The sequence below is a fragment of the Danio rerio genome, chromosome 25 (genome assembly GCF_049306965.1).
Source record: "Danio rerio strain Tuebingen ecotype United States chromosome 25, GRCz12tu, whole genome shotgun sequence".
Lineage (NCBI taxonomy): Eukaryota > Metazoa > Chordata > Actinopteri > Cypriniformes > Danionidae > Danio > Danio rerio.
Window position 1 is genome coordinate 32754889 of NC_133200.1, and position 144179 is coordinate 32899067.

At 36.9% G+C, this 144179-nt stretch overlaps 3 protein-coding genes and 3 non-coding genes across 14 annotated transcripts in view; 4 read left to right on the top strand and 2 right to left on the bottom strand.

Annotated features, from left to right (window-relative positions):
• Positions 1–1713: 1713 nt before the first annotated feature.
• ces2b (carboxylesterase 2b) lies at positions 1714–68639 on the bottom strand. The gene is made up of 37 exons (XM_021470705.3): positions 68550–68639; positions 62452–62641; positions 62226–62364; positions 53469–53602; positions 50623–50776; positions 44118–44222; positions 41196–41294; positions 39693–39839; positions 39494–39571; positions 38958–39105; positions 38726–38875; positions 36649–36721; positions 33866–34026; positions 33594–33783; positions 33372–33510; positions 33148–33281; positions 30293–30446; positions 30084–30188; positions 29897–29995; positions 28096–28242; positions 27329–27406; positions 24683–24830; positions 24442–24591; positions 24189–24261; positions 23460–23620; positions 22316–22505; positions 22089–22230; positions 21874–22007; positions 19871–20024; positions 19681–19785; positions 19500–19601; positions 14915–15058; positions 11694–11771; positions 11465–11612; positions 10611–10760; positions 4886–4958; positions 1714–2086 (listed from the first exon to the last, which is right to left on the bottom strand). Exons 1-37 carry the CDS (start codon positions 68629–68631, stop codon positions 1909–1911), a joined length of 4836 nt encoding a protein of 1611 aa, XP_021326380.1. The 5' UTR covers positions 68632–68639; the 3' UTR covers positions 1714–1908.
• Positions 68640–73047: 4408 nt separating this feature from the next.
• Positions 73048–73120, top strand: trnar-acg (transfer RNA arginine (anticodon ACG)). Its single transcript has one exon. It is a non-coding gene; the product is annotated as a tRNA-Arg (tRNA).
• Positions 73121–81059: 7939 nt separating this feature from the next.
• trnar-acg (transfer RNA arginine (anticodon ACG)) lies at positions 81060–81132 on the bottom strand. The gene has a single exon. It is a non-coding gene; the product is annotated as a tRNA-Arg (tRNA).
• A 274-nt stretch (positions 81133–81406) lies between these two features.
• On the top strand, positions 81407–93801 carry pdcd2l (programmed cell death 2-like). 6 transcript variants are annotated; one of them, XM_073941851.1, is made up of 6 exons: positions 81407–82370; positions 84976–85139; positions 88199–88600; positions 90582–90695; positions 93169–93326; positions 93635–93801. In XM_073941851.1, the coding sequence occupies exons 3-6, from the start codon at positions 88284–88286 to the stop codon at positions 93763–93765; spliced, it is 720 nt and encodes a 239-aa protein (XP_073797952.1). In that variant the 5' UTR covers positions 81407–82370; positions 84976–85139; positions 88199–88283; the 3' UTR covers positions 93766–93801.
• Positions 81998–82070, top strand: trnar-acg (transfer RNA arginine (anticodon ACG)). The gene has a single exon. It is a non-coding gene; the product is annotated as a tRNA-Arg (tRNA).
• Positions 93802–99406: 5605 nt separating the features above from the next.
• Positions 99407–144179, top strand: part of banp (BTG3 associated nuclear protein) — an 89963-nt gene continuing 45190 nt past the window's right edge. The window contains exons 1-11 of one of the 4 annotated variants that reach the window (XM_073942070.1): positions 99407–99700; positions 105869–105950; positions 106041–106123; positions 109138–109337; positions 111362–111460; positions 111871–112034; positions 117913–118152; positions 124174–124335; positions 134572–134699; positions 138189–138260; positions 141152–141202. In XM_073942070.1, coding sequence (XP_073798171.1) covers positions 105875–105950; positions 106041–106123; positions 109138–109337; positions 111362–111460; positions 111871–112034; positions 117913–118152; positions 124174–124335; positions 134572–134699; positions 138189–138260; positions 141152–141202 — 1275 coding nt within the window. In that variant the 5' untranslated portion in view covers positions 99407–99700; positions 105869–105874. 4 annotated transcript variants of the gene reach the window in all.

Sequence of the window (144179 nt, forward strand, 5' to 3'; positions counted from 1 at the left end):
GAGTTTGACACCCCTGCCCTAAACAATTGGAAAGGGGCTTCATCGGAGAATATAACTGTGCCCCAGTCCTTAGCAGTCCATTCGCAAATCTTTTAGCAGAAGATTAATCTGTCCCTGATGGTTTTTTTTGTTTTTTTGTTTGGAAAGAAGTGGCTTCTTTGCTGCCCTTCTTGACACCAGGTCATCTTCCAAAAGTCTTCGTCTCACAATGCGTGCAGATGCGCTCACACCTACCTGCTGCCATTCCTGAGCAAGCTTTGCACTGGTGGCATTCCCGCATCTGAATCCTCTTTAGGAGACAATCCTGGCACTTGCTGGACTTTCTTGGATGCCCTGAAGCCTTCTTAACAAGAATTGAACCTCTTTCCTTGAAGTTTTTGATGATCCTATAAATTGTTGATTTAGGTGCAATCTTAGTAGCCACAACATCCTTGCCTGTGATGGCTGCACACTTTTCTTTGCAGGTCACCATGGTTAACAATGGAAGAACAATGATTTCAAGCATCACCCTCCTTTTAACAAGTCAAGTCTGCCATTCTAACCCAATCAGCCTGACATAATGATCTCCAGCCTTGTGCTCGTCAACATTCTCACCTGAGTTAACAAGACGATTACTGAAATGATCTCAGCAGGTCCTTTAATGACAGCAATGAAATGCAGTGGAAAGTTTTTTTTTTTTTTTTTCAGGATTAAGTTCATTTTAATGGCAACGAAGGAGTATGCAATTCATCTGATCACTTATCATAACATTCTGGAGTATATGTAAATTGCTATTATAAAAACTTAAGCAGCAACTTTTCAAATTTTAAATATTGGCCATCACTGTAGGGGATCATCTGTTAGTATCTAGCCTGGAGCGCCATCTGGTGTACCTTTGAAGCTAAGAAGGAAACAAATGATGAATTATTGGATGAATCTACAAGGGCAGGAAATAAATAGTAATCCAGCATAAAGAGTTCTTATTCCGAGTTGGGAATATGGAAAAAACAAAACCGTTTTTGGAAGAGAAAGCATGGAAGTAGCTTAGGAGATGGAATTAATTGATAAAGGTTTAAACAAAGCAGTACCAATAGCCACACCACCACCATGGTTATATCCTTTAGGATTAGTTAATTTGGATTTACTGGACAATAGTCAGGACTATAGAAACATCGCTAATATTTCAGGAATAATTGAAGATAAAATTATGACAAAATATAAAGAATGTACTGAAGTATACACAGATGGGTCAGTAAATTTGGAGTCGGGCAGAACTGGGTTTGGTGTATTTGTACCAAAATTAGACATATCAATTAAGAAAAGAACAGATTACCTAACAATATATACAGTAGAGCTGATGGCTATAATTGCTGTGCTGTATTGGACAGAGGAAAGTGGCTTAAAGAAAGTGGTTATATGTGTATATGAAGTTTTTTTTTTATTTTATTTTATTTTATTGAAAGCGAAAACGTCTTTACAGGTAGCGAAACGGCTCAATTAGCAAGTCACATGTTTACATTTGATGTTAATCGACTATTTGAAAAATGTAAATCACTTGTCGATTCCATAATCAGAATATTGTCAATAGTTGTATTGCTGTCGTCCATGTAGATGCGAAAATCAAAATCTCAAAGCGCAAATTCGTGACTAGTTTGCACACGTTGCATTCGAATTCAGGGAGGTTTGCAGCTTTAGCCTTCGTTTGTTCTCAATAAAATGGAGGGGAAAAAAACATAAGGTGTCCGACTTTTATTTTTCAGTGCATAACATTAGTTATTTCTTTTAAAATACAATCTGACAGCTAAAGTTCTGTCAAAGATCTTTAAAATTGCCATCAATATATGTGATAATAAAGGTCGTTATTTGATCTTTACATGGTAATATTGTTATTCTGAATCACAGTTAATTGTCTTGTCATTTTTTTTTCTTTTACAGTTCTGAGTGCTTGGTTTTTCCTTGACGTATGAGTTCTGGAAGAGTCTTGGTCATGAACTCATAGTGTTTGTGCTTAAGGTTTTTCCCAGGTTTCTGTTGCAGTCCGATGGCAAGATACTCATTCTCATTTTCATATTCTGGCCAATGTGTCAGACCCGGACCATTGGGAGACCTGATGATGAAAAAAATGCCAATATTAGACTTTCAAACAACCTACTGGTCATCACATTCACTAACGATGGCAACACAAAATGGTTTTGGTATTATTGTTAATTCGTAAAGACATACAGTGAAAAATTAGCTACGTTTACAGTTGACATTATTGCATATGGATTTATTGGGCATTCTTTTTCAGACATTATGGGGATTATGGGGAGTATTTAAAACAACTTTGATTAGTTCTTAAAGCACTATTTAACACATGAAAAGCAAGTTTTAATGGGATAGTTCACCCAAAAATTAATTTGTCATTTAGTCAGCCTTCACTTGTTTCAAACCTGTTTGAGTTTCTTCTGTTGAACGCAAAACAAGATATTCTGAAGAATGTTGGAGAAAACTGCGATTGACTTTGATGGTATTTTTTGTTGTTCCTGCTATGGATGTCATTGGCTGTTTTTTTTCTAACATTAGCCCCTTTCACACATACAGACCTTTCCGGAAAATTACCGGCAATTTTCCAGAAAGGTGTGTATATGTGAAGAGGCCCTTTGTGAAAATACCGGTAAATTCGTTCCAGCAATTTTCTGAAAAGAGAAGTTGTAACATTACCGGTGTTTTCAAGGAAAATTGCCGGAAAGAGCGCGTTGACTTCTAGCCAATCAGAACATTCAGACGCATTCACGTCCCAGCGGTTTATGAAGATAAAAGCCTTTGAATATTTTTCCAGAAACGTTTAGCTGCTAGATGTTAGTCAGATAATGTTTCTATGTTCTTTATTAATGCCAACTGTGTAAAAAATTATCGATAAGATGCTTATGAAAAGCTGTTGTTTGTTTACCTTCAAGCTTTTCTTCCTTCAGTTGGATATAATACAATTCTATGAGTTTTTTTCCCCCCCCATCAAGTCCAAGTGTTTTTCCATTCTATTTAAATTTTAGCAAAGCACTGTGTTTAAACCTGCAATTGTTTATTCCTGCTGTTGTAATTATGGATTTCATTCCAAATACTACGTGATTTTTACTGTTTAGCTCAATTTAACGAATTTTAATTAAGCATTTTTTTGAGTTTCTCTTAACTATTTATCTATATGACAATTTCGCAAAGCACTGTGCTGAAAACTGTAATATACACATTTATGCTGTTCTTTCATTTTACGGCGAATGAAGCTCTGCACAAGACTTTTGGCCAGCGGAGAAATTAAAATGGTCGTGCCGAACTGAGTCTGGTTCTCTCAAGGTTTTTTTTCTTCACTCCCATTAGGTGAAGTTTTTTTTCCCTCTCCGCTGTCGCCACTGCCTCGCATGGTTCAGGATTGGTAGAGCTACGCATCGATGAATTTGCTCTTCAGTGTTTGAACTCTCAGTAATGATTAAATCACACTGAACTGAGCTAAACTGAACTGAACTTAAACACTAAAACCTGAACCACACTGTTCCAGTTACTATGACCATTTATGTGAAGCTGCTTTGACACAATCTACATTGTAAAAGCGCTATACAAATAAAGCTGAATTGAATTGAATTGAATTTAAAGTGTCCTTTTTTTGAAAGCAAAAACGTTATCCTTTACGTGTAGCAAAACGGCTCAATTAGCGAGTCACATGTTTACATTTGATGTTATTCGACTATTTGAAAAATGTAAATCACTTGTCGATTCCATAATCAGAATATTGTCAATAGTAGTATTGCTGTCGTCCATGTAGATGCGGAAATCAAAATCTTAAAGAGCAAACTCCTTTCTATGTTCCTTCTTAATGCCACCTGTTTAAAACATTATCGATAAGATGCTTATGATCAGCCATTGTTTGTTTACCTTCAAGCTCTGCTTCCTTCAGTTGCTTGGCGCGTCGCACGTGCACATAAAGCAGCCGATGAGCACCAGCACTAACATATTATGTAAATCTCGACATGCGAAAGTGTTTCTCTACATGTTTTCAATGAAGTTGTTCACAATACTCATCCATCCATTGAGTTTGTAATGTAGTCAAATGTTTACAAATACAAGCACAGCCGTTTAGAGCTTATTTCTGGTTAATGATGTCAGAATTTACTGGTATTTTGGAATAGATGTGTAAATGGTCTTTTCTGGGAAAATTACGTAACATCTGTGCCTGTGTGAACAGCGCTTTTTTTTAAATCACCGGTAAAGTCATTCTGGTCATTTTCCGGATATTTACCGGTATCACTGTGTGAAAGGGGCTATTGTTCAGAATGTCTTGTTTTGTGTTCAATAGAAACTCTTGAATGCGAATAAATAGTGAGAAAATGTTCAACTATCCATTTAAAACTTTGTGAGTCTAATCTCAGAATTGTGATTTTTACACAACTGCAAGTTATGAACTCAAAATTGCAAGTTGACATCTCTCAGTTCTGAATTTCTTCTCTAAAATTGCAACTTTATATTGCATGGTTTAATTCTAAAGAGTGTATAAAATTGAGATTTTATAAAATCTTTGGTCACACTTTATTTTGATGGTCAAGTTACATAGCATCTACCTGCCAACTAATTCTCATTAGATTATAAGTAGACTGTTTGGTTGGGGTTAGGGTTAGTGTAAGTTGACATTTACTTACAAAGTTTCTTATAAATAGTTAAATGTCTGTTGAATATCAGTATCAAGAGATATTAAGCAGATAGTCTACTAATACTCAAATGGAACATCAAAATAAAGTGTTACTGAATCTTTTGTTTTTAATTTGTCATTAGATTCACTCAAAACTTTTCTATCAGAACGTTATGGAATTATGCTAATTTTCTCAGTTTACCATATCTGGCCAATAATCCACTCATAGTGACAAAAGAAATATTTTACCCAGTGTGTGCAAAGTTCCCCCAGTAGGCCATCACAGTCCTGCAGAGCTCGTTTTCTTCTTCTGTGAAAGGAGCTGAAGAGATACAAACATTCAATGATCAGTCGCTGTTCATTTCTGTTCGATTTTGGATTTTTTTTTTAGTCTAATGTAAAGAAAACATCCAAAACAGACTTGTATATCTGCAAGCTTAAATTATAGACAGTATTTTCAGAATTATATAATGATGAAGAAATTCCCCAAATTCCCTCAATAAAAAAAATTCTCAACTTCAAAAAAAAATTTTAATTCTGAAAACTTTTAAATTCCAAAGTCGCCGCAATTCAGAGTAACTTTTTACATGTTAGTATCAGTAAATAAATATTACTTACATTTAGAAGATGTAAATACCCCCATTTAGCCACTTTTCAAATCTTCTGACCAATCAAATTCTCTCAAGAATCTGACATGCCCCGCCCCCTTCAATACCCTATTGCGAAATGCACTTAAGTTCAACCACTCTCATTGGCAGAGCTGTGACAAAAACAAAATACTATTGGCTGTTTACATATTTTTAAAGAGGGAGGGGCTACTATATGTCCCACCCTTTCTTCATATTCCAGGTCAAATTATTATTATTTTTTTTATTCTTTATAAGTGTTTGTGTCTGCAAACTTAAATTATAAGCAGTAATTTATTAGATATGGAGTGATAAAAAGAGATTTTCCAAACTCAGTAAAAACCAACTCTTCGACTCCATGTAAAAAAACTCAAAAAATCTGGAAGATTGGTCATGTCTGTGTTAATTCAAAATAACGTGTTTTAGATTAAAGTATCTTTATGCAGGTCTTAAGGATATCAAAATGTAACCAAATTTGCATTTAAAAGATTTATGCAGTCAGTCGCTTTTCAGATACTCTGACCAATTGATGCTCTCCAGTATCTGACATGCTCCGCCCCCTCCAATACACTATTCAATTCAATTCAATTCAGCTTTATTTGTATAGCGCTTTTACAATGTAGATTGTGTCAAAGCAGCTTCACATAAATGGTCATAGTAACTGGAACAGTGTAGTTCAGTTTTACTATTACAAAATGCATTTAAGTTCAACCACTCTCACTGGCAGAGCGGTGACAAAAACAAAATGCTATTGGTTGTTTATTTTTATTTTTTTAAAGAGGGAGGGGCTACTACATGTCCCACCCTGTCTTCATATTTCAGTTCTAATTACAAACCAGAGTTTAATTTTCATTGTTTATTTTAAAAATTGTGTCTGCAAACAAATAAGCCGTATTTTATTAATTATGGAGTGATAAAAATAGACTACCCAAATTCCCTCACTAAAAAACATTTTTAAAAACTTCATCGTGAATTCAAAATAATATAATTTTTTAGATGTAAGTATCTTTAAGTAAATCTTTAAGGGTATAAAATTGAAACTTTAAATGATATAAATATCCCCCGCTTGTAGTTTGCCACTTTTCAAATCTTCCGACCAATTAAAGGGCACTTAGGTTACCCCTTTTTTTCAGAGTTAATATGAGTCTTTTGTGTCTCCAGAATGTGTCTGTAAAGTTTCAGCCCAAAACACCTATCAGATTTTTTTATACATTTTATTGAATTCTATATAATACATTTTTGCACCAGGAAACAGTTTTTGTGTACTGCGCCTTTAAGGCTAGTCTTCCCCGCCCACTGTTTCTACATGCCTTAATCTCCTCCCTTGGCTGCGTCAGACAACAGACAGGCTTAAAGGAAGAAGATCTCACGTAACGTTTGTGAGAAATGCTACTGTAAGAACTTTACCAATGAGTATTTGATGCATTTATTGAGTTGCATTGATGAGTCACACAAAATGTCGTTACAAAGTTCACGCACACACACAAAGATAAACAAGTGGGAGGGGCAACTACATGTCCCACCCTGTCTTCATATTTCAGTTCTAACTAATTATTTATTTTTATTCTTTATCATTTTTTTGTGTATGCAAACTAAAAATAAGCAGTATTTTATTAATTATGGAATATTAAAAAAGAGATTTCCCAAATTCCCTCACTAAAAACCGACTCTTTGACTCCACCATGTCAAAACTATGGAGACCCGGTAGAGACTTGATGGCGTTCCCTCGCAAAGATGTTTTGCGTTCCCCCACAAAACTGTTGTTCGACAAACACGTCAGTTCACACATGACAACCCTTCTATTTTTGCCAGGATTCTCCCATATTTTACCATTATATCCTACTATTAGGTATTTTCCCATATTTCTCTCATATTTTTATTCTTGAAAGCATGTCAAAATTACTATAAAATGTCTGAATTCATTTTCTTTCCGTTAAAGCTGTGCGTCAATCAGCCCCCCTTCATATGCAACCTCTGAATCAGTGAATGCATGTATAAGCGCTGACTGACTCCCAGATCAACTGTACATGCCATTTAAAGAGGAGCTAAAGTGCAGGACAATTTGGGATTGGGGTGTGTGTTTAAACAGACAAATACACTTAGTAATATGTAAACATGCCAGGACGTCCTGCGAGTTTTATTTTAAACACAACTAATTTCCTCTTAAATGAGCACAACCAGTTAAAGTATGCTTTTGTTATATATCAGTGTGTTCGTAAAGTGACACCTCTGTTATCAAACAAACATTTTTATATTAATTTTAACATGCTTTCGAGATTAAAAATATGAGAGAAATATTTAAAAAAATAACTAAAAATAGGATATGATGGTAAAATACGGCAGAATCACGGCAAAAAAAGGAGGGTTGTCATGTATAAAGAGAAGTGTTTGTCGAACAACAGTTTTGCGAGGAAACGCAAAACTTCTTTATGTGGGAACGCAAAAAAATTCGAAAAAATATGTTTACCCATCACTCTATTTTTTCTCCCACCCATTTTTTTCTCCACCATCACGTCCCTTCCGGGTCTCCGTACAAAATGAAACAGTTTTGTAAACTCAGAAAACTCAAATTCGAAAGTCATCGTGAAATCAAAATGACGATTTTTAAACACAAGTATCTTTAAGTCTTATGTCGAATCATCAAGCAGATCGCTCGGCTCGTCTGTGTTTGTGCTCAGTAAACAGCGGTGGGTGAACTGATGAGCTTCTCTGCCAATCACAAGCATTTCTGTTGAGCACGTGAACACAATGGCAGGTCAGCGCTGTTTTAAGAAAGCCATCAACACTGCCTTAAACGTAAGTGGGATATTTAAGGTTTTTCTTTTAATTCAGTACCGTTGTCACATTCACCAGCGAACAACCACCAGATGTCGCTGGTAAACACACACACACACACACACACACACACACACTTAGGACTACAAATCTGCTGATAAACTACATATTCAGTCATGCCACACACACACACACATCTCCTCCAAGTCTCCACAGATTAGACTCCCACAGCTGATCCTGCTTCAAGACTGATTACACACAGTATTTAAGCAGCACACACACTCATTCACATTGCAGAGTCTTGTTATCTGTCACAGTGACATTACAACGCGTTTCCTTTGTGTGTCTTTGCCGTGTTTTTGATCCTTTGCCTTGTTTATTTATTTAATTCTGTTTGCTGACCACTGCTTGCCTGACAATTCTATAAAACTGCACGTGGATCCAAACTTCTGTTGTTGGTGTCACTTCCCCGAGGTTACAATCGTGACAAGTCTAAGAATCAGTTTATTTACTCGAGTTTGATAAATGGCATCTAAAACGTGTGTTTGGGAAAGAAAACGTTAGTGACTACTGCCATTTCTCTTAACTTAGCTGAAAATGAGCTCTGATATCCCTTTTATTTTCCCCATTCATTCAGAACGGACCTTTGGGTGACGGCTGTGGAATAATACATTTGTGTCACTTTATCTTCGCTGATAAGATATACAGCCAAGTACACAAAGTTCCTACGCAACTCTAAACGATACTTCCAGGTTTCTTCCCACCGCAGCCTCGACTTGGTGGCTGCGTGAAATCAGGCTATAGCAAGAAAAAACTATGGCTAAAGTCCAGTGCCACTAAAGCCTCCTTTGTGTTAAAGTTAGAAAAGATAAAAAAGAAACTTAAATAGGTTTGAAATAGGTGGAAAATGACGCCAGATTTTTTAATTTTTGTGTGAACAATCCCTTTAACCCCAGCCAAAGACCGGAGGACCAAACCAAGAGCATATTACACAACAATGTACTAAATATTGAATAGTTTTTCTGTTGCATTTGGAAAAGAAAACATGTATTAATAGCTATGTTTCCATCCACCTATTTGTATGCGCATTTTGTATATGCGCATAAAAAAAACGGTTGAGGTAAACGACATGATGCGCATACATTTTGAAAATGTGCATAAAAATCTTATGCGCATAACTGAGAAGGATAAACTTTTTATTCCATTAGATGCACATAAACTGCGAAGGAAACTGCACAAACTCCAGTATGCGCATAAAAAAAAGTCATGTGATTTTGCTAAAAAAGATCATGCGATGATAAAATGTGTGAATGGAAAAACCGTCAGGCTGAGCACACAGTAAAACATCTGAAATGTTGTTTTGGTCATTAGGAAACGCCTTAAAGAATATCCAAATGTAACCAAATTTGCCTTTAAAAGATATAAATATTCCCAGCTTTCAGTTTGCCACTTTTCAAAACTTTCGACTAATCGATAGTGATGTGACGTTGTGCGCCGAGGCTTCGAAGCATGTATCAAAAAAACGATACATCTCGCAGTGAAGCAGTGTACCGGAGCTTGATTCGTTTTGCCATCATCACGTGATCAGTGACGTCCGAAGCTTCATTTTCGCATATACCCACGTGACTGCTTCGAATTTTGATTCAAAGGTTTAAACACCATTATAGTAAAGTGTTTAGCAAGAGATTAGGCGTCGATTACATACATTTGTACTGTTTCAAAGCACTGCACCAGTCCCACACACCAGTAATTAAACTAAAATACAATAGTAATTTTTAGTAAAAAGGTTCTGAACCAAACTAAAGTGTATTAGCGTATTTTTTACAACTCTCTTTAAAGAAAACCACCGCATATCGTAGTATTGTCTTTAACACAGACCATTTGGCGAGCGCATCCGTATAGTATCAATCTCATGGCGTCCTTCTAGAACACTCGCCTCCCATACAGGAATTGCTGGTACGATCCCCGCTTGGAGCAAGACTAATTGTATTATGATAGACTTTTGATTACCTTGGATTTCACAGTCATCAGTTGTGTAATGTAATATATCTTGTGTAAAAACTACAGTAATTGAGTAATTTGTTTATATTGCTGTTGTTGTATTACTATAGTACATGAATAAGTTGGTCAGTAGTGAACATTTGACATTATGGCAACACAGTGCTTTCCCACACTTTAACCAGAAGAGGTCCTCATCGAGCTCTGATTTAGAAAGCTTCGAGTAACGAACCTTTTTCCGATACAATTGAGTCGAGCGCTTCACTGGTTCAGAAAGCTTCATTTCACCATCACTACTAATCAAATGCTCTCTAGTATCTGATATGCCGCGCCCGTTCAATGCATCATACCGTTTAATGCGCTTAAGTTCCGCTCTCACTGGCAGAGCGGTGACAAAACAAAACACTAATGGCTGTTTTGGCTATTGGCTGTTTTTTTTAAAGGGGGAGGGGCTACTTTATGTCCCACCCAGTCTTCATGTTTCAGTACAATTTATGTCATCCAACAATAATGGTGATAAATATTTCCCCCTGTTCCCCAGCAGTGTCCTGTGTGCTTGTGATGATGGAGTTTACCGCTTATTCTGAGATGGGCTTTAGCGAAGCAGGTGCCCTGGATGAAGTAGAGGTCATCAGCGTGGTCCACACCCACGAAGCTAGGCCTCTTCTTCTGGAGGAAGCTGGGCGGATGCTGGAGCTCATACAGGTACACTGGAGCTCCTGTGCCTACAGGAAAACACAGCTCTTACTCTTCCACCTGCATTCAGCTACTCTAGTTAAAATGATTGAGGAGCTAAGAGATATGATGTGAACATAAGAAGAACGAGTTAACATGAAGGCTTAGAATTACACTGTAAATGTATTGTGCGAGGTGATACGGTGGCTCAGTGGTTAGCACTGTCATCTCACAGCAAGAAGGTCGCTGGTTCGAGTCCCGGTTGGGACAGATGGGGTCTTTTTGTGGAGTTTGCATGTTCTCCCCGTGTTAGCCTGGGTTTTGTTCCGGGTGCTCCGGTTTCCCCCACAGTCCAAAGACATGCGCTATAGCTGAATTAAATAAACTAAATTGGCCGTAGATTGTGTGAATGAGTGTGTATGGATGTTACAGAGTAAAGATTTCTATTATATTCATTTATAATGTATTTAATGCGACCGACAAATAATGTAACTATGCGATGACTAACATCAGGGTTCATCAAACTGCATAAAATGTCAATTTTAATGCATTTATGAATGTAGAAAGAGTCATTTAAATATGACCATGTTAAAAAATAAGTTAATTTAAATAAAAAATCTATTTCGTTATCTCAAAATTGAAGGTCAGCAAGCTACGGATTAATATTTTTTCCTATAATCTGAAATAAATGTGTTATTTGTGTGTTATAATCCCAGTTGCAGTGATCTGGTGTACATTAATGATCTCCTCTCACCGCTGTGGTGTTTTGCCAGTTGCAGGGCAGGGATGTTAAACAGCACGTCTCCCATCATCTCCCGATAAACTTCACGGATTTCAATGGGGTCGTGTGTGTCGCCCAGATATTCCTTCGCCACCAGATCAATGATCCATCGATCCTTGGGCTGATTATAAAAGTGAGAGCAGATTCAGAATAGAGATGTTCAAATAAACTCTGGAAAGGTGTACTGTAAAGGATGTCTTACATCAGGATATGTGAGCGTCAAGGCTTCAGCGATTTGCTCTCTTTTCAACCCATTCATCCATTCAGGACCCAAGAAATACTGTGGCAAAAAACAATAATAATAAATCAATCACATGAATTTACCGTCAATGCATATAGACTTCAGTTAAAGTGACATAAAAGTGGACAGAACAATAATAATATTAAATATTAAATATACAGATGAAGTCAGAATTATTAGCCCCCCCCTTTGATTTAATTGTCTTTTTAAATTATTTCCTAAATGATGTTTAACAGAGCGAAGACATTTCCACAGTTTGTCTAATAATATTTGTTCTTCTGGAAAAAGTCTTCTTTGTTTTATTTCGGCTACAATAAATGCAATTTTAAATTTTTTTAAAAACATTTTTGGACAGTATTATTAGCAACTTTAAGGTATTTTTTTTCTCTTGTACAGCAGGGATTCCCAAACTTTTTTATTGTGGGACCCACCTAGGCAAGTAATTAAATCTCCAGACCCACCATAATATTTTAATATGGAAAAATGGGTAAAAAAAAGTATCCATTCAAAGCATTCAAAAATATATGATGTATGGCTTTTTGGATTTTGCGAATTTGATATGCACAAAATGAGGCTCGAAGTGCTTTTTGTGGGATGCTGGCTGTAACTGTGATCATTTTTTGGTTGAAAAAGATACTCTTCTTTTTTTTAGAAGAGAATATGATCGACTTTTGATTAAGCCCTTTGATTATGATCAAGCCCCGTCACATCACAGTCTATTCCACTGCTAGTGTATATTGTCATAAGAAACTACATAGCTTTTTAATCGACTATCACAAGATAAGAAAACGTCAGATAAATATGCCAATGCAATTAACGTTATAGCTGAATAGATCTAATATTTACACATTTGCTTGAGGAAGGACTGATGGGGGTAGTTACATTACTATTACTATTTTCCATAACATCTATGCCCTTCCATAACATTAGCTGACGTTAAAACTAACAGATAGCACTATAGCTATTTATTGATTATCAATCTTTCAATGTTGGGATGTAAAAAATATTGGACAACAAATAGCTTCAAATGATAGAATACATAGCAAACATTAGAAAATATTGACAATAAAATAAAAGGTTTAGCCCATTAAAATCAATGGCCTATACAGAAATTAACAATAAAGCTAGAAAATCTATTAAACTTTTAATTGTATTTGCATATTGATTAAAGTTACTATATTTACTAAGTGAAGAGCAGCAAATGAATCTCTCATTGTGTTTTGTTTGATAACAGAGGTGTCAATGTAAGAATGCACAGATCTATAATGAAACATTCAATTACTTTAGTAACTGTTTGTGCTCATTTAAGAGAAAATTAGTTGTGTTTAAAATAAAACACGCAGGACGGAGCCAAAAAAAAAAAAAAAAAACTGAAAAAAAAAAAACGAAAAAGAAATAAGCACTTTTCCGACGGTCCCTTACTGAGAGCTCCACTTGCCGCGAGCTCTCCCAGCTAAACACAGATTGCGAGGGCTCAAACGGAGCAGTGCTCGAAATGTCGAGCGAAAAAAAAAAAGAAAAAGACAGCTGTGAAACATAACCAGCTTTGTCTTTTTGTAGGAAACACACTTTAGATATTTTAAGGGCAAGAGGTTTTTGAGTTATTGCCGTCAATCGTACTGGTTTTGATTCACCGCAATGTAAATATAGCTGCAGCTATGTGACGTTGCGCGACCCACCTTTGTTCACTGTGCGACCCACTAGTGGGTCGCGACCCACAGTTTGAAAACCCCTGGTCTACAGAACAAACCATTGTTATACAATAACTTGCCTACTTACCCTATTCTGCCTAGTTAACCTAATTAACCTAGTTAAGCCTTTAAATGTCACTTTAAGCTGTATAGAAGTGTCTTGAAAAATATCTAGTCAAATATTATTTACTGTCATCATGGCAAAGATAAAACGAATCAGTTATTAAAGATGAGTTATTAAAACTATTATGTTTAGAAATGTGTTGAAAGAATCTTCTCTCCTTTAAACAGAATTTGGGGGGAAAAAATTACGGGTGCTAATAATTGAGGGGGGCTAATAATTCTGACTTCAACTGTGTGTGAAAAGCTAGTGAAAGAATACTAACAATTTTATGTTTTTTAAATTATATTTTAAGGCACTCATATACAGTTGAAGTCAGAATTATAAGCCCCCCAATTTCTGTTTAATGGAGGGAAGATTGTTTCAACACATTTTTAAGCATAGTAGTTTTAAAATCCTATTTCTAATAACTTATTTATTTTATCTTTGCCACGATGACAGTAAATATTATTTTACTTGATATTTTTCAAGACACTTCCATACAGCCTAAAGTGACATTTAAAGGCTTAACTAGGTTAATAAGGTGAACTAGGCAGGTTAGGGTAATTAGGCAAGTTACTCTATAACGATGGTTTGTTCTGTAGACTATCGAAAAAAAAAATAAGCTTAAAGGGGGTTGTAAATTTGTTTACAAAAATAGTTTTAAAAAAATTCAAAACTGCTTTTATTCTAGCCAAAATAAAACAAATAAGACCTTTTTTAAAAGAAAAAATATTATCAGACAAACTGTGAAAATTTCCTTGCTCTTTTAAATACAATTTGGGAAATATTTAAAAAAGAATAAAAAAATCAAAAGGGGGCTTCAACTGTATAAATAACATTTATAAATAAATATAATATACACTATAACGATGGCTACGCAGTGGTGCAGTGGGTAGTACTGTCGCCTCACAGCAAGAGGTCGCTGGGTCGGCTCAGTTGGTGTTTCTGTGTGGAGTTTTCTGTGTGGAGTTTGCATGTTCTCCCTGCGTTCGTGTGGGTTTCCGGGTGCTCCAGTTTCCCCCACAGTCCAAAGACATGTGGTACAGGTGAATTGGGTAGGCTAAATTGTCCGTAGTGTATGAGCGTGAATGAGAGTATATGGATGTTTCCAAGAGATGGGTTGCAGCTGGAAGGGCATCCACCACATAGAATGTATGCTGGATAAGTTGGCGGTTACTTTCGCTGTGGTGACCCCAGACTAATAAAGGGACTAAGCCGAAAAAAAAAATGAATGAATGAATGAAAATATACTATAAATAAATAAACAATATTTGGCTCTTCAATTTAGTAAAAAAATGTATTAAAATAAATACAAAAATGTAAAAATATATATCAATTAAGAGTATTAAAAAATAACACTTGTATCCATTTGAATATAATATACTTACTTCAGCCAACAAGAAGCCAAACTCATCATTGTTAATGCCGTTGATGAGAGGAACTTTACTAAACTCTTGTTTCTCAACAATCTCCTCGATGGGTTTGGGAAGGAAATAAGAATCTACAGCAACGGAGAAGTGCATCATCTGGAACTGCAAACACAATGCAAACATTCACACAATTAATTGCTAACATCAATCACAGGAAATACACAAATAGTACATGTATTCGTGCTAAACATTATAAGTACACTCCACTAGACTTATAGTGCACATCCGGTCCAAAAATGACAATTAGGCATGGGCCTGATAAGATTCTGACGGTATGATAACCTTGGAAAAAACTATCACGGTATTGTGATTACTGCTCAAAAATAAGTTCTTTTTAAAGAACTGGTTATCTGGTTAAAACGCAACTTCTTTTCACCCATTAAACACAATATATTTTACCTTAAGAAACATTTCAAATATTTTGGACAAGTAGTTTTTGATGTGGAGGCAACGGTGTAGGATTGCACTTGACATTGGTGGCGATATTTAATGCTGCTATTATTTATGTAACTGTTATATATATATATATATATATATATATATATATATATATATATATATATATATATATATATATATATATATATATATATATATATATATATATATATATACACAATAAAATTTATTCAATTTTTGGCCTGTAGCCAAGGGGGGTTCTGGTGGTTCGAAAGACCAAAAGTTGGATTATTATTATCATTAAGTTTAAATTTTTTTATTATTTAAATGGTTAAATTCTGACTAAGGAAAGTTGAAAGTGCTGGCCAGTTGGTATTTGTCTGTAGGCTTCAGTGTTTAATTTAAACCAAGTTTTAACAGATTTCTAAAAAAAAAAAAAGTAATGATAGATTCATTGTATTTTAAAAATAAGCATAATTTCACATTTTTTATTTAAATTATTTATTTTTATTTTCATTATTTATATAACTGCAATATAAAACTTAGATTAAATACACATTTGTAAATAACCCTTAAAATAGTATGGTAAGCAATGTGACAGAATGGTTGGAAATATTATTTGGTACATCAAAAAGTGTGGTTATGATAATCATCCGACAAAAATTTGTTCTTAAAATGCAATATTTACACCTCATAATTAAATAGAAAATGAGGAAATTAACTGCAAGAAGATTCAGTTTTTCAGAAAAAAAAAAAAAAAAAAGGCACAGCCAATCAAAATGTGCATATGCGTTTTGGGGGTGGGGGTACTGGATATTATAGCTTTCTGCATGTCTAGGTTAGGGCAAAGCAGTGGCGCAGTAGGTAGTGCTGTCGCCTCACAGCAAGAAGGTCGCTGGTTTGAGCCTCGGCTCAGTTGCCGTTTCTGTGTAGTGTTTGCATGTTCTCCCTGTGTTCACGTGGGTTTCCTCCGGGTGCTCCGGTTTCCCCCACAGTTTCCCCAATTCACATGCGGTACATGCGGCTAAATTGTCCATGATGACTGTGTGTGTGTGGATGTTTCCCAGAGATGGGTTGCGGCTGGAAGGGCATCCGCGGCGTAAAAACTTGCTGGATAAGTTGGCGGTTCATTCTGCTGTGGCGACCCCGGATTAATGAAGGGACTAAGCCGACACGAAAATAAATGAATGTCTGTCTAGGTTAATGTTGACCATGCTTTTTTTTTTTAAGTGGATTGAATTATTGGTGGGGAAACTCCAATAGCTGGGACGCGTCCCCTCCATCCACCCTAAATCTACAATGCTGATGCCCTAAAAAACGAAATTAAATTATTGAAAAACATGTAAAAACAAAAAAAAAAAAAAAAGGTGTACACCTACCGGTATAACAGAAAACTTTAGCCATTTTCCAAACCGCAGTAAACCTTGAAACCAATTATCGCCCCATGCATAATGGCAATAACCTTTTGTTATATGGGTTGTTTTTAATCAAGTGTTTCTGGTGATGTGCGAATTTTAGATGGAGGGCAGGAAGTAAAAAACTAAATGGAGACATAGAGGAAAGTCCGTGTTTTTATGATTTATACCACATTTTAAAGGAGCTATAAATAGAAAATAAGCACATATGTTGGGCGTGATCCTTATATCATGAAGAGGGCAGAGTTTTCCACTGAATCTAAATATATTTGCCTGTCACTGATGCGGTACATACTGTATAAATACATTACATGAAAAATAATATAGTGTTTGGAAGCATAAGTACTTGAATTAAACTGTCATAGTGATTATATTGTTGTTGTGGTACAACACAACTGTAGTAATAAACAAATGATTCAATAGGCTTCAGTTTTCTACGCTATAATCACAATGCACCACAGTTTACACTAACAACACAGTGTTTACTACAGTTTATCAGTTTACTATTCTGTAGCATTCATTAACTATGAGTTGTACACATTACTATGGGGCTCAAAAACAAGTTTATTATAAATTACTATTGTTTTCCCCTCATGCGGGCATCTTCCAGACATCACGAAATAACAGATGAAAGCATACAAAAGTGTGGACGCATAGTCGATATTATTATTTATTTATTTATTTTAAGGGGGAAAAGGTGCTCCACAATAATAACCGTCAGGTTTTGTCGCAAGGGTTGCATTTCTTTTTTTGTTCTGTCCATGAACTTAACATTAACAAACATTCACTGATGCTGCGCATCTCGATGTTCACGTTACAGATGTTTATTCTGCCAATAAACATTTGGATTATTGCAAAACAAGACGGCGATTACATGGCAGGGTACGTTATTGATATTCTCCTGGATTTTGTATAAGTGTGGTGGTGTTTGTATTTTTTTTTTTTACACATTAACATATTAATACGCATAGCTAGGCCTGTATATAATCTTTATTGGTGCTGTCAAACGAATTGTACACATGGAAGTATTGAATAAATGTTTATTACCTGCCGCCTTTTCTTCTGTTTTTCAGCCAGTTTCTTGAACTTTCCCTTATTTATGTGCTAAAATTTCTGGAAGTCTATAAAATCTCGGCAGTTCTTATATTGGCCGATTTAAACGATTATAAACAACATAAAACAGAAGCATTTTGATGTTCTGATCGTGATTACTATGTAGAAGAACCACTTCCTGCCCTCTATCTGAGTTTCGTGCCTCAATGGCGTCATGTGAAAACAACCTATATAGAAAACAATGTCAGATTTCTGACCGAGATCCCTCATTCGTCTTTAATACTAGTTATAAATGACCCAGTTGCTAGTTTTGTGATGAACAATTCATCTGTGCATGGCATACAGAAAAAAAATAGTTTGCTCTTCTAATCTGAAACTAAAATCCAAAAATGCACTTCCTGTTTTCAGTTAAATTCTTAGATTATGTCTGTCTGAGGAATTGGGTGTGGCTAACACATTTAACCATGCCCCTCCAACTTTCAGTTTCACAACAAACAGAAATGGTGAGGGGGTGGAATCTGTTATGCTGTGTTCACGCCAGACGCGGAACGCGTGGATAAATCGAGTTATTCGTGCGTAAATAGCCACGTGAACATTTGAATTTACTCGCTTCATTCGCGTGTCAAACCCCGCTTCATTCGTGCGTCAAATCCGCTTCAATCGCGTGTCAAATTCACTTCAGAACAGACGCGGATTCGCGTGATGGGCAGGGCTTCTGTCTGCCCGGTGACTAGCTTCATAGCTAAATGGCTAACATGGATTTTATGAAGAAAATAACAGTGTTAATGTGCTTTATGAAGACTGAAAAACAGCGTAAATACGTTTAGGGTCCTGTCTGAGTCCACTACATCCTTTCATAGGTGCATCCAGCTCTGTGAGCTCATAAACTCCTTCAGAAACTGAACCTGGATGACGGAGACTTTCAGCGGTGCTTCTGACTGAGCCAAGCCCAGTTTGATGACTTGTTGTCGGTGTCGTCTGGAGGATTTCCCCCGGGACACCATCAACAGGTTCTACGTCACAATCACGCCCCCACAAGAGCAAGCTTCTGATTGGTTAACGCGGCGCGAATGTCCGCTGAAGTTCAGATTTTCGAACTGGAGAGATTTGCGCGAAACGCTCGTTAAGCACGTCAAACGCGCAAAACGCTCAATTCGCCCCACGCCATTCGCGCGTATCGCGCTATTCGCACCGCGCAATTCACGTCATTTGAGCCACGCCATTCGCGCGTATAGCGCTGCAGGATGTCTATTTGCACGTATCGCGCCGCAGGATGTCTATTTGCACGTATCGCGCCGCAGGATGTCTATTTGCGCGTTTGCATTGACTTAACATGTAAATCACTCGCGCTTGATGCGCGTTCAGCGTCTGGTGTGAACCCAGCATCAAGGTTGTAAGAAAGAGCAAAGATTCACCAAGAGGCGACACTGTAGTGCGATTTGGGAAACAGCCACTAGATGTCGCTAGTGTCACGAATAAAAAAAACAACTGTTAGGGCCCTATCATACACCCCACGCAATGTGGCGCAATGCGCGACACAATTGTTGCTTGCTAATTTCAGCTTGGCGCAAGAGTTGTTTTGACTTTTTTGCGCCACGCTGTTTAAATAGCAAATGCATTTGCGCTCGTATGTGCATATGTCTTTCTCATGTGGATTTTAACAAATTATTTCCAACCTTTTTAGCACATTCCAGAGCCTCCTCTTCAGACCAGTGCATAATGCAGTCGACAATCTTTGCTGAACTGCTGCTGTCACAGTTGCATTGTTTGGCTGCAGTCTAAAATAAAAATCAACACGAGACCTTGATTTAAACAATAACATGTTGAAAATACACAAATACGAAAATATATACCTACCTGGGCTCTCTGAAAAGGATCAGCCATGACTAAACCATCCCAGAAGGCAGTTCCACTTTCTGCAATGGCGCGATGAAACAGTCCAGACGCCAGCGGGGAAAGAATCTTAAAGACATAACAATTTTGAACATGAATCAATGATTCTAGATTAATGATTTAGACTAATTAAGATACAAATAAAGACAAATACCAGCGTGGATACACTGATTCCTCCAGCAGACTCTCCAAAGATGGTCACTGATCCAGGATCTCCACCGAAGCTGTGGATGTTCTCCTGAACCCACTGAAGGGCAGCTACTTGATCCAGAAAACCATAGTTTCCTGGCGCATGCTCGTCTCCGGTGCTACAAAAAAAAAAAAAAATGTATTAATAAAAATAAAAATCATAAATAAAATAAAATAAAATAATCTAGATCTCTAATTAAAACGGGTAAAAATAAATAACAAAGTAAAGCTTAAATTGAGTACACGAGTGATGCAGCAAAATGATACATGAAACCCCCATTCCACAATAAACGTTTCATTTTTCACCATTTTGTAAAGAAATCTAATGATTAATTTTAGCTTTACAAATATAAACATTTACATTTGTAACAATTTTAGATTAAAATACAAACAATGATAATCAAAAACATGTATTTATTTGTGATTTGAATAAGTTATAATGAAATAAAGAGTAAAATACTTAACAATATGTAAAGGAGAATTTTTACACGCTGTCTGGAATACTTGCTTCAGATTCAGCTTCAGTTGCGACATTCAAAGTATGTTATTCCACGATAACAGCTGCTAAATAACGCAGGCTCATCTGGGAATTTCTAATCACCTTGATCATCAGTGACAAAGTTTACATCCAAATACATAGATCCACATTTATATGTTTCTGCTTGTCAACACTGTTTTGGACTGTTTTGACTTTTTGGAACCACCGTAAATAAATAATACGTAGGTCAGTATCGTTCAATCAGATTCCTTTGTCAGTCTTACTTTTTGACTGTTTGCTGCAATCTTCATTCCTTTATTTATTTTCTTTTCAGCTTAGTCTCTTTATTAATCCGGGGTCGCCACAGCAAAATAAACCGCCAACTTATCCAGCACATTTTTACCGCAGCGGATGCCCTTCCAGCCGCAACCCGTCTCTGGGATACATCAACACACTCTCATTCACACTCATACACTTTGGACAATTTATCCTACCTAATTCACCTGTACTGCAGGTCTTTGGACTGTGGGGGGAAACCGGAGCACCCGAAGGAAACCTATGCGAACGCAGGGAGAACATGAAAAACTCCACACAGAAGCGCCAACTGACACAGCCAAGGCTCGAACCAGTGAACTAGCGAACCAGCGGGGTGGGGGAGTTGGTGGCGAGGGGTAAGTGAGTAGGGTGGGGGGGGGATTAGGGGTGTGGGGGTTTGCATGTGTGAGGGGGCAATCAGTAAGTGAAGAGCTGGGAGGCGTGAGATGCGGGTTGAAAAGGGGCAGGCCAAATTCACGTTGTAGGCCAAATTGTGAATGCGTACCTTGGCTCTAAGGGTCAAACAACAAAAAAAAAATAAGATCAAGAATCTTGGGGTTCTGTAGTCAGATCTGAGATTCAGTAGTCATGTCAAAGTAGTAACTAAATCAGCATACTATCATCTTAAAAACATTGCATGAATCAAATGCTTTGTTTCCAGTGAGGACTTGTTCATGCTTTTATCAGCAGTAGGGTGGATTACTGTAATGGACTCCTCACTGGCCTTTCCAGTCAGACAGTTGCAGCTCATCCAGAAAGCTGCAGTCAGGATTCTGACCAGAACCAGAAAATTAGAGCACATCACACCTGTCCTCAGGTCTTTACTCTGGCTCCCAGTTACATTCAGAATAGTTTTTAAAGTATTACTACTTGTCTATAAATCACTAAATGGCCTAGGACCTCAATATATTACGGATATGCTCATTGAATACAAACCTAATACACCACTCAGATATTTAGTCTGTGTTTTAATCACTTTTATCATTTGTTTTCATGTTCTTATACTTGTCTCTTTTTTCCTGTTTTTGTAAAGCACTTTAGAATTGCCATTGTGTATGAAATGTGCTATAGAAATAAACTTGCCTTGCCTCCCTCTTTGGGGGCAGTCATAAGGCTAAAATGACCCCTTAGTGAAAATGAGTTTGACATCCCTGTTTCTATAGTCTTTCACCCACCTTAAGAACCCCAGAAGACCCAATCTGTACTGAATGAGCACCACGACCACATCCTGATACGCAGCCAGAACAGAGCCATCATACATTGAAGCCGATCCAAGAGAGAGTCCTCCACCATGAATCCAAACCATGACCTGGTACACACAATGAAAAACATCTCAAGCTAAATTCCATGAGGACACTGAAATCACAACCAAAAAAACTCTTGAACTTACTGGTAACTTCTTGTCTCCTTGTCCAGGTTTAACTGGGGTGTAGATGTTAAGATACAGGCAATCCTCCGAGACCTCAGGAACCTCCACATCCATCGATAGAAACTCCAGTTCAGTTACAGTCATTTGCCTTTCCTGGAGGCACCTAAAGAAAACATGCTAGCTTTAGATAAGGGAATTGATTAAACAAAAACCTCTGAATTGAAATATGGTTGTGTGCATTTTCTTACATCCGTGGCTGTTTGGTGGCATCTCTAACTCCTTGCCATTTCTCTGCAGCCTGTGGTCGAGCAAGTCTCAGGGGTCCTACAGGCGGCTTGGCGAACGGCACACCTAGATAACTATTGACTATTGTGTCCTTGCCCTTCACAGTCAAGAAGGCACCTCTCAGAGATCCTAGTTTTGTTTCTACTACAGGTCCTGGAAAAAAATAGATTAAAAAAATGTAAAAATAAAATTTAACTTGACTTAAAGTGCCACTATTACAATTTTAAAATAATTCCTGATTTTGTTTTGGAGGTTTCCTGCAATAGTAGAACACCCATCTAAGAGCAAATAACACATTTATTTTCATAACAAACATTATAGACTCAGTTCTTTACACACAGTGTCTAAAACAGTTCGTTCAACTGTGTATGTTTTCTCTTTATTCAGCCTTTCCAAGACTCTACCCTGCTCTGATAGGTCAGTCTGTTGTGATTGGGCAACTGCCTAGAGCTCATTACCATATCTGTATAGAAGTTGGCTGTGGCATCATGGGATAGCATAGCATCCATTGGATGCACAATTTAGAACCTCGCCAAAAGTAGTAAGTCATCCAGATACCTCTCGCATTCTATTTTGTAAACACTATGAATTCAGACATACTACTCTGCTCACATAGTTTTAATTTTATATATAATTAAATTTAAATAAAATTATATGTATTTTAAAAATGTTTATAGAAAATAATAGAAGGCACAACACATTTATTATATATATATATATATATATATATATATATATATATATATATATATATATATAAATTTGTACATATATAATACATATATTTATAATAAATAAATAAATAAAGGTCCGGCCCAATTGGGAATAGATTTTCCTCCATGTGGCCCCTGAGCAAAAATGAGTTTGACACCCCTGCTTTAGAGGATATAGCAGGGACACTTTTTGTATCTCTGTGACCTAAAATTACAATTTTGACTGGCTTTTCTCAAAACATAAGCCATTATGTGCTTCATTTCTTGTATTTTGCTGTAAAAATATACAAAACACCTTCTTGATCTCATGAACCATTAGGCTCACAATAGTATTAATGGAAAAGAGCATTAAACAGTTCTTTATTATATACCAATTTCAAAACAGATCACTTGCCTTCCTTCCACTCTTTTATGATCTGCGGGAGTTTTTCGATCATGAAATGAAAGTGATTTCCCTTAAAGTTTTTGCTGGATTTCTGTTCCAGTCCAATACCAAGATACTCGGCTTCAGCTCCATATTTTGGCCACTCTACAAGGCCTGGACCATTCGGATTCCTGCCGTCGATGAAAAACAGGACAGACATTATAATGTGAAACTGTCATGTGGAATAATGTGCGGCCTGATTTGTGCAGTTTACTTGAACAAAAATGCGTATAAAGACATGGATGTGACTTAGTTATTACAACATTGAGGTGGTTTACGAAAACATGTGTGGTGTCCTTGTAATTAGAAATGCTTAAAACAAACGTAATGGTGTCTTTTGCCATTGAAAATTTTCCACAGGTTTCCAGTGAGGGTTGGGTTTAGGTGAAGGTCAATATAATAATCGATTTTTTTACAATACAAAACACATTATGCCTATGGAGCGTCCTTATAAACCACCAATACTAATCTTGGTGAGTTATAATTAACATAAATTATTTTGGTTTCTCTAAAACCACGGAAAATAGACAGTACAAAATATAAAAAGTTATTTATTTTGGCTAACCAAGATGAACTTGAGAATTTTCAAAAGTAAATGAATGTATTACATTATTTATATATAGAACAATATGTATATAGATCTACATTTTTCACCCTTAACCTATAAGAAACTGTAATATCACTAATGCCATCATTTACCCAGTGCGAGCAAAGTTTCCCCAGTAAGCCATGGTAGTTTTACAAAGTTCTTGTTCTTCCTTTGAGAGTTCACCTGCATTTTGAGGTACAAACAAGAAGATGTGGAGTTAGGAAGCTTAAAAGTGTAATCAAATCCCATTAGTCTCAATAATTTGACAGAGTTTCCTGAATATTACCATGAGAAAGCATTACGACTATGGTATTATAAAACATATTAATAACAAACCATTACTTAAGGTAATTTACACTGTACCTTCCACCTTTATGTGTCCATTTCCAAAGCAATAACCAAAAACAAATAAAAGTTCATCTCCATGATCACATCCAACAAAGCTGGGTCTTTTGTTTTGAAATATATAGGCAGGATGCTGGAATTCATACATGTACACTGGTGCACCAGTATCTATTAAGGGGGAAAAAAGTATTTAAATAAAGAAAACTTTGGCATAACCATTTTTTTATTTATAAATGTGCGTAAAAACGGTGAACTTTACCTCTGTGGTAATTCGCTAATTTGCGAGCTGGGAGGTTGAAAAAGAAGTCCCCCACTATTTCTCGAAAACCATCTCGGATTTTGATCTTGTCAGTGGTTGCGCCCAGATATTCTTTTAAAACAATCTCAGCAAGTCCTGGATCCTGAAGCTAAAAAATATATAAATACGAAAAAAATAAGATTTTTTTAAAACTCACTATATCAATAATTTACAATTAAGTAAGTTATTTTTAAAATAAATATTTAAGTCAATATGTTTTTACTTCATATATTAAATATTTCCATTAACTTTGAAAGATTATGTGCATTTTAGTTTCATTTATATTGAATGAAATCTGATGTGGTCAATTCTGTGAATGCTGGGGGTGACCTGTACCTCAGCCCTTACGAACTAATAGGCATGATCTAAATGATCCTTTTACAATAGCTGTAAGCCTTTTGAGTTCTTAATGTGTACAAGCCAAACAACTGATAAGATGGTCCTGTTGAGCTTAGTTAACACAGAGTGATTTGTTTGTAGCTAGTATAAATGTCAGTCTCACAGACAATACTTTGGATTAAGTTACTTGAAGACAGACGGGTTAACATCGATGCTGAGGAACTATACTATTCGCTGCCTTCAACAAAGTCTTATCTCCATAAGAACTTTGGTCAGCTTTCTTATTTTATGTATGAGAATGGTTAAGCCAAATACAGCAAATTCTAACAATTTGGCGAGCCAGCCAGGAGCGTTTAAGCCAAATACAGCTGAATCTAACAACTTCTAGGACTTCCATTGTTTAGTAACAAACATCAGTCTGCTTATATACATTTGATGTTCAGAAGTAAAACAAATATATAGTGAGATATATGTTAGCAAGACTGAAATTACAATACGTGCTGTTATCTTCTTACATTAACATTTTAGTTCAGTTGCATTTACATTGAATGAAATCTGATGTGGTCAATTCTGTGTATGCTGGGGGTGAACTGTGCCTCTACCCCTACAAACTAATAGGTGTAATCTAAATGGGTAATTCTAAATTCTCAATAGGTACAAGCCGAACAACAGCTGAAACATCTGATAAGATGGTCATGTTGAGCTAAGTAAACACAGAATGGATTGTTTGGAGATGGTATAAAGTTCTCACAGACAATACTTTAGGAAAAGTTACTTGAAGACAGACGGGTTAACATCGATGCTGAGGAACTGTACTATTCACTGCCTTTAACAAAGCCTTTTCTCCATAAGAACTTTGGTCAACTTTCTTATTTGATGTATGAGAATGGTTCAGCAAAATACAGCAAACTCGAACAATTTGACGAGCCAATGTAGGAACAAAGGAATTTATTTTTATTACATATGTGTCTTTATTTTTTATTAGAAAAATGGTTAGACTAACAACATATTAATCAATCTTTTTCTGTTGTATAATAGCACATTTGACCTGACACACTTCCTCTTTTTTTACTGTGCTGCATACTTTTTAGAAGAACTGCTGACTAGTGGAAAAAGCAGAATGAGAACAAATTAAGGTTTGTTCAAGACTGCTGTCTGGACATGTCACAAGTTGTCATGATCTTTGTAGAAGTTGTGAAATATATTAAAAATGTACATAATTGTTCAGTTCTGTATGCAGAGAAGGGTTGCAGAAAGAGGAAGTATGTCTAGGGGTTACAAAGAGCCAAAGGACTGCAGAATGACTGATAAGTGACGTTAAACCAAAACTCCACCTGTTAAGATCAGTTGTGTATATATGCTGGAGTCAGGAAATGGATGTTAGTTGTGAACCTCTTGAATGTAATTCTTGTATTGCATTGGGGTAACGTAACCCAGAGCTCTGTCATCGAATTATTCATTTGTATCTAATAAATTACTAATATTTTTGACATTGAAGAAAACACTCTCCACACCTTTTCTTATTGAACAAGCATGGAACTGGCTTGATATTCCAACACCAAACAGTAACGTTTAGGCCAAATACAGCTAAATCTAACAACTTCTTAGACTTCCATTGTTTTTTAATAAACTATCAGTCTGCTTATGAAGATTTGAAGTTCAGAAGTAAAACAAATAAAAGGATATATGTTAGCAGAACATAAATTACAATATGCAATGTTTTCTTACATTACCTGCAATGAACATATAAAGAGAACTAGACAACAAAACACTGCTGGACCATGACCAGGAATTGCCAAACATTTTAAATTAATTCTTGGGTTGTTCTAATCCTCTAAGACTTTAGTTAACCCTCTTTAGATTCAATTTAAATGAGGTATAGTTTCATGAAGGAACGAGGATTGCTTATTTTTCTGGCAAAAATACCAAATTAACAATACTTTTTTGAAATTAACATTTCATGCTTTACGGCGTAGGTGTCAATTTGTAGAGCGAAACAAATGCTCTGAAATTAAAAACAGATGATTAATTTATTGCTAATAGTTCCCAATAACCTTTCTTGGCCTTTGAAGTACAAATCATTTACTTTATTTAGGTATTTATTTAAAATATCTTCGACTGTATTCCAAAGGTTGAACGAATGTCTTCAGGGAACTGGAACATTCCCTTTGAATACATCTAATAATAATTGATAGGAGAAAAATAAACTTATTAAAAGTCATTGATTAGCACAATCTGATAATTAAAAAGATTAAAAACTTGTCTTACATCATAATTATATGTAGGCAAAAATGGCATGATCTGATCTTTGGTCATTCCATCTCTCCATCCTGGGGGTGCAATGAACTACAGAAAAAAATAGATCAATGACTTTGAATTTGTATTTGCATATATATTTGCACACACACACACACACACACACACACACACGCAAATATATATATAAATATATATATATATATATATATATATATATATATATAAATATATATATATATATATATATATATATATATATATATATATATATATATATATATATATATATATATATATATATATATATATATATATATATTAGGGCTGCACGATATTGGAAAATTCTGACATTGCAATATATATATACTGTGATATGAATACAATTTCACCACATGACCTGAATAGCTCTGTTTAATAAGAATTCAGGTACAGAAATAAAAAATAAATTACAATTAAAACAATTAAATGAAATAATTTGTATTAAAGTTACAAATGGTACAATTTCTTGTGCCTGAATGCTTAAACTCTCTTAATACGCTCGTACAGTCCCAGGCCTTAAATAAACAGATGTAAATGCTAAAACATTTGCTCCATAAAAATCTTCAATGACTAAGGCTCTTGGTCAAATCTAATCTCAATTCAACATTGCAGATCATGCAATGTGAATACTGCGGGTGTACAATGCGATAACGATGCTAAAATGATATATTGTGCAGCCCTATATATCATTTACATTTTTATTTAATAATTTATTTATAATAAGTTTTTCTCATTACTTCAGGTAGAGTGAATCCACCATCATCATCAGTAACTCCAGTCATCAAAGGCACTTTGCTAAACTCTTGAGACTGAAGAAGCTCATCCACAGATTTCGGAAGGAACTGCCCATCAACGGTCACTCCAAAACGAAGCAATACCTGCTCCTGTAAAATGAGCATGACATATGCAAAAACATAATTTAAAGTTAATAATTCAAACTGTATTTTTACCTACAATGAAAGTCAATGGTAATTATCAGAATCTCAGACACCAATATTTCTCAAAAGATCTTCCTTTGAGTTCAACAAAAAAAATAAACTAATATGTTTAGGCATTTTTAAAAGAGTTTGATTTCGATAGTACTTTTAAATTTGCAGTACATTTCAGTTTTATTTTAGTTCATTTAATTAATGTTTTGGTTAGTTTTAGTTTAGTTTTATTAAGTGAACACATTTCTGTTTAGTTCTTATATATTTTGTTTCAGTTTTAGGCTTTAGTTATTCAGGTTTAGCAGAGTTTTTAACTCGTTAACACTTCAACACCTGCCACTGTTTCTAGTAGCCTCAGTCAAGCACATGATTATATAAAAAACAGTTTCTTCATTTACAAAAAAAGTAAACGAGGCATGATTAACTACATAACTTTAATATGAAGACATTTGTTTAAATTCTTCACAAGTTTCACTTTTATTTGTTTGGTTTTGGATTCAGTGTTTGTTCAAAGAATTATTTTATTTTTATTATTATGTTAAAAGTTAACTTAAAGGAGGCCTATTATGGCCCATTTACATGATGTAAAATAATTCTCTGATGTACTTTTTGGATTGTGAATGTGAAGTTTCAACTCAAAATACTACACAAATAATTTTTTAGAACTCTTTGAAACTGCCTCTTTTAGACTTTGGTCCAAATTGCGCCATTTTGGTGACTGTTACTTTAAATTCAAATGAGATTTTGAGTGATCTTTTCAAAAGAGGGCGGGGCTACAAATGTGTTAGCACAGTGGCAGATTCAAAACAGGACTAATGTCAGGAGGATGTCAATAAAAATTAATGTCAATCAAAATTTTGGAAGTGTGATTATTTTATATATATATATATATATATATATATATATATATATATATATATATATATATATATATATATATATATATATATATATATATACACATACATACACACTCACTTTATTAGGTACACCTGTCCAACTGCTTGCTAATGCAAATTTCTAATCAGCCAATCACATGGCAGCAACTCAAAGTATTTAGGCATGTAGACATGGTCAAGACGATCTGCTGAAGCTCAAACTGAGCACCAGAATGGGGAAGAAAAGTGATTTAAGGGACTTTGAACGTGGCATGATTGTTGGTGCCAGAAGGACTGGTCCGAGTATTTCAGAAACTGCTGATCTACTGGGATTTTCACGCACAATCATCTCTAGTGTTTACAGAAAATGGTCCAAAAAAGAGAAAATATCCAGTGAGCAGCAGTTCTGTGGACGCAAATGCCTTGTTGATGCCCGAGGAGAATGGCCAGACTGGTTCCAGCTGATAGAAAGGCAACAGTAACTCTTATAATTTTTGAAAATGATGATTTATTTGCTAATTATTATTTTATTTGTGTTTTTCAGTGACTCGTGTTATTTTCGATTAGTGTTTTTACAATTTTATTTCAGTTAACGGAAATATTTTTCGATCAACAGTTTTAGATTTATTCTATTGGTAAATGATGAACGCATAAATAATCTTTACGCATAATAATCAGCGTCATTATCCTCAAGTCTAATAATAGATTGATTAAAAAAATGAAATGCAAACCCTGGCAATCTTCAATATGTCCTCTTCGGTCATCTGCATAACACAGTCAACAATCTTCTTTGTGCTGGAAATATCACAGCCAGACACGTTTCCTAAAGACTTCAGAAAGACGTGCATTTGCAGTAAACATCTGTACTTTACATAATGAATTAAAATTAAACTTGTAAACATTTCCTAATGAATTTACTCGGGCTGTTGACAGTGGGTCGGGACTCATTATAGCGTTCATTGCTGCCGTACCGCTCTCTGCGATTGCACGATGAAACAGGTTAGCAGATAACGGGGAAAGAACCTACCGAAAGAAAATGAAATGTAGGCAAAACACAAACATTTATTCAAAACCATCAAGATGATTAACAGAATTGACTTGTTTAGACGTTGTGTGTAAATCCTTACAAGTAAAGACGCACTGACTCCTCCAGCAGACTCTCCAAAGACGGTCACTGATCCAGGATCTCCACCGAAGCTGTGGATGTTCTCCTGAACCCACTGAAGCGCAGCTACCTGATCCAGAAGACCATAGTTTCCTGGAGCATGCTCATCTCCGGTGCTAAATGGTCATTTGGTATGAGAGAAATAATCTTACAAACGTTGAAAAAATAGTCTACATGTTTTATATTTTACATATTCTTCTATTTTTTTATATTAAGGCGTTGTTATATTTTGCTATTTCTGTCTAATTTCTGTAAGTTGCATCGGGTCACAGAAGCAAGTTATCTTATGCTATGTTCACACCAGACGCGGAACGCGTGAATAAACCGTGCTATTTTGCGCGTGAATAGACGCATAAATAGACGCGTGAACATTTGAGTTTGCTCGCTTTATTTACGCATGAAAATCCGCTTCAAAATCCGTGTTTATGTGCTTTATGAAAAACAGCCTTGATATGTTTAGGGCTGTGTCTGAGTCCACTAGATCCTTTCAGAGGTGAACCCAGCTCTGCAAGCTCATAAACTCCTCCAGAAATTTAACCTGGATGATGGAGTCTTTCAGCGGTGCTTCTGACTGAGCCGAGCCCACTTTGATGAACTGTATTCGGTGTGTGCAGGAGGATTTTCCCCCGGGACACCAACAACAGGCGCTATTACATAATCAAACCCCCACAAGAGCAAGCTCCTGATTAGTAAACGTATCGCGAATGTCCGCTGAAGTTCAGATTTTTGAACTTGGGCGATTTGCGTGAAACACGCGTCAAACCGCTCAATTTATGCCACGCCATTTGCACGTATTGGGCCGCAGGTTGTCTATTTGCGCATTTGTATTGACTTAACATGTAAATCACTTATGTAAATTCCCCTGTTTCCCGAATGTAGTTTAATTACTAAATTAGAAAATCACTTATTTCAAAAATGAATTTCATGCAAAGAACAAAGTAAGAACTTTGATCACAAGTATTAGTAAATAATTTGTGTGAAAGGGAAAACCAAACATCAAGTCATGATCGCTGGCTGTTTTTGTTTACCATCAAGCTCCTAAAAGTCCGCCATTCCCAATATAAGATAAATACAGCTGTGCAATTCTATTAAAATGTTTACTTTTGTGTGCGTTTACATTACTTAAAGGTGCCATAGAATGAAAAAACGAATATACCTGGTGTTGGAAGTTTGTGGCTTCAGTCTCTATCCGGGTCACGGAACCAAATTGTAAGAAATTTCACATTCCAAACCTGTAGACTCATTTCAAGCAAGATTTTTTTTTGAGAATGTGTTGGTAGTTCTCCAGTCAAACAGGCATCTTCAAAAAAGTCTCCAAGAGTCTGAAACAAGTCTCCTGGTTTGGGTTCTGAAAATTCCTACAATTTGGTGCCATGACCCCGATAGAGAAACCACAAATTTCCAACACTAGGTATAGATCTAAAGTTTAGTACCTGAAGTGTAAAAACAGGCCAGTCGGAACAAAACACAGGCTGTTATGCTGCATTTGACTAAACATTTGATTGGCCATAGCATTTCCTAGTTAGATTACAACAATTTTATATATTGTATCGAAAATGTATCCGCTTAATTTTTGAGTTTAACATAGCGTGTTTTAATTGTAATGTTTTTGGGACTCTTATTTTAAAAACAGGACAGGCATTAGCTCTGGGGTATGTCACTGCAACAGAATCTTATCTTAATTGGTAAGTGAGTGATCAGTGGTCTTTATTTGTTTATTCAGATGGCAAAGTTAGTTTGTATCGTCAGCAGTACTCTTTCAGTGTTTAAAGATATACCCAAGTCAAAATGATTTAGTTACTAAGTTTACAGTGGGTTAATATCACTACAGTATTATAGACTGAAAAATTTGCGACTCTCCGAGTGTAAACATGTAAACACCACAGTCAAACTATTACTGTTGTGTAGGATTTTCACAGCATTTTGTGATGAGACAGTCTATACACGCACAGCTTTCTGACGCGACCTACCAGGTGCATCTAAATAACCGAGAAACGCAGAAGGTTTTTTTCTCCTATTCGCCATGCGGTATCAAACATTCCATTAAAACTTCAGTAGTTCCTCGCATGAAATATCTCATTTGTCACGGGGGGCATGCATGAAATGTTCCTGAATGAAAATGAAAGCACCAAACTGCAGTTAACAAATTAATAATTAGGCAAATAATTTAATTACTGATGTTCATGTAAACATAGTCCTTGTCTTTCTCCCGTGTCTGTTTATTTTGCTTCTGTGAAAATCAGCGCGTGCCCTAACGGAAACTCCCATTTTTATGCAAGCCCTTCTCTCTTTTCCTCCCCCGACACTCCTATGTAAACAAAGCTGGACATGCCCACTTTTCTGACAAACTAGAGGTGTGAAAACATCCTGCTGAGACAGGGGGGTTTCGTGGCACTTTTAAAACCTCAGCAAATGAGTTAAGTCAGGGGTGCTTAACCCTGTTCCTGGAGATCTACCTTCCTGCAGATTTCAGTTGCAACCCTTATCAAACACACCTGTTTGTTATTATCAAGTGCTGTTCAGGTCCTAATTAATTGGTTCAGGTGTGTTTGATCGGGGTTGGAGCTAAACAATGTAGGAAGGTAGATCTCCAGGAACAGGGTTGAGCACCCCTGAGTTAAGTAAACAACAACAAACCATTATTTCAGATGTGGAATGTTGGTTTCATACACACACAAAAAAAAAACACTGTAATAAAAGTATATACACTGTTAGAAAATGTCAGTGTAAAATAACTGAAGCAGGACTCTGAATGAAGTGAAAGCCCACAGGATCAAAAGTGTTTGACCAAATTTGACCAAACTCCCAATGTTTTACCTGAAAAATCCAAGCAGGCCAAGTCTGTACTGGACCATGACCACCACTATGTCTTGATAAGCAGCCAAAGCATGTGCGTCAAAAATGGAAGCAGATCCAAAAGCTAAACCTCCGCCATGAATCCAGACCATGACCTATTTCACAGCACGTATTAAAGAGAAACCATTAACCAACCGATATACACTACATATGCCTAAAAACAGAATTTCAGACCAAATACGTACAGGTAACTTTTTGTTGTCTCCAGGTTTGGAAGGAGTGTAAATGTTGAGGTAAAGACAGTCCTCTGACACTTCTGGGAACTCCGTTTTCAATGGCATTGTAGCTAGCAAGTCAACCATAACCTCCTTTGGCTGGAGACACCTGAATAAAGGAACACAACGTGTCATTTGTTCAATAGGAAAATGACTGATCATTTTAGTACATTAGTTGGGTTGTATTCTCACATGGGCGGCTGCTTGGTGGCATCTCTTACTCCTTGCCATGCGTCTGCAGGCTGTGGTGGAGTCAACCTCAAAGGACCCACCGGAGACTTAGCAAAGGGTATAGCAAAATAGCTACTGATGACAGAGTCCTTCCCCTTCGCCATCATGTAGGAACCTCTTAGAGATCCTAATTTAGTGTTTACTACAGGTCCTGGTAAAATCAGATGTGTAACAAATCTTGATTATTTTTGTCGATAGTCAATTGTGAAATGAAGCTAAATCCGAACACTTGCCTTCCTTTCGCTCACTTAATATCCTTGGAAAAGTTTGGGTCACGAAAGTGAAGTGTTTTCCCTTCAGGTCAGTGCTGGCTTTCGGATCCAGACCAATACTGAGATATTCGGCTTCATCTCCAAACTCAGGCCACGATGTGAGACCTGGACCATTTGGATTCCTGCCATCAGGGAAAAAGTGTGTGGAATATAGTTTAATATATATGCATGTGCCAAAATCTACACTGTAAAAAAATGCTTGGTTCCACACAATCCATATGTGTTGGGACATCATGAAGGAATTCAAATTTAAGTGTATTGAACATAAAACGATTAAAGTTCATCAACATCGTTTCAGCTCATTTTAAATAAGTGGTTTGAACAAACATTCATTTAAGAGTTCACACTTAGCTAATGATTGATAATGAGCAAGTTAGGCATGCTGTCCCGGGAGAGAGCCCTGAGGTCAAAGGTCCTTGAGCCCTGGGCTCCCTCCTGTTTGCAAGGCGGGAGAGGAGCTCAGTGCTCAGGTAGGTCTCGAGAACTCCACCTTTTTTGATAAGAGCTGATGACAAAAAAATGACTGGTATGAAGAGATATGCTGCTGGATGAGAGTTTGACTGCAATGCTAAATTTAGATTGATCAATTCACTTATGGTGCATGTTTTTTTGAATGTGGGAGAAAACCGACGCGAGCACGGGGAGGAACATGCTAACTTCACACAGAAACGACAGCCAGCCTGTATAAGGACATGGTTCTACACTGTAAACAATAATTCCGTAAAATTTACGGTAACATAAATCTCTAATGTACATAACTAATGGGGAAACAACTAAAAAGATCCATAATAATGTCAACCAAATGCATAAAAAGTGATGTGCCATGCAGGGAATTCTGGGAAAGTCAATTTACGGTTATTTGCCGTATATATTAAGGAAACAGAACGTTAACCAGGTTACAGATTTGTACTGTAGCATTTTTACAGTTTTTTACCGTTGAAATCACGGCCATTTTTTACAGTGCAGTGACATTCTTGGTGTGAGGCAACAGTGTTACGATTTTTACAATGGCTATGAGAGTTTTTTCAATACATTTCACAAGTTTCCTAAACTCTTAACACACCAACACACCTGAAACACACAATTGGCAAAACAGTAAACTTCATGCTCATAATCACACATTGTAAACTAAATCTCTAAACTAATGTTCAAAATACAATAATAAACTAACACACCATGCCTAACAAAACACTGCAAACATGTTTCAAAATGAAAAAATGGTAACACTTTACAATAAGGTTCATTAGTTAATGCATTTACTAACATGAACTAATCATGAACAACACATGTACAGCGTTTATTAATCATAATTGAACATTTACTAATGCATTATTAACATCCAAGTCTATGGTTGTTAACGTTGGTTAATGCACCATGAGTTAACATGAACTAACAATGAACTACTGTCTTTTCATTAACTAACGTTAACTAACATGAACAAATACAGTAGTAAATGTGTTGTTCATTGTTTGTTCATGTTAGTAAATGCATTAATTAACATTAACTAATGAACCTTATTGTAAAGTGTGACCGAAAAAATTGTTCAAAACACTAACACGTTCTCTTCAAACAGGGACATTTAGTCAATCAGAACACATTGACAAAAAAAAAAACACTATCATCAGCTGACATTACAGAAACTGCATTAGTTTATGTGTCAGCTCTGCCCTTATATTTGAAGCCTTAATACAGTTTTGTTTTGTTGGGTTTAGTAAATACAGGCATTTTCTTTCTTTTACTGCAAAAATTAAATACAAAACATAAGGAAAAAATGCTTTATAAAATTTACAGTTTATGTAAAAAAAAAAAAAAAATACAGACACAGAATTGCAGCAGTAAAGACTTTAGTTGCAAAAGGACACGACTGCAAGATATACAAACAGAAAGAGCACCGCAATTGTAATAATAAAAAAGTAAACTTCTATTTTGCCCGGGCTTCTGAGTTTTGCCACATGTTCTCATCCATATTACACTTGGTATTTTCTAGGTATGCCACGGTTCTCAATATAATATTGAACCGTTCGGTACGACCTCCACGGTTTAGTAAGCGATTGTGAAGTGTTTTCTCGGTTTTGCATATAAATAATTTATGTGCGTTTTATATCTCCCCGAATTGACTGTGTGTGACTGTAAGTCCATGAGCTGAGATGAGGAAACTCCTCCCTACAAGGAAATATCCAATCACTATGTTCTAAAGGGGGCGCTTGACATTGCACTGAAAGGCACAACTCTCACCGTGAGATGTTTTCTACTGCGTGCGCCTGGACAGAGGCAACCGCGTTGCTCCGCTTGTGCGCGCATATTGTCATATATTCTTACATTTGATATATAAAAACTTGCAGGCGGAAAAGACGTGATATGGGAATGGCCGTTGCTATAGTTAATCTGGTGTGCGTGCTTATTAGCCTCGGTATACATACTTGGAACTTTAAACTAGCGCACAGTTGGCAAATTGTCATAACTTTTCAGTGCAACAGAAATGCGGCTTAGAAAAGCCTTTACGATTAATTAACTGTGACGAATTAAAGCGCAGTTAATAGTGAAATCAGCTAATCGTTGCATCCCTATTAATGATTACAGTGCATTGTACAAAAGGCATTTTCTACAAAACATATCCAAATGTTTTCGGCTGTCTGCACCACTCGCTTATGGTGACTCATCCTTTTATTGAGCCATTTTGTTCTTTATTATGATGTAATTTTTATACCACATTGACATTTCTGACTTTATGGTATATCCCCTACCCTGTATGAGCAAAGTTTCCCCAGTAAGCCATGGTGGTTCTGCAGAGTTCATCTTCTTCATCTGAGAGATTCTCTGAATGAAAACACAAAGACATCGACTGAAAACACTAAAAATTCACGCTAATTTTTTACATTATCAACTGTTGTGATTAAACATATGTTTAAAGTATTTAAAACCTACTTTTGCAAACTAGTTTTAGGTCTTACACTCAATCTCAAGACTGGCGGTTGTATCAACCTTCCCATTTGGACAGCTGTAACAGTCCCATTCACAAAACTGACTGGCCAAAAGCGTGGCCAAATATTGCTGAAGGTCTATTATTTAAGATTTGGTGAGCATAATTCTAACAAAACATTCTGATCAACTTGGCTTGATTGATTGAACTTGTTGGATTTGATTGATAATCCTCATTGTTAGAATATGGCTCAGACTGATACAGTAAAACCAATTACTAATTAAAGCTGCAAGCAGCGATGAAAAGGACCTAGCAACCGTGCTCCCCGTCTCCCAGAGGCCTTAGGATGACAGAGAACAGTGGATACTAATAATTTAAGCTAATAAATATATATAAAAAACTGAGAAAATCACTGATTTATGCCAAACTTCCTTCTTCGTGGCACTCTGACTATAACTTAATATTGGCATGTGGATGTCTTCAGCAGAGGAATCTCGTCGAACATGTGAATTTCCAGGCAGATCAGACATTGTTTGAAAGAAAAAGAAGTCAAAAAATTAAGTCGAAGAAGTTCGAAAAAAAGTCGAAGAAGTCAAAGAAGAAGAAAAAGAAGTTAAAGAAAAAGAAGTCGAAGAAGAAGTTGAAGAAGAAGTCGAAGAAGAAAAAGAAGTCGAAGAAGTCGCAGAAAAAGAAGTTGAAAAAGTCCAAGATAAAAAAGTTCAAGAAGAAGTCCATGATGTCAAAGAAGTCAAAGAAAAATAAGTCCAAGAAAAAGTTGAAGAAGTCCAAGTCGAAGAAAAAGAAATTGAAGAAGTCGAAGAAAACGCTGAAGAAAAAGTAGAAAAAAAGAAGTCGAAGAAATCAAAAAAAGTCGAAAAAGAAGAAGTTGAAGAAGAAAAAGATGTCGAAGAAGTCGAAGAAAAAAAAGTTGAAGAAGTTGAAGAAGTCAAAGAAGAAAAAGTCAAAGAAGTCAAGAAAAATAAGTTGAAGAAGTTAAAGAAAAATAAGTTGAAGAACTTGAAGAAGTTAAAGAAAAATAAGTCAAAGAAGTTGAAGAAGTTAAAGAAAAATAAGTCAAAGAAAAAGAAGTCGAAGAAGTCGAAGAAGAATTTGAAGAAGTAAAAAAAGAAGTCGAAGAAGTCGAAGAAAAAGCAGAAGTCGAAGAAAAAGAAGTCGAAGAAAAGAAGAAGAAAAAGTCAAAGAAGTTGAAGTTAAAGAAAAAGAAGTCGAAGAAGTTAAAGAAGTCGAAGAAAAAGCAGAATTTGAAGAAGTCGAAGAAGTCAAAGAAAAAGAAGTCAAAGAAGAAGAAAAAGTCGAAGAAGTCGAAGAAAAAGTCAAAGAAGTCGAAGAAGTCGAAGAAGAAGTTTAACTAGAAGCTGAAGAAGAAGAAGAAGCAGAAGAAGAAAAGAAGAAGAAGAAACAAAGTTATTCCAATAGTCCCTTAGCACCATAGGTGCTTGGTCCCTAACTATGTGTGTTTACAACAGATTTAGAGCGTTTGGAAAGGGACTAGGTAAAGCATGTTTTATTTTCAACATAATGCACTGGGTCAGGTGACTAATCAGAGTACTCTGGAAATTAAAAAAGAATGGGCATTTATTTAACAGCCTCAATCATTCATTTATTTTTCATCAGGGGTCACCACAGCAGAATGAACCGCCACCTTATCCAGCAAGTGTTTTACACAGTGGATGCCCTTTCAGCTGCAAGATGTCAATGCAATTTTAATTAATTGCACAGCCCTAATGTCAACGACCCCTAACACTTTAAGACCTGTGCAAACCCTGGGTAATGAATGTTTTGTCATCAACATTTTAGCTGAAATCTTGCTAATATGACCACATCCTCTGTGTTCTTCCAAAACAATAAAAGCATGTTTCCTAACATTACTTGGCTTGTACCTGCCATCCCTATGGGTCCTTCTGAAAAGCAGTAGCCGAAAACGAACACAATTTCATCTCCATGGTCACTTCCAGAAAAACTGGGTCTTTTCCTCTGAAGTACACTGGGGGGATGACGGAATTCATACACGTACACCGGTGCGCCCGCATCTAGAAAAGCACAGAATCTCTTTATGCTCTACCTTTAACCATAACTGAAACAGAAGCTACAGCACACTGAAAGATCTCTCACCTCTGTGGTAACTTGCCGTTTGTCGAGCTGGGATGTTGAACATGAAGTCTCCTAACATTTCTCGAAAACCATCTCGAATTCTGATCCTGTCAGGGGATGTGCCCAGATACTCATTTAAAAGAAGCTCAAGAACTGACTGATCTTGAAGCTAAAGGAAATGAAAACAGATAGGCATAATGTCATTGCTGTATCGAATTACATGTTCAGAGTAAATCAATTGTTTAAACAAATTAACCTAATAAATGAAGCGCAATAAGTAACACTTAAAATAAAGTCTCACACATCGGCAAGTGCTCAGGTAGGGCTCAACGTGCCTTTACTTTTGTCTTCTGTTGTTGTTGTTATTCTTCAATAAACATCGGTCATATCAGGAGCGTACTTAGCAATTTGGGTGCCCTGAGCAATTCCCGGTATGGGGCCATTAGGGATGCTCATCTCGGTTAACGCTTTTGGAACGCTATTGTTTTGTGTTATGTATTTGTCATTAAGATATAAACATTACACAAATAAAGTACTATAAAGGTTTATATACTCACAGCAGGATTGAACACAGTCAAAAGTGGCAAGATTGACTCCAGGTCGAGCCCATTGATCCAATCTGGAGGTAAAAGGTACTACAAACAAACAGTTGAAAATGTAGTATAATGTACTAATTGAGGTTCAGATTCTGGATAAAACAAATATTATGCATTGCATTTTTTTACAGCTTTTTAAAGTTAAAAGAAGTGTCTTTACATTGGGCAGCACAAATCCAATCTCATCATCAGTGACTCCGGTCATCAGAGGCACTTTGTTAAACTGCTGCGACTGAAAAAGCTCTGCTGCAGGTCTTGGAAGAAACTGGCCATCGATCGTCACTCCAAAACGAAACAGAGGATTCTCCTGTTTAAATAGACAAGCATGTGCAAATTAGGGATGCTCATTTTGGTTAATTCTGCCACTAGACAACTGCCGCTCTCTAAGTAAATACGAACGATAAACTGGTCAGATTAATGGGCGACGCAGCGGCGCAGTAGGTAGTGCTGTCGCCTCACAGCAAAAAGGTCGCGGGTTCGAGCCTCGGTTGGGTCAGTTGGCGCTTCTGTGTGGAGTTTGCATGTTCTCCCTGCGTTTGCATGGGTTTCCTCCGGGTGCTCCAGTTTCCCCCACAGTCCAAAGACATGCGGTACAGGTGAATTGGGTAGGCTAAATTGTTCGTGGTGTATGAGTGTATGTGTGAATGTGTGTGTGTGAGTAATGTCTCCCAGAGATGGGTTGTTTAATTAATGCTCTGCTGTTATATTATTATATCACAAACCTCTGTCAACATTTTTAGTATAAGTCATTAAAGATAAATATTATGTCTTGAGCATCTGGTTTGACCTTAGAGCTGGTGTGCTTTTATTTCCTCTCTTTAGTTCCTTGTGCGCGGGCTGCGAGCTATGAAAGACAATGACGAGGCTCATTTGGTGACTTTTAGTAAAGTATAGGCTAGTATAGGCATAAAACAAATTTGTTGTTTACATATGATGTTGCAATCATTTGCATACATGTAAGCTGTAAAATGAAAGCTTCAGTTTGGTGCAGCCGATCTCACCGAACGCACTTTTCCGTTCCAAAAACGCAACAGCACACAGCAGTTTTTGTTGACAAGAAAAAAAAAGTGCAGTGCGCTTTTTTATGTCCCTACAAAATGACTAAATCAGCTGCGTATTGTGCGAAAGTGTTGCTGTCAATGTTGCTGTAATGGTAATATTAAATAATATTGTGATATACAAGATTTGTAAAGTCATACAGCTCTGGATAACTTCAAACAGGGACCACTAGTCTCTGCTCTATTATTAAAAGTTCTCTGTAGTCGTCTTGACAACACTAACACTGCTGTCACCTCAACGGAAACCCTGCCTCTGCTTTCATTTGATAGAAGAATGAAAAAGCTTAAAAACGTGAGGCGAGCAGGGCACATGAGCAGCTTGCAAAACCCTCACGGCCATTACTAAACCATTCAAAAGATGTGCCTCTAATGCAAAAAGCGCATTCGCTGTGACCAGCCCCTTAAGCAGCCGAACTTTAAATATATATAAAATAAATTTTTTAATAATTTAATTGATCCCATTAATTGTTTTAAAAATGCACCCTTTCGGTTAATGGTTAATCTGCTATTTTGAGCATCTCTAGTGCAAATATTAAAATTCGCATGACGAACTAAGGATTAAACACAGGTTTTGAGAGAAAACCTAGGTAGGTTGACAGACAAACCATTGTAATCTTCAGTATCTCCACTTCTGACTTCTGCATCAGACAGTCGACAATCTTTTTTGTGCTGGAAATATCACAGCCAGATGCATTTCCTATAGCCTGGAGAAAAAGAAAAAAATGAAGCAGTTTACGTCAAGTTTCTTTAATACCCCCGCTGAAAAATCCATCTTAAACCAGCCTAGGCTGGTTGGCTGGTTTTAGCTGGTTGACCAGGCTGGTTTTAGAGGGGTTTTGGCCATTTCCAGGCTGGTTTCCAGCCATTTCCAGCCTGGTCTTAGCTGGTCAGGCTAGAAAATTACCAGCCAAAACCAGCTAAAACCAGCTTGACCAGCCTGGTTTAAGCTGGATATAGTTGGCTGGACTCCCAGCTTGGCTAGGCTGGTCAAGCTGGTTTTAGCTGGTCATCTCCCAGCCTGACCAGCTAAGACCAGGCTGGAAATGGCTGGAAACCAGCCTGGAAATGGCCAAAACCCCTCTAAAACCAGCCTGGTCGACCAGCTAAAACCAGCCAACCAGCCTAGGTTGGTTTAAGCTGGATTTTTTAGCAGGGAATTCCAACAGAAGAAGCTAAGGCTATGTTTAAACAGCAAAGCTTTTATTAAATTCACAACATATGTGTTGCTCTTTTCTATTTTAAAAATAAGAAATGCAGCCCACTAAAGCGCCATGTCTTTACATTGTTTTCTATATGTTGCTTAGCTACATGGAGGATCAAGTAACGGCTGTACCGCTGAACGTATTGCAGAAAACAACAGTTAGAAGTTTAAGTGGTGTGGTGCTTCATGTCCGATGTGTCTTGGGCTTTAAGTAGCAGTTCTACTCACAGACTATAAATGTATTCAGCACTGCTCTGATGAAACATAAGTTATGTTTAAATGCATCTTTTGTCATTTAGTTTATATTGTGAATTTTGCCTCCTGTAATGGGGCAAAAACCTCATGTTGACTGCTCAATACAAATAAATAGTTAGGTCCATAAATACTTGGACATCGATTCTATAGACCAACACTATAGATTTGAAATGAAACGAACAAGATGTGCTTTAACTGCAGACTGTCTGCTTTAATTTGAGAGCATTTACATCCAAATCAGGTGAACGCTGTAGAAATTACAACAGTTTGCATATGTGCCTCCCACTTGTTAAGGGTCCAAAAGTAATTGGACAGATGAATAATCATAAATCAAATGATCACTTGTTAATACTTGGTTGCAAATCCTTTGCAGTCAATTACAGCCTGAAGTCTGGAACGCATAGACATCACCAGACGCTGGGTTACATTCCTGTTGGTGCTCTGTCAGGCCTCTACAGCAAGTCTTCAATTCTTGTTGGTTTTTGGGGCATTTCCCCTTCAGTTTAATCTTCAGCAAGTGAAATACAAGCTCAATCGGATTCAGGTCAGGTTATTGACTTGGTCATTGCATGACACTTCTTTCCTTTCAAAAACACTTTGGTTGCTTTAGCAGTATGCTTTGGATCATTCTTTATCTGCACAGTGAAGCGCTGTCCAATGAGTTCTGAAGCATTTGCCTTGATATGAGCAGATAATATTGCCTGAAACACTTCTGAATTCATCCTGCAGCTTTTGTCAGTAGTCACATCATTAATACAAGAGAACCAATTCTATTGACAGATATACATGCCCATGCCATGACACTACCACCACCAAGCTTCACTGCTTAGGATCATAAACAGTTCCTTCTCCATACTCTTCTCTTCCATCACTCTGGTACAAGTTGATCGTGGTCTCATCTGTCCAAAAGATGTTGTTCCAGCACTGTGAAGGCTTTGTAGAACTCTAATCTGGCCTTCCTGTTTTTGAGGCTCACCAATGGTTTACATCTTGTGGTGAACCCTCTGTATTCACTCTGGTGCAGTCCTCTCTTGATTGTTAACTGACACACACACCTACCTCCTGGAGAGGGTTCTCGATCTGTCCAACTGTTGTGAAGGGTGTTCTCTTCACCAGGGTAAGAATTCTTTGGACGTCTACCACAGCTGTTTTTTGTGGTCTTCTTGGTTTTTTGCTGTTGCTGAGCTCACCTGTGCGATCTTTCTTTTTAAGAATTTTCCAAATAGTTGTTTTGGCCATGTCTGATGTTTTTGCTATCTCTCTGATGGGTTTGATATGTTTTTTTCAGCCTAATGATGGCTTGCTTGACTGATAGTGATAGCTCTTTGGATCTCATCTTGAGATTTGACAGTAACAGATTCCAAATGCAAGAAGCACACTTGAAATGACCTTTTATCTGCTCACTGTAATTTGAATAATAAGGGACTAACACGATCCTGGCCATGGAACAGCTTAGAAGCCAATTGTCCAATTACTTTTGGACCCTTAACAAGTGGGAGGCACATATGCAAACTGTGGCAGTTCCTACAGCGTTCACCTGATTTGGATGTAAATTAAAGCTGTTTGTTTCATTTTAAATCAATTGTGTTGGTGTATGGATTCAATAATGTTAGAATTGTTTTAATGTCCAAATATTTATGAACCAAACTGTATATATGTTTGGGGGTTGCACAGTCTAGTCTGTTACCAGACTGGTCGACTTGAATTCTCTGCCGTGAAGCTTTTTGATTGATGTCGACTAGTCTCGCAGCACCGACTCATGTGGTTTTTGACCTGAACTAAATGGCAGTTTTACACACAAAGTAGATTTACAAAATGAAATAAAATAACATTTGTTATTATCAGATTCCCTCTGGCATTATTTTCAGTGATGTAGACTAAAACTCATTCACTGGTGAATTCATTCATTCTATAAAACTACTAAACAAGGACAAAATTAAAAAGGAAATTGACATTATTTTGATTATAAAACAGATGATAAAGCTGAAAAACTGATCTTCCTGTTACTAATATTGTTGAACTAGAAACATTTTACTCAAAAATGTCATAAAGAAAAGAGGCTGCAACAGACCTGAGCGATGGGAAGTGGGTTGACATTCATTATAGCCTCCATTGCAGCTGTACCGCTCTCTGCAATAGCACGATGGAAGAGGTTTGCAGACAAAGGAGACAGAACCTATGAAAAATATATACAAAATAAAATGTTTATATGTGTCTTGCATTATCATGTTTTATTTAAAAAAAAACATGTTTTTGTCAAATCATTAAATTAGAAATATAAAATAATACAAATTTTACACTGTATACACTGTAAACAAAAATGTATTGTTACTATAACTTAAAAAGTTTAAAAGTAAAATTACAAGATAGACAGACAGACAGACAGACAGACTTTGGCCAAAACATGAAATACTAAACAAAAATATAGCTGCAAGCAGCTAATATCAGGGCCAAGCAGCCACATCATAAACAAGCAAGGCAACAAGCTACATAGCAACAGGAAAAGTCTATGGGCCCTATCATACACCCGGCGCAGTGTGGCGCAGGGCGCGGCGCAATAGTCTTTTGGTAGTTTCAGCTTGGCGCAAAAGTCGTTTTGATGTGTTGCGCTACGCTGTTTAAATAGCAAATGCATTAGCGCTCATTTGTGTGCCCATAGGCGTTCTAGTCTAAGAAGGAAGGCGTTCTGAGGCGGACCACTGGCGCGTTGCTATTTCGAGAAACTAAAATAGATTTTTCATTAGACCAAAACAAACCCGGTCTAAACTCCAGCGCAGAGTTGCGCCTCGCTTACACACTGCTTAATACGCACAAGAGAGCAATAGGCAAATATCTTTACATATGAAAAATGTAAATATTAAGGATATATATAGGATATAATAAGAGTAGAAATAGAATATAAATATAAAGGATTAAAATATTACAAAACATATTATTTTCTAGCCTACATAAATATGAAAAATCACTGTTTTTATGTCTTCTTCATCTCGGGAGGCTTTTTCAGTTCATTCAAAACAATTTGCTTTTGTATAATGTTATTATTATTAGCAGTATTATTTATTATATCCATATTTATATTTGTTTTATTAAAAACAAGCTTAGATTTGCCCACCTGTCAGGTTTTAGACCATATGGGGCACAGCATGTGTTTTATGATATAACTCAGGTTTTTGAGCCCATTTGGTTATTATTGTTCATTTATTCGTTTGCTGGAAATTAGAACTGAATTTAGAAATAGTTTTGAAACGAATATTTGCGCTTAACAAACAAAAGTATTTATTTATAGACTAATTGATGTCTGTGCGTAAAGGTTTCCCTATCCAAGAGCGAATGTGAAAGTGATCCATTATCTCTCATTCTCACGCAGTAGATGCTCTGTTTAACAGTTTTCTGTTAAAAAACTGTCAACTGTTAATTGTTTGCTTGTGAAATGCTCATTTTTTCAACTTAGATTTCCTTTGCGTCCTGTAAATAGCGAATGCGCTCTTGGCGCGACGCAGCTGACTCTTAAAGGGAATGGGAGATGAGACTCTAATTGGTTTATTCTCAAAACACACCTATAACTCATTAAGAAAATAAACTCAACCCTTTTAGACCATGCGCCGCCGGTGCAAGGCAGATTCCCCGTCCTTAAATTAGCAAAAACACGTCCTGACACGCCCTGAAAGCGTTTGCGTCATGCGTTTTGCGCTCTGCGCATGGACCGTCAAAATAGAGCCCTAAACTTTTTGGCAGCATGGTCTGAGCCAAATTTGGTGGAAATTGGGCAGAGAGTTCAAAACAACAGATTTTCAAACTAATTCAACATGGTGGACAGAAAGTTGGGTCAATTAGGGAATAAATTTCATTAATGTTCTCTGTATAATACAAGGAATCTGCAAGACCACTCTCATGATTTTTATGATTTCAATGGATAAAATTGAATTGTTTGTCAATTTTACTCAGAATGTGGCTCAAACTGACGTAGTTTGGTCAGTGTCAGGTCTAGATCACACACAGTCAAATTGGTTTTAATACTTCAAACCATTGCAGTGATCTGGTTATTTGTTTTGTTTTTGTTTATTTGTCTATCGACATGAATTCCATAACTTTTGGTCTACATGGTCTGAAGATGATCCAAGTCAAATTTGGTGAAGATTGGACCATCGGTGTAGGAGGAGTTCAAAAGAAATGGTTTGGACAAAATTAAGAATGGCTGACAGGAAGTTTGGCAGATTAAGGCATAATTGGTATCTGTGTTGTCAGCATGACCCAAGGAATAATTTGAATAATTTAATCAAAATAAGCACATGCAGGCAAAAGTTATTACCAAATTTTTGAGTTTCATTAATAATGGCTAATAAATGTCTTATAACTCTTAACTTATAGGTGGCACTGTCATCAACATTAGTTGCAACTTTAGAATAACGTCCCAATAACACACATAAGCTAATAACTAACACTTATCTAATTTATTAACTCACACTTTACAGATCAGATGTTCATAGTTTGGTAACCATCTACTAATACCAGTGAAACTTTGTAGAACTTTTCAAATAAAATACACTTTTACTTATTTTGTTTTCATGTTTAGCACAAAAAGTGCCCAAACCTCATGGGTTTGTATTCTGTTGTATACTGCTGGGGCCTGTTTCAGTAAGGAGGTTTAAACAACTCAGAGTTTAAACTTGAACTCTGAGTTGATTTACCGAGAGATAAAAAACTCTGAGTTTTCGGTTACAGAATAGCTGATCTGAGCTGGGTCAATCAACTTTGAATAGACCAACTCAGAGTTAAGCGCGCACACCGTGACTTTAAAAAGGCATTATCAATGGAGCGCAGACATTACGAGTGACTATGGCAACATCTTAAAAAAAGAGATCAGCATTTCTTTCTCCGGCTGAACTTGATCTGCTCATGCAAAGTTATAGCAAATATGAGCGTATATATTTAATAAGAAGCAGCCATCAGTAAAACAGAGACAGCATGGGAAAACAGCTGCTCAAGTTAATGCGTAATTTTTAATTTTAAGTATTTAAACATTTAAGTATAATAAAATAAGTAATGTAATGTGTGATGTTTATACTTTTTTTCTAAGCTTTTATACACTTTTATCAGTTTTAATAGATTTAACAGTGCACTTGTTATGTGTCTGCCTTTTTATTGATCAAGTGATAGAGGTTGATATGACATTAAGAAGGTAAGCAGTAATACAATTATTTTTATACAGAATAATAATCCCATTAATCTCTAACAGTGCATGTCGAAGGTTAAGCTAATTATTTATGAAAAAAAGGATAAGCCTCGTGCGTGACTTTGTTCTGTGTGTGACAAAAATGTAGGCAATAGCTGTGTTTCCATCAAAATTACATAAATTTGTGCAAAACTGGAATAAAATAAAGCAGCGTTTTTATCCAAAGAGTCGAAGAGAACACAATCGTCACTTCCTGATTAACTTGCGCCAAATATCAACAGTAAAAACAGAATTACTGCGGTAGAAGAAGCTGCGTCAATGATTTTTTATTTAATTAATGTACCTGAGCCTCAGAAGACAATTAACACAAAATGAACACGTGGGGGCGTTTGAAGCCAGACGCGGAGATCTTGACACGCTACAGACGCTCGGAGGTAATTTAATAATATACACTAATACTGAAACAGTATAGGCATTTTAGAATAACTAAAACAACTTTTATACAGTGTGCTTAGTCTGCTGGTTTGTCCTTTCACACACATTTTCATCATCATCTCTAACAAACCATTTTTTTAATGTACATACTGTAATTTGTTAAGTGCACTTCGTAGTTTATGTGCATCTTATCAAATAAAAGTTTAACCTACTCAGTTATGCACATGTTATATTATGCGTATTTTCAAAAGTTATGTGAATCATGACGTTTCCATCAATCTTTTTTATGCACATCTCCAAAATGAGCTCTAAAATAGGTGTGTGGAAATGTAAGACTAATGCGAGAAAAAACGCTTCATCTTTAAAAAGGGGAGGAGACCGAGAAACTCAGAGTTTAGAGAATAAAACCTGCTCCGGACCAGGTTAGATTCACAGAGTAAGTTACCAAAGTAACTGACTCTGAGTTAAAGTTAACTCTCTTTTAGAAACAGGCTTGACTTACCCTGATTTCTCGAGTTTAACAAACCTGCCATTTTGAAACGGAAAACCCAGAGTTTCTCTCATTTCAGGGTTAAAAAACTCTGAGTTTTCACTAAACCTGCTTTCTGAAACAGGCCCCTGTTCTACCATGTGATGGCTCAGCATGGGTTTCTACTGTATACATTAAACACAACGTTCAACATTTCATCTGTGGAGTTTCTTTGGTAAAATACAGCACACAGAAAAGCCTATGTGTGGAACAAGGTTAAGGTACAAAAATGTTATATTTTAAATTTCACATCTAATTTCTGTAGCTTGAACTTGTTCCATCCATTTGCTGTTCTACAAGGTTTCAATGGTATTAGTAGATGGTTAACAAACTATGAATAACTGATCTGCAAAGTGTGAGTTAATATATTAGTTAAGTGTTAGTTATTAGCTTGTGCACTGTATGTTATTGGGACGTTATTCTAAAGTTGTAACAATTCCTCATTTACTGTTAATAAATGAAGAATAGTTGAAACTTTAGAATAACGTCTAATTAGTAATAACGTATTATGTATAGTTATAAATCATTAAAATACAGTTAACAAGTCATTTATAACTTGTTAACTAACAGCTTGTAAGTTAATTAATGGCTATCTATAATGCACAACTATAAATAATTAACAAACTATTAACTTTTATTTAACAAGTCATTTACAACACATTAACTAACAGTTTATTAATGGACTATTAATGAGTTATAACAGATAGTTATTCTAAAGTGTTAGCCAAAAGGCGACTTTTTGAAGAAAGCTTCACTTTAAAAAAAAAAAAAACTAATTTTACAGAAAAAATCTCAAAATTTTTTACAGTAATTTTTTGTGATTTCAAATTATATTCAAAACTTAGTAAAATTACAAATAATCTCTCTAAAATGACAGTTTGACTTTCATTTTAGGTACTTCATTATTAAAGACAAATTACTGACATTTTTGTTTTTTATACAGAGAAATTACAATATTATTTATACAGTATTTTTTCTGTTATTTTAAATTAAATGTAAAAGTTCGTAAAAATTACAAACAATATCTGTAAATGAACAGCTTGACTTTTATTTTATGTACTATATAAGTGATGACAAATTACAGCAATTTGTCTCTTTTATACAATAAAATTGGCGTATTATTTAGTGTTTTTTCCTGTTTTTTTAAGTACATTTAAAATTACGTAAAATTGAAGTAATAAATTGTAATTACGTGCTCTGTAAAAAAAAAAGTAAAAAAAAAAAAGATCGTAATAAAAAGGTCAAATGACTGGCAGCTACGGCTGCCAAACAATAACCATAAAATTACAGGTAAAATTCTTTGTTGAAATAAAGTGCAAAAAATAATAAATCGACAGATATTTTCATTAAAATGTTTACAGAAAAACACTGTTATTTTACAGATATTTCCTAGATTATTACGATCAAATACGTACAATAAAGTTACACACTATGAGCGCTCACATGCACCTGTTCTGGATTCCGCTGATTGCACACACACACAGTCGGAGGATCATTATGAACTGATTACATGGACTTTAAAAGCAGCACAGACGCACGCACCAATTGCTTAGTCTTATTATACTGTTACTGTTAACATTATGACGAATTTCTCTTTTTTTGCCTTGCTTTGTTTGTTAATTTTTTACATTGTTTGCTGCCGGGACTAATCATTTGCTTGGTATTTGACCATGACTCTGGATTCCCTGCATACATCTGTTTGCAGGTCGCCCCTGTGTTGACTATTGCTTCCCTGACCATCTCTATGTAATAAAACCTGCATTAGGATGTGCACTTTTTTGGCAGGGTCCCCTTCACGTTACAGTTCCATTTCATTTAAGATTTGGAACTGAATCATTCCATATAACTTAAACCTGATTTAATCAGTTGTATCTCGTTTGTTGTTTTTTCCAAACTTTTCTGACCCAAAATAAAACTGTTAAATTATGATCATGAGCATGTCTTGGCATTTTATTAAAGGTGTTTAATCGTAATGATTTAGGGAAAATTCTTTTAAATAACATTGTTTTCTCTTGAACTTTTAGCGCAGTCACTTTATTGATGGTGTTCGATCATAATAATCTAGGAAAAGTCTGTGAAATAACAGTGTTTCTCTGTAAAAATCTTATTGTGTAACTTTATTAAATGGATTTGATCGTAATAATCTAGGAAATATCTGTAAAATAACAGTGTGAACTTTTTTTTTTTTAACAAATTTTTTTTTACAGTGTTGAAACCTTCCATAATATTTGTTTCCCCTACAATCGAAGTCAGTATATTTAGATTTTCAGCTGTCTTCAAAATATATCCTGTGCTCAACATAATAAAGAACCACTTGAGGGCAAGCAAACATCAAGTACATATTCATTTTTGGGGTGAGCTATCCCCTTAATAATCACCCAAAACCTAAACAGCTCAAATGAGATGACCCTTTCAGAAAAGCTATTTTTGACTCCTCACATGTAAAGACACACTGATTCCTCCAGCAGACTCTCCAAAGATGGTCACTGATCCAGGATCTCCGCCGAAGCTGTGGATGTTCTCCTGAACCCACTGTAGCGCAGCTACCTGATCCAGAAGACCATAGTTTCCTGGAGCATTCTCGTCTCCAGTGCTAAATGAAGGGCAGAAGTTCATCACATCATTAGAGACCTTAGACCTGAACTCCAATCTATTAATCACACTAATCAGAGATCGTAAAACATTGACTTTATGACTGTTCAAGCTGATTACGGGAGAGTTAAAGTCCACAGACACACAGACTGATGAATGAAATATATATGCTGAACTAATGTACAATATGAGACTTTTTAATTATTAATGATGCTATTGGTCACACTTTACAATAAGGTTTTATTAGTTAATGTATTTAACATAACATGAACTAATTATGAACAATACTCGTATAGCATTAAATGGTAAAAAAAAATCTACTTTTCAAGCTGTTTGGACAGACATGTGTGTAAGTATAGTGTATAGACCGTCATGTTGGGGTGATATAAACACACCCAGTCCTTTTTTTTCAATTTAACAACATAAAAATGGTGGACCAATTGGAGCGGTTTTCAGAGTGACCGCAACTTGACGTAGGAGTGCAGTCCCACCGGCCACCAATTTGGATTGACAGGCCCATTGATTGACGTCACCATATCCTCAGTTTGTTGTTTCACGTCCGCCATTTTCAGCACGAGTCAAAGTCATATCACTAAAGGAACATCCTTGCTCTATTTTTAGATGCAAGGCTCATTGGACTCAACACAAGATCAACATTCACCACTTGATTGCTGTAATCGGAATTACTAGTTGTAACTTTAGGTAGGTTTGCAAACATGTGTACTTTTCATTGCGTCTACCTTAAACTTCAGCCGATTGCATTACTCGAGGTCACATAAGCTCCCGGTGATCTTAACTAGGTGCAGCTGGAAAAGTGCATGCACGTCATGTGCGCGTCTCTCCACTGGAAATAAAATAAACTTGCCTGCAGGTCGCTTTCCAGAAGCGCTGCTCTGCGTGGCGCGACGCTGACGCAGCGCCAAACATTTTAGAACTCTAAACATCTATCAGGGCGGCCTTTTAGCAGCCATTCACATGTCACGACTTTTCTAGAATTCGCATAGGTTTGTTGTTTCCAATGGAAGTGCGCATTAGAGGATGACACGGGAGTAAATTTTCATTCCCGTCCGTCCCACTCGCACAGAAAGATACCAATACCCATACCAAAGTAAAAAATAATAATAATAAATTCCTGTCCCATCCCGCTCCTTGTAAAGTGACTCCCGCTCCAATCCCACTCCTGTTTAAAATGACTTCCGCTCCAGTACCGCTCCCATATATATATATTTTTTCTTCATTTATTCATTTTCTTGTCGGCTTAGTCCCTTTATTAATCCGGGGTCGCCACAGTGGAATGAACCACCAACTTCTACTTCCAGCAAGTTTTTACGCAGCGGATGCCCTTCCAGCCGAAACCCATCTTTGGGAATCATCCACACACACATTCACACACACACTCATAAACTACGGACAATTTAGCCTACCCAATTCACCTGTACTGCATGTCTTTGGACTGTGGGGGAAACCGGAGGACCCTAAGCAAACCACGCGAATGCAGGGAGAACATGCAAACTCCTCACAGAAACACCAACTGACCCAGCCGAGGCTCGAACCAGCGACCTTCTCGCTGTGAGGCGACAGCACTACCTACTGCGCCACTGCTTCTTTTCTTCATTTAGTCTTTAGGTGCTCTGCTTGTGCTCCTCTGAGAAAACGTTTGATGGTCGCCTAGCAACCTACGAAACACCACCCCCTCCCCCGTCCACGGTAAAAATTGTCAAGCGTTGACCGCTCCGCGGTGATAAAAAGGGCCACTGCTATACTACACTTCAACTCAAGTACTTGGTTTGTGTGCTTTGTCCACCACTGACAATAGCCCCTTTCACACATACAGACCTTTCCGGAAAATTGCCGGCAATTTTCCGGAACGGTTGTATGTGTGAACAGGTCCTTTTTGAAAATACCGGTAAATTCGTTCTGGCTATTTTCCGGAAAGAGAAGTTGTAACATTACCGGCAATTTGCCGGAATGCTGCACTGTGTGAATGCAGAAGGAAGATTCCCGTAATAAGCGCGTGCACGTCTAGAACGTGCTGACGTGAGACGTCTGCTTTAGCCAATCACAACAGTCAGACGCATTTACGTCCGCGCGGTTTGTGAGGATAAAAGCCTTTGAATATATTTCCAGACACATTTAGCTGCTAGAAGTTAGTCAGATCACGTTTATATGTTCTTCTTAATGCCAACTGTGTAAATAATCATCGATGAGATGCTTATGATAAACCGTTGTTTGTTTACCTTCAAGCTTTGCGTGCGCATATGAGCGCCTGCACACGCAGATAATATGAACATCTCGACATGCGAAAGTGATCCTGCGAAAGTTGTTCACAATATTGATCATCCACAGAGTTTGTAATTTAGTCAAATGTTTACAAATACAAGCGCAGCCGTTTAAAGCTCATTTGTGGGGAATGATGTCAGAATTTACCGGTATTTTGGAATGGATGTGTGAATGCTCTTTTCCGGAAAATTTCCGTAACGTCCTCGCCTGTGTGAACAGCGCTTTTTTGAATATACCGGTAAAGTCGTTCCGGAAATTTTCCGGATATTTACCGGTATCACTGTGTGAAAGGGGCTAATGTGTCATCTTTTACAGTTACACAAACACCTGTATGGGTCTGCACTTAAAAAAAAGAGCTGCACTGATATAATTTAGAACTATTGGAAGTACAAAATGCACATAATTAGATTTACCTGAAAAATCCAAGCAGGCCGAGTCTGTATTGTATCACGACCACAACAACGTCCTGATAAGCAGCCAAAACATGTCCGTCAAACAAGGATGCCGAACAAGTCGTGAAACCTCCGCCATGGATCCACACCATAACCTTTATCAAAAAAAAACAAACATTTAAAACAACAACTTAAAAATGAAAAACACTACAATCTGAATATTATTAGAAATTGAAATACACTGTTATACACCATTTTGAAAGCGGTGCATTCACACTGAATGTTCTAAAAAGTGTAAGTGCACTTTACAGGTGCAGTGAAGTGCTTTGAAATGTGCAAAATTTGAGGTAATCTCAACTGAAAGAGAGTGTGCTCCTCCCATTTTTTTAAGGTCCCGGGAAATTAAAATAAAGTTTTTTAGATGTTAGTATCATAGACTGTAAAAGATATGGACGTAGTATCTGTAAAGTCACCCATAGGTTTCTGAACAATGCAAAAGAAGCTCCAAGTAGGCGCGGTCAACTGTCGACATTTTGTTCACGTGTCATCGTATCAACCGCAGGATACCAAATAAAGGCAAAGAGGCAAAGCCTGAGCGGAGCTGCAGACACCTGCTAGCATTTTGCTTAGACTTTTCTTTGGAGAACACTTAATACATCATTACCTGTGACTCGTTTGTGTTCTGCCCACATGTGCTTGGTTGTAAACTATATCAATAAAGTGTTTAGTCTTTTAAAAAACACTGTTGTAACACATTTGGCCACTAAACATTGTTCTGATTGCATTTTTCTACAGGAGGAAAACGCGAATTACCTTCAAATACTTCAAATATAGTCTGTGTTAGTAAATGCAGTGCTATTTATGAAATCCAGGCATACTGTAACACTGTATGACAACGTTTCAGATGACTGTTCCAGAGCCTACAGCTAATCAATCTAGATTCTGGAGTGCTTTACAGTAGGGCTGCACAACTCTGGCAAAAATGTGAATCACGATTTTTTTTTTCCTTAAAATCAAGACGATTTTCTACTGATTCTGTAGATGTAAAATAAACGTTAATATGATTAGCCTATTATTATTGTTAATTCTCAAACATATGGTAAAACAACAATAATAATAATAGGCCTATGTCAGGGGTCGGCAACCCGCGGCTCTAGAGCCGCATGCGGCTCTTTAGCGCTGCCCTAGTGGCTCCCTGGAGCTTTTTCAAAAAATGTTTGAAAACGGAAAAAATAAAAAGGTAAATATATTTTTGTTTTAATATGGTTTCTATAGGAGGACAAACAATCTTAACGTTTTCTAATGCTGTAAAAGTGTGTAGAATATTTATTTTCAACATTTCTGTCAACGAAGATTTGCGTCATAGCCTGCGACACACGGAATAGGCAGGTGGCTGTTGTAAACAATCCGGCGGCTGTGTGATGCGCCATGGAGCGTAAGCTGTCTTTGCCAAAGATGTACAGCGGGGCACGCTCTCTCATTTTCCCGCCCTGAGAGAATTCAAAGAAGCCCATCCCGATCACTCACTCAACGGTGATTATTTACAAGGTGCGATCGTTGATATGCAAACTGCATTTGGGAGCAGATTTTGCGAGTGGCGAAAGGAAAAAACGAGACTGTCTTTCCTTGTCACACACCCCTGGAGATTGACCCTTCCTTGTTGAGCACATTCCCAGTAAGGGGCACGTTATGCACGTTCATTTTGATGTTGTTTTTTGGAATTCTCAAAATAAAAAACATCAAAAATCTGATTTCTTTACTGCATTTCTTTAATTTCATCAAAGCAAAACATGATGCATTAATATTGTAATGAAGTTAAACTTGAACATTAAACATAATTCATTGATATTGTAATGAAGTTAAACTCGAACATTAAACATAATGCATTAATATTGTAATTAAGTTAAACTTGAGATGGCATCGTACAACAGAGTAGTCACGTGGTGCGTCATTCTCTACAGGATGCACTGCAGGGAAAAAAAAACATTTAATCATGAAGGCTCAGTATGTATTTGTAGCCAATTAAATCATTTTTATAGTAGGCTAATATAAATACATACAGCATGTGTTGCCTTCATTATAAGGCTTATATAAGGCTTTTAATTTTTTGCGGCTCCAGACATATTTGTTTTTGTTTTTTTTGGTCCAGTATGGCTCTTTCAACATTTTGGGTTGCCAACCCCTGGCCTATGTGTAGGCCAACTGTTGCTTAAAATGCTAAATTTTGCATATTCATTATGGTGGACTTGAACAGACTTTCAATATGTCCTGTTTGTTAATTCACAGCAAAATTATGATATTAAAATATAACTATTCGTAATTATAAAGTTGATTTATTATGTTTAAGACGTGCTTGTCATCTGTTATTGACAACATTATTAGACCATTTGTTTTCACTGGTAAAATTAGAATTTTGTCATGATCAGATTCCTTCTTGCATTATATTTAACATTATATATAGGCTAAGGTTGTTTTACTGACACAGTAAACATTTATTTTCATGCACAACACTTTGTCACATATCAAATGCTTGTCGTAATCATAACTCTAGAATGCGATAGGATCATTTAAAAGATGTTCGCACTGGTTTCACTTTCACTTCCGAGTGCGGCTCATGGCTGCTGTCATTGTGAGAAAAAAACACACACATGCAAATCAAACATCCCGCACGGCCCTCAAACGATCGCTCTGTGCAACAAACTGAACGTTATTTACAACTTCATTACATGTTATTCACAGCCTATGCTGGTTGTGTTCACTAAAGTAGGCGTCATCTAAGAATGCGTGAGTGCACGCAAGTAAACAAACAGCTGGCGGTCAGCTCACATGTGATTTCGCAGCCACAAATACGTCATTACATGAAGACAGAAATGAGATTTCTGGGTGAAATATACCTTATTAATACAGTATGTGACACTTTAAACACTATTTGAAGGTGTCAATGTTGCTGTGAAGACTTGTGCGACTGCCTTGCTTCTTTCCTGACCTTAAAAATAGAATTGGCTGAATCGTAGAAAAGCTGAATTAAGATTGTGTGTAGGGTCGAATCGAGATCTTTTTTTGATTAATCGTGCAGCCTTCATTTACAGTACTAAAGAAAATTATAAATGATAAATGATCTTATGTAAAACAAATACATTTATAGAGATGGTATAAGTATTTAATTTCACTCACCTGGGAAATGGAGGCAACTTGAACGGTTCGGAGCACAATTACGTGCACAAAGCATGCTATAGTATCTGATAATTGCAGGAAATAATCCCAAGAGGAAATTGACTGTGTAAAGACACGTTAACCAAAACAAAGATACGATGTATATGCCGAGTTCAGCGGCTTATCAGCCGGAATCAGCTGAGGTGATGAGACAGTGAGCAGCGAGAGTTTGCGGTCACTCAAGTGGCCACGCCCTTAATTATGCAGACTTAATAAAAACGAATAGTATGAGTTATAAAAAAAAACTCCCCCAAAGGCAAGTAGATGAATTGCAGTTTTAGTTACTTCTGTATTGGCTTCCCGAGGGAGAGCGGGAGATTGCCGCTTGGTTAGTAAAAGTATGCTAGTCTTAAGGAAATCTAAGGAAATCAGTGGCGTAGCGCAAAATGCGGAGCCCCCCCTGCAGGGATCACTGATGGGGCCCCTAATGATGCGGGGGGGGGGGGGGGGGGATCTCAAATTGAGGAGCGGGGAAGGAAGGCGGGGTGGAGCGACAACGCGGGGAAGCCTTCACAAACTGAGGAGCGATCACAAATCGAAAGCGGCGAGAGCGTCAAAGTAGCCAGAAGTCATTAATTTCAATGAGAACCGGTGGCGAGAAACAGCGCGGCGCGTTTTCTCCGATGTAAGCGTCGAGGAGAGTTGAAATCAAGTCAACTTCATGGTATAAGCTATGACGCGGTTCGGCCGCAAGCAATCAGAATGAAGTAGTCCAACACAGATAACACAGACCTGTGAACTTTGGTTCCGACCACAGTTGTTCCCAAGAGTTTGATTATTGCGGTTGCTGGATTTTCAATTATTAAAAACGAAGCAGGACCCCCTACTCACGCGGGGTCCCCCCGCGGTGCGTGCCCTGCGGGCCCATCCACTACGCCACTGGCAAAACGGTGACCAAAATTGGGTTTAGAAGAAATAAACCTGATGTAAACATTTCAAGCTTGCAGTTTGCACCTAAATGGATCAACGATTTTTTGACGTCACCTCAAACTTTAGTTTCTCATAAAATCTGACCAATCAAATGCTCTCTAGTATCTGACATGCCCCGCCCCTTCTTCTTATTTGCTTTTCTTTTGATGTTCTCGAGCTCAACCATTTTCACAGGCAGAGCTGTGAGAAAAACCAAACGATGACTGTTGTCTTAAAAAGGGGAGGAGCGGCTCTATGTCCCGCCCTCTCCTGTGTTTCAGTTGAGATTATGTCAAACGTTGAATAAAAATGCACATTTCAAAGCACTTCACAAGTCCCTTAAGTTACTTATTGTGTGATTGAAATACCTTTCAGACAGAGTAACGTATTTTAAATCCTAAATTGATGATGTGATTAGTAATGGGTTACATTTCTGAGGTAACACACCCAACACTGGGCATGCAGTAATCGCTTTAGTTATTTGCACTGTTATATAAAAAAACCTTATCACATTTTTCACCTGTGCTGTTAGTAGATTACACACGCCTTATCATCCTCAGCTCTGCTTGTCTGTGACCTAATTTGCACAGACTTAAGAAGCTCTTAAAGAGTTCACACTCTTCACAAACAAGCCTGAATAAGACAAAGCTTAAAAGTGGAATAAATAACCATTTCTGATGCAGTCAGACTCGTTTTTTTTACATTGGACTTCTTTTTGCACTGACTGTTGTTTTGAGTATTCTTTCCCTAGTCTTTAACAGCTTAAAAGGATCTGATTGCAGACTGAAGCAAAGTGCAGGTTAAGGGTTTAGAATAGATGGTTAGAGGTGAAGGTGATAAATGCTGCTCACTCTAATAAACCCCTTGATAATAACAGCCCTTACATACGGTTGAAGTCAGAATTATTAGCCCCCCTGTTTTTTCCCCCAATTTCTGTTTAACGGAGAGAATTTTTTTTCAATACATTTCTAAACATAATAGTTTTAATAACTCATTTCTAATAACTGATTTATTTTATCTTTGCCATGATGACAGTAAATAATATTTGACTAGATATTTTTTCAAGACACTTCTATACAGCCTAAAGTGACATTTAAAATAGTAATAATTAGGTTAACTAGGCAGGTTAGGGTAATTAGGCAAGTTATTGTATAACAATAGTTTGTTCAGTAGACTATCAAAAATATATATCTTAAAGGGGCTAATAATTTTGATCCTAAAATGTGCATGAGAGTCATACACAAATAATAATGCTTTTTCCACTGCAGCATGACTTTATATTCTATACTGTACATTATTTCTGTAAAGTGACAAGATTTTGTCTAAGCAAAGTCAGACCTTACTGTAAGTAAAATTCAAGGCATGAACATATTTATTTTTGGTAATATAAGTATAATCTAGAGGCATTTGCCTTTCATATAAGCCACTTCTAATACCAACGATTAACTAGAAGTCAAGTTATTATTTGTTGTTCCTAAAACTTTGATAGGCGACAAGACTTCTGTCAGGTAGCGTATATTAGATCCATCAGTAAAATAGATGTTGTTTGTGCACAGTGGGTTACACATAATAGTACTGAATTCTTTTCAAATTAACTAATAAAATATGATATATTGTAAAGAAACTGAGCTATTTACAACAATCTAATATAAACTAATTTGTTTACAAATGTGAGTTTTTAAAAAACTTTCATTAAAGTGCACTGTCATGATCACCAGCGATCTGGTAGATCTGCAGATCACTTAAGGACTACAAATACGCCATTTATGGACTACATATTCAGTCATGCAACACACACAAACCTGATTCAAGTGTCCACTGATTAGACTCCCACAGCTGATGCTGCTTCTGGACTGATTATTGCACTACATAAACAGCACAGAAACACTCACTGTGGCTGAGTCTTGTTATCTGTTTAGTGCAGGGGTCACCAACCCTGTTCCTGGAGAGCTACCTTCCTGCACGTTTCAGTTGCAACCCCAACCCTGTGTTTGATCAGGGTTGGGACTGAATTCTGCAGGAAGGTAGCTCTCCAGGAACAGGGTTGGTGACCGCTGGTTTAGTGACATTACAAAGCGGTTTCCTTTGTCTTGTTTTTCCGTGTTTTTGATCTTCGCCGTATTAGTGATGGTGAAATAAAGCTTTCTGAACAAGTGAAGCGCTCGACTCAATTGTATTAGAAAAAGGTTCGTAAAGCTGCGGTCACACTAGGCTTTCCCTCCTATAGATATCCATTCATACACACGCGATTGCGTAAGACTGGAAACGCAGGGTCATGCGTTAGGTTTCACAGGTTGCTGCAGTGCAAAGTTGAAGCTTGGTGAACTCTGACCTGCGCAATCGCATCACTTGACTGCGTGAGACCAATCGAGGATCAAAACATGACCTCTCTGGACAGAAATTTTAAACATGGAGCAATCGCTCGCTTTTTTAATGCCTAGTGATCTTGCTTAATCCCGCCCCTTTTTTGCAGCGCTGCACGACAGAATTTCGCATCATCAAACTCCAGTGTGACCGCAGCTTTACTCGAAGCTTTCTAAATCAGAGCTCGATGAGGACCTCTGGTTAAAGTGTGGGAAAGCACTGTATTGCAATAATGTCAAATGTTCACAACTGACCAACTCAATCACTTAGGAATACAACAACAGTAATATAAACAAATGACTCAATTACTGTGGTTTTTACACATAAGGTATATTACATTACACCATCGATGACTAGTAAAATCTAAAGTATTCAAAAGTATTTACATTGATCATATTCCATCTAGTCCTTGTCCCACCCACTCGTTCCAAGCAGGGATCGAACCAGCGATTCCTGCATGGGAGGCAAATGCTCTATAAGGAGGAGGCTATGTGAGTGAGTTGCACTCGCCAGCTGGTCTCCGTTAAACACTATACTACGTTATGCAGTGGTTTACTTTAAAGATAGTTGTAAAAAAATACGCTAATACACTTTAGTATGGTTCAAAACCTTTTTACTATAAATTACTATTGCATTTTAGTTGAAATACTAGTGTTTGGGACCGGTGCAGTGCTTTAAAACAGTAGAAATATATGTAATCGACGCCTAATCTCTCGCTATACACTTTACTTACCAATGAGGATGTTTAAACCTTTGAATCTAAAATTGAAGCAGTCACGTGGGTATAGGTGAAAATGAAGCTTCGGACGTCACGTGATGATGGCAAAACGAATCAAGCTCCTATACACTGCTTCACTGCGAGATGTATCGTTTTTTTAAACATGCTTCGAAGCCTCGTCACACCTTGTATATTTGTTTAATTCTGTTTGCTGCCAGCCTGTTATTTTGATTACGACTCTGGATTGTCCTTATACATCTGTTAGCCCCTGTATTGACCACTGCTTGCCTGACCTCGCAAATAAAACCCTGCATGTGGACCTTCACCTCTGTTGTCAATGTCACATCCTTGGGTACAAGCACCAGGGGCATATTTAAAAAAAAAAAAGAACTTAAATATTACAGGAGGACTAATAATTTTGTCCGAAGGCTGTATATACAGTTGAAGACAGAATTGTTGAATTTATTAATTTATTTTTTTTTTATATTTCCCAAATGATGCTTAACAGAGCATGGAAATTTTCACAGCATGTCTGATAATATCTTTTTCTTCTGGAGAAAGTCTTACTTGTTTTATTTCAGCTAGAATAAAAGCAGTTTTCAATTTTTTAAACCCCATTTTAAGGTCATAATTATTAGCCCCTTTAAGCTATATTTTTTCGATAGTCTACAGAACAAACCATCATTATACAATAACTTGCCTAATTACCCTAACCTGCCTAGTTAACCTAATTAACCTAGTTAAGCCTTTAAATGTCATTTTAAGCTGTATAGAAGTGTCTTGAAAAATATCTAGTCAAACATTATGTACTGTCATCATGAGAAAATAAATCAGTTTTTAGAAATTACGAATCTTCTCTCCGTTAAACAGAAATTGGGGAAAAGAGGAGGCTAATAATTCTGTCCGTAGACATGAAAATTATATGAAAATTTGAAGGAATTTTTGATGGTTTTAACTTCATCCTATGCATTAATAGACTAATCCTTGCATTAATAGTTTAAATCTGTCTTTAACTAATTAACTTATGCTGATGTGTTTTTCCTTATATGACCTTATGTGCTTAACCTCATATGTTTTTGCTGCATATGCCTTTGTGTGACTGAAAACCGAGAAGTTAACTCCTCTGTATTTGTTATCAACTGAATGTTACATCTTCTTCCAGAGTGTGCTCGTTTACAGGAAAAATAACGGATGGGAGGGACGAAAACTCACTCTCTTTAGACTCTGTGTATGTGTATGCGTAACTTTTTCTGTGCAGATTTGCTGTTCTGCCTAACTACTGATGATTGAACTGATCTGGATGGAGGATCTTACTTACTGAAGCGCCCCCGGGCGGGACTGAAGAGAGACGGTGATAAATATGGGGGGAACGAGGGTGTGGGTGTGTGCCCAGCTGACACAGACTGCCTGTGTTGCTGTTCTCTGACACCCGGAGCTCTGTTATGCTTTATTCATCTAATTAATTAAATTAATAAAACTTATTTAAAGCCTCTGACTGATGTTTTAACCTGGGAGGACTAGGAAAAGTCCGACAAATGCGACAAAGTTCACAAAAGCTCAACAAGCACACTTACAGGCAGCTTGTCGTTTCTTCCAGGTTTAGACGGTGTGTATACATTGAGGTAAAGGCAGTCTTCTGATGAATCCACCATGTCTACTTTTGCCGATAAATTGGCTACCAAGTCTTCAACTAACTGCCTATCCTGCAGACACCTGAAGTACAGAAACAGAAACATCAGAATTCAATGTAAATCTGAGTCCCGATAAAAAAACAGTGGGTTGGTTTTGTTCGTTCCTTACATTAACGGCTGTTTTGTAGCGTCTCTCACTCCTTCCCATTTCTCAGCTGGTTGTGGTGGAGCCAGTCTTAGTGGACCCACGGGTGGCTTGGCAAAGGGGATGCCCAAGTACGAATGGATAACGGTGTCTTTTCCCCTTGCTTTCATTTGTAGACCTTTCAGGGCTCCAGAATTGGTTTGCAAGATAGGTCCTGTTTAATGCATAAATATACATTTTAAAGGGGACCTATCATGCAAAAATCACTGTTATAAGGGGTTAAAACAAAGTTGTGTGGCAACAGCTTGTGAATATAACCAGCTTCTAATGATACTAATATGTTAATTTTATTTTTTATAATCACACTTGATCAACACACTTGGTTTGCAGAAACACTTTGATTAACATTCTCCATTTGTACATGTAATCAGAAGGGAAAAAACCCTGCCCATAAATGATGATCTCTCCCTCAGTAGCATAGAATTATTGGTTAGTCTTATTTTTGAACCTGCCACTATGCTGACACATAGGTGCTTGTAGCTCCGCCCTCTTTTGAAAACAGCACAATCTCAGCACAATTAAATTTAAAGTGACAGTCGGCAAAATGGCATAATTATGATCATCGCCTAAAAGGGGCAGTTTCAAAGAGTTCATTCATTTATTTTCTTGTTGGCTCAGTCCCTTTATTAATCTGGGGTCGCCACAGCCAAATGAACCGCCAACTTATCCAGCACGTTTTTTTGCAGCGGATCCCCTTCCAGCCACAACCCATCTCTGGGAAACATCCACAAACACTCATTCCCACACACTCATACACTACGGACAATTTAGCCTACCCAATTCACCTGTAGCGCATGTCTTTGGACTGTGGGGGAAACCAGAGCACCCGGAGGAAACCCACACGAACGCAGGGAGAATATGCAAACTCCACACAGAAACGCCAACTGAGCCGAGCCGAGGTTTAAACCAGCGACCTTCTTGCTGTGAGGCAACAGCACTACCTACTGCGCCCAGGGCCGGAGCAAGCTGAACTGCCGCTCTAGGCAGAGGACGATCACCCCGCCCTCAACCCCAATGTGAAAACGAAAGTGAACGGTTATGAAAATGAAGTGAGTGGTCGCAGACCTCTATTCTGCCGCCCTATGCGCGAATATAAATGAGGACGCACGGGTGCTGAGGGAGGGAGGGAGGTGTCGCTGATTCTGCCCTCTCTATTCTGCCGCCCTATGCGCGGAAATAACTGAGGACGTGCGGGTGTCGCGGACCTCTATTCTGCCGCCCTACGCGCGGATTTAAATGAGGACACGCACGTGCTGATGGAGGTGTCGCTGACGCTGCCCTCTCTATTCTGTCGCCTATGCGCGAATATATCTGAGGACGCGGGTGGTGAGGGAGGTGTCGCGGACATAACTGAGGACGTGGGTGGTAAGGGGGGTGTTGCGGACGCCGCCCTCTCTATACTGCCGCTCTAGGCAGCCACCTAGGTTGCCTCTATGGACGCGCCGGCCCTGACTGCGCCACTGCATCACCATTTTTATAATACATTTCACTTATTGTGTTTACATTTTTATTTACTGAAATAATTCTGCATTGTTGATATTTAATTTTATTCATATTATATATATTTTATTTTATACAAGGTTATACTCCAAAAACGATACAATGTCTTAATTTTAAAGGATGTATTTATATTTACATTAATTGCACAACTATTATGCATGCAAATGTATGACCTCATACAGTACATAACCTAATTTATACACGCAATACATTAATCCAAAAGCATTTTACGATACATTTTATTTACATTTTTATTTACTGTTTACCAGGGCCGGAGTGGGACTCCTTTTCAGCCCTGGAGTTTCAAGCCTCAGACCGGCCCACCTCAGTTCACGACTGACTATATTAAAATAAGGTCATTTCCAAATCAGTTTCTAATGACACTATCACGTCTTTTTTTGAGAAAACAGCTGCTTTAGAACTTCAAATGTTCAACAACCCTAACAGTATTATATGTCTTAACAATAAAAATGAAAACATGAAGATACTCTAACGAGGATCGAACCCAGGTCTGCGGCGTCTTAACCTAACGTGCTAACCGCTGGACCACAAAGCTGTATTCAAAAATGAGACAAAACTGAGTTTTATAATCATTAAAATAGATGAAAAGAGAAGAGTTGCGGTACAATAATGAATAAAAAGGCTGTGGTCAAGTAAATAAATAACTTTAAAAAGTGTGACTGCTGAGAGCAACAGATTCTGCAGCTAGGGACACCGGCCCTCGCGGCCAAAAAACGGACCGGCCCACCGGGAATTCTCCCGGTCCTCCCGATTAGCCAGTCCGGGCCTGCTGTATACATGCTTTACTTTATCTGAATTAATTATGCATGTTGATGTTAAATGTAATCATTTTGTAGACATTTCATTTTTTTTGGTCTTTACAAGGCTATACTCTGAATATATTCATTTTGATATTTAATTTTATTCATATTATATATATTTTATTTTATACAAGGTTATACTCTAAAAACGATACAATGTCTTAATTTTAAAGGATGTATTTATATTTACATTAATTGCACAACTATTATGCATGCAAATGTATGACCTCATATAGTACATAACCTAATTTATACACGCAATACATTAATCCAAAAGCATTTTATGATACATTTTATTTACATTTTTATTTACTGTATACATGCTTTACTTTATCTGAATTAATTATGCATGTTGATGTTAAATGTAATCATTTTGTAGACATTTCATTTTATTTGGTCTTTACAAGGCTATACTCTGAATATATTCATTTTCCTTCAGCTTAGTTCCTTAGCTTATCCAGTATATGTTTTACGCAGCGGATGCCCTTCCAGCTGCAATCCAGAACTGGGAAACACCCATACACACTCACATTCACACACACACACACACTACGGGCAATTTAGCTTATTTAATTTACCTATACCGCATGTCTTTGGACTGTGGGGGAAACCAAAGCCTTATAAGTCCAAAGACATGTGGTGTAGGTGAACTGGGTGAACTAAAATTGTCTGTAGTGTATGTGTGTGAATGCAAGATTGTATATGTGTTTCCTGGTGTTGGATGGCGGCTAGAAGTATATCCGCTGTGTAAAACATATGCTGGATAAGTTGGCGGTTTATTCCGCAGTGGCAACCCCTGGATAATAAAGACACTAAGCAGAAGGAAAATGAATGAATGAATGAATGAATGTTATTATTTAATTCTATTCGTTTTTATATATTATATACAAACCTATACTCTAAAAAAAATTATTTTATCATTTTAAATGATTTTTACATTTATTGCACAACTATTACGCATGCTAATTTATTACCCTGTACATAGCTCAATTTAGGCATGCATTAAATTAGTTTTACATTTTATTTATATCATCTGCTACTTTATTTACTGTATGTGCTGTACTGTCTCAAATAATTATGCATTGTTAATATTTACATTTCATTCATTTTATATACATTTTATTAAATACATTCTATACAAGGTTACACTATTTTAGCATTTTAAACTATTTTGCATGCAAAATGTTTACCTCGTACAATTTATACATGTGTATTTTATTTTAAATAGCACATTTATTGTGTATGGACATACACACAAAGCGCTTTACAATCATGAGGGGCGTCTATCTACACCACCACCAGTGTGCAGCATCCACTTGGACGATGCGACGGCAGCCATCACATCACACACCAGCTATAGGGGGAGTGGAGAGACTTCAGATTTCAGATTTGGAGGCCATGATCATAAACACCGATTAAGGGCCTACTCTTTTATAAGAAGCGCCATGGGATTTTTTTTAATGACCAGAGAGTCAGGACCTCAGTTTAACATCTCATCTGAAAGACGGTGCTCACTGACAGTTTACTGTCCCCTTCACTTTTACTGGGGCATTAGGACTCACACAGACCACAGTTTGAGCGCCCCCTGCTGGCCTCTCTAACACCACGTCCAACAGCAACCTAGTTTTCCCATGTGGTCTCCCGTCCAGGTACTGACCAGGCTCAGCCCTGCTTAGCTTCAGTGAGTAACCGGGCTGCAGGGTGATATGGCTGTGGCTATTTTAATAATATTGTTTGTATTTTAATAACTGCATGCATGTTGTAGTTTATGTGAAATAACTTAAATTTAACCAGCATTTAGTTTAAGACATTCCATACAAGCTATACTCTTAAACTAATTATTTTCATCATTTTTAACGATTCTATAATGTGAATTTCATATTTACTGCACGTCTATTATTCATGCAGATTTATGAGCCATATTTATACATTCACAACTTTCTTTTGCACATATAGGTCATGATTAAGTATCGATCATTTATCACATACACGCCTTACAAACTGGATTGACAATATATCGACACGCCTACTTGCACTTTCACCAATTTACCATAGTTCAGGGACTGTATTTACCTTGCGCTCCTCAAAATGTGCATATGCATTTATGACGTAAACGCCAAGAAAAACACGACAGCTTCATAGCATAGTAATAAATTTACAATCACAGTTTTACAATCATATAATTTATTTTGTTTGTATTTTATTAACTGTAAATATGCTATACTTTATCTGAAATAAATATGCAATGTTAATGTTTACATTTTATTCATTTTATTTTATACGTTCCAAGGCTAAAACATACAAGGCTACACTCTGAAACTATTTTTTATTTTATTTTAGCATTTTAAATTATTTCATTTTACAACTATTATGCATGTAAATGTATAACGTCATACAAAGCCTAATTCATACATGCAGTAAATGAATCCAAAACCATTTCATAGGGCATTTATTTATATTATATGCAATTTTATTAACTGTATGCTATACTTTGTCTGAAATAATTATGCATTGTTAATATTTACTTTTCATTCATTTCAATATGCATTTTATTTGATACATACAAGATCCTAAAACTACTTTCTGTGTAACATTGAAATTATTTCACATTTATTTCACAATTATTACGGATGCATATATTACTTAACACATAGCCTAAATTATGGAGGCAATAAATGAATCCAAAACAAAATATTATATATTTTATTTTATTTATATTATTTGAGTTTTGTTTTACTTTATAAATACTATACTTTAGCTGAAATAATTATGCATTGTTAATATTCAAATTTTATTACATTCTATGACCGACTAGACTCTTAAGCTACAGTATTTTTTATTTTAGCATTTTTAATTATTTAATTTTACAACTATTATGCATGCAAATATATGACCTCATACAAAGCCTAATTCATACGTGCAATAAATGAATCCAAAACCATTTCACAATACATTTTATTTATATTATTTGCATTTTTATTAACTGTATGCTGTACAGTATGTTGTCTGGAATAATTATGCATTGTTAATATTTACATTTCATTCATTTTATACACATTTTATTTCAAACATTCTATACAAGGTTACGCTCTAAAACTATTTTAGCATTTTAAATTATTATGCATGCGAATTTATGACCTCATACAAAGCCAAAGTCATACAATTAAACCTTTTGATAATACATTTTATTTATATAGTTGGCATTTTAATAACTGTAGTTTATCTGAAATTGAACATACATTTTATTCGGAATATATGCATCTATTTAAAGACATTGCATACAAGCTATACTCTAAAACTATATTTTATTAATATTTTATTAATATATGTTTTATTATCATTTTTAACTATTCTATATTGTGAATTTCACATTTACTGCACGTCTATTATGCATGCAGATTTATGAGCCATATTTATACATTCACACCTTTCTTTTGCACCTATAGGTCATGATTAAGTATCGATCATTTATCACATACACGCCTTACAAACTGGATTGACAACATATCGACACGCCTACTTGCACTTTCACCAATTTACCATAGTTCAGGGACCGTATTTACCCTGCGCTCCTCAAAATGTGCATGTGCATTTATGACGTGAACACCAAGAAAAACAAAACAACTTCATAGCTAGTATAAATAGTTATTTTCTTACATTAAAAACAAAGCTACGTTTTAACAGTTAGCAGAAGGTTGTGCAAGCAACAACATCCCGTTTGGAGACGTGAATTGCACTTACCATCCTCCGCTTTGACGCTGTTTTGTAAAGTCACTGCGATCAGGATGCAGAGTGAAAGCACGGCGGATTCCCTCATCGCCATGCTGGACAGTGGACACAGACACAGAATGAGTGCTGAGAAGCGAACTGCAGGCTTTTATTCACACCATTGCATAATCTGCACACACTTTGAACTTTGCTATGGAGACTGTGGTTGCCAGATTGGTTGAACCCACCTTCTCGCGTGTTTATCTCTATTCAAGTCACTGAAGAAATGGAAATTAATGCTACATATGTTTGTTTATTTAACAATTCTGACTCTTTTTTTTCTCTCAGTGAACCACATTCAGATATCTATGATAAATAAAACATAACTAATTTATGAATTAAACATATTTAAAGACTATCTAGTAAAATATTATTTACTAGATTACATACTAAAATATCAAAATGTACTATGTTTGTTTGGCTAGCGCACTTGCTGTTCTTTAGGTGAACAATTAATGTTGTCTGATGAGTGGGCCAAGTATGGAGCAAAATCAATGCCAAAAGTATTGAATTAAAAAACTTAGCACAAACTGAAAAATAATAAACCGAATTAACAAGTTCTTGCATTTTAATGACTTGAATTGCATGGTTTGTACTTTTAGGTCCTGAAATTTAACATAGCTGTATATTTAAGCTGTGAATATTTTAAGAAAAAATATTTATATTTTAGACACGTTTTCGTACTTGTAAATTGAATCATTCATATTCAATTTCAATTTTCATATTCATATTCACTTTCCAGGTTTCACTTACAAAATAGTCAATACCCTTTAAAAAGACGATGTATAATATTCAAAAGGCAATTTTCCGTTCATTTTATTTCAGCTCAAATATGCGCTTTCATAAATTCAGTGGCTATAATTTGACTGTTAGAATTCGACCAAAGAGCATAGAATCACTAGCATGGTTCAGGCTCAGGCGTTTTTTGCACTCACACATAAGCGTACTGTGCCAAAGCCCAAGTGTACTGTGCTCCACCCAGTGGCGTAGCGCAAAATGCGGAGGCCCCCCTGCAGGGATCACTGACGGGGCTCCCTGATGGGGGGGGGGGGGGGGGGGGGGGGTGGGGAGACAACACGGGTAAGCAATCACAAATTGAGGAGCGGGGAAGGGAGGCGGGGTGGAGCGACAACGCGGGGAAGCCTTCACAAACTGAGGAGCGATCACAAACCGAAAGCGGCAAGAGCGCCAAAGTAGCCAGAAGTAGAAGAAACAACGCGACGCGTCTTCTCCTGTGTGGGCGTCGAGGAGAGTTGAAATCATGTACACTGGAAAACACCCATACACACTCTTTTAAACACAAACACTACAGCCAATTTAGCAATTTGCTCTCTGCCACTGACTGGGAGAACATGCAAACTCTACATAGAAATGCTAACTGACCCAGCCGGGCCTGAACTAGCGACCTTCTTGCTGTGAGGAGATCATGCTACCCACTGCGCTCCCATGACACCCCAAATTCATTTCAAATGAAATATTTTCGAATGCTCAAATAACTATTTTAAGCAATGTGAAAAGTTTCAAGTGGGCCAAATATTGTACAAAGAGCCCAGAAAGGTAAAAGCTACTAACATTGACATTTAAATTTTTCTAACTTCTAAATCAATTTAATACTTTCTAATCTTTGAAGATCGCTCCAAATCTTTCAGGCCTTTCTTTAAATATTATATACTCAGAACTATGTTTTAATTATTTATAGCCTGACAATTTTAACATCTGTATAATTAATAATACTACAAATAACATCACGTTTGCCAGTGGTAGCCAATGGGCTCGGGAACCTTTAGGGCTTCCAACTTATAACATGGCTTCAAATCAATTCAAATAAAATTTGAAAACAACCATGTGCGATTAACACGCAAACGTTTTATGATTATTAGGGATGTATAGATCCGATCACGTGATCGGAAATCGGGCCTGATCACGCGGTTTCAGACTTGATCGGAATTGGACGTTACCTTCTGATCAGGACTCAAATATATATGTATATATTCTCATTATTTTAGCACATCTGTGGCTATGCAGTAGCACACAGAAACAGCACCGTGTGCAGCATGACATCACTTTGTTGCAAAGACGCTATTGGTTAATGTATTCCGGCATATAGACTGGACATCTGTACCTGGGATTGCCTTATTATGTCTCTGAGTGTGCTGCGTTAATGCATGAGTAAGGCTTGGTGCAAACCAATCAGCGCGCTCTATTGTGCAACTTCATTATTATTCATTATTGTTACAGTGTTCAGACAGCAGTGAGAAGCTACGTTGTGTTGCCAAAACAAGCGTGCAGTGTTGCTTTTATAATTTGCTGCAGGTTTTGTTTTCATTTTAGCACAAATAGACTCACGTGTGGATTACAGTGCACGCGACGCTCGAAAACAATACGTGTCTAAGGAACATTGTTTACCCGAGAGCTTTTCTCATCTGGAAATGGTGAGATGCGGATTTGCTGCTCGTCTCCTCTTAACAAAGACGCGGCTCTAGTTGCTGTTGATTGTCCTGTCTCTACAGATTTGGTAAGTGAGCGAACAGTGGTCTTTGTTTATTCAGATGGCAAAGTTCGTATCGAACTATTACACTGAGTTAGCACATGTTAGCACCACAATTAAACTTACCATCATGTAGGATCTTAATACACGGGATAACACACGGCTTTCTGACGCTACCTGCCGAGTGCATCCAAGTTTCTGCGAAATGCGGAGGATTTTTTTCCCTCTAATTCACCGTGCAGTATCAAACACTACATGAAAAATACACGCTTACAGCAATTACTCGAATCAAATATCTCGTTTGTCACGAGGGGCATGAATGAATTCCCTGAATGAAAGAATCAAACTGCAGGTAAAGTCCACTATTTAATAATTTGGCAAATAATTTGATTACTGACGTCCAGGTAAACACAGTCACTGTCCTTCTCCCCTCTGTGTGTGTTTTGACTCTGAAAATAAGGTTGTGCCCAAATCGACACTCCCATTTTTATGCAAATCTTTACAGACCCTCCCTCTTTTGATCCTCAGACACTCCCCCCTAAACAGAGCTGGACACGCCCACTGTCTTGACTTTTTCCTAAGTAGAGGTGTGAAAACACCCTGCTTAAACAAGGGCATGGGCGGACTGGCTATCTGGCAATTCTGGCAAATGCCAGAGGGGCCGGACCATTTTTTAAATGTGGACTGGTCAGTTTTTTTTTTATTTTTTATATGTATTGTATTTAAGTGCAGACAGCTTTTATCTCTTGCTAGATGTGATATTATGATGATGATAATAAAAATAATAATAATAAATTTTAGGCATTTGGCCAAATCGGCAACTGCTGCCTGGTTTCAAGATGCGCCGACCCAATCCGAGGTTACCCGGACATATTCAAAATCTGGCAAGAATGTCATATTATTTTACCATCTTTACACCAAAATAAATAGTGAATGTGCGTGTCTGTGGGTGGGGCCGTGTCGGTGTGGTAATGTGGGCTGGTGTGGCTACAGTGCCAGGGCTGAATTTTTATCCCAGTCCGCCCCTGAACAAGGGGGTTTCATGGCCCTTTAAATATGATGGATCCCCTAATATATATGTTAATTGTTTTTGTTTAATGTATGTTCTGCATCACTAAGTTTTGTATGACTGTTACATATGTTATCATTTAATCCTGTATGCTTGTCAGTTATATGGTTCAATAAAAATAAAAAAGAACCGGCACAGTTCAGTGACAGACTGAAAGGATCCTGTTCGCAAGCCAATCAATTATTTAACGGTGTGATTTATTTCAACCTGGCAACATATTTAGCTTTTTAACAAACGCTGGCTGTAATTTCTGCCTTTACCCTACTGCCTATTCATAATGACGACGTGATGACGATTTGATACCCACCTTACATGGACCTGCAGTTGACGTATGCGTTTCAACATACAGTTCATAAAGCTTGTGCCAACTGTACTTTAAACCTACCGTGCAGCGACGACTAGATTCACACGCTACTGATCAAACACAAGAACAAGCATTTGCAGTTAAATTTGCGGGTCGAATTTAAAGTCGCGTGTGAATCTAATGGTCGCTGCAAGATAGATTTAAAGTACAGTGTGGTATTTTAAACAAACGTTGCTTTACAAAACATACATAAAACACGTGCATATACCTAAATTATTCACTGCACGCATGCACTTTTGTAGCATAAACACAAACAATCTAGTTTATATCTATGTGCGTGTGTTAATGTGAGTGTTTTTGCTAGGATCGAGTTTGTATAAGGGACTATGCATCAAGTTATAGGCAAGTTTCATATTGTTTTGAACATTTAATAGTATTGGTGTATGAGTTTGTGTATGCACGTGTTTTATGTGTGTGTGCTGTACAGTTTGTTAAAGTCACGAACAAACGTTTGTAGTACTGACATGTTTTAAAGTGAAATAACTTCACTTATAAGGTCTACCTTGAACTATTTGCTGGGAAAACTATGTCTGGAAATTGTCACCACAAGGGGCCAGTGGCGCAATGGATAACGCGTCTGACTACGGATCAGAAGATTCTAGGTTCGACTCCTGGCTGGCTCGACTCTTTTGAACTTTGATTCTCGAGTCGTTTCACATCGTCCCTTACGTTACATAGACTAGCATTGCAGTGAGTAAATATACATGACACACCTATAAATGTAGTCGAAGGTTTATATCTGGGTCAACATTAAAACCCGGGTGTGTTTGTTGGACTTTGACTGAAATGAAACTCATCTTTGTTCAAAAGTTCAAGAAGATAAAAACATCAAGAAAATAAAGCTTTCAGATGTATGGGTAATTCTTCATCTACGGGCCCTTTTATGTCCTTTGATCATTTAAAAATTTGACCAAAAAATATATAATTTTGCTCAAATTCCTTTTTCTTTGTCAAACTAATAATAAAACTTACTTTTTAAAAAATTACTAGCTTTCTATTATATTTTTTCATATTATTCAACCTCCTTTTAGGTGTCAAAATCACTGTTTTCACCTTGCCGCACACCCAGAGTTTTAAACGTCAACAATGAAAATAACATTTTAAAATATTATTTTTTTTGCTGTCTATTCATGTATCTTAATTAAGCACTAGTGAAATAATTTAAATATTTTATAGTTATTAATGTGATTATTATCAATATTATTTTTATACAAAATATAGCTGTCGCACAGTATCAGTGTCATTTCTACCACAACGCTGTAATATCGCTTTTAAAAAAAGTTTGTGTGAAAGATAACTTAGGTGGTTTCTATGAAAATGAATTATGTCATCTGAGAACATGTTCAAGATGAAGTGAATTTACATTTTAATCAACAACACATGAAGAAAAATCAAGGTAAATATTGCTTGATAAGGAAATACATTTATTCTACGTCATTTCCAAACATGCTGCACCAACACAATCTCACGGCAATTCGTAACTTTTTGATTAATTTGTATAAATTCGTACAATCTAATTCGTACTATTTAGTATGATTTGCTCATCCCCCAATGACGGTTGGGTTTAGGGGTGGAGTTACATGCCACGCCTCCTATTTAAAATTTTACAATTTCGTACGACTGAGCTTGTACGAATTCGTACAAATTAGCCACTAAAGTGGCAAAATGTAAAATGCTTACGTTTTCTCGTGAGATCAGGTTGGCTGCACCTTCAAAGATGTTTTTAAAAACCAAACAAAATTAATTTAAAGCTAATCAGTAAAGCTATCTTTCATTTTTTCACAATAAACTGTAGAAATTTCACTTTCACCACTGTCATTTCCATCATCACACACATTTTTTTTAAATATTGTAAAAGTTTTTATCACACATTAAAAATGAATTCACAATTTATGAGTTTATGCTGTATTTAGTAAACAAATTCAGTTTATTTATTTTCTAATAAGCTCTTAACCAAATTAATATTACATTTTAGAGTATAACAGGTGTACAATTCAGCGTTTAGTCCTAAGGGACTAATTTATTTCATTGACAAATGTATAATTAATGTGTATATTGTGGAAAGATGATACAAGAATTATCTTGGACAATGTTTGACAGCCATAATTTATTTAATTTTGAAATAAAAGCTGTATATTGAGATGTGGTGTATATGACATTTGTTCTTTTCACGACAGAAAACATGTTAAAGATGAACAATTTCTCTTCATATCCAAGTTTGTCCTCTTACAGATCTTAAATCTAGACAAATTGTTTAAACTTATGAGGCTGTGTTACACTGAGTTTTTTTATTCAACTTTACAAGGCTGAAAGTGCCCGTAGTTAAAGAATTGCCCATATATAGATATAGATATATAACAAAAATGTAAAAAGAAGAGTTAGTGCTAGAGCTAGTGGCAAGAAGGGGTAGAATTGGGATTGGGCCTAAACTGTTTGTTATGAGGTGTTTGTATGGAGGGATGCAAAACGACTCGAGAAGTTCAAAAGAACCGAGATTTAGAACAAAGCATTTGTCATTTAAACCATATAGACATTTCAATAGATAGATCTAGATTACTACATCTAGATCTAGTTTCCACTATCACGCCTAAAGCGAGTGAGCCAGGGCGAGCCAAGGCCAGTCGCGTTTCCACTGTCACTTCCGGGGCCTAATTGGGAAAAATTAATATGTTTCAGGTCTCTCCAGAGCATTTGGGCTAAATGTTTGACAGCATCTATCTAAATGAGGATGTTATAAAATACATTTTCCACTGAGTTATTAAGGGTGTATTTCTGTGGTTTTATATTATGGATGGGTGCGCTCACTGTGCTGGGTCCCTCCGTTTGTGCCGAGACCACTCGATCCACGATGCCAACAGTTCCCGCTGAAGTGGGCGGGTTGTGTGACGTATGATTCGGGGGACGTTCTGGGCTCGGGGTTTGCGTGACGCACTGCGAGCTACTAACCCATCACTAGAAACGCAACATGATTTCATTCTCACTGATCAACGTCCCGGGCGATTGGCCCGGCCCAATAAAAGCCCTGGCTTGCACTGGCCCGACAGTGGAAATGCGGCTAATGACGCCCAAACTAAGGCCAAAGTTGGCCCTTGGTAACCTTTGGTTTGACTCACCATCCCATCTGAGAAAAGAGGGAGAGCGGCTAATGCTTTCATTCATTTATTCATTTTCTTTTTGGCTTAGTCCCTTTATTACTCCGGGGTCGCCACAGCAGAATGAACCGCCAACTCATCCAGCACTGTTTTACACAGCAGATGCCCTTCCAGCCGCAACCCATCTCTGGGAAACATCCATACACACTCAGTTAATATCATTTAAAGTAGTGTTTTCTAGTTATTTTGTAATACTATAAAATAAATTAGAAATTACACATAATGACTTTGATGTAATAAAGTTTGTTATATTTATCTTTGGCCAGCAGCTCTCAATGATATTTGGATTTTGACCCTTCATGTATATAAGTTTGAGCACCCCTGATCTATATAATAGCCCCTTTCACAGAGTGATACCTGTAAATATCCGGAGAATTTCCAGAACAACTTTACCAATAAATTCATAAAAATCGCTGTTCACACAGGCAAGGATGTTCCAGAATTTTTCCAGAAAATCGCATTCACACATCCATCCCAAAATACTGCTAAATTCTGACATTATTAACCAGAAATTACCCATTAACGGCAGCGCTTGTATTTATAAACAGAAGGAGTCAGCCATTTATTGATGTTTTTACTTTTATTGAAAGCTGTAGCATTCATGCAGCTGCTTCGTGAGACACCCGAAGCCAGAATCGCGAACTGTGGCTAAATGTTTACACATTTGACAACATTATAAATTCTGTGCATGGATAAGTATTGTGAGCAACTTATGTGAAAACATATGGAGGAACACTTTCACATGTCGAGATGTTCATAATATGGTGCACACCGGCTCCTTCACGTGCACACGTGTCAAGCAACTGAAGCAGAGCTTCAAGGTAAACAAACATCCGTCTATCAGAAGTTGATCCGCAGTACGCAGTTGACATTAAGAGTAACATAGAAACATTATCTCACTAACATCCAGCAGCTAAATGTGTCTGGAGAAACATTCAAAGGCGTTTGTTTTCATAAACCGTGCAGAAATGAATGTGTCTGAATGTTCGGATTGGCTAAAGTAGACGTCTCACATCAGCGTGTTCATGTCTAGAACGCACTCTCTCCAGCAATCTTCCTTCTGCATTCATACAGAGCAGCTGTCAAGTGTGATTGCAAGAAAACGGACCCAGTTGCAGCAATGAACTATACAAAAGGGGTTTATTGACAGAATAAGGCACAAGTAGACACACAAGGGGATGACAAGGTCCAAACAATAGGGGCAACACCATAGGGAAGCCAGTGGTAGTGGCAAGATGGTAGTAAAATGAACAGCCAGCCAGGAGTAGGAGCAACAGTGGTCAAAACCAGAGCTAGATCCTGGAGCAGGCCACGTAAACTCCAGACTGGCAGAACAGGGAGGTCAAGACACAGGTTAGGAAAATTATAAGACACAAGACAGGACAGCAACCAGGTAGCAATAATATACAATAAAATAAAACTAAATCTGAAATAAAATAAAAATATAAATACTAGAAGAGAGAACGACTGACTCGAGCAATCTGATAAAACAAAACTGAAATAAAAACTTCGAGAATCTTAAAGAGAGTAATTAATCAAATCAAACAACAACTAATAATCAACTACTAAGAAGGTCTGCCTAATGCATTGTATTATTATTATTATGCTTTTAGTCTTGGTACTTGGTACAAGATAGAGCAGTCTGCCTTGCCTCCAATCGGGCTTTTACAGAGCTTGTCCACTAAACTGGATGGAAAGGTGAAAAATCATCCGATTATTTCACATTTAAAGATAATATGGCTAAAGATTTCGCGTCTGTGAGTCTGTGCCTCTAGGAGATCTTTCTGAAAATGTTAGTTTGACATCATTTGAACATTTACAACAGCAGTATAACATACCTAGATCCCAGTTTTTCCGATATTTACAGTTAAGACATTTACTCTGTATTTACTCTGTATCTTTGGTTCTATAACACAGCTTCCTGTGTCAGCAGATGCTCACTGTATGATATTTTCAATATATGGAAAGGGTCATGAAGTATCCATCCTGGTTGATTCAAAATCTCGGTGATGGAACTTCACAGGCCCTTAAGAAAATATGGGAGAGAGATCTGAATCTGACAGTTGATGATGAAGAATGGCATGGAATTTTAAAGAATGTTAAAACAGCATCTAGGGATGCCAAAGCACGGCTTTCTAAAAGCAGCGTTTCTACTGGACTCCTTTCAGACTGCTTAAGCTTGGGTTAAGCTTGAGTTAAAAAATACACCTTATTGTTGGAGATGTAAGATCGAGAATTGTGATTTAGTTCATGCTCTATGGTCTTGTACAAAAATTTAGGATTTCTGGAAAAGAGTTCATGAACACATTTGCTTAGTTTTAGACTTTCGCATTTCACTATGTCCTAGACCAGTGGTCACCAAACTTGTTCCTGGAGGGCCGGTGTCCTGCACATTTTAGCTCCAACCCTAATCAAACACACCTGAAAAAGCTAATCAAGGTCTTGCTAGGTATCATAGATATATACACTAGATATCGCATAGGGACCCTGAGCATGCGTCAATAGCGCCGCCACATTGCTACAGTGCTCCCAGGACAAATGTCATTCAACCGCACTAGTCAAGACAGTGTTATTACGTGAAGATGCAGGACTTTAGCGCTGTCTACGGGTGTAGAAACGAGCAAACAAAGAAAACAAAGCACAAAGGCAGAACATTTCATAGGTAAGATTTAGTTTTTTACGTTTTTGTATGTTATGAACTTTTGTGCTAAACAGGTAACGTTATTGATGATAATAGTCACTTACTGCATTCACCATAAGACAAAGAATCAATCAATCAATCAAGCCTTTATTTGTCACTACACTTTCGTATAGCAAAATTGGACCCCCCAGACCATACACAAAACATCACAAACAACTTTTCAGGGGAGACAGATCTTAGGAGGTAGCATTTAGAAACGAAGAAAGAAGCTCCAACTCGCACTAAACACTCAGCTTATGCTAGTTTTGTTGAATAAAATCAGCAAACAATGCAAAAGAAATATGACAACGAGATGCTGCGCTGCCAGAAAATTGTATTATTGTCGGTTAACGTTAGTGAAAGAGTCGTTCGGGGGATTCATTCACAAACAAATCTCTCCCTCCGTCAATATGAGAAGTGAAAGCAGGAGAGGAGCTGTGTTTCAGGACATTATTAGACCAAATTTAACAGGGAGGGTGAATAGTACATTTCCGAACACACAAACACAAGCTTTTTGTCAGGAATGCCCGTGCGATCACTGATCCATCGATGTAGAAAAGTGATGTAAAATTATAATTTTCGTAATTAGAAAAAAAAAAAATTACATACTAACATCCAGGAAAACTCCCGATCATAGATACATGTGTATATATGTATATCTCTGGCTTTGGATGGCCACAGTCCTCCACTGTACCTTAGTCCCGCATTTCAAAGGAGCGCTACCCTGTAGCAAGATGGCGGCGCTATTGACGCATTCCGTCCAATAGACAACAATAGGCCAGGCGACATCTAGTGAATATATCTATGGCTAGGTATACTTGAAACATCCAGGCAGGTGTGTTGAGGCAAGTTGGAGCTAAACCCTGCAGGGACACCGGCCCTCCAGGACCAAGATTGGTGACCCCTGTCCTAGACTGTTTATACTAGGTAGTTGGACAGACAACGAGATAAACATTAAAAAAACATAACATTTTGGGTCCAAACCAGTTTATTGATTGGCAGACAAATAATTCTTAGGAGCTGGAAATCAGAGGAGGCCCCTTCCTTCCAAGAATGGGCAGTAGAACTTGCTAGAGTGGCCGCATTTGAAAAAATGTCTTATAAGCAAATGGACAAGCTAAACCTATACTTTAAAAAATGGTCCAAGTACTTAAACAGTTTGGAAATGGAATAGTAATAAATGTATGAGAAATATACTGATGTCGACAGTGTAAATTTGATATGTTATTGACTGAACTTACCCATTCGTTTATTTTATTTTAATTGTATTTTATTTTAATATTTTTCTTCATTATATAAGATAGAGGCCTTAATTGTATTTAATGATAGCCAAGCCGGGACCTTAAAGATTTAGTTAGGGATTAGTTTGAGTTGGGTCTGTTAATAGGGCAAAATGTTGATTCTTTTCAGAGTTGTATTCTGTATTCCGCGCTGAAACCTGCCTGAGAATCAATAAAACTGTTAATCACTAACTACTGAGAAGACTGGGACTGACAGAAAATGGAACAATGGTTCTAAGGATAAAAGTAAAATAAAGATTAGAACACAAAATTAAGTAAACACTAGAAACAAACAAAAAGTAGTAGCTACAAACAAACAACACGTAGACAAGTGAAGTAGAACAGGCAAGACCAAAAGCTTAGTAAAGATGCAAGGCAAGGATACAAGACAAGCTCACATGGAATGAACCAGCAAAGAAATGAGAACACACAGCACATTATATAGAACAAAGCACACAAAGAGACAGGTTAAAACAATCTTAAGAAACAATAAGATTGTAAAGAAACCTTATTGTAAAGTGTGACCATTGACTTTTTCTCTGATAGAGAAGCTCTTGGATTCAGGACACAATGTAAAGGTTCAATATGGATCCATGCATGCAAGGTGTTTAAAAAAGCCTTAAAATATTTATATTAATGTCGTTTATGCACTGTTCATTTTTAGGAATTGAAAATAATAAAAAAACGCTTCAGCTTACAAAAATAATTATAATAGCCTGCACTAAACGTAAAAGTGTTGTGTTAAATATGTTGCTAAGGTTGAGCTAAAATGGTACAGCAATAATTCATTGAACATTTATAATTTTCAGTATCAAACATATATAGTCAGTGGTCATGGTAGACATGATGACCAATAACTTTCAGGTTTCTTTCAAAATTACGCAAGTGAACACTGACCCCTGTCGAGTCCTCCTTGCAACTACGTGATTTCATGAACATACTCTCCCCCCCATTGTCCATGGGAGAACTACAATACATAATATTTAAGAAAATGAGCAGTTCTCTGTCCTTTTTTAATATATGAGCATTTTACAAACAATATTAACTTTAAGGTTTGAATATTTTGTAATATTTTGACACATTTTGTTGACTACTCTGTCACAGATTTAGACATAATTTACAGTTCTGATTTTAATGTAAACTCCACAAGAGGGCAGTAGACCTCCACTCTTAACTTTGAAATTGGTATTTCAAACGCTTAAGGTAAGCTTGTGTTTTGCTCAAATGAGCGTTTAATAAACAATTTAAATAGTTTTATTTCGCGAAGCTAACAGGAAGAGAAACAAATAAAAAAAATCAAAAGTGTTTAATAATGTGATCATGAAAATTTACTTGTTGCGTTTGTGACCTTAAAAATATGTGGGATCACTATGCGAATCAAAAGAATCGATCATAGCCTTTAATGATAACGTACAGGGCAAACGACTCGAGAATTTGAGTTCAAAAGAATCGAGCCAGCCAGGAGTCGAACCTAGAATCTTCTGATCCGTAGTCAGACGCGTTATCCATTGCGCCACTGGCCCGATGAACAATTATTTATTGCAACTTAGGAATTTTACTTTTACAATGAAATCAAAAAGCCCAGATTTATAAGTCGTATAAAGACATTGTATTTCAGATAATAAGTCGTCGGATATATTACGTGCATACAACTACAGACGTTTAAAACAAAAAGTTTTGTGTTTACATTAACGCTGATTATTATTATTATTAACACATTTCAATCGACTTACTTCAGAAATGATTCGAAAACATGTTTTAATTTTAATAAATAAAAAGGATTCACTAAAAGGCATTGAGTGTTGACTGAAGTCTCCACGTGTTGAGAGAGCACACTCGACTGATGATTTCTGCTCATAAGCATGGCGACATCAATACACGAGACAGTTCTTATAGGAATATGCGATGGAGCGATTGACAAGAAGAAAAACGCATCCTACTGCACCAACAAAATTGGAGACAGACCGGTAACGTTAAAGGGAATGTCATTTGTTTTCAACCCATGCTCTATGCTAACTAAGGAAAGCTAAACTTCGCTTGACAGCTAACTTAACGTTACGTGGCTATTTGGTGTTACCAAAATCCGTGAGTATACTGAAATATGCTTGACAATTGAGCGAAATTAAATTCATTTGATTGTTTACGTAATTATCAGGGGAAAATACTTAAAAGTAGGCTATCTGTCGCTAGCTAGTTGGCTAACTATGGCTAACTAGTTATATTACGCTCGAGTAATACTAACAACTTGAACTGAAAACATTCTTGAATTGTTTTAAAGCGAGGTGATTTCATATTTCTTGCATAATTATGGTAAATTAGTTTAATATGTATTGTGAAGACGTTTGAACGCTAAGGTCAGTTTTCGTATAAACATTGTAGTCTTCCAACGGGCCAGTGGCGCAATGGATAACGCGTCTGACTACGGATCAGAAGATTCTAGGTTCGACTCCTGGCTGGCTCGATTCTTTTGAACCGCACTTTTGAATCAGAAACAGTTTTTATTGCCAAGTGTGCTTCACACACACAAGGAATTTGTTTTGGGTACTTTATTTAGGTAATCAGATATATAAAGATTATATTACACAGGCTAAAGAAATAGTTTAATAGTAATGTTGGCTGTTAATTTACCAGCATGTAGATAACACAGGTTATTTATAGCCATCAAACAGTTCCTGGTGATGATTCATATTTTCACTATTGAAAACGCTATTGTTTTTAGCTCAATAAACTACTAATATGCTGCTTATTAATAGTTATTAAGGTAAGTTACACAAAAAATATTGTTTTACTTGTTTAAACTACTTAATTAAAATGAGCTGAAACAACACAATTCTTGCGATTTCATTGGAGCAACCTATTTTTTATGTTCGATTCTCATAAATTTGTTAAAAGTGTTAAGTTAACTTAATCGTTTTGTGTTGGGCCAACATAAATGAATTGCGTGGAACCCTGCATTTTTTTTACAGTGTAGTAGTTTGGTTTAGGTATTGGGTAAGATTATTGATGTAGCATAAGGTCATACTTTTTTGAAAATATATTACTTTTTTATTAATAGACAGGTAATATGCCATTAGTTAACAGTGTGAATAGTATTAAAGTGTGAACGATAATGTAATATTTTTATACAATATAGTATTACTTTTTTCCTTTTAAATATAATTTTAACTGAGTTGTGCACAAAGGTTTGCATGCATTACTCTCAAAACGTAATGACCCTGTTCAAATATACTGTATTTTTATTCCTTAACAATGTCTGTTTCCCTCATTAAGGCTGATTTATACTTCTGTGTCAAGTGACCGGCGTAACTCACTGGACCTGCCTACCTAGTCGTGCATTTATTCTTCTGCGTGCTGTTTGTCTTGCTCTACAATAACACTTGCGAAACGCTAGCTGGCAGTAGGTTTTTATGTTCCTCTGTGCTGAGCATTTTTTTTCGAAACGCTACTTTAATGTACAAGTAGCTATAACTCGCTCATTCAGAGGCGGAAGCTGGCGAGTGTGCACCAACTTTAATCGTAAGGTAAACACAAAACAAAAGTTTCCATCTGGAGCTTCTTCACAGGACTCGACACTTGTAAACAATCGCTCCAACGAGTTTGCGCGGCTCACAGTCCAGCCCACACTGGTTATAGCGACCAAGCAGACCAATCACAGAACTTACAGTTTGCATCATTGCATCGTGTAGTTACATTTTATAAGAGATGCGCGTCAGCATCGGCGTCAGTCACAATGAGGGCTATGCGACCACGTGAAGGCTGCGCCGGAGCATATGATTGCGCATGATGCAGAAGTGTAAATCAGCCTTAAGTATCAACATTATTGTACAGCAATATGGTAAGACAGGGGTGGCCAACCCTGTTCCTGGAGAGCCACCTTCCTGCACATTTCAATTGCTACCCATATCAGACACACCTGAACCAATTAATTAGGACCTGAACACCACGTGACAATTACAGGCAGGTGTGTTTGATATGGGTTGCAACTGAAATCTGCAGGAAGGTGGCTCTCCAGGAACAGGGTTGGCCACCCCTGTGGTTGGAGGACCTGGGGATATTCTTGATTATAGCAGACAAACACGTTTTGAGCTGCTACTAAGAATCAAAATATTCTGGTTATGACAGCCAATCACATTTCCAGCTTGTACCAACAATCATGTTATTCTTGGTTATGGAAACCAATCATGCTCCCTGTTGCAAACCAATGCTTTACGCTAATCAGTGCTCGTGTAATATCCACGATTCACATAAAATAACACTAAATAATTGCAGATTAGATTAAAATCTGACCAACATTTGCAACATAAGTCAGTTATATCACGTCACAAATAATTCAGTCCCTAACATAGTGGGCTCTATCATACACCCAGTGCAAGACAAGTTTTGGGCAACTTGTTGCTATTTTCAGACCAGTGCAACAGTAATTTTTACGTTTTGTGCCACGTTGTTTAAATAGCAAATCCATTTGCGCCACTTTGCGGACTCATGGGTAAGCCGGTCCATAAAGGAGGTGTGTTAAGGTGTATTGTTGGCATTTTGCTATTTTGAGGAACTGAAATAGACCACTATTGACTGTGGTGCCTAGATCATTACAATAGAGCCCAATGACTTTATTCAATAGTTTCATCTCCTCAATGTCAGTATAGTGTTTGATGTATTACCCCAGAGTTAGCTTTAAACACAAGAAGTTGCAAATGGATATTTGGGGTTTACATAAGCGCACAGTGCTCATGAATGTGCGCCCTAGCCGTTGCAAAATGTCTGCCAGGTGTGCAAACACTTGAGCACAACTAATGAAAGTCCCCATGAACCGGAAGCTGCAATCATTATTTTTTCCGTAATGTGACGCAATTCCTAGAGAAATGGAATATTAAATGACACAACAGTGGACGTGGCTTGTTTTTTTTTCTAATGCAAGCCGATTGGATGTAGTCAAGTAGGCACTTTATTCAAAAAGATCAGGGAAAGGGTTTTGGGAGAGTTATTACAACCGACACCTCCGCCTCAAAATTTCTGTTGGTTGTCAAAATTGACAGTTGGAGCTGTGTAATTAAGTATGTTAGCCACGCCCATTTACTAAAATAGACGTAATCTGACAATTTAACTGGGGAAAAAACAGGAAGTGCATTTTCAGACTTTAATTAAAGCTTAGAATGGCAAACATTTCTTTTCTTAATGACATGCACAAATGAATAAAAAACTAGCAATGTGAGCTAACAAAATCATATGGTTAGTTTTGATTTCTTGGGGATCAGAATAAATGTGCTGTTTCTTTTTATGATGAATGGTGATGCAATATTATTTAATAATACAGTCATAAAATGTCACTCTCGCTGTTTTATATGATTTGCTGAATTCTGTCTTCACAGGACCTGCTTCCAATTATCACTCTCCAATATCCCTCATGCAGTTTGTGTCAGAGAGGCCTGTCTCACGTTGTGCAGGTCTACTGCCCTCTTGCGGCGTCTCCTTACCACAGAACCATCAATGTCTTTGCCTGCACCAGTCCACAATGCTATGGGAAATCAGAAAGGTAGCATTCTGTTATTTCAGAATACCGTAAGAGATTATTTAACAGTCACGTTTGTTTTGTTTTCACAATTATTTCTAGAAATATTTTCTAGATATTCTGACCAGATTACCGCCCCCAGTATGTTAGTTAGATATAGGCTTAAAATAGTTTCATACAGGACAATGCTAGTCTAGTCTCTCACAGGACATTGTTAGTCTCATACAAGATAATGCTATTCTCTCACAGGACAATGTTAGTGTAGTCTCTCACAGGACATCGCTAGTCTCATACAGGACAATGCTTAGCTGCATCCCAAATCGCATACTTATGCACTATTTTATGCTAGTTTGTAGTATTAATAGTGTAAGTAGTGCGTTTACACTGAAAACTCAAAAAATAATAAGTGCACTTTAATTACCCGGATGATGTACTCATTCAGCTGGTAAAATGAAGTGTGTAATTATGAACACTTCACTCACTCACCGACCGCAGGTTTTTATGTAGCGGAAGAAGCTATCGGGCGCACATGTTGGACAACTTTTTTTATTTTGGATTGAAAAAGCAAAATTCTCTCACGAAAGTGATTATAGCGCCTCCCGATGGTAAATGCGGTTATACTCATGACAGGTATAATTTAATATTTTGGTCATTTATTTCACTGATTTAGCAACCGTCAAATTTCAGGGAAACGGTTTTAAATTCCTCTTAGTAAAAAAACAATAGTGTGCCATTTGGGACAACACTACATACATATACTATGCTGTTGAGTGTGTAAGTGCATAAGTACATAGTGCATGAGTGCATAGTGTATAGTGTGCCATTTGAGACGCAGCTCTAGTCTCTCACAGGACATTACTAGTCTAGTCTTTCACTGGATATTGCTAGTCTAGTCTCTCACAGGACAATGCTAGTCTAGTCTCTCACAGGATATTGCTAGTCTAGTTCTCACAGGACATCGCTTGTCTCATACAGGGCAATGCTAGTCTCTCACAGGACAATGCTTGTCTAGACTCTCATAGGACATCCCTACTCTCATACAGGACAATGCTAGTCTCTAACAGGACATCGATAGTCTCTCACAGGACAATGCTAGTCTAGTCTCTCACAGGACATTGCTTGTCTAGTCTCTCACAGGACATTGCTAGTCACCCACAGGTCAATGCTAGTCTAGTCTCTCACAGGACAATGCTAGTCTAGTCTCTCACAGGACATTGCTAGTCTAGTCTCTCACAGGACATTGCTTGTCTAGTCTCTCACAGGACATTGCTAGTCTCCCACAGGTCAATGCTAGTCTAGTCTCTCACAGGACATCGCTAGTCTCATACAGGAAAATGCTAGTCTCTCACAGGACATTGCTAGTCTCTCACAGGACAATGCTAGTCTAGTCTCTCACAGGACATTGCTAGTCTAGTCTCTCACAGGACATTGCTTGTCTAGTCTCTCACAGGACATTGCTAGTCTCCCACAGGTCAATGCTAGTCTAGTGTCTCACAGGACATCGCTAGTCTCATACAGGAAAATGCTAGTCTCTCACAGGACATTGCTAGTCTCTCATAGGATATTGCTAGTCTAGTCTCTCACAGGACATCGCTAGTCTTATACAGGACAATGCTATTCTCTCACAGGACAATGCTAGTCTAGTCTCTCACAGGACATCGTTACTCTCGTACAGGACAATGCTAACACTATTCTCTCACAGGACAATGCTAATTTCTCACAGGACAATGCTAGTCTCTCACAAGACATTACTATTCTCTTACAGGACATTACTAATCTCTCACAGGACCATGCTAATGCTATTCTCTTAAAGGACAATACTAATTCTAGTCTCTCACAGGACATTTACTCTCACAGGACATTAGTCTCTTATGCCGAGTTCAAACTGCATGATTTTAGCCCCGATTCTGACTTGAGGTTTTGAGAAATCGGCGACAAATGCCTGAAATCACAGGCAAATCGGTGCTCATATATGTGAGTGACAATCACACAGTATGAACTATGAAGAATGAGTCGCCGATGCCTGTGAGATATTTGGCGTGCTAAATATCTGGAGCTGTCTGCGATTCAAATCATGCCGTGTGAAAGAGTTTTGACTGAAAATTACATCGGCGATCACCTACAGCCAATTAGAGAGCAGGATTCACTAGTGTGTGTGTGTGTGTGTGTGTGTATCTGAAGGCCAGCGTGAGGCTGTGGGAGAAGTGAAAAGTGCTCATTTTCGGTTTATTTGGACTCAAGAAATGGAGGAAAAACTAGTGGAGGTTTGACAGGAGCAAACTGTTTGTGTCTGTTTGACGTTTTATACAGAAAGTTAAAACAGTTAGGTTGAGGAGAAATTGCTTATTGCTTTCAAACCCAGGTGAGCAATTATGTACATTTTGCTACCCCACAGACCCGGATTGGCCAATCGGGAGGACCGGGAGAGTTCCCAGTGGGCCGGGCTGTTTTTTGGCCGTGAGGGCCGGTGTTTCTAGCTGCTTGCACTCTCAGCAGTCACACTTTTTTTTCCATTTATTTATTTATTTGACCATAGCCTCACTCTTTTTATTCATTATTTTGCCGCAGCTCCGCTCTTCTTATTTATTGTCTCGCAGCCCATGAGCAAAATGCCGCCTGCAGGGTAATGATGATGCAACTATCATTCCGGCCACTCAAGTGTATCAGCGCCATTGTGGTCCAGTGGTCAGCATGTTGCGTTACGTCGTAAACTGAGGTGGGCCGGTCTAATGCTTGAAACTCCAGGGCTGAAAAGGAGTCCCACTCCGGTCCTGCTACCCCATTAAAGGCTTTTTTCTTGTTATGTAGTTAGCCTAATAGCAAAAGATATACTACGTGTTTTTGCCTGTGAGACGTAGTTTGGACGAAGTTGTCAGGGATTCTTTCTATTGTAAAGTCATCCAATGTGAAAGCCCCTGTCGCCGATCCATCTTGCAGTGTAAACAAAGCAGCGACAAGACTCTAGCCCAGATAGTCATGCAGTGTGAACACATCTGTGACACGACTACTTTGAAAATCATGCAGTCTGAACTCGGCAAACTGTAGGCAAATTTTCTCTCTAATTTTAATCTCTGCATACCTAGTTGGATTGTCCTGCGCTCTCAGTGTTTGGAGGACGACATCAAAGAAAGACAAGACCACAAAACCACACAGTGTGCAGAACCTACAATGTCCCGGACAGACTGGTGCGATGAAGCTGATGATTGGGGGATGGACGATGAGGTGGCCATCAGTGCTGTAGAAAAACCAATAGACAGTGTTGGTGAAGGAAATGATGTCAGCAGCAAGCTTCAGGAGCTCTGCATTGACGGTGGTGTGGATCATCAGAGTGCTCCTCAATCAGACAATGTGCCTGTTTTCAAGCCGTTCTACATAAGTGTCATGGAGGAAACAGACTTGGATGGATTTCAAGATATGGATCATGAAAATGAACTGCTTAGAGAATACGAGGAAAGGGAGAGAGTGAGTGTGGAAGAGATTCAAAGGTGAGTTTAGATTTTTCTGAGGGTGCTTTCAAACCTAGATCTTTGTTTTGGAACCTGGCATTTGTTATTATTATTATTATCAAATCAAAGTTATCTATTCTAATTTAAACTGATTTTAACTTAACACACCTAAATGTGGGCAAATAAGTGCTGATTATCCGTAGCTAAAATAGTTATTTAATTGATAAAATTATTATTGGCTAAAGTTACCTTCTGATATATTTCCATATTTTAGTCTTATTGTATTCCTCATTCCTTTCCCTTCGGCTTAGTCCCTTTATTCATCAGGGGTCGCCACAGCAAAAAAAATGACTACCCTATCCAGCATATGCTTTACACAGTGGATGCCCTTTCAGCTGCAACCCAGTACCGAGAAACAACCATACACACTCAGACACACTCATACTCTACGGCCAATTTAGTTTATCCAATTTACCTATAGCTCATGTCTTTGGACTCAGGGGGAAAACAGAGCACCCGGAGGAAACCTACGCCAATATGGGGAGAACATGCAAACTCCACACAGAAATACCAACTGACTCAGTCGGGACTCGAACCATCATAAACATTTATGAGAAATGTTTTTACGTTCCTGTACAATTGAAATGAGTCACTGACTACGTTTATATAGACATCAGTAATCAAATGTTTTGCCTTAAAGTCCCCAAGAAATCAAAACTAATCCAAAAAAGTTTGGAAATCTGAAAATGCACTTCCAGTTTTTTTAGGTAAATTGTCAGATTAAGCATATTTTAGGAATTGGGCGTGGCTAACATATTTAACCACGCCCCTCCAACTGTCAGTTTTTCAACAAACAGAAATGGTTAGCAGGAGGTGTCTGTTAGTTTTAACCAAACCCTTTTCTCAATCTTTCTGAATGAAATGCCTACTTTTCTACATCCAATCAGCTCGCAGTAGAAAAAAAAATTAGCCACGCCCACTCTTTGCTCATTTAAAATTCCAATTCTCTGAAAAAATAACGGTCGCAGTTTCCATTCATGTGGAATTTAATCTGAATAAGACAATAATATGATTAAGAAGTTTACATGATTTGCTTTTCGAATGTTACTTTCATGATTCCCTTTTACATATTATAGCACATAATACGATTAACATCATTGCATCATCACACTATTCACATTTTCTTCTGAGTTTCATGTAATTTTGGGTGTTTCATTTTTAATTTGTCGAATTTAATTGCAGTTTAGCACTTACACTTTCATTCAAGAACATTTCATGCATGCCCCCCGTGACAAATGAGATATTGGATGCGAGTATGAACTACAGGAAGAGGATGTCGTTTGTAAAAAAAACAAACAAAAAAAAACTCTTCAGTGGTACTTCACTGTCTCGGCTATGTGTGTAAACACTACTCTGTCGCAAAATGTGGCGAAAATCCTACACGACGGTAATAGTTTGATTGCAGTGTTTACTATCTGTATTGCACCTCAATAATTTGACTAAAATAAGCATACTCCACATGTCTTCATTTGATTTCTATTTAGTTAAATTATGACTGTAGTCGGAGATGGTGGACTACTAATCAGAGTATTGTCTTATCGGATTATTGGTATCCATGTAAACATACTCACTGATTTTTATATATGTGGGTGCCACTATTCAAAGCTGAAGTGTGTCTTTTTTGTTTGTAACGCGATTGCCTTATTAGGATCCTCATAAATCAATGACGTATTACAGCTGTGAGAAAAATGCTGGAAATAAACTGTGGAAACTTTTTTTTTTACCATTTTGGTTCATTTAGAAACTTTGCCATGTTAAAGATTACCATACTAAAAATAAAAACAAATTTAATCCCTGTTTTGGAAGAAAATTAATCTACAGGTTTGACAGCACCCTCAGGGTTTCTTTAATGTCAGGAATCTTTAAAATAAAAGAAAAGAAGAAGATCAATTCTGCACTATATGATAAAATTATATATACTACATTCTCTTAAACATACATTTTACTTATTTACTTATAGTTGTGAAAGTGGTGAAGCTCGGGAGGAATATGAGAAAGGCACAGCCAAACATGGAGATGACACGTTCACCGGTTTCATGAAGAAAATCTCTCTTTGCCCTGAACAAGTGTTACGGTGATTGATTACATTTGCATTTGTCTTGCTTGCTATGTTGTTCAAAGAAGCTCCAGACTGACGATAATTCTGTAGACATTCACACAAACCAGCCACACCAAAGGTCTCAAACTCAATTCCTGGAGAGCCGCAGCTCTGCACAGTTTTGCTCCAACTTTATTCAAATACACCTTATCCAACTAATCAAGGTGTTTAAGGCTGCATTTACACTTCATGGTTCAAGGGACTCAATTCGATTTTTTTCACTCATGTGGCACAGATCGGATATGGCCTAAGTGCATGTAAGCAGGAAAAAATCACATGGATTCCGATTTACTCAAATCAGATTCAGGCATTGTTCTTATGTGGAAATTTATCCGATATGAATCGGATCCGCGTCTGCAGTGTAGGCAGGTAGATCGGATTTTCACTTGTCAATCCGAGTCGCGCGTCATTAAAACCATAGCGAATGACTTCAATTCTGACACTTTCATCAGAGCAGACTTCAGCAAAGTCCCAAATCTTAAATCTCATACACAAGGACGAAATACACTTTTATATTGCCATATAGCACACATATTTATGCATTTTAACGAGAGAGAGCAAGAGCGTAACATCCGCCACTAATAAAACTGTTGCATACATCCCATGCATAAATCACGCCATGGACATTACATAAAGATGCCTACTGGTTTAAAAAGTACTAGATTAAAAGAAAATGGCCAAATGAGAACATTTCTGCCATAAATTATAGTAAAAGAGCAACTGATCAAAAAGAATAAAAAAAATTAAACCCCATGAACAATAAATAAATACAGGAAATAGAGAAAAGAGCGCGCTCTTATTATTAGCTGTTAGTCAGGGTTGTTGCTAGAGCTGATACGTTTGCGGCCGGAAGTTAACGCGAATTACTTCTATTATTTATTAAATTTCTCATTTGTTGTATTTTATTAACGTCTACCCCCACCCCAACCCTAAACCCAACCATCACAGTTATGTAAAAACTGTAGTTGTACCGAGTATTAGTTATGTTATCTATTAAATTACCCAATAAAATGTATTTTTAACGCCAACTCCAACCCCAGCCCTAAACCCAACCCTCACAGTACTGTAAAAATATTAATTATTGTTATACAGTGTCAAAAAAAATGCTGCTTTATTAATGTGCATATTGCACTTTCGGCCGGCCGCATATCTGATCTAGACTTTACAGTTAGTCAGTGCCTAATCTTTTCTTCCTGGTCAGTGCGCTTTTGCTGTGTGCTGTGTAAATGCAGATGATCGGATACGAGTCACTTTTAAAAGATGATGTAAGCAGGTCTGCAAAAAAATCATACAGTCACAAAATGGGAATTGACCATCAAGATCTGCATTGTAAATGCAGCTTAAGTGTGTTTGATTAGGGTTGGAGCAAAACTGTGCACAGCTGCGACCCTCAAGGAATTGAGTTTGAAACCTATGAGCTACACTATCCAATAAACAAAAAAAAATTACCTTTGCATGTTAGCAACTTGCTTATGGCTTAGATTGCCATCCTAATAGGTTATCAAAACATGCAAGGAATGCGCTAAAGCATGTTAGCTTCTAGAAAATGTTTTTGCTCCGCAATAAAGTGCTCACCGTTTTCATATATAGTATGTTTTTTTTCAGAATTCATCTTATTATTATGTGTGGTAGCTTATACAACAGCAATGAGTATGGCGGAAGACTGATGTGCAAGTAAATCGCATTAGCATTTTAGCTTAACTTGCTAAAACATGCAAGCAGGCTATTTATATATCCTAGTAATGTGTTAAAACCTGTTAGCATTGTGCTAGAACATGCTAAGTATGTGCTAAAACATTATAAATTAGATAGGATACTAAAATGCATATATGTATCTATTTGTCAGTCTATCTGTCTGGCTATTTAGTTTATTTAATTAATTTATTTTAACCGCTAATATAGTGTTAAACATACTTATGACTATCTTATCAGGAATTCTCAAACCAACATAACGTTTATCTTAATAAAGTTTATTTAGTTTGACCTTATTTGTAATTACAAAAAGATTCATTTTAAACTAAAAGTATATATTTTCTATGCGTTTTTGTCCGAATTTGTCTCATTAGCATGCTAGCATGTTCAACAGCAGGAAAAAACACGATGTGAGCTGTGTTGTCTGATTCAAATCCAAATGATTCCTTCAAAGATTCATAACTGATTCTTTTTGTTAGTGTATTGTTCAAGGTGTTCAATACTGACTCCATTCCCAAACCCAAAATCAGTTTTTCCGTTATGGCCAATCCAAAATGAAATGGAACCTACTGTAGACTTAAAAATAAAGGCTGTAATATTTTTTATTTAGAACGTAGTGTCCATGCAGAGCATATTTAAAGTGAGTTCTGTGTGAATATCACAGTGTCTTCTGGTTTGCAAAAAGTTGAGATTCTTTATATCTAGTATTTTAATATTTACTCAGTTTTAATCAAATGTGATACGTCTTGCCTTACAGATACAGTTGGAACGGATCACCTCTATTTATTATGAAGCCACCTTGTAATGCTAGTCAAATGGTGCCGTCCTGCAGTCACTGTGGAAGTCTGAGAGTGTTTGAATTTCAGCTCATGCCTGCATTGGTCAGTTTGCTAGGTAGTGCAGACACAAATTCAGGTAAGGAATGTTTAAAATATTCTTAATACAAGCCATTATCATACTTTTTAGGATATTTTTTTCTTATAAAATGTGAGAGGAGCTTGAACCTAAAAGTTAATATTAACAAACTAAAAGTTAATATTAACAAATTTGTGTTAGGAGCCATGAAATACAGTGAAATGTACAGTCAGGGAGTAATTATGTCAAAATAAGTAACCATCTGATACAAAACTAATCAGTCAGTTTGCATTTTACAACAATGAATGGCTAACTATACATTAATGCTCTTGTTTATCACATAAAATCACCTTTTTTATTATTTTCAGAGATTTCACTGGAGTTTGGAACAGTTCTGGTGTATACTTGCAGAAACAGTTGTTGGAAATCTGGATCAACGGTTCCAGTGGAGGAATTTCTTTTTGTTCAGCCTGACCCAGACCAAAAGTATTTCAAATGACAATTATTTATCATCAATAAAGGTAGTTTATCAATAGAGTGCATTTGTGCCCACTTCTTCAGCAGCTTTGGTCTTGAAAGTGTTATTCTCATAAAGATTTAAATCATGGGTGCGTCGGTTTCCCCCACAAGTCCGAAGACATGCGCTATAGGTGAATTGGGTAAGCTAAATTGTTCGTAGTGCATGGTGAATAAGTGTGTATAGATGTTTCCCAGTGATGAGTTGCAGCTAGAAGGGCATCCACTGCGTAAAACATATGCTGGATAAGTTGGTGGTTCATTCCGCTGTGGCGCCTCCTGATTAATAAAGGGACTAAGCTGAAAAGAAAAGGAATGAGCTTTAAATCACAGTGGAAAGCACAGTTTGACTCCATAATTTTAAGTGAATTAGGTGTCTTTAAACACTTTAATAAGCCTAAAATACAAGTATGGAGGCAATCCCTCATGCATGACTGCCACCTAAACAGAAACCAAACTTTCTGGAGACAATAGTGTGACTTGCACTCTCAGACACGTGCACTAAATGGAGCTGGTGATGTTGGGTTTAGTGGCCGGGTTTGGTGAACACATTAAAAGCATGCATGTGCACTCAGTCTGCGGCCAGACCCTTCCCAGCAAGCATTTTTTGTTTTTAAAAGATGTCTAATAGATGTGAAATAGATGTCTAAACATAGTCATCTTGGCTAAAAAAGGCTAAATTTGGGCTGTCTGTGAAAATTTAATAGATGACCCAGAATAGGCCAAAACTAGACTAGTCATCAAATGAACAGATATCACTGACTACACACATAAAGTCTGTCTAATCTATTTGACGACTATAGTTTTGGGTTATATTTTGATGTCTATTAGATTTTCACTGACAGCCTAAGTTTAGCCTTGTTTTAGCCAAGCTGTTTATGTTTAGATGTCTATTAGACCTCTATTAAACACAAAATTGTTTGCTGAGTTTTCTCTGGAGATTCTCTCAGCACATCATTCTGTTGCCACAGCTCTCAACCACACCTTTGTTATTGTACAATGATCAAAATGAAGAGCACAAAGAAAGAGAACATCCTTCATCCATTTTAAATGAAATCACCACTCTTACTAGCCCCTCATGGGACATTAGCATTTGTCAGAATGTATTTATTCTGTAGGCATACACAAACCGGCTACACTATCTGATTTACACATAAATGACCTTTGCATGTTAGCAATTAGCTAAACTTGATTTTGGCTTATAGCCTAATGCCATCCTAATACGTTACGAAAACATGAATATGCTATAACATGTTAGCAACTAGAAGACACTTTTGCTCAGCAATAAATTGCTCTATGTCCCTACTGAAAAAAAAACAGCTTAAACCAGCCTAGGCTGGTTGGCTGGTTTTAGCTGGTAGGCCAGGCTGGTTTTAGAGGGGATTTGGCCATTTCCAGGCTGGTTTCCAGCCATTTTCAGCCTGGTCAGGCTGGGAGATGACCAGCTTAAACCAGCTTGACCAGCCTAGCCAGGCTGGAAGCCCAGCCAAAACCAGCTATGTCCAGCTTAAACCAGGCTGGTCAAGCTGGATTTAGCTGGTCAGTTTCCAGCCTGACCAGCTAAGACCAGGCTGGAAATGGCCAAAACCCCTCTAAAACCAGCCTGGTCGACCAGCTAAAACCAGCCAACCAGCCTAGGCTGGTTTAAGCTGGATTTTTCTGCAGGGGTACAGTATGTTTTTTGTTTGTCAGAATTAATTTAATTAGCATGTGTGCTAGCAACTATAACAGCAATGCGTATGACGCAAGATGCATTGTTTGATGTGCAAATAAATCATGCTCGCATTTTAGCTTAAGCTAAAACATGCAAGCAGGCTATTAATCTATGCTAGTGATGTGTTAAAACATGATGGCAATGTGCTAGAGCAGTGTTTCTCAACTGGTGGGTAATTTTTAGTGGGTCGCTTAGCGTGTGATAAAAACAAAACAAAAAATTTTTTTTAAACTTATTTTGACTTTTATTTTGAAATACATGCACGACGACCCTACCGTCTGACGTGAAAATTAATTTAATTATAGCAACAAATATGTCAAAGCGCAAGTATGACCCTGAATATGTAAAGTATGGATTTACTTATGTTGACGACAAAAAAAAGACTTGACGCCTCAGTGTGACAGTAGTGAGGTGCTCTCACAAGAGAGCATGAAACCTTTTGAAATTAAGTTGACATTTGGAAACCAGACAACATGTTTTATTAACAGTTCAGGGTAACTGAACCTTTCCTTACCCTAACCACTGTTTACAGTATTTGTCGTTTTTACTTTCTAATATTTCTATAATTTGATACATTTTGTTAAATGACACCAATTAAATATTGTTTATTTGTAAGTCTTTGTGATTTTCTTATGATTTATCTGTCACTACTTGTGTATGTTAACAAATAAATACAAATTAATTATATTTTCTAAAATTGTATTGTAGTTACTAAAAATTTGGGTCACGGCTTGATGACCATGTAAAAATTTGGGTCCCATGGCCAAACCAGTTGAGAACTTCTGTGCTAGAGCAGTGGTTCTCAAAGTGGGGGTCGGGACCCCCCGAGGGGTCGCGGGGCAATGAAGGGGGGTCGCCTGGTGATTTTCAAAAATCTATTTATTTATTTTTATTAAACCATAGGAATTCACATATTTTATCCATAACTATACTGAAAATAAAAATAGTCGTTTATAGTAACTATATACTATATAGTTACTATAGTAGCTTATAGTTACTAGTTCTATTGGATTGCGACCTCTGGGGTAATTACATTGTATTAAAGACAGCAATAGCGTCAGATGCATTTTGATTTTATAACATCAGGTTATACTTTCTGGCACATTTAAAGCACTGACACAAATTTAATTGGTGTGTCTGCGTCATTGCATGCAAGGTTTCTGTATTTATAACCACCTCAGAGAATATTGGGGGTCGCGAGTCACTGGCATTGTTATTTTGGGGGTCGCGGGCTGAAAAGTTTGGGAACCCCTGTGCTAGAGCATGCTAAGGATGTGCTAAAAAGCATGTTTTCAACTAAATATCATGCTGATTTCACCAAGTAGGACCTGTTCCTGGATTAACACTTATGTTGATCCTGGAACAACATTCCAGTCAGCCAATCAGCATTAAAGGATGCGTTTACAGTTTATGTTAAGTTTAGGCTTACGGTTGGGTTTATGCACTTCTACATGATTGTTATCTAGCTATTCCCCTCTGATTTTGGGAATAATACACAGTTATGGTCGTGTTTAGGGAATAGGTGTGGATTACATTTTCCAACAAAAATGATGTTCCAGAATCAATGTAGATGTTAATCCAGGATCGAATCGTATTTGGCAAAATCATGAAGTGCACTGAAATGCAAATCTATTTATTAGTCAATCTATCTAGCAATATATCTATATATAAACTATGACTATCTTGTCAGGAATTCTTAAGCCAACATAACATTTATCTTTATGAAGTTTATTTAGCTTTACTTTATTTGTCAGTAAAAATCCTTCAGCCATTTTTAATGTAATCACTTTACAGCCTCTCACAGGACATCGACTTCTCTTGCCATGATTGGCTTTTGATCTACAACCTGCTGTTAAGATCGCTTCAGTTCAGTCGCAAACTAAGTTCTTCAAAATAAGTAGAAACTGACGTTTAAACTAAGATATTCCACCAGGTATATATTTTTCTCTATGGCGAAGCAGTGGCGCAGTATAGTGTTTCTGTGTGGAGTTTGCATGTTCTCCCTGCGTTCACATGGATTTCCTCTGGGTGCTCCGGCTTCCCCCACAGTCCAAAGACATGCGGTACAGGTGAATTGGGTAGGCTAAATTGTCCATAGTGTATGAGTGTGTGTGTGGATGTTTCCCAGAGATGGGTTGCGGCTGGAAGGGCATCTGCTGCGTAAAAACTTGCTGGATAAGTTGGTGGTTTATTCCGCTGTGGTGACCCCGGATTAATAAAGGGACTAAGCCGACAAGAAAATGATTTTTTCTCCACACGCTTTTGTGTAAACCTGATCTTAACTTTGCAAATTATCTAGCCTATAACATGAAAATTTATGTCATTTTGAAGTGGAACTCCGAATGTGGGAAGACAGTTCGAGACTAAGATTACTAACTGTGAGGTTTCTGAAATTGTTCCCCAATTTTAATTAGTGTGTTTTATCTCCACAGAACACACACACACACACGCACACACACACACACACACACACACACACTAATAGCCACATCCTATAGAGATAAACTTTATTGACTAACCTAAAATATATATTTTTACATATTTTATAGTTTTATAACCTACAGTTTAAGTGATGTAAGACATATTTGATGCATACTTCAACGTCTTTGAATACAAGCTCTTAATAGACAAATTAATTCGTGAAATGCACATAGTGCTGGACAAGTTATTAATATGCAAATTTAGGTCGAATGTTTACATGATAATACTCGAATACGCGTTCAAATGTAGAAAACCTTTAGATTTTAGCATCAGTAAACTCAATTTGGTTTAGTCGTCCTGAAAGCTGCAGTTCTGAACCAATGACTGTAAAAAAATATGGACGACGCGACAGCCCTTTTTCCCATTGAACGCCTTGAGGGCAAAACGCCTGCTTGACGGGCACAAACTGTCGCAAAAGACTGCTGAAATTGGAGCCAGACATGCGCAGAAGGACTGTCTGATGGAGCCAGAGGAGGAGCCGCGAAAATGAGCAGAGTCGAGCTTCCAATCAAACGCTTTATGTAAAATCAACTACGCCCCCCGAACTTCTCAGCATGCGTTTGCTGTCATATCAACACAAATGGATGTAATAACGTTAACAAATATGAGGGTTTTATATATTCAATCGCGCCAGCTCCAGGCCGCAGCGCACAACTTACTCGCGGCGTCGCGGGCTGATTCCGGCTCGCATGCGGCAGCGCCTGCTCGCTCGGCCGCCGCATCTGGCTCGATTGACTCGGACTGGAATCGGGCAGTGAATCCAGGCATCCGGAGTAGGTCCAGCAGAGGTAACATTAGTCAGTCTGAGCTCTAAGAGAGAAGTCTCCGGCAGGCGAGAATCTAGCCGGAACTGTGTTTTGCTATCTGGGTGGCTAGGCGTGTATCAGCAAACTAATAAAGCCCGAAAAAAGCCCTGAACTTAGCGAATAAACAGTGTTCCACCAGGATCATGTATGTCAGAAACTATAGTTTACTGCTGAACTCATTTTGTCATGGTAAAATAACACAGAAATCGAATAATAACATTTCAGTCTACTTCAGTCTCCTGCCGAAGCTCAGACGCCGCGCTTTGAGAAACTGTAAATCACAGCTGTCAATCACGATGACACGCCCAGCATTAAATTACTGCTAATAACAAACTGTTTACAAAAATGAAGATCTGCACCTATTTCAGCACAATAACCAGTGCCTTAATCGACCAGAACTATCTTTCGGGACATTTTATTGCAAGTGTAATATTTTTTTTTATTTGGGCTCAAGTCTCCTTCATTAACACGGAGGAGGCGGGCTTTATGACTTGTACTGCAGCCAGCCCCCAGGGGGCGATCTAACGGCCGAAACCTTCACTCAAACGTAGGCTTGCGGCACACTTGTTCTGAACACTGCCGCCTCCCGTGCGCATGCGCAGTCAGGGCGGCGAACGGCACTCAATGCTCCGGCTTTTCTCTCGCGAGGAAGGACGCCATTATCGGAATACTCACAAACAACACGAGAATTCATCATTCACACGGTAATATAAACCATTCTGACATGCGACACCTCCTGCTCTCCTCGCGCTTCAAAATATGGCGCTTTGCATTAAAGAAATGCGCATTATCTCGCTGTTTTCGACTCAATTGTGTCCTGCGTGCCATGAAGGGCACAAACGAGGCCTAGATGCATTTCACTCTTGTGTTTTTGAGCTGTTGGTTAGCAGGCGCGAGCTAACAGGCTACATGAGCAGGTTAGCTGTACTGTGCTAACTAGTGTAAACCACTGGGTTTATTAATGGCACTATTTAAGGAGCTACGACTTTTTAAAGAGAGTTTTGTGATGTTCGAAACAAAAAAAAGTGTTGTTTATTGTTCTAAAATGAAATGGTTAACTGGAGTTAAGCTAAATTTGGCTTGTAACCTAGTTATAATCTTAGCTGCTGCAGTATCATATTTGCAGGGAGAATATTTTTGTATTGTGCAATATTACGTATAAGTAAAGACGAGCTTTATGAGTTATATTAACGACATTTTTCACCACCACCAGTTTTTTTTTTTTACTGTTTTATAATATTATCTATTTCCTTTGTCTTTTGTAAATATTATGAAAATATAAAAATTGACTCATCATTTACTCGCCCTTCACGTGTGCGTTAGTATATAATAGTTAATATATATATATATATATATATATATATATATATATATATATATATATATATATATATATATATATATATATAAACCTTTTTTAAATGTTTTGTGTGAGCAAGTATTTTACAGTGCTTTAAAAATACTCAAAAATGTATTTGTCATGGTTTTCAAAGTATTATTTGATTTAACGTTACCAAAGTCACACAAGTGGGAATTTCACATCCATAACGACACTTTTTCCTCATAAATGCAAAAATACTGTCAATATTTTTTCTTCTATAGTAAGCCAGATCTTATCCTTTGATTAGCATTATTTCTTTTGACTTGTGCAGTTTAATTCACAGAATTTTTACAAAGTATACTGTAAACATACTTTTTTTGGTCACATCCATCACGCATGTTTATTTTCTTCTTTTAAAGTGTTCTCTGTACTTTAAATGAGGAAAATAAACATATTTTGTTTACAGACTGATATTATTCAGAGCCCAGTTGTTCAGAAAAATATATATGTTTCAATATAATGTTAAAATAAACTTTCTCTGAATTTATGTTTTGAGTTTTTACTGCAAATATCACATCCATAAAACTGTAATTTATCATATATATATATATATATATATATATATATATATATATATATATATATATATATATATATATATATATATATATAGACAAATGCTATGCATTATGATAACGCCATTATTTTTGTCACCACCACCATGAATGTGTTTTATAATGTTTTTTATTTTGTTTGTGTGGTCTGTAAATATCTGAAAAAAAAATGTTCCAAGACTTATTTTGTACATGGGTATATATAAATTATGTACCATGGTACATTTTATAAATAAATTGTGCTATTATTACTCTGATGCCACAAAGCAGAAATGTAAAATTGTTATGGATGAATAGTCAGTTTTAATTTTTAAAATCTGGACTTGTGAATTGAGGTTTAGTTTTATATTCGTCCATTTGTTCAGTGACAACATGTAATATGCACCCTATATTTTTTTACCGTGGTATTTTAAAATATGCCTTCTGAAATCAAATGTAAATATTAAAATATTAATATTAAAACATTAGCACTATTTATTTGACTGTGAACAATGTTGTTCTTTGATTTTCTAACTAACTTACTTTTAGAATCGGCATAGAATTCTTTTCAGTAATTATATATTATTAGTCTGTGTGAATATAAAACCAACTTTACTTCAGTAAATCGTGAATACACACACACACACACACACACACACACACACACACACACACAAGAAAACATGAAACCTTTAAAATGTCTAGGCTGCAAATTGGGCATTTAAACAACAGCATCTAAATAATTAGCATAATTAGTAATTAAAGCTCTAGAAATGTATTAATAGGAGTAGCATGTAAAAAGTTATTTAAAAATTAAAGCTATACAAATATATAAAACTTACTAATCTTTTGGAGCTACCCACCCAAATTCTTCTATAACATTGATATCAGCATTAAAATAAAATAATAATAATCAAGATATTATAATGAAAAATTTAATATTTAGTTGTGATTTAGAATGTAAAGTATACATACTGATCTCTGTTTTCTTCTTCTTATCTTTTTACCCTCTATGGCAGGGTGCCCAAACTTTTTCTTATGAAGGGCCAATAACTAAACTTGATTTGGGCCAGAGGTAAATATACTAAACTGTAAAGTTGTCAATATAATTTCTTAATTTATTATTATTATCATTATATAATTTAATTAATAATATAATTTATTATATTGAAATTACTCTAATTGTATTAATAATTATACAGTCTTTGTACATCTTATAATGAACATTTTACAATAAAAAACATGAACAATCCCATTTATAACACTAAAATATACATTTTACCTTAATTACTGATGTCGTCTGTGTTAAAAAAAAAAAAATCTGATTCATTCACAACATTTAAAGCAGGTTACCATGGGCCAACATTTGCCGTCAGGCCCTAGTTTGAGGGGTCTCTGCACTATGGCATATTTTTTTACAAGGACAAAAAGTACCCTAATTTGTGGGTCTCTTATTATAATATAAATCAATTCCAAAATGTGCTCCCCCCCCACCAGATTTTGGTTTGTTGCCTCAGGGCAACAACTTTAAATTAGGGTACTGAAACGCAAAGTCTTCCAGTATAATAATATATTTGAAATTAGGAACAAACAAGCCATAAGTACATTAGAAAAAGTTATGATATCAACATCAAAAATATTTCATCAAACACCAGCCATAAATGGTATATTTTGTTCATGTGGGTACCGATTGAATTTAATTATTTACTGTGCCAATGTTTATTATTCACTGTTGAACCCCAGCAGTTGTTGATGGTTGTGAAGTACACAACCTCACAAAAGTCTAGTCGTCTATCCAAGTTTTAGGAACAACAAATAATAAAGTTCATCATTTAATCTCAGAAGTGGCTTATTGACCTTATTCTAAAATGCGGAAGTTCGCCTGTTTTCGCGATTGTCTTAGAACTTCCGTTTCAGTCGCCTATGGGAGAAATGACAAGGAATAATAAACGGCAGAAAATGGTCAAACTACTTGCTCTACAAACAAATGTTTGCATGACTATACAGACCAAGTAGAATAATGTAACAAGGAAATATCAGTTTGCAACATCAAACAGCGAAACGAGCAGTTTTTAATGTCTAAAAATGAATGGAAGTGAACGAGACCGGAAGTCTCGTGCCAAAAAGATTCAAATGGCAGCGCCCGCTCGTCTACGGAGAATAAGGTCAATATGAAAGGCAAAAGCCTCTAGATTACACTTATTTTACTAAAACAAAATATGATCATGCCTTGGTTATTAATTATTTAATTAGGACAGTAAGGTCTGACTTTGCTTAGACAAAAGTCTTGACACTTAACAGACATAATGTACAGTATATAAAGTCATGCTGCAGTGGAAAAAGCATTAATATTGTGTATGACTCCCATGAGCTTGGATGTCTGCATTCATATATCACTGCTATGTCTCAAATAACTTTTTAATATGTTATCTGGAATGGCAAAGAAAGCATTTTTGTACGAGAGTTTATCAAGATTTTTTGGATTAATCTTCAATGCCTCCTCCTCCTTACCCCAGACATGCTCAATAATGTTCAGGTCTGGTGATTGGGCTGGCCAATCCTGGAGCACCTTGACCTTCCACGCCCCCATACTGAATTTAACTCCAAACCATGATGTTTCCGTCACCAAACTTGACTGATTTTTGTGAGGTTCTTGGGTCCATGCGGGCTCCAATAGGTTTTCTGCAGTATATGTGATGATGGGGTATATGCCGAAACATGCTAATAGGACTTTTAATTTGCCATTAACCTGGGTTAAGCGCTTCCGGCGAATTGAATGCCAATGCAAAATCCGGTGCGTTTAAGGTCTGTTTTCTTTAAAAATCAACGATCTCCACTAACTGAGTGATATCCGAATTAAAGTGGGTCTCAGTTTGTACAAGAAGCACTGCATTAAATTACATTTCCCCCGCCATATCTTTATAATATGAGCATTTATTTTACCCCAGTATATTCAATGGAGCTTCTGCGTTAGCCTGCCGATTCTGACGGGCGCCTGCGAGTAAACAGCTTTTTGTCTCGTTTTACGCTTGAGCAACTAAATAAATGCTAAAGTTTATTTAACTGTATGTATTTTAATGACATTACAACATCGATGCTGTATAAGGAACCGTATAAAATGAGAAAAAGTTCACAATAACAGCTCACCGGAAGTGTATCAGCATGGGAACAGCACTAGCTCGGCATATACCCTATTGGGATGCAGTTCAACAGATGATTAACCAGAAACATCTACCTTCTGACACTTTTCCAACTCATCAACTAGAAATCAAGTTATTATTTGTTGCTCTTACAACTAGGATTGACAGCAAATCTTTTGTCTGGTAGCGTAGAAGTGGGTGTCACATTTTTTATCACTTGGCTTTAGGTCAGGGGATGCCCAAACTCGGTCCTGATAGGCCAGTGAACTCTATGGGCCCTATCATACACTCGGCGCAGTGTGGCGCAAGGCGTGACGCAGTAGTCTTTTGGTAGTTTAAGCTTGGCGCAAGAGTCGTTTTTAGGCGTTGCGCTACGCTGTTTAAATAGCAAATGCATTTGCGCTCATTTGTGCGCCCATAGACGTTCTGGTCTAAAAGGAAGGCGTTCTGAGGCGCATTACTGGCGCGTTGCTGTTTTGAGAAACTATAATAGATTTTTCATTAGACCAAAACTAACCCGGTCTAAACTCTGGCGCAGAGTTGCGCCTCGCTTACGCACTGCTTAATACGCACAAGAGAGCAATAGGCAAATATCTTTACATATGAAAAATGTAAATATTAAGAATATATACGAGATATAATAAGAATAGATATAGATTATAAATATAAAGGATTAAAATATTACAAAACATATTATTTTCTAGCCTACATAAATATGAAAAATCACTGCTTTTATGTCTTCTTCATCTCGGGAGGCTTTTTCAGTTCATTCATAACAATTTGCTTTTGTATAATGTTATCATTATTAGCAGTATTATTTATTATATCCATATTTATATTTGTTTTATTAAAAACAAGATTAGATTTACCCACCTGCAGGTTTTAGACCATATGGGGCACAGCATGTGTTTTAGGATATAACTCAGGTTTTTGTGCACATTTTGCTATTATTGTTCATTTATTCGTTTGCTGGAAATTAGAACTGAATTTAGAAATAGTTTTGAAACGAATATTTGCGCTTAACAAACAAAAGTATTTATTTATAGACTAATTGATGCCTATCCAAGAGTGAAAGTGAAAGTGATCCATTATCTCTCATTCTCAATTAGTAGTTGCTCTTTTTAACAGTTTTCTGTTAAACTGTTAACTGTTTGCTTGTGAAATGCTAATTTTTTCCACTTAGACTTACTTTGCATCCTGTAAATAGCGAATGCGCTCTTGGCGCGACACAGCTGACTCTTAAAGGGAATGGGAGATGAGACTCTAATTGGTTTATTCTTAAAACACACCTATAACTCATTAAGAAAATAAACTCAAGTTTTATTTATTTGTTTATTTATTTATTTATTTATTTATTTTTATTCATTTTTTAACTTAGTTCTATATTTAAATATGTTAGTTTTTTATATTAACTTTTCAAAAAGAATCAAACAAAATCTCAATAAAATGTTTTAAAAATCCAATGAATTTTTTTTTGTGTTTTATTATTGTTTTGTTATGGACAAAACCCAGTTAAAGTATTTAGTAATTAAGTAATACTTATTTATAATATTTCTTTTCCCATATTAGGTGATTGTATAATTATTTGTAGGTGACACAGTGGCTTAGTGGTTAGCACTGCCAACTCACATCAACTGGTTCAAGTCCCGGCTGGGTCATTTAGCATTTCTGTGTGAAGTTTGCATGTTCTCCTCATGTTCACTTGGGTTTCCTCTGGGTGCTCCGGTTTCCCCCACAGTCCAAAGACATGCACTGTAGGTGAACTGAACAAACTAAATTGGTAAAAGTGTGTGAATGAGTGTGTATGGATGTTTCCCAGTACTGGGTTGCAGCGGAAGGGCACCAGCTGTGTAAAACGTATGCTGGATAAGTGGGCGTTTCGAAGGAAAATGAATAATTATTTGTAATCGTTTTTCAATTATTTATCCTCTAATAGTTTAATTGCTTTTGTTGATTATAATTATAACTTAATTATAACCCAATCCGAAGCAATCCCCAATTATTTATTGGTTACATTTTTCTGAAATGCAGGTTTGAATGATGTCAGAGCAAGATTTAGTGGAAATAGTCCAGATTGCAGTGGCGGATTTAAATCATGAAGGACACCAAACAGGTAAGTCCACCTTAAAAAATACCATATATGTTTATACATGAAAGTGTTTGTGGTTTCCTACTAATGTAATTCATTTTTATTTTATACTAGATGTTCTGGAGAATAATGAAGACTCTGATCAACCAGGGAGGAAACGAGCAAGAATTGAGATCAGTCAAGAAACATCTATCAAGGTAGCTTTCTAATGTCATTAAAGGGTTGTTTCACCATCACTCACCCTCGTCCACATGTTGTCCCAAACCAAATTTTGGTTCCTCTTTTGAAGGTCTATTTTCCCAAAACTATAATGCTTCATTCGACAATTAAAAAGGAATCAAAAAAGCATGAACAAAGCAGTTTAATCCAAGTCTTATTTATATAATGGACAGATGTAATTCTGGCCTTTATTCACATATAAACAGAGATGTATAAAGTACTAGAGACCCAGACTTAAGTAAAAGTATAAGTCCTCTATCAAAAAAGTGACTTGAGTAGAAGTTGAAATGCTCCAAGCACCATACTTAAATGGAAGTACTAAAGTATTCAACATTTTTTGTACTTAAATATTGTAAGTAAAAGTACAAGTATTGTGTAATGTAGTTCTTAAAGAAAGCAGTCAAAAGACATATTGTTTTGCTTATTTGAAATATCTTTTTTTGGGGCACATGATTAAGCGAACGAAAAGAAACATGGCTTACGGTTTATATGAACTAGGATAACGTTTTTCTCTCGCTTGAACCACAGATCTGACAGATTATAACAGCTTTAACACACACCTTTCACTCCAATTTCTGTAATTCACTCAAAACGCTATTGAAACCCATTTTCGGCTTGCAAATTACGGTTGTAAACGCCGTAAACGGGAGTTCTAAACATTCTGCCGGAAGACACTGGTCACTATGGTGCCCTCCATGCAGCAGCCAAGAAAAAGGTCTATAATTGTAAGGAGTAGAGGTGTGAATCTACACTGGTCTCACGGTTTGGTTCGGTTACCATTATCATGCTATCGATTCGGTTCAATTCGATATCTCGGTGCACTGACAATGCTTTCCATACATAATTCGATTTTGTCTTCACAACACAAGAATTTTTTTTCATTAAAATCTATAAATATATATATGAATGTCTGTTGAATGACCTCCCACCCTACTCATAATTCTCTTTTCATATCCATAAAACACTGTGATATAGCCGGGCTCGGATTGTATTGCTTTCTCACTACAATTAATCTGCTCCAGAGTTCGTTTGAATCGAGCTGAGACCATCTCATTCAAGCGATCTCGAAGCGATTGTTTTGGCGCAGATCCGAGCGCGATTGCTAGATTGCAAACGAGACAGGTTCCGAAACAAAGGTCTAGGTATGAAAGTACCCTTAAACTCATTGAAGATATGTACTGAAGTAAAAGTGGAAATAGGAGAAAAAAACAATACTCCAGCAGAGTGCAGATACAGCCTTTTAGTACTTAAGAACAGTAGTGAAGTAGTTCTACTTCGTTACTATACATCTCTGCATATAAATAATAATCATGGAGTAAAAACTGAAGCAATGATTCTCCTTTTTGGTTATTGTTCATCAGTCAAGCATGCTTGCTCATTGTTTGATGAGTTGTGAGTTTAATGTTCACCATAAAAAACAACAATTGTGTGTCTGCAGAATTTGACATTTTTTGCTATTTCTGCGCGGAATTTTGTAAAAACAAATTTATGCTAAATGATTTTGAAAATAAAGTAACTAAATACATGGAATAATTAAATATAACCCTTTTTTTAAATTTAAGGTTTACAAAGCAAACCCATTTGTTTGGTAAACAAAGTCAGTTTCTCATTTAATATATCTACTAAAAAGACTGTTACATTACAAACTGTTACATTACAAACTGTGTTAAATAAATCATATAAACATTAGCAAATTATTAAGTAATATTACTGCAGGTAATATAAAATATATATTCACTCACATTTACATAGTTAAACAAATAGACAAAAAAAAAAAAAAATTGGTGGAAATCTGTGAATTCGCAGATTCCGTACGGGCCTACATATGGGTTATGATGATAGATTTTAAATTTTGGAATGAACTAAAATCAGGGCTCCAAATCTGAATATTCAATAGTGTCAACAGTCATCCTCGTGCATGCACATATAAAAATCAACAGTAAAAAATAGGTGTGTTTTGCATTTAAAAATATATAGCAGGGAAAATAAGTATCCAGCACGTCATGTTTTTTGTTGGGAATAATATTTCTAAAGAAGCAGTTGACATGGAATTGAACCAGATTTTGGTAAAAACCCAAACAATACAAACAAAAATAAAACAAAACAAATCTAAAAAATAAATTTTGTGTAATAGCAATGAAATGACACAAGGCGAAAGTACTGAACTACTAAAACAGAAGCAGGAAATCAGAGCACATCACACCTGTCCTCAGGTCTCTACACTGGCTCCCAGTTACATTCAGAATAGATTTTAAAGTATTGTTACTGGTCTATAAATCACTAAATGGCCTAGGACCTCAATACATAACAGATATGCTGATTGAATACAAACCTAACAGATCTCTCAGATCATTAGAATCATATAAACTAGAAATTCCAAGAGTTCTGTCAAAGCAGGGTGAATCCGCCTTCAGCCACTACGCCCCTCGCTGCTGGAATCAGCTTCCAGAAATGATCAGATGTGCTCCAACATTAGGCACATTCAAATCGAGACTGAAAACACATCTGTTTAGCTGTGCCGTTACTGTATAAGCACTGTGCTGCGTCCGACAGATTGCACTATTATGTTTTTCGTTTTCTTTTTCATGTTTTTATAACCTATTTTAACTCATTTTAATTTGTTTTTATCTGTTTTTAATATTTTTTATTGTCTGCATTTTATGTTCTAAACTTGTCGTTTTTTATTCCTGTTTATGTAAAGTACTTTGAATTGCCACTGTGTATGAAATGTGCTATATAAATAAACTTGCCTTGCCTAAAACGTGTTAAATACTTTATATAAAAGGCTTTTTTTAATGATGGCAGCTTAAAGACGCCTCTTGTATGGAGAATGAAGTCACATGAATTGCTCAGGTGTAAGTTTTTCACACACTTCAACAGTGTGCAAAAATCTTGATGGTTATGTGGGTCTCATCTATCAATAAATGACATTTTCATCTGGTATTAAATATAATTAGATATTTTACCAATTTCTGTATTTCTGTTTCTCCAGTCGATGTTGATATCCATCAGTCAGGCGATCTGCCAGCGGCTGGACAGTATGGAAGCAAAGCTGCAGGTTCTTGAGGTGACCTGTCGAGGTTTAGTGGAGAAACTGGACACAGTGATGGGCAAGAACCAGTCAACGATTCAAGTACCCATGGTGTCCGGGTCCCCATTCGGAGCCACTCAGACTTGTGACAAAGTACGCTGGTAAGTGGACCATAGGTCATGTGATTTATACACCAGCACCATTCATTAAATGGTTGGTTCTGTTTATTTTTTTCTTTATTTCTGCCCGTTTTTACGGCGTACAACATATGTTATAAATGACAACAGGGTCCCCGCGGGGTCTTAAAAGTCTTAAATTAAAAAATCGATATGTATGGCTTTAAAAAGTCTTAAATTCGCTGTTCTAGGTATTAAATATTTTTGCACAGGTCTTATTTTTGCGATGTCCATGTAACGCTACATCTAATGCTTATTTAAATTCTTTTTGTTGTTGTTGCTAGGTTTTTGGGGTTTTGTAGTTCTTTATTTTACTAGTCCAATTGTAATTTGCTTTATTACAACCACAAAAAAAGTCAACTTGCGATAGCCAATCAGCTTTCTGATATTAAACTCAGTGCGCGCGGCGGATGTGACATCATCGCTGTGTTTGCGGAAGTTCGCTTTGAGTGCGTGCGACATGATTTTGGCTGGCAGAGTATGCCGTTATTTCACTGACAAATGTCGCAAGCGCAGTTTTATAAGTCAGGAGTGCTGTAATACGAGAGAGCGAATCTCTGCTCACGCGCAGGTTTCCTTTGTTCATGGACAAAACTGCTTGCGAGCTCTCAAAACACTGGCTGCTCACATGCAAATTATCTGCTCTCGCTCCGCCGGACTCCTTTCGTGCTTTTCCAGAGATGCTTCAGCATACTGTAGTATTAAGAATAGTGAACTGATAAAATGAAATACAGTGTAGTTTTACTACTGTAAAGTGTGGTGAATTTTAGAAAAATATACCTTATATTGTAAAAAAAAATAAATAAAGCACTGGGTAGTTTGTTTTTAATACACTTGTTGTGTTACCATAGCAACTATAGTATTACCACAACAGAGTAATTGAAGTACTTTACTGTACTTCACAAAACACTGTACAGCAGACACTAGTTCACTTTATTTTAGTGATAAAATAGGATTTATAGTGGGATTTATTTAAAGAGTGAATAGTACAGTAAGCTATAATACCTAATCAAGTTTTTACCTATTTTCTATCACAGTTACATTTCTGCTTGCCAGAATGACCAATAATTATTGGCTAGAAATTGCAACAGCCATGGGAAAGGAGGAAAGTTTTTGTAAAACTTTGGAAAAACTCCGAGGGATAAGTTTGTTAAAACAAAAAAGAGGCCCCCAAAAACATCTTCAATGATAATGATTATCTTTTTATTCGTCTGATTTTACTTTCTGTTCTTTTGGACCGCCCCCTGTCATTTAAAAAAACATATCTCAATGGTGAACGTGTCAAGTACAAAAGCCTTAATCCGTTTCGTGAGTTGTGCGATGCGGTGCCAGGTGAAAGTATAAATCTGCATTAAGATGTGTTTTTTCTGTAGTTCAATGGTGCATTTAACCTGACCTTACTACTGTTCAATTTAAATAACTTTATTTTAGCCCTAATTTTGTGCTTTTACATTTTCTCTCGCGTGTTCTGATATTGTGATATAGGTGTTAAATTTAATACTTAATGGTCTTAAAAAGGTCTTAAAAGGTCTTAAATTTGACATTATGATATCTGCAGAGACCCTGATCATAATACAAGTCCCAGTTTGTTTTCATTGCATATTAAGCATTTGTTCATTTTTGTATTATTATTAGTATTAGTATTAAAACAGGCTTTTTTTAAAAAAGGTTGCAACACTTTTAAAATGTTTTTGCCCATTCATTCATTAATTCATTCATTTTCTTTTTGGCTTAGTCCCTTTATTATTCAGGGGTCGCCACAGTGGAATGAACCACCAACTTATCCAGAATATGTTTTACACAGCAGTTGCCCTTCCAGCCGCAACATATCACTGGGAAACACTCATATACTCTCGCATTCACACACATACACTACGGCCAATTTAGCTTATTTGATTCACCTATACCGCATGTCTTTGGACTATGGAGAAACCCACGAGAACATGCAAACTCCACAAAGACATGCCAACTATTTATTTTGACACTAACAGTGAGTTTTTTTTTCCTAGTGTTGTTCCCCAGACAAATGTCATAGTAAGTGGAGACAGGGCGAAGACGGAGGAGACTTCGCCACGCACATCAGACTCTTTAGAAAATCTGCTCAGCAAGTGAGTACTACACATTCATATTTTGGCAACTCTTTACAACAAGGTTCCATTGGTTCATTTTAGTTAATGTTTTTACGAGAATGAACAAAAAAAATAAACAAAATTTTTTATTAGGAAATGTATTATTGTTTGCAAATGTTGGTTAATAAAAAGTAGTGTAAAATAATACACATTCTTCACATAAAATTGTCAGTGTAAGGGTGCTAAAGTTTGTTTTACAGTTGGCGGTTCACTTCAGTTATTTGGTACGAATGCATTCAAATCAGAAGTGAACCATACCAGAGTTTGCACGAACCGTACCAACGACAACCTCTAAACGTACCGTACTCTGAAGTCAAACGAATTCGAGTGAGGACCAAAAGTGCTAATCTGAAAGCGCTGTAAGTCTTCTTTGTATTTTTGTGTTGCAGTACTGTAGGGCGAGGGAGACAGAAAACCATAGTACTGAAGGTTCCAGTTCAGGAGGAGATTCAGGATGATCAGGAAAGTGGTTCGGAAACGAGCGATTCGGTGTCCAACAGCGGCCAGCCTCAGAATAACAACAATGTAACGCTCATCACTCTTAACTCAGAGGGTAAGATTTACAAATATTGGATGTTTAAGACTTAAAATGACCTTTGTGATAACTAAGTGCATTTGAGCTAGAACAATTCCTATTGAAATGTTGGTTCCGCTTTATATCGTATGGCCTTAATTACTTTGTACTTACATTTCAGTTAATCATTTTGGGTCAGTGTAATTATTATCTACATGGATGTTTTTACAGTGTAGTTATATTTTAAAAATGATGATCATTTCTGTAAATATATTTATACTTATACTGTTGATCATCTCTTACACCTAAGCCCACCCTTAAACCCACTAAGACCACCAAACCTTTCCATAACCTTTCTCATATCCCTCCTCAATAACACCATGGGCTCTATTTTAATGATCTAGGCGCAAAGTCTAAAGGTCATGGTGCAAAAACATCAAGGGCATGTCTAAGTCCACTTTTGCTATTTTAAGGATGGAAAAATATGCTTTGTGCCCCTGGTCTAACAGGGTTGTGCTTAGTCTCTCTATTTTTAGTGACAAAAATTAGTAATTGTGTGGTGGTAATTCATAGAAATTTGCGGACAATTTTGCGATAAATATATATATATATATATATAAATAAATATACATACTATACCAAATACACACCATATTAGGTAGCCTACTATGTTGGGTGCGCAATCTGACACAATGACACAAATCATAAAAATAAAGCTTCTTTCAGTCAAGATCTAAAACAGACCTAAAACAGTGGAAATTAAGCCAAAGGAAGGTTTTATAACTCTTATTTTTATTCACAATCTTAATTTCTCTTAGATTTCACTCCCTGGAGCTTCTGAGATCAGCTTCCTCACTCACGATTTCCCCTACCGTAATACACCTAAAATACAATAAATATAATAATAAAATATAATGTCTTGCCAAATTTCCTTTGAGGGAATCAACTCAAGTTCATTTTTTAATTGTTTCGACTTTGTACTGAAGTTAGATTTTGTGAGGAGATAAAAGAGTAAATCACACCTATAATACCTTTGAGAACTGGGTTGGTTTTTAAAATGGTGTCAAGTAATGTTTCTCTAGGTAAAGTTGGAAAGTCTACTGTATTAGAAATCATAAAACTGCGGATCGGTAAATATCTAAAGAAATGTGTTTTGAGGATATTGTATTTTGTTCTTATTTGGTCGAAGGACATGAAATTGGTATCGCTACATAAATCGTTCAGTGTGATGAGTCCTTTTTCTATCCAGCAATTAAATGTAGCATCTGCAATCAAAGGAGTAAACATGATTTCTCATAATAGGGGTCTGGATTGAGAGATCTGTAAATGATAAAGCTTGTCTAAATTGGTGCCATATTTTAGGGGGTCTGCTTTAGTGGCTCGTTTCAAATGAACAAATGAACACATATGAACACATACAGCCCCTTACAGTCCCCGATATGTTACCAACTACAGAAAAAGTACACACAACATACATTTCGTCCTTAATTAGGTTCAAAACAACACAAAGTATAGCCTACAGTCATTGAAAACCTCTCATCATCTGTGTCTGTAATCTTTAGCAGCACATGTAGCCTCTGTTAGAGAGTCATTCCATCATTCCCAGTTCATATTAGTCCAAAAGGTGATGCTAAAAATTAAAACAAGGCAGTTTGTTCACGTTTGCTGAAGAATAAAACGTGCTCCTTGGCTTTCCACGTTTTTTTTTCCGCGCTCCATTCTCGCGTTTGTCCTTTTCTTTCTGAATGTGTCATTCTCGCGTTTATCATCAGGATCGGGTTTCCAAAGCTTGTCAATAATCAAGCGCACACTATTATTATCATGAGGTCAAGAAGTTAGTTATTTCAGATATTGAAGAACAAGTAATCTTTCGCTGTGTATTTCAAACATGGCAGGTCCTTTGTTTACATTCGGTGTTGTTGCGTAAGCGAATGACGTATCTCTGTAAACCAATAGCGTTCAGCTGCACGTCTAGCTCCGCCTTTTTCTTGTGTTTGGGACCCTTTCGAAAGGGTACTGTTTGGTTCGGTACGCCTTTTGACAGTGGAAATGGCCATAAAAAGCATAACAAACCGAACCGAACTGTACCACTCAGTGGAAACGGACCATTAGCCTGAATACAGCACATAATCAGTACCTGAGGCGGTTATTGTCATTCTTGTTTGTGCTCTTGTTCAGTCACGACGTTACAGTATCAGAAAGCATGTCTAAAATTGTAATTTCACGCTTTTCTTCTGTGGATGGTTATGACAAAAACTCCTTTTAACAAGGAAAAGATAGCTTTATGAATTAGCTTTAATGCAGTACATTTGATTGGATCAAGAAATGGTGCAGTGCAGGATTAGTCATCAACTTTATTTGTTTTCCAAAAGAGAACCATCATAAATTTTGCATCTACTAAAAGCTAATTTTGTCAACATTAAAAAGTGCACTCGCAAATAATCTTCCTCAACGCCAACACACATCAACTAAAAGCCACAATAAAAACTCCAATTTTGACTTTATAGCATCTTTAAAGGAAATTATTTTTTTGTCATCGGGATCCATTTGTTTTGAATTGAGCATGGCCTCACAAGAAGAGCGAAGAATTCGATTGTGTACAGAAAAGGTTTGAAGACACGGCAATATCTGAAATAAATCTGCACAAATAAGATAATAGTATGTTTATGGCTCACATGTGTTTGATCTGCTTCGCAACATTTAAGCATAGAAATGTAGCAGTAAACGAGCTTAAAATCTTAACAGTGTGAACAGGCCCTGGTTATTGAAATCAAAGTATACTCAACTAAAGAAACATTCGAGTAATAATATAAACATGTTTTGGCTATCCGCTAGTTCTCCCTGGACATGATTAAAACAGCTTGCTACATCAATAACAATAGTGTTGTGTAAACCGTCTGGTCTTATGTGATTCAGCGATGGGTCTTTGGTCTGGGGGAGGCCTGGGATTAAAGGGTTTGTTTTGATTGCTTAACTTCTGCTTTTGCTTTTCTTATTATTTGACTGGTTTGCTTTTTGTGTGGCGTCTGGGTTAGCTCGGTTAGTTCAAAGACGTTCCTCCACAAATATTCGCTCTGTTCACAGCTGTTCGTGATGATATTTAGTCAACGAATGGTACATTTGGTTCTTAAAAGGCTTTGCTTTTGTTTGTTTGGATTGTTTTCCCCTTTGCTATAACCTTGTTCGCTGTTTTGATGTGAGGGAGTGGCGCTGACGCGTGTCAGCTCTTTCATCTCACAAGCTGTCATTTTTTGTCATGTGACCTTTTTTATTTAAAAACAAACATGGCCGTGTTGTACAGCTGTCTGTGATTGATGGATTCAAAGGGATAAAAACGATCAAAGTCAAATTATGTTTACAGCTGATTCACTACATCAGTATTCAGAGGTTTAAAAACTAAGAATATAGAAATGGAGATGTAATAAAATGGCAATAACGATTTTAGTGACCACATAATGATCACCTTTATTAATATTATAATGGTTTTGTTAAAATAACCAAACAATAACTGCACACTTAAAGGGATAGTTCTCTCAAAAATAAAAATGTCCTCACTGTTTACAATATATACAAACTCTTGAGTTTCTTTCTTCTGTTGGAACACAGAATAAGATATTCAGAAGAAAGCAGAAAACTTGTAAAAATTAAATTCTATTGTAGGAAAAACGAATGCACTCTCAAAAAAATGGTACGATGTTGTACCAAAGGAGGTACAAACCCTTGTCACTGGGGCAGAATCATTTTATGGAACAGAATTTTACCTTAAGACAGAGAAACCATTGCAGTTTGTACATTTGAGGACAAGGAGCACACAAATATGATACATAAATGTACCACTACATTCTGTCTGAAAGTTCTTTTTTTTTATTACTTATTTTTTAAAACGTTTTATTCTTAACGTCATCAGAGGCAATTTACTCATTAAAACCTCATTTTACTCTCATACTTTGACAAGAGACAGAAAACCCCATTCATCCCACAATAAACTGGTATATTTCAGTCTCCGAAATGGCCAAAACTATATCTGTGACAAAAATATAGCAGAATTTATTGAAAAGAAGGCATCCTTGAGTTTTTCCAGCTGTATTTTCTGATCAAATGAAGACACTCTTTATTTAAGAGTTTAAGCAGTATTGTTCTTGTAATATATTTGTTTGGTCATACAAAATGGCCACCAGGGGACACTCTTGCCTTTTGGTTTGGATTGTGCTGAGAACTCAGGTCTGCTGCATAGACGTTAAGGGACATATTCTTACACCATCCACACATATTTGGAATTAGTGGTCGACAGATATTAAAAACAATGGCTGATGTTACATGTATTCCCCCGGTAGTTCAGAATAAGACCTTGTGAGAGTCACATTTATAGATAGAAATAGTTCAAATCAAATAAGCCGACTCTTAAATCTGTTTAAAATGTAATTCTTGAAGCTGCTACATTTATAAAGATTATTGGGATTTGGTTTATATATTTATTAGAAAAGTAATTTTGGTGTGTTTACCCCTTACTATGCAAAAGCCAGAGCAAATCATTAAAATATAACAATACACACTATTTAAATAAACTTTCTATAAAAAAATTCATATAAACATATTATGTGTTTGTGTGTGTGTGTGTGTGTGTGTGTATATATATATATATATATATATATATTTTTTTTTTTAATAATTAAGTATTAATATAAAATATGTTTTATTTAGTTCTGTCTCTCTGTCTTGCGGTTGAAATTTGTTACGCTAATAGTCAAGATGCCATTTGCAATTTCCATTTATCTGTGATAAATACATCTAAAAAAATCTGAAAATACATAAATTTGAATCTACTGTTTTAAAAAGATTCGAAAATTTTGATTAGATTTAGGATAAAGTGCTTGAAATAATTTGTACAACACATGAAATTAAAATAAATATAAATTTAAGGTGGAAGATTACATGTTTAAGATGTAAGCAATTCACATTTAAGAGAGTAAATTACTTCATGAACTCATAAATTATTTTAATGTTGGGCTTGGGGTAAATTACTCTTTAGATTCATAACTGTACTACAGGATATAATACCAAATAGCATTGGATATAATGTGACGATATATGTTTATGTGTTTGACTATGCCATTTACTACACTTGTACATTGTACACCTAAAAAGTGCTTAAATTTGACTTTAAAAATGTGCAAGAACCGTGATTTATGTTTATCTTTTGATATTTATATATTTTATTGTTTCAATTTCAGAAAACGTATTTTTTTTACTGCCAATATTAGTTTTTCTTAATCATAACAACAACACTGTTTATTTAAGTACAATTAATAATACCGGAAAAAAAAAAAAAAAAAACATCTGTTCACTGTATGCTTTTTTTTTTTTTATTAAAATTTTGTCAAATTTTAATCAAATAAATTGAAACATTACTCAAAGATAACCCAAGTAAACACATCATATATATTTTTAAGTAATTAGGCATAAAGAGTGTTCATGACTCCACCATAAGTAAAAAAAAAAAAAAAAAAAAGGTTTAAAGCCGAAAACCACTGCTAAGCAAAACTAACATAAAGACTTGTCTCAGTTTTGCCAGAAAACATCTTGATGATCCCTAAGATATTTGAAAAAATGTTATCTTGCAAAATAACAAAAAAAATAATATTTACTGTCATCGTGCCAAAGACCAAAGAAAGTATTTTATAAAAAACAGGTATCAAACCCATTGTTTAAAAAGTGTCGACAAGAAGTGTTTACAGGATGGCTAATTATTTTGACTTTAACTGTATATATTTATTCATTAATGTATTTATTTATTTATTTATTTATTTTTTGATTTTATTGAAGTGCCAATCTACCTGTCAAGACAGAAATACTGTTAATATTTGGGAAAAAAGAGGACTTAGTAATTTTATTGTGCATCTTCATCTTTGCTCCACAGAGGATTATCCAACAGGAACGTGGCTCGGTGATGAAAACAACCCTGAGATGCGCGTCCGCTGCCCTGTTTCTCCAGCCGACATGTTGCACATCAGCACTAACTGCCGCACGGCGGAGAAAATGGCGCTGACGCTACTGGACTACCTGTTCCACCGTGAAGTTCAGGCTGTCTCCAACCTCTCTGGACAGGGCAAGCATGGCAAAAAACAGCTCGACCCACTCATGATCTACGGTATTCGATGTAAGTCTGATCAGAGAACAAAATACTGTACGACTGTTTTGAATTTGGGCTCATTTACACCCAAAGCATGAAAAAAAAGTGAATAAAAAATAATCAAATAAAATTTAAGTTAATAAAAAGAAAAAAAGTTTAACAATTAAACTAATATTATGAACGTGATGTAATAACGATCATAACGGACCCATTAGAAACAAGTACACAATATGTTATGATTAGCACTCAAAGATACATCATTTAAACCTAAGGATATCTGGGCAAGGCGTCACGAAGGGGTAGTGGGTAGCACGATCGCCTCACAGCAAGAAGGTTGCTGGTTCAAGCTCCGGCTGGGTTAGTTGGCATTTCTGTGCGGAGTTTGCAGGTTCTCCCCCTTGTTTGCGTGGGTTGATTGCATGGTCCTTCTGATTCACAAAAAAATATCAACAAACAGTTCAGAAGAATCATTTTTTTTATGAATGGGACTACATTGCTTGTGTTTTGTGGTTATGATTCAGTTAAAATAATAGGCACATGAGATTCATTCACTGCTTTTTAATTGACTAAAAACAGCTAGATCATAAGAGCCATTTGTCAGACTAGAGATATGTGGTTTTGATTCATTCAAAGTAACAGCACTTAAGAATGTTGATTGCATGATTCTTCAGATTCTCTAAAAAGTCAACAAAAAGTACAAAAAACAGAAGAGTCATTTGTTTAGAATCTAACTACATCGATTGCGCTTTTAAGTTATGATTCAGTTAAAGGAATTAGCACGTGAGAGTCATTCTCTGCTTGATTTTGATTCACTGAAATGAACTAGTTCATAAAGAGTCATTTGGTTAGGAATCAGACTACTTTAATTAAGCTATGTGATTTAGATTCATTGATCGGAACTGGTATATTGGATAGGGGTATCAAAATGAATTGTTTCTTCGGTGCACCGCGATGCAGATGCAAAGAATTTGGTATCGGTTCAGTTTAGAGCTGCACGATACTGGCTAAAATGAGAATCGCGATTTTTTTTTTTTGGGCCAAAAATAAAGATCATGATTTTCTCACGATTCTGTAGATTTAAAATGAAGGTTAATATGTGGTAAAACAGCAATAGGCTTTGTGTATCTGTACTGTTGGTTAAAATGCTAAATTTTGTATAGACTTGGAATGGTGGACTTGAACAGACTTTAGATTTGTCCTGGCCATTAATGATTAGGGGTGTCACGATTTCAATTTTTAATCGAAATCGATCGAAATTTATGCTTAATTTTGATTATCGAATCAAAAAATAGAATCGTCGATGCTGCCACGCCCCCATGTCACGTCAGCTTGGCTTGCCAAGCGGAAAAAAAACAGGCTTGTTGAAGTGCTTGTTAAACTGCAGAAGCAGGAGACCCGTCGACAGAACTTAAAACCTCTCCTCTTTCAATGAAGTCGCCGGTGTGTAGGCATTTTGGATTTCCAGTGGGTTATGTTGACAATGTTCGTGTTGTCGACAAAAAAACACAGTTTTACAAGCTCTGCTATGTACGTATTACGTACGGTTTGTCCGATAGACAACACCGGCATCGCGATCCTCCGCCCGCCCCCGTTGCAAATCCGCTCGCGAAAAGTACACACTCAGGCCCTGTTTACACTGTCTTTGTTTTAAAATGGCATTTTAGAACGACAACGATTTGACATCCACAGTGGCGTGTAGCATTTCTGAGCAGCCCTCCTTCCTCTCTACCTCTGAAAATGCACATCACGTGACCACACAGACACAGACGCACACACAGTCATGCGCTCGAGACAGCAGGTCCAGGCAGTCAGAGGACTGCTTCAATCTTTTACTCACTTGTACTTAGTCATTTTAGCTAACACCTCAGATACTGTTGGCTGGTTCCTGTTGGTTGTGCGTCTTTTTTACAGACGCCATTATAACGACACAGATCACTGCCTATTCACGAGTCCCGCAGAAAAAAGTGATTGACAGGTGGTAATTATGTGTGTATCTTGTCTTTATTCATTTACTGTATGATTTGTTTATGGGTAAAACAATGACCATGCAGGTCAGGTAGTTTAAACGGTAGGCTACAAATAATTAATTGGTCAGTAATTAATTAATTATTCATAATCGAAAATCGAATCGAATTGTGCCTTTAGAATCGAAAATGTAATCGAATCGAGGATTTGGAGGATCGTGACACCCTTATTAATGCTGATGATAATTCTGATGTTGAATTATTTTGTTTGAGACATATGCTTACAATCTGTAATTTTCTGCTTAAAATCTGTCACTGACGTGATTTTCGTGAATACAGAAGACTGGGTGGGTATTTTTGCCTTTCGGCGGGTTCAGTCAGCTACATCTGGCAACACTGTGTGCGCTTTCGGTTTCAGTTTCACTGCTAAGAGCGGTTCACTTCCTGCACGGCTCCCATACGATCACTCTGTTCCACAAACTGAATGTTATTTACAACATTATTACATGTAATTCACAGCCTATGCAGGTTCTTTTCACTAAAGTAGACTTTATTCAGAGGCGCGCGCGACCGCCCTCTGTGGTAACAGCTGACGGTCAGCTCACGTCACGTGGGATTTTGCAGTCGTAAATACATTACATGAAGACAGAAATGGCATTTTTGAGTTGAATTATATCTTATAAATACAGCATGTGACTCTTACAACACCATTTGGAGGTGTCCATATTGCTGAACAACGTGTGTTAAACAATGTGAAGACTTGTGCGGCCACTATTGGTTCTCTCCTGAACTTGAAAATATGATTGAGAGAATCGTAGAAATGCTGGATTAAGATTATTGTAGGGGTCGAATCGAGATCGCAATCTTTTTTTACAATTAATTGTGCAGCAGTAGTTCAGTTATAATCATAACCAGGTGATTAGGTACTGACGTCATTTATCTCATATGCGCTATGTTGTTGTAACGTCGGGGAGTGACACTAGCAACAGAAGTTGGATCCAAATGCAGGTTTATTCAGAATCATCAGGCCAGCAATGGTCAATACAGGTGTAAACAGATGTATGAGGGCAATCCAGAGTCGAAGTCAAAATAACAGGCAGATGGTCAGAGGCAGGCAGCAAACAGAATTAAATAAATAAACAAGGCAAGGATCAAAACACGGCAAAGGCAGACAAAGGAAACGCGTTGTAATGTCACTATCAGTAAACAAGACTCGGCAATGTGAATGAGTGTGTTTGCTGGTTAAATACTGTGTGTAATCAGTCTTGAAGCAGGATCAGCTGTGGGAGTCTAATCAGTGGAGACTTGGAACAGGTGTGTGTGTGTGTGTGGCATGACTGAATATGTAGTCCATTTACTGGCAGATTTGTAGTTCCATGAGTGAGTGTTTACCAGCGACATCTGGTGGTTTGTTCGCTGGTGAACATGACAGTTGTCGTAGCTTAATGTGGCGAGGGAGGCGAGCATTACAATGCAGTATTAACAGTCTTTACAACGCTCCAACTACTTAAAAACAGAGAAACTGTGCTCAATTTTACTGCGTGTGTGTTTGCTGGACAGTCTTTCACTGACACTTACAGCAGAAGCCCCTATTTCACTGCGATTGAGAGAATGAAAGTAAACTCCATTTCTGTCTCCCTCTCCCACTATGGCCCTCTCCATTAAGTGCATTGCGTCTGACATCGCATCACTGAGTGCATCATCGATGGCATGATCATCATAACTGAACTGAATCTTGCGACCAGTGTAGGTTCACACCTCTAATATTGAAGTTATTTTCTACATGATTCTGATTCACCTAAAAGAACCAGTTCATAAAAGTCCTGTGTTTAAAATTCAGACTAAATTGATTCAGACATGTGGTTTTGATTCGGTTTAAGATTTGTTCACTGCATGGTTTTAATTCACCAAACAGAACCAATTCATGAGAGTCATTGGTTAGGAATCAGACTACATTGATTGAGCTATGTGGTTTTGATTCAGTAAAAAGAACAAGCTCACATGATTCAGGAATCTTATGACCGCTGGCCATAACCAATTCCTAAGTCATTTGTTCCAGAAGCAAACTACATTAATATGCCGTCAGTTTGTATCATGAAAAGAATCAAACATCATATGGTTTTGCTGTTTTTATATATTTAATGTTTTTATTAACCGCTATCTGTTCCAAACTCTATCTGTGACTAATTGGATCTTTAATCTTATTCGATTTATTCCATTTAAATACTTCTCAGTTTTGTCTCGTCTAATTCAAATCATCTCAGTTCTTAAGTAGCTCATCTGCGGTTCTGCCTCATCCTCGACACCAGACTCATTTTCTCCACATGAGCTAATTAGAAGTGTCTCTAACCACGCCTCTCATTCACAACTAATCTCGTGTCGCATCAATATGCGCGTAAATTCATGCAACATGCTATGAGTATCAAACTAATGTTCTGGGTTCGAGGAACGAGCTGCTATGGGCAATTAGATGTGTAAAGAGTGCAGCTTTTGAACAAACAAACTCTACTTGACAGTAATAAAGTCTAAAAGAGATTAAGCTGTGGATACCACACCAATATAGCATAATTTGTTTGACACTGTAATAATGACTATTTTTTATTTACTTAACTGTTTTTGGTTCGGGGTGGGGGTAGATGGTAATAAAATACAGTTTAATGCATCATTTAATAAATAATTAAAATAATTATTGATATAATACGTTTTTCTATATTTTTGTGAGGGTAGTTTTAGGCTTGAGGTTGGGGTAGATGTTAATAAAATATGATTTAATGTGTCGTTTGATTAATACAAGTAATTCTGGTTTTAAACAGTGTTTTGACATTACTGTGAGGGGTACATTGGGGTTTGAGTGGGGGTATTTATTAATAAAATCTAATGTATGGGTCATTTAATAAGTAATATTAATAATTCTGGTTATAATGACTGTTTTTACATTACTGTGAGGGGTACGTTTGGGGTTGAGGTGGTGGTAGATATTAATAAAATTAATTAATGGGCCATTTAATAAATAATATTAATAATTCTGGTTATAATGAGTTTTTTTAAAATTACTCTGAGGTGTTGTTTTAGGGTTAAGGTGAGGGTAGATGTTAATAAAATACAATAATGGATGATTTGATAAATAAAATAAATAATATAAAATATTCCCATTATAATTACAGTTTTTACATTATTGTGAGGGTATTTTAATGGGTTATTTAATAAATAATATAAATAATTCTCATTATAATTTATATTTTTACATTACTGAGAGGGTAATTTTCGGGTTGAGGTGGGGGTAGGTGACGCAGCTTCAAAAATTTGTTTCAAACCGGAAGTACGAATTTGCTTGAAATAACGCAAAATCAACCAATTTACACTTTTTAGTGAAATACAGGTGTCCTCATAGTGTTTTTAGCAGTATGGGACACATATATGACTGTCAACAGCTCAAAAAATGTGTTTTGGTGTTTCGTGACCCTTAAAGCTAACTGCTAAAAACTCAAAATTAGGTATATTTATTGCATTCAACAGCATTCAGGCGTTCTGTTTGAATGAGAAAACGTCATTTTTTAAAAAATTACTTGTCAAGTTTATGATTAAATTTCATTTTAGGAATCACTAATGAAATTAAGCAACAACTGTCTCTTTAGTTTAATTTCTAAACATTCCAGTCACACAAAATCTGGAGAAACTCGTGTCTGGTCCGAGCTTCTCCCATGGAGATTTGTCAGTCTATCGCGATCAATGATTGGCTCCTGTACTAGATGGCTTCATTCGCCATATTGACTGTTAAACCTTTGCCCATTCAAAACTATAAGGGTGACATGCCTTGTGTAATGTAGTCTTTGTTATTAGTAAGCTTTTTAGTTCTTTGCTTACTGCTAACAGTACAATTTCTTTGTTTATTCTTAGAACATAATATGAAGAAAAAAAACTTCTAAGAACTAAATGACAATAAACTAATAAGTAGTGTATTTTTTGACTTATTACTATATATGTTTTTATGTCAAATGCTATGTTTTTAGCATGCAAGCTAACTGGTTGACCATAGATAGTATTATTTCATGGTTGTGAATGTCTTTTTTCTGTGTGCAACCAGGTCACCTGTTCTTCAAGTTCGCCATTACCGAGTCCGACTGGTATCGCATTAAGCAGAGCATCGATTCCAAATGTCGTACTGCATGGCGCAGGAAACAGCGAGGACAGAGTTTGGCAGTTAAGAGTTTCTCACGCCGGACCCCTGCGTCGCAGAGCAGCTCAGGTACTGATCTCTATCCTTACCAAACCTCCAAGACCTTTTTGGTTTTAATTTTGATGCTGTTTCTAGACCCAGCTGGTTTGTGTTCAGATGAATGTAAACATATGCTGCGAGTACTTGATGTACCATGTGTTATGGAATTACACTGCAACGTAGAGTTTTTGTCTTGTTTCTATTCTAAAAATCTAAAAACTATTTAGTCAAGGAGCATTTTTAGACAAGTGAAAATATAGTATTGTTTTCAGAAATAAAAAGTCAAACTTTAGTGAGTTTTTTTCCTTAAAACAAGCAAAAGAAGAGGTAAGACTTTATAATAACTTCACATTATGAACTGTTTGTTAAGCATTAGCATATAGTGAATTCATTATCTGTTAAGCAGTAACTCAACATTAATAAACGTTAGTAAGCAGTTGACCACTGAAGCTAGAAATGCTGTATTCTTGACTTATAAGCATATTTGTAATGTTAGTGATTTATTTTTCATTACTAAATTAAGTATTGCATTATTTACAAACTAGTTATTTAAGTGTAGCTGGTGTTTTTTTAAAGATTATTCAGATTGAGTAGGTAAATGTTTTAGTTTTTGGTTGCTGAAAGGATCATTTGTTCTTTTGTTTTTTTCGGGGGTCACTCTCGTGTTTGTTTCTGAAGGAAACTATTAATAAAGGTTAAATAAACTATTAAAAAGGTTAATAAACTATTCAAATTATCATTTACAATTCTTATTATTTAGGCATATACTAATAGTTAAATTGTATGTTAATAAATGCTTTATTACAGGGGTCATCAATCTCGGTCCTGGAGGGCCGGTGTCCCTGCAGGATTTAGCTCCAAATTGCCTCAACACACCTGCCTGGATGTTTCAAGTATACCTAATGAGACCTTGATTAGCTTGTCCAGGTGTGTTTGATTAGGGTTGGAGCTAAAGTCTGCAGGACACCGGCCCTCCAGGAACAAGTTTGGTGACCCCTGCTTTATTAACTCAACTTCATGCAGTTTTGTGACCTAATCTGAAGGGAGGACTATTTATGCTTCATAAATCCCTTATTTATACTTCTGCACACTGTTTGTGTTGCTTTGCAATAACACTTCCGAAACGCTAGCTGGCAGTGAGGTTTTTATGTTCTTCTGTGTCGAGTTTTGTTCACTGGTGTTTTGTTTTTTTCTGAATGCTACTTTCACGTAGAAGTCGCTTAAACTTGCTAAATTTGTGCAACATATTTACTTATAAGATAAACACAAAACAAGGCTTCCATCTGGACCTCCTTCACGAAACTCGACACTTGTAAACACTCGCTCTAATGGGTTTGCAAGGCTCTCAGTCCCGCCCACTTTTGCTGCGCGTCGTTGCGACGTGTAGAAACATTTTTTGAGAGGTGTGTGCAGCAAAGGCTATGCATCCACCCGTAGGCTGCTCCGGAGCATGCACGTGCGCTTGATGCAGAAGTATTAATCAGCCTTAAGAAATATTAGTTTTCAATAGTCTACAGAACAAATCACTGTTACACAATGACTTGCCTAATTACCCAAACTTGCCTAATTAATCTAGTTAAGCCTTTAAATGTCACTTTAGGCTGAATACTAGTAACTTGAAAAATAAAAACTAGTAAAATATGTGCTATCATCATGCCAAAGATAAAAAAAAAAAAATCTGTTATTAGAAATAAGTTCTTAAAACTATTATGTTTAGAAATGTGTTGAAGAAAATCTTTCTGTTTAACAGAAATTGGGGGAAAAATAAACAGGAGGTCTAATCATTTTGATGTCAACTGTATAACATTGCGTCCATTTGCGTAAAAGTCATTGCGCACACGGTTGTTTGTTTGCAGGCTTATGTTTGTGTGTGAGGAGAAAAATGTATCCTCATCTAACAGATGGTTCTAATCTCAGTACAACGCCTCATGTCCTGTCCTTTCCTCTCAGAAATTTGCAGGCCTTCACCTTTGACTCGTTTCGGACGAACCCGAATATCCTGTGTGTTTGGCCACCACAATGGTCTATACACTTACGATTGCTTCACCTCCTTCAGTTGTCCAGCTGGAATAGGAAGCTCCCTGCGTGGTATATTAATCTATTAGCTTATGAACAGGCCACCTGGTGCTCTGCCTTTTTTCGAGAGGAACATGTGGATTGTAGCTATGTGACCAACAAAGTTTTTCCATCCCAGAACAAAAATATCTCAGTTTTGATGCGTAGGCATGAAGAAATTAAATCTCATGGCCTGCCTTAGATCGTACAATTTTGTGTTTATTTAAAGGGGATCTTTTTGACAAAATGTAAAATAATGGCCCATTTCCCCTAAGTGGTATGGTACATTTAGGTAGCTTTTATGGCTGTTTTCACTGTCAAAAGGTACCAAAAAGCGAACCATACCGTACCACTTTTTGGGTAACCTTTCCCAAGGGTACCTAGCACAGCAAAAGAGTACCAAAAAGGCAGAGCAAGATGCTCAGCTGAACGCTATAGGTTTAAAAATAAACGTCACCAGCGCATACACAAGCAGGAGAATGAAAACAAAGAAAAGGCCATTTTTAAATACACTGCCGAGACATTACACTGTAATAATACATACATATAATAATGAGCCATGGTCGACCGGAGTTTTAACAAACCTTGTCATCGCCTTTACGAATAGCCACAAAGCAGAAAGTAGCCACAAAGTAGAAGAGCTAATAGTGCAAGCAAATTTGCATTCTCACGCTCGCTCGCCGCACGTCTATATTTGAAATAACGACTTTCTTGCGCTGAAGATAATAACTTGCACATTATTATTGAAGTGATTCTGACATCAGATCCTTTCAGAAACAGACAAACAGGAGACAAACAACAAAGGAGCAAATGATTCTTTCAGCAACCTAAAACATAAACAAACAGCCATGTTTAACTATTATCATTGACTTTTGGACTATTATGTACTCGAAATGACAGAGTTTTTTTTTCTAACAAAAGTTTACATGTGCTGGTGAAGATTAAAGTAACAGATGAGAGGTTTGCACTGACTGTGGGCTGTATGTTGCGTGTTGTTTTTGAACCCAAACGTGCACAGGTAGGGCTCAACCTGTGCCCTTTTTGTAATTACACTCGGAAGTACCAAACAAGTACGAGTGTAGTTTGGGGGGGAATTTTCTTCAAGTCTTGTCCAAGTGTTTGATTCCAAAAAGCATAAATATAATTATTTTCCTCGATTGGTTCAGGCCGGGTGTGTCAAGCTCCTCTATCTGGGTGATGTCACGTAATTTGCGACAAACACAAAAAGTTTATGTAGCGAAACCATAGAGCAGGGCTATTCAATTGGCGACCTGCGAGGCAATTTGTTCCGACCCTCTAAATAGCGTGGCCAAGACATCAAAAATAAGTTTAGTTCAGTCTAAAAACATTTATGAAGTCCATCTGTTCAATACAGTACGAGCTGCGGTTGAAGGATGCGCAGAGCGTGAGTTACCTGACATTAAGCGAGTGGTGCAAGCAGCCGAAAACATTTGAATACAATGTTGTAAACGGGCTTCTCAATGCTCTGTTTCTGTTACACGGAATGAAACTACTGCAGCTAAACAAAGTAATGCTACCTGTGTGCTAGCTTAAAATTCAGAGCTTTTGTCACACATCGCGTCTTTTCCGCGCGCAAGTTTGTTATATGCAATAAAAGAATACATGCCAATATGCGCATGCAAGCGAAGCAATGCGCTCGCACCTTTCAGACGCACTGAGTAGAAAACATCTCACGCCGTAGCAGTAAGAGTTGCGCGTGGCTTTCAGTGCAATGTAAACAAAAGATATGTAAGACGAATTATTACAAATTATTAAAATGATTATGTATGTATGAACGCAGATGATAACAACAGTTCATTTAAATACTTACCTAATATAAATCTTAAATTTACATTAGACTTGACCACCGTGAAATCATGATTATTCTTCAGACTGTATAATCTTACAACCAAAATCTATAATTGTTGCATTCCTATTTGTTATGCAGTTCAAAACACAACATATCAATGTGTTTAAATGTAGAAAAAGCCAACTTAAGCACTGCACTGCTTTTGTTGTGCTTTGAAATACAACATTTATATATGTTTGTAAAAAAAGCCCCATTGTACTATGCAGTGATGTTATGTAGTTTCAAAATACAACATATCAACATTTTAATACAGAAAAATACAATATGGGTGTCTTAAGGAGCCAAAATACAACATATAGGCTTATATACTATTGTGTCATCACTCATATTGCAAGTCATATCTCTCCGGCCTCTCATTTGGGATTCTCTGCATAAACTGGCCTCCATGACAAACTAATTGAATAGCCCTGCTATAGAGCAAAACAGGCAGAAAATGGGATAATGCAAGTTTGCATACTCCCGGTTGGAGAAAGACGAGTTTAAACAGTGGCTGAAACCTGTCGCTGAAAACAACCGCTTAATAACAATTTGTTCTTTCAAGGTTTGTTTCTTCCGAGCTTATCTGATTTCTGTTGCATGGTTGTGTTCCATTCATTTGATTAACTACAAGTCTTTATTAAGGTAAAGGTTTGATACTGATTAGAACTTGAAGTGGCGATGAGGTCTTAAAATAATCTGAGAAGGTCTTTAAAAAGTCTTAAAAAAGTATTGAAATTTCCTTTAGGATTCCTGCATGTACCCTGTAAATATACACACACAAATGCACACACAAACTTTATAAGTTTCAAAATTTTCACATAGTTACTAACAATTTGAAGAGAATGAATCACGAATTTTAGAATGATATTTCATATTTGCTTGCAAACTTTGCTAAATTATAGCGCGATGAGCATTGCAATGAATTAAAAATAGTTCTAGACTTATGTTTTTAAGCACTAATGCTAGCCTCTAGACGATGAAGCCTAGAAGTCTTTGAATATTTGAACAGCATTTCTTTGCTCTTATTACTATACCATATTTATGAACCTGCACTAACTGCAAGGCCATGGATCTGACAAAAGTGTGTGTACTTAATTAACAAGCGGTGACATTTCTGTCATACAATCATTTTTGTCTGCTTACATTACGCTGCAATGTTTCTACACATTCTTTAATTTCTAGGCCATGGATCTGATGGAGCTCTGTTTATTTAATAAGCCGTGACACTTTTGTCAAACAACTATTTAATTGTTTTCAAACAACTGTTAATTAGTCATGAATTGAATTGAATTCTGTTTATAAGTGGTGACATACTGGTCAAGCAGGTATTTTTGCTTGCAGCCTTTAGCATACTGTATTTTCAAGCATGTGCTCTAACCGTTTTCGTAAAAAAAAGATTTTGTCAACAAGTTTTCATACTTTATCAAGTTTATTACATTTCTAAAACATGGTAACTAACTGCAGAGATATAAAAGACATAGACTAACCACTAAAAGACAAATATAAAAATTGGCACTAAAGTGGCAAACATTAACATTATGTTTATTAAGCAGCTGCATTTTAAAACATGGTGAAAATTTTCATTTGTTTTAAATATCATGCCAACCATTAGAACATGAAACCTAAATTACATTTAAAGGTGCCATAGAATGCATTGATACACTATGTAAAATTGTTCTCTGTTGTTTACAGATTGGTATGTGTAAAAAGTCTCCAGAAACAGTTTTACAATCCCATTTATAACCTTAGAATTTGCCCCTAGGAAGAAAAGTTCTGATATTGACCATATTTGGAATGGTCATGAATAATAATGAGCTCTGCTCCTATGATTTTGTGGATTTAATTTGTATGAAAACACAAGCTGCGATGAAGTGGCGCAGTAGGTAGTTCTGTCGCCTCACAGCAAGAAGGTCGCTGGTTCGAGCCTCAACTCAGTTGGCGCTTCTGTGTGGAGTTTGCATGTTCTCCCTGCATTTGGGTGCTCCGGTTTCCCCCACAGTCCAAAGACATGCAGTACAGGTGAATTGGGTAGGCTAAATTGTCCATAGTGTATGAGTGTGTGTGGATGTTTCTCAGAGATTGGTTGTGGCTGGAAGGGCATCCGCTGCGTAAAAACGTGCTGGATAAGTTGGCAGTTCATTCCGCTGTGGCCCGGATTAATAAAGGGACTAAGCCGACAAGAAAATGAATGAATGAATGAAAACACAGGCAGGAATTTATATTAATCTCCATATAAACTGACCTTTCTGAAGAATATTGCCACCTTTCACCTCAGAGAAATAACATTAAGAGCTGAGTGATATGACACAGTGCATAAATGTGCTTTAAACACTAAAAGGGGAAACGAAGCACTTGGTCAAGTTTACATTATTTTGTACATTGGATTTCACTTCAATGAAAATATATTAAACTCGATTAATGTAACCATTTAGAAGAAAACGTCATGTTTTACTATAGTTTTTAGGGTGCTTTCACACCTACACTTTTGTTTCGGAACCTGTCTCGTTTGCCCAGTTAGCGTGGTTCGTTTGGCATATGTGAAACCACCAATCGCTCTCGGATCCGCGCCAAATCAATCGCTCCGAGAACGCTTGAATGAGGTGGTCTCGACTCGATTGAAACGAACTCTGGAGCGGATCGATTGCAGTGAGAAAGCGATACGATCTGAGCGTGGTTTAGGGTTGTAACAATATACCGGTATGACGGTCTACCACGATTTGAACGTGCACGATTATCATACCATGAACAATTGCATATCAACGGTTTTAACCCTTAAAGACCGAGACAGCCGCCCGCGGCTAAAAATAAGTATTGCTCTTAAATGTTTAATAACTTTTGATCCTCTGATCCGATTCATACAATTCAAAGATTGGCATAAAGAAGAGAATCTCGGCTTTCCAGTGCTGTATCACATAACATTCGCGGACTTTCAGAGGCTCCGTAATCAGTGCGGTTACGTCATCAAAATTTGACAACGCTGATTTGACAAAGAAACGCTCGTCACTGTGTCTCCGGACAAACCAGACATGATACATTGATGCATTGTCCCTCCTCCATGCCCTGATTGGTTCAAACTCGCTATATCACAACCAATAAGCATAGGTTTCATTTTTGTTTGTGGACCAACACTGAGCTTTTTGAACAACACGGAATGAGAGATAGGCATACATTTCTGCGCGGCTAAATAAAACGCAAAAAAAAAAAAAGTTTTGCATGAAATAATTTTCATACTAAAGACCTTTTGCATGCACAGCAGCACAAAAACATGACGACACAGTGACACAGCAAAGACGAACTGCTGCTCTTGCTGTTTTCAAAAGACGCAAATGAAGATGCAGCTGTTTGTCTGCATTGCAGACAACCATATCCAAATCCATATCCACAGACAACCATATCCATGCTGGCACATAAAACCTAAGGATGTTCCATATTGAATCTAGTTTCGTTATGAAACTATTTATAGTATAGTAAATATTTATGTTTATTTGGACTTTGACACATTATTTGTTATTTTCTTATTTTTTTATTTGTTCATTGTACAAGTGGACACATTCTCTCACCTCAGCGGTCAAGATTAAGTCCTGAAAATCTCAACATGCTTACATTTCTTCATCACAACCTAGACTGAAAAAAACAACGCTTTAAATACATGTTTACAGCCATAAACTTGGTATTGCACTTTTGGTCTCCCATTTATCCTGCTTATAAGGAAGGACAGTTTAAGTTTATTTTTGTCTAATCTTAAAAGACCTTGCTTGTTTATTCCTTCTAATTTAATTTATTAAATAGGGAGATTTTTCAGTTTATTTTTATAAAAGACTTCTATAGTTCTATTAAAATGGTTCTTTCAAAAGTTTGTTGAAATAAAACCTTTGTTCAGTCAGAAAACGTGTTCTTATTCTTTTCAGGGTCTTTGCTATGAGAATTACTATTTAATACCGTATACCGCGAAACCGTCAAACCGTGGTATTGTTTTAGACGATTATCATACCGTAAAAAATTCATACCGTTACAACCCTAGCGTGGTTATATCACTGTGTTTTATGGATATGTAATCGGCATACGACTATATGTAGAGAGAATTATGAGGTGTGAAAGCACCCTTAGACCTAGGGCGCCGCCATCTTTGAATGTCACTGTGTCTGATGTCACAGGGCTGATGTCATATCCCCCCTCCCCCACCCGCAGGTAACAAATACAATAGAAGTAATGTACTGAACACGGAGACTGGACAGCCTAATTTAACCCAATGTATGAAGTTGTAGACGTGCATCGTAGAGCTGGTGCAGAAACTACAAGTACAAGCATTTAAGTGTCTTAAGTTGTGTATATTTCATTTGTCAATACCTTTGGTTTGATGCGCCTTGGTCCACTCTCTCATGCTCCTCCGGCTCTGCCTGACGAGGGGATTTACATTTAGTCTAATGCAACAACTAAAAAAATACATGACTTCACGCTTTACTAAGTCACATCTGCGTGGATTATGTCAAGACATATTCCCTCTTCAAGTTGATGAACTCAACATGTATGAAGGACGTAAGGATGTAAAAACCTGCCATGGGAAAAACCGCAATGATCTTAGTTTGGTTTGAACACGAGGAGAGGTGAGTGGCTGTGAAAAGTGAAAGTACCCGTCCCCATTACATCAGTAGCGGACCTTGATGAAACCATGCTTGAAACCGAGACAGGCAGTCGGGCAGCGTAATACAAAGAGTGATTTGTTACTGACGTAATGAGGGCGGGTACTTTCACTTTGCACATCTTGAATCCAGTTTGCTTTTCATCCGCATTCAGAGAAAGACCCAAATTGAGATCCCATTCTAACTTTGTATACAGCAGTGTCAATTTTTTATTTATTTTTTTAGATTTTTTTTGGCCTTTTTGCTTTTATTATTAGATAGGACAGTATTGAGACAGGAAGCGAAGTGGGAGAGAGAGAGAGGGGGTAGGATAGGGAAATGTCGTCGAACCGGGATTCTAACTCGTGATGCCCTGACGTGCTATTGCACCATATGTCGGCGCGCTAACCACTAGGCCAGTGGTTCTCAAACTGTGGTACGTGTACCACTAGTGGTACACAGGCTTCCTTCTAGTGGTACGCGGAGGAATGAAATATGTCATGTACATGCTACACACATTTCAAAATGTATCAAAAATGATGTACATAATATGCCACATTTGACATATAGACTATATTTCTGAGGTAATATGCCACGTTTTTTAACTGTGCAGAGTTGTAGCTGCTTTTCTGGGCCTACTACGCTACTGTATTTCAATACTGCTCATTTTGGTGGTACTAGGGGAGATAATTTTTTTCTGAGGTGGTACTTGATAAAAAAAGTTTGAGAGCCACTGCACTAGGCTATTGCGCTGAGCAGTGTCAATTTTTGAGCTTTTGCTTTAAGAAAAAAAAGCAAGATAGCCTGCTAAAATGCCATTAGCGCTGATTTAAAATCACTTAACAATTAAATGAACACCCGCACCATTTTTCCAGAGACAACTTGTCGACCTTTAATCAGAATTGCGGCGAGTGTGTGTTTAGAGTGTCTGTGCTGTCGGTGATGCTTGTTGTTTAGACTGAGGGGTTGGGTTTGCATACAATTTTAGGGCACGAGAGTGTTTGGGCTGCTAGGTTCGAGAGCCTGTGTTGTGTATTTTGAGATCATTTACGCTGTATAAACACGCTCTAATCTGGCAGATGCACTGGATCAGATCCAATAGCAGTCGGAAGGGATTTTCCTCAAGTTCAGGGTGTGTGTATGTGAACTCTTGCGCTTTTCTTCATCTATGAGAACCTTGTTTATCGTATGCTCTCTTCTACATTTGTTTGGGTTTGCGCGCGTTCATACAAATTTTGCGGAGTACATGACCTGTGGCCGTGTATAGAAATGGCCGTTTGTCTGGTTGTACTATAATTTGTTGTGATGGGGAACAGATTGTAGTCTCCAGTCTTGCTTAAAGTTCACCCAAAATTGCAAACTCTGCCATTATTTACGCACCCTTAAACTTGTTGAGTTTCTTAATTATGTCAAACACAAAAGAAGATATTTACTATTAACATTCATAGCAAAAAAAAAGTCAATGATTACCAGTTTAAAACATTCATCAAAACATCTTTTGTGTTAAACAGAAGAAAGTAACTCAAACAGGTTTAGAGGCAGAGTATATTATGGGATCTCTTTAAGTGAGTGAGAAAGAGAGAGAGGGTGTGTGTGTGTGTGTGTGTGTTTGGCAGTTACAATTGAGTATCCTCTGTTATTGAATCCAGTTGTTTGACACCATTTGACCCAGTCTCTAGTTTCTGGTTTGACCCACATAGTTGGACCGTGTTATAAACTTTGTTTATGTGTGTCCTGGAACAGATGGAGTCTCGGCTGCAGAAACATCGGCTATCGAGACCTCTACCCAGCAGGCCTTGCACTACGCTCTGGCTGGAGCCACGCAACAAGTCCAGATACACCGTATAGGAGAAGACGGACAGGTGCAAGTTGTGAGTATTGTCTCAGCATCATCCAATAGGCCAAACCTCCCTCTCTCGATATTTCTTCTACTGGAGAAAGTCGTATTTGTTTTATTACAGCTAGAACAAAAGCAGTTATTTTTTTTAAGTCAATATTATTAACTCCCTTAAGCATACATTTTTTCGAAAGTCAACTGAACAAATCACTGTTATACAATGAGTGTAACTTTGTAAAAACATTGTTGTTTAATTATCTTTATAAAAAATGTTTTGTTCAATATCACAAAATTCAAGTCGCAACACCTTGATGACCTCACAAATGTATAACATTTGCAAGACTATACATCTCGTAACATAATGCATACATACCTGTTAATCTGATATCTTTATTAATTGCACAAACGACTCAAACATCTCTCTGAGAACTTCTGAGTCGCAAGAGGAAACTCCAACCCTCTGCAAGCCTTTAACGGAGGTTTAGCAGCAGAATTTCCGCTCTGCCCAATCCTGCGACCTCTTTTGAACCCAAACATGATCTCTGACTCTCACAGCTGCATGAAGTCACCTCCAAACCTACACACCATCCGAAATATGATCCGCATACATTGTGACAGCACAATCAAAAACTCTGAATACACAATGTACAATCAAGAGACTCGAATCTGCGGAGGAGTTCTTGGCATCGACCGACTCAAAACCAATCTGTCATCTGTTGTTTGTGTAACATCTCCCTGAACCGAAGCATAATAGTTGTACTCTCGGAGGCAACAACTTTTTGTCAAGGCCTTTGGCTCCTCCGGTGTTCAGGTTTTGTCGCTCGCACATAATCGATAATGTCAGCTTGTCAGATACGGCAAACAATGACACGCTCTTTTTAGTTTTGAATGATGGCTTGTGTAACTTCTGTTATAAACTTTCCTAACTTTGGCTTTTTTGTGAGAACTTTGGTGAAGTGGTGGCGGAAAAAACTGATTAGCAAAACCAATAATATCAAATGTTTGGAAGCACATCACATTAATTGTGGAAAATGTGCCGTTTCCATACCACGGTGCTGAAATATCGTGCAGAACGAGACGAAAGTCATCCAGGTCATACAAGTGGAGCATTAATACTGAAATTCATGTGTTGTTTTAAGTACTAGAAATACAGTCATTATGGCATTATTATCATTAAAACATCATTAGATTGAAATGGTCAAATCTGGGGTTTCTGTTTAGTGATTGACATGTCAATCAAAAAAACATTTAACAGAGTAAACATTAACTGGCGTTTTATCGTAATTATTGTCATAAATCCGAAAACATCATTACATTACAATTATTCATTCATTTATTTTAGTTTCGGCTTAGTACCTTTTATTAATCTGGGGTCGCCACAGCGGAATGAACCGCCAACTTATCGAGCATATGTTTTACGCATCTCTGGGAAACCCAGTCACACTCATTCGCACACACTCATACACTACGGACAATGTAGCCCACCCAATTCACCTGTACTGCATGTCTTTGAACTGTGGTGGAAACCCACGCAAACGCAGGGAGAACATGCAAACTCCACACAGAAACGGCAACTGACCCAGCTGAGGCTCGAACCTGCGACCTTCTTACTGTGAGGCGACAGCACTATCTATTGCGCCACTGCGTCGCCTACATTACAATAATTTGTAAAAAAAATGATTACGTCAAGATAAAAAGATATATCTAATGGTATAGTTATAGCATACGCACAAACACATTGGCTGGAAGGCATGCAATAAGCTATCTGATTGGCTGGAAGGTGTGCAAATAAATAGTTTAATGCACAGGTAGTTCCAGTCAGTTTTGATCGCAGTTTGAAATAAATGCGCTTCCCTCAAAACGTCAGTAGTAACAGGGCTCAACAATAAAGACTGCCCGATGGCCCGGGGCCAGCATGAGAGATGCTCGGGACAGTAGACTAAATCGTTACTAGCCCGATCGGGGCAGTGCTGCCTTGTCACTAAATTTTAATAGACGGCAACATAACCGCCGAAAACGTCTGCTTCTAACATTGTGGAAACATTTACATGGTACAACACAACCAAAAAAATGAAGTGATGTTTTGCTTAGTTTGCCGTCACTTTTAAGTCGGCCACCTATTGTTTTGCAATAAAATACCCGCACATTTCCACACTCTATATTTTACTGCTAAATATTTTAACATTTTTCAAACATTTAAATTCTAGATTCACAGACAATATTTTGTGACCCATTATTTAATATATGTGGCTAATAAATAGCAATTAACTTTTTTTTTGTTAATTTTTTTTTTTTTTTTTTTTTTTTTTTTTTGCTGGGGCCAGTGAAAATTTTGGCAGGGCAAGTAAAAATCTGAGCCACTGGTCCAATCGGGCCAGTAGGAAAAATCCTTAGCGTTGAACCCTGAGTAACCATAACAACTGTGACACGTGTCAGAGCTAATAGTTGGTTCACCTGGAGCTAGGGCTGTGCAATTAATTGAATATCCGGTTTCGATTTTGGCTTCTAACGATTATGAAAAACCATTAATCGAGATAAACAATTATTGCATCATATACCGCCTCCCTTCCAGTTTTACATATTTGTTGCTCTGCAAAGCTCAGTTCCACGTTAAAATGACTAAAAGCATGTACTGTAAATGTAACTTTTGCAGCATGGGATGCGCATCATTCATATTTTTAAAATCGCGAAAGAACACATGCTGTTATGTGTGTGCACGCCACGCTTAGCCTCGGACAGGCTCGGACAGTCTAAAAATCCTTTTATACGAGGAACTACTTTCTTCCACTAATCATTCACATTTGCAGCTGACTTGAGATCAGCAGAAATTCACTTGAAAATTTACTAATTTACTCTAATAAAATTTAAATAATAATTATTTTAAAATAGGCACCATCCATATTAATAAACTGCATTGTGGACTCTCAGCAGTGAATATTAAAACACACTGAACTGAACTGAACTGAACTGAACCTGAACTCTGAAAACTTGAACTGACTCTGTTTCACTATGTTCTTCTATGTGAAGCTGCTTTGACACAATCTACATTGTAAAAGCGCTATAGAAATAAAGAAAACAGTTGCAATCTAAACAACTACATTTTCACCTTAAAAGCCTCAAAAGTACATTGTGTTGTCCAACTGCTGAAATACTTGTTAAACTGTAGTAAGTCTATTGATCTGCTGTCACTCTATGTGGGCGGAGTAACATACAAAAGTGAAGAGACTGTAAGAGTGCTGTTATTGCAGAATATCGCATGGCTATCTGCCAATTAGTTTTGAGAACAGGCAAGAACTCTTGTTTTTATTTATATATATATATATATATATATATATATATATATATATATATATATATATATATATATATATATATATATATGTGTGTGTGTGTGTGTGTGTGTGTGTGTGTGTGTGTGTGTGTGTTTGGCATTAAAAAATGTATATACTGTATATACTTTTAAATGGCAAATATATTTTTTTAAGTGTCTCATTATTAAGGTATCTTATCTTCCTGTTAACAGATACCACAGGGACACCTTCACATCGCTCAGGTGCCACAGGGGGAACAGGTGCAGATCACGCAGGACAGCGAGGTAAATACAGTTTGTATGGATTAAAATCACTGTCATAAATATTCCGTGCGTAAATAAAATTCACGCATCCGTAATTATAAAATCATAAAGGAACGGAGCGTACTCGATCAATAATCAATAATCAACAGATGTCACGTTATAGTTGTAACAGTGTTCAGTGATTCACTGATACTGCGATCGCTGTCTGTAATGTTAACTTACATTATGCTAGCTCACTATCTTTGGCCCGTTCATAATTTTGATTCTGTAAAATGTCCAAGAAACACAGCGAAAATGGACCTCATTAAGTCTCAACCTTTATTAAAGCTCATGACGGATATTTCTTAAAGAGGGAATAACAAAACTCCTACCTGAGACGGTGTGTAGGGGCTCTGAGTGGCCAGCAGGCGCACCGTTGTGATCGATGACTCTCGCTTGTTTATTAATGCCTGTGACAGCGGTGACGTAATTTTGGCAGTGGAGTGTTACTGTTTGATTCGTACTGGTAATCAGGACTTCGTGTCCCTGATGAAAGTATGTTTCGTGTTTGTAAAGTACACCCATCGTAAATTTATTAGTCATATACAAACAGAAAAGAAGATGTCGTATCTGTGTTCTAACCGCAGATTTTGGAATTGTACCCTCGTAAAATTACGAGTACGCTCCGTTTTCCTTTACGATTTTATTATTACGGATGCGTGAATTTTATTGACACATAAAATATTTATGACTGTGATTTTATTCCATTGTTTGTTACTTTACCTTTAATTCATACATTTGCTTCCCCTGAGGAAATAAACGCATCATTTGTGTTTCTGTAAGAAGGCCACCGTCTATCCATTATATCTGCCCTAGCAGTTTTAGTGTGATCTTAGGCAGATAGATTTCTCTAAAGCACTCATTTGTAAAGCGTTTGAGTGCACAATGTCCTGGATTTAAACTAGATTATGTAAAGGTGTCTGCAAATATGTAAACATCATTCGGATCAACTCCATCTGTCATCCTGAGAGGAAAAGAGAGGAGAAAGAAGTGGAGAATAAAATCGTAACAGTCTTCCTGTACTGATTCACAGGAATTGATGATGGCATTGATTTTCAGTGGTGATTTTTTATTTTTTTTTTAATAAATCCTAGTGATATTGTTTGTTTTTGAGTCTAGAGCTTAGCAACAGAGTGCCACTTCATCCAGCGTTCGCTCACAAAGACTGTCTTTGTAATGTATTTGGCCCGCTTCATCAAAACCATTTATCTGAGAGAGTTTGTAAAGGAAATGAGCCGTCTTAAGATCATTTCCCTTTATCCAGAATATTTGTCAGGTTTGTATGTGTGTTTAAGTGTCGGATGGGAGAACATGATTGAAACTTTGTTGTCGAGCAGCAATTTTATCCTTGATGAAAAACTGCGTGTTGTATAACTGCCACTTTCCGTGAATGAGATACAAAACCAGATCTGAAATTTGCTGAGAGAATACATTTTTCATTCACATCCTCTAGAAGGTGTTCATCAGAAACTTCAGGCCATATTTAAGCCTGGTATAAACATGCCTTTTTAGTGGTGCAATCACAAGTGGTCAGCCCGAAATCCATAACCGATTTTCCATTTGATGTTAACGTTCGTCTCTTGGGAACGAGTCTTTTGGAATTACAGTTTGACAGAAGAACTCAAACCTATGCAAAAGTTTGGGATGTCATTAACCGTGTTTCCATCCGAAGATTCGAATTAAATCGATAGGAAAAACTGGAATATTGTTTATTGGTTATTGTTGGTGAGTTGCTATTTTTAATTAAAATAGACCACACCATTCACCAACTAAATCTGGTCTAAAGTCCAGCGAAGAGTTTTTATAATTTAAAGAGCGTGTTAGTTATGGGCATATGTGGGTCGAAAACGCTTGCCCATTTCTTAATACACACAGGATGAACAGCAATACACTAGTATCTTTACATATGAATAAAATTAAAGCATTACAATGTCACAAAAATATTAATTTTTACATAAATATAAAAACCCCATGCCTTCATGTACGGGGGCTTTTTTCAGTTTATTATGACAGTTTGTATTTGTATAATGTTATTATTGATAGCAGTATTATTTATTAAATGCATATTTATATTTGTTTTAATCAAAAGTTTCAGAGACGTCTGCATCACCATATGGGGCATAAGAATAGCATGTGTGTTTGGATGCCACTAAGTTTTTTGACCACACTTTAAAATGATGGTTCATTTATTCTTTGGCTGAAAATGATGTATATGTATTATGTATTATGTATGTATATATAACAGATTTTGAAACAAATCTTTGTGCTGAACAAACAAAATTAAATATGTAGGCTAATGGATGTCTTCAGTGGAGTGCGTACAACACCTTTTTTATCTATGAAAGTAAAGGAGTAAAGAGTAAAAGTAAAGAGGGAGAATGAAAAGGCTCACTCTTTATCCTCGCGCAGATGGTTTGCCTAACTGTTTTTAAGTGGATTCGGACACGTCCTTATGCTTTTCGCAAATGTGCTTTAGACTTTGCGCTTAGATCGTTAAATAATGTGCATTGTAAAATTGTAAAGCTACTTTCAAACAGTAATTATTGTTAAAGGCGTCAAAGAAATAAACCTGAATTGAATTGAATTGAATAAACGTACTGTATGTAAATGTGAGACTCTTATTTTGAAAATGGCAAGTGAAATGAAATCATTATTTTTTACTTTTTTTACCTTTCAAACAGGAATGTAGCACCTACTAAGACAGTATGCAATTTGGCATGCTTAACTTATACAAATACGCATGTTTTTATGAAAGTGTATAAAAAAACCTAGGATACAAATCTGTACCCAATCTGAATATTTATATTCTAATATACTTATACTCAGCTTCTACTGTAATTTGAATGTATATGTTTTTTTTTCCTGTCTTGCAGGGCAACCTACAGATCCACCAGGTGCACGTTGGGCAAGATGGCCAGGTAAACGTAGGTACCCTTTTTCATCTATTGGTCCGCGTTTGTCTAACAATATGTTTTTGTTTCCTTTCCTTCGCCTTTTGTTTGTTTTGAGAATATGAAGTTTGAGACAGCATGCACTTCCTGTTTCTCAGATCTGTTTCTTCACATCAAAGAAGGTTTTTAGATCAAACACAGCTGAAAAACAACAGAAAGCAAAAGTCCCATGTGGAAATCAACTCATTTCACACACACACACACATTCTCGATGTCAGAATTTTCATTTCTTCTACTAAACACCTTGTTCTGAAAGACTGTCCCGTCTTTATGCTGTAAAGGCTGGCATATGCTTCAGTATCGAGTGATCTGTGTACCCTACAGTGCATACCTCACACCTAGTTGATGCCGTTGTGAGCATTTATACTTCTGCGTTCTGTCTGTGCTGTTCTGGCAAGAACACTTCTGAAATGCTAGCAGGCAGTGGGGTTTCTATGTTTCAATGTGTTGAGTTTCTTTGCCAGTGTTATGAGTTTTGCTGGAAATGTGTGTTATAATACTGTAGCAGTAGCTCACACTCATCGACACTACCAATCCAACCAATCACAGATCTTCCGCTCTGAGTGTCAGATTTAGCAGTTTTACTGTTGATCAATGGTGGCAGTGCAAAAATGGCTTGGTTTTTTACTTTTATATAGAGTATAGTGTGTATTACTTTTAGAGGTGTGAACCTATACTGGTCTCACGGTTCGGTTCGGTTACGATTATCATAACTTCGATTCGGTTCAATTCGATATCACGGTGCATTGACGATGCTTTCTATATACAGTGTTATATTTTAGGGGGTAGGCTATAACAATCACCACACTGTCTCTTATTCAAACACATACACAAACATAGACAGCAACAAACAAACAAACACACACACACTTAAGCCCTCGCAACAAGAAGAGCTCGCGCTGAGCGAAGCAGAAAAACGAAAAAAAAAGAAGCACTTTTCCGACACTCCCTTACTGAGAGCTCCTCTCAGTGCGAGCTCTCCCAGCTATATACATATTGCGAGGGCTTAAACGGAGCAGTGCTCGTAATGTCAAGCGAAAAAAAAAAAAGAAGAAAGACAGTAAAACATAACCAGCTTTGTCTTTTTGTAGGAAACACACTTTAGATCTTTTTAGGGTAAGAGGTTTTTAAGTTAATGTCATCTATAACTGAATGTGTGTCAGGAAAATCAAAAACAAAACCAACTGAATCGCGCTCATTTCTGGCGCCCCCTGGATGTACAGCGACCTTAGCATGCCTATGGTGCCTATGCCACGGACCGGCCCTGAGTTGGCTGAGTGTTGTAAATACTCGCGCTCACCTTCTTCGCAACAGAGCGCATAGGAGATAAATGACGTCAGTACATAATAACCGGTTATGATTATTACTGAACCAATACAGAATTGTCCGCGTCTGCATCGCGGTGCACAGAAGAAACAATTAATTTTGACACCCCTAATTACTATATTTCTTACCATTGCACAGCTTGCACACCATATTGGCTTTTGAACCAATCAGTCATTTTTTTCAATGCACATGCTTTCTGATGTCACTGACTTAGTAAATGTTATAGTTAAAAGTGCTGTATGTAAGTTTCACACCCAGTGGTTGAACTAGGTATTAGGGTTGGGCGATGTAGACCAATTTGGCATCGTACGATGTCTAATGTAAAACATCGGGATGAACGATGACATCGTTGTCATAGGCGGAGGTGAATTAATTATTTATGAATTATTTACAAATTAATTATTTGTAGCCTACCATTTGAACTATCTGACATGCATGGTCTTTGTTTTACCCATAAGCAAATCATAAATAAATAAAGATAAGTTGCACACAAATTACCACCTGTCAATACATTTTTGGTTGGTCGGTAAAAATGGTGCACAACCAACAGTATCTGAGGTTTTCACTAAAATTACTAAGTACAAGTGTGAAAGTGAAAGACTGAAGCAGTGTACTGACGCTGTGACATGTTACCTTATAGATTCACAAGGCCAAAGATTCATCAGATAGAGACAAGATGAATTAAATATCACGTTTAATAACTATAGTTGGACATGATCCAGCAGCATGCTTCATAAACTGTCCGATGTGCACTGCTCTCTGGAGCTACGAGTGCATACCAGTGTGTGTGTGGACCAGTTACCAGCTTGAGACTAAAATAAGTAATGGTAATAGCTAAGTTTTTTTAATTTACATGTTTGAGGCCGGGCGATGCAGTTGCGCAGCAGGTAGTGGGTCGCTGGTTCGATCCTCAGCTCAGTTGGTGTTTCTGTGTGAAGTTTGCATGTTCTCCCTGTGTTAACGTGGGTTTCCTCCGGGTGCTCCGGTTTCCCCCACAGTCTAAAGACATGTGGTACAGGTGAATTGGGTAGGCCAAATTGTCCGTAGTGTATGAGTGTGTGTGTGAATGTGTGTGTGGATGTTTCCCAGAGATGGGTTGCGGCTGGAAAGGCATCCGCTGCGGTAAAAATGTGCAATGCTTTTTCCTCAGAGTAGGAAAATCTGTTTGGTACTTTTTTCTCGCAAGTTTCTCAGTTCCAGCCTTTCAAACAGACTCAAAACACCCATAACATACTCTATTATAGTGATCGTTTTCATCTGTACAGTAGCAATGAGAAAACGTTTACATTGTTTTTCTTATGTGTGCGTGTTTAAATATTCCTGGCATATCGCCCTTAGTGTAAAAACAGTCCAGATGATCGTAGATAAGATGGAGTTTTTAGTCCCCAGTGCTTAAGTTCACACGTAAACCTAAAGTAGCCTTCCTTTCCTGAAATCCCAACTGGCTAATATGGATTGCACAATGTCTATGCATTCACATAAAATAAAAAGAAGGAAGAGGAAAGTAAGTAAAAGAAAACACTATTAACTCTTAAGGTTCAGTGATGTCTCTGGAGCAATTCCACATTTCCCTCTGCATCAGGTCTTTTAGTTCCTTCCAAGGATTTCTTCACTCTGGTCACTC

Bases quoted from the DNA above. Each gene is read 5' to 3' on its own strand.
- ces2b (XM_021470705.3), bottom strand. From the start codon at position 68,631: ATGGCGATGAGGGAATCCGCCGTGCTTTCACTCTGCATCCTGATCGCA. The intron at 62,365-62,451 runs GTAAGGAACGAA...TCTGTACTTCAG, and splicing joins GCTACAAAACAGCCGTTAAT to GTGTCTGCAGGATAGGCAGT. The intron at 39,572-39,692 runs GTAAAGACACTT...GTTTGTTTGTAG, and splicing joins TTGGATTTGTGCTGCCCAAT to TACCTTTTACCTCCAGATTG.
- pdcd2l (XM_073941851.1), top strand. From the start codon at position 88,284: ATGTCCCGGACAGACTGGTGCGATGAAGCTGATGATTGGGGGATGGAC. The intron at 88,601-90,581 runs GTGAGTTTAGAT...ATTTACTTATAG, and splicing joins AGTGTGGAAGAGATTCAAAG to TTGTGAAAGTGGTGAAGCTC. The intron at 90,696-93,168 runs GTGATTGATTAC...CTTGCCTTACAG, and splicing joins TGCCCTGAACAAGTGTTACG to ATACAGTTGGAACGGATCAC.